The following is a 144179-nucleotide window of genomic DNA, read 5'->3' as shown; positions in this document are numbered from 1 at the left end:
ATATATATATATATATATATATATTTATTTATTTATTTATATATATATATATTTATTTATATATATATATATATATATATATATATATATATATATATATATATATATATATATATACATATATATATATATATATATATATATATATATACATATATATATATATATATATACATATATATATATATATACATATATATATATATATATATATATATATATATATATATATATATATATATATATATATATATATATATATATATATATATATATATATATATATATATATATATATATATTTACATATATGACTGTTTTTCATTTCTTAAAATGGCTTAACTTGAAGTGCTGTAAAAAAAAATGCTGTAAAAAAAAAACGCCCAACAATGGATCCAACTTAGACATTTCAGATTTAAATCTTTCCTTATAATTAATAATTTTGTTGTTTGAAATATTCATTATAAGATATAAGATATAAGATTTAATTGGTGTTGCAGTATTATAACCTTTAACACAGAACTTATAACTGACACCTTATACATACTTTCCAACAACTGATATTCCAACAGCTTTCATTTATTCCATAACCTTTTTGCTAAATATTATTGAAAACAAACATAATGTTGTATTATCATGTATACAACATACAGTGAATATAAATATTTTCTCCAGTAAATATTATAACATATAAAAAAACAAGTCTAGGATATCCAGAATAATTTAGCTACTAGCTAACAATGTTTATATATTATACTATATACTATACTACGCCAGTCTATCTGCCTCTAAGCTAACTTACTTGAACTGTTTCCATCACTGCTCTTATCAAACGTCCAATCTGCATCATTCTCATGGTCACTAAAACCCATCTCATCCTCACTTTCATCTGCAGGAAGAGCCAGTTCTGTCCTTTTCTTCTTTCACTTACCATAGAACATGGTGGTGCTCGCTAATACACTGTTCCCTGTATTCATATCTATAGTATTGCCATTGAAACTAGATTTTATCCATAATGCAAATGCCATTAACATGCAACTAATCAACATGATGTTGTTATTGTTACAACTTAAAAGATCACAGCTGACCTTGCTAGCTAGCTAACCCATTGCAATATTGCACGTTCCACTATTGCACACTGTTGCCATTTGGCAACACATACATTTGATCCATTTACAAAAAAACTAATAACTTAACTATAACTATAACTTACTGGAGGTGATGTTTCAGATTTTTTTGTGGATCTGACATAATTTGATCCTTTGTTTTTATTGGCGTTTACATTTGCATTAAGCAACTACTCACATTAAACGCCAGTATTTCAGAAATTACGCTACAGAAAAACACTGCATGTCATGTGACTTAACCAAAGCACATCATTGGCTACACTAAGGTCTTAAAGAAACAGTGGCAGGGAATATCTTGTTGCCCTATGGGTTAATTAAAACATAGCAATTAAGTAGAAATATGTTAAGTGTGTATTTATAGTCATTAATGATCAATTATTAATTCAGTATTGGTGTTGCAGCCCTCCAATATTAATATCAGTGGTTATATTTTACAGTTTCTAATGCATTTATTGTCATCTTTAGCTATAATTCTTCCATTAAAAAGAATTTTTTATTACTTACCTTATATATTTGCAATATTAAAAATGTAATTAATTAATTAATTAAGGGATGAATACAATCCAATTGGTCACACTTTATTTTGATGGTCCGGTTGTTGAATTTAAGTTACATTGCAACTACATGCCAACCAATTCTCAATAGATTATAAACTGTCAGGGTTGGGGTTAGGATTAGGGTTAGTGTAAGTTGACATGTACTTGCAAAGTTTCTTATAGTCAGTTAAATGTCTGTTGAAGGAGCAGTATCAACAGACATTAAGCAGACAATCTACTAATACTCAAACGGACCATCAAAATAAAGTGTTCAATTTAATTCAAAGCTTCACAGGGTCAGTATAACACTGTTACTATTGATAATTCAACAACCATTGATATGCTAAAGAGCACATTTTAAATATAATTCAATTTCTTCAAATATGATATTAGATCAAAGATGAATAACCAGTATATTGATCCTGAAAGTAGCACATTTCTATTAAAGTAGTCCACCCAAAGTGGTACAGTATCGGAGTGCTAATTTGAAATAACCTTAATATACATTTCCTTTCAGACGAAACGCAATTCTGATAGTGAACGCCTTATCTGTGGTGGGTGCCTCTCTGATGTTCATGAGTGAAGCCACAGCATCATTTGAAGTGCTTATCGTGGGTCGGCTGATCTTTGGTTTGTTCTGTGGCCTGGTGATGAGCCTGAACCCGCTGTACATCCAGGGAGTTTCACCAACAAACCTCCGTGGTGCTTTTGCAACTCTGAACCAGGTCTTCTTTGCCTCTGGCATCCTGCTGGGCATGGTGAGAAATAACTGCTTCCATTACATTTTCCGATTCATTATTAAAGGTGCCATAGAGTGCATTGATTCAATATGTTAAATTGTTCTCTGATATCTAAATATTGTAATAGCTATGTGGCTTAGGCCAGAAATTGTTGTATATGCTCATTTACAACCACATGAATTACCAATGGAATGAAAAGTTTGTTTTCGGCTATATTTGTAATGGTCATGAATATTACTGAGCCCTGCTCTCATGTTCCACGGCCTGATGCACACACTAATACACAAACACCCATACTTATATATGGTTATACATGGTTTACGAGGACTCTCAATAGGCATAATATATGTTATACCTTAAAATAAACAATTATAAGGCCATATAATATAACCCATACCCCTAAACCCAACTCCCACAGGAAACCTATGGCAAAATTTGAATATTAAAAGACCTCATTAAGTATGATTTCATAGCATTTTGAATTACCAGGACAGGGTATGTCCTTGTCCTCATCCGTATACAAAATTTTGTGTCCTCATAAACCACCTAAACCTATACACACAGCATGATGGACTCCAAAATATGCCTGTGTAATATAAAAAAAAATTGTTTTACAAACTTCCTCATTAAACATATATGGCAAATTTCAGAATATACACATTAAAGACTCCCTATTATAAAGGGTTATTAAAATATTAAAAAGGGTCATATTTTGGTTTTGGGGATCTCCAACAACAGGCTGATATGCATGCAAGGTCAAAAAACATCTTATAATATGCATTAATTTTTACATAATTATCCCAGCGACTCCCATACGATTCGTTCAGCGATTCATTTGTTCCCAAACCCCTTCTTAGCGCGAATCTGCGTTGATGGGACCGATACAGAGTGAAATGCCCACCACGGGTTATCAACAATAATGAAGTAGTCAGTGTGCATAGTGTATGTGTGAGCGTACCTGCCAACACTCCTGTTTTTCCCGGGAGTCTCCCGTATTTCAGACCCATCACCCATCTTGTTATTTATCCCCCAAAACACCTGTAATTTCAACCGTTATCGAGACGATTCATTTCAAGCACTATAAGTCGACTCTTTTATAGATGAATCAATAGTTTTAAACACTGTGCACTTTCAGATTTAAGCCTGAGCTGGATATTTCACTTCACTTAGAGCTGTGTTACACACTACATGGAAGGTCATTTTCACAAACCCATAATAGGGGCTCTTTAAACTAACAAAAGATACATTTAAACAGACCTTATGTCTATTCGGGAGTGCTGAATAAATGTATACATTTTATATCCCAAATGTTGCACTCTGAAGATGAGCTGTGATGAGATGAGGTACTCCATGCATTATCTGAGAGCTCTGTGAAGAACTCTGAGTCCTACATACATACTAAATATATTACAAGCTTAGATAAAGGAGAAAACATACCCATGTTGTAATCTCACTAAGAAATGTTGAGGCTCACATTATGCCATTTCCTTGTATTGAACTCTTATTCAGCTATGTATATTCAGAGTTACATCATGATTTTGCCAAGTACGATGCGATCCTGGATTAACATCTATGTTGATTCTGGAACATCATGTAATCCATACCTATTCCCTACCCCTAAACCCAAACCCATAACTGTAATCAGAGGGAATTATATCCGGGAGTAAAAATCAGAGGATAACAATCATGTAGAAGTGCAGAAACCTAAACATAAGCCTAAGATTAATACAAATGGTAAATGTATCCTTTCATTCTGATTGGCTGATTGGAAGATGTAGATGGAACATAGATGTTAATCCAGAAACATGTCTTACTTGGTAAAATCAGGTTGGCGTATCCAGATTTTCATTCTATGGCACCTTTAATAGTTAATCAAAAATACCTGAGCGAAACTATCAACACAAGCCTGAAGAGTTGTTTTGTGTATTCCTCAGGTTGTGGGTTTGGAAACGGTATTAGGTACAGAGAAATATTGGTCCCTGATGTTGTCTCTGTCCCTTATTCCTGCAACGCTCCAGTATTTGACTCTTCCTTTTTGCCCTGAGAGCCCACGCTACCTCTTCATCAACAGAGGCAAAGAAAAAGATGCAGAGGCAGGTGAGTTGATAACAGAATGTTCAATGTTTGGAAGAAATGCACCAATGTATCTGGCAGTAATCAGTATTTGCAGACAAAAGCAATAATCTGAATAGACTAAGTTTGATGGCGTGGTTTCCAGTGTTGCAAAGTGTACTGAATAATCAAACTCAAGTAAAAGTACCATTACTTGCCCAAAAATGTAGAGCAGGTAATTACATTTACATCCAAAGATGCTTCTCCATTCACTTTTGGTGAATGTAGCCTTGGCCAGGAAGAGTTGATGTCATCAGGCGGTATCCAACGATCATTGGGTGTTATAACCCTAAACCGCAACACCCTTAACATTGGTGGGTCAGCAGTGGTGGCCAAATCACTGCCCATCAACTCCCCCTGGCTTCCAGCTAAGCTCCTCTCTCCTGCTCCATAACCAGCAGAAGCTCTCTCTGCTGCCTCCTCCATCCTGCAAACAGTTAGCTTTCTCTCCCTTCCCATCACCCCAATGGCTATAAGCATCCTCCATACTGACTGGGTGGGGAATCCCCTACAGCCGACTTCGACTGGGAAGAGCCATGCCTGCCAACCTTTCTCCCTGCAGTTTTGCAAGAGGTCCTGGTATTTGTTGCTCTTCCTCTCAAAGGCTTGCTCACAACCCTCTTCCCATGGGACTGTAAGTTTGATGAGAATGATCTTCTTTGCCTCTTCAGAAGTACTCTCCACAGTACTGCATCTAGCCTTAGGGTTTTCTGGACAACCGGGGGGAATTGCAGTCTTTCCTTCAGGTCTTCCTTGATTTCCTATCATTGGACCTTTTGCAGCAGATTGGTTCTTGTTGTTACTGTGGTTGGTGGCTTTTGATCCGCTCTTACAAACTTGATTGATGGTATTGCTCTCCCGTGTGGTTGATGTTTCTTGCGTCTCTCTTGCTCCAGGGTGTTAGCGAGTGTCATGAGCATCTTGTCATGGCGCCACCTGTATCTACCTTGGGCAAGTGATATTTTACACCCTGACAGGATGTCTGCCATGGTACAAATTTGTCAGAGTTGGGAGTGTGTCATACATCGATCTTAACATGAATGAGATTCGGAAAGCTTCCAATCTCCACAGATCTCCCCATGTGATCTTCCTCTTGGGTAGGTCCCACTTGGTCCATGCTCCCTGGGATGCTAGCTCCACTGCCCTTGCCCTTCGTCCTTCCTCCTCCAGGTTCCGTACCTCCTCCTGGATCACAGCCCTTCAATCCTTGGATCCAACCTTCCCCCATTGCTGAAAATGGCATTTAGCTGCATTTGCATCTGAACTCTTCATATATTTTTCAGTAAATGCTAACAAGAACTTTGATCATTCAGTAATGTAAAATGTTAAGAACATGCATTTGAGCAATGCATTTTCTGTCTATGATTAGTTACTGTAAAACAACTATTTGCTTTTTTTTTGCATTCTTTCAAAAATGTGCAATTAATTTGAATTATTTACCACCAACTGTTGATATGTATGTTGATTTTGTCTGAAAAATGTTACGCCATTATCAGTCTGACTGACTTAGACAATAGTATCTGACTGCAGACTTGTATTTGCAAGCTAAGACATGCAGTAGTCTCAGACATGCAATCTCAGACATAATGTATTTAATAAAGCTAGTGACGTCACTTTGAAGGGCGGGGTTAGGTGTGTGTATTAAAAGCATTGCATGAAGCTTAGCTTGCATCTGCACCCGGTCTGCAACTTAGGCAAGAAGTAAGCTAGTACAAAGAGAATTTGAATCCAGCATCATCCTTTCTTTCTGTTGCCAGCCCTGAGGAGACTTCGAGGAAATCCAGAAATGGTGATGAAGGAAATGGAGGAGATGAGAGAGGAAGCAGCGCACAGTGAAACAGGAGTGACCGTGAGGGAATTCCTCAGAAAGCGACGCTACAGGCAGCCAATAATACTAGTGCTTATCATAAACCTGGGCAGTCAGTTATCTGGATTCAATGCGGTTAGTGTTCCCGTCCTCGTGTTTTCATTCTCATAATGACAACTTAAAGAAATTAGTTTGAAATCTTTGCAAATGTATTCAAAACAAAAATAAAAACATATAATATAATATAATATAATATAATATAATATAATATAATATAATATATTTTCAGCCTTTAACCTTCAAATTGAGCTCAAGTGCATCTGGTTTTCACTGCTCATTCTTGAGATGTTTCTACATCTTGATTGGACAGGATTTGGAAAGGCACACACATCTACATACGGCTAATTTCGGCAGCATTGAAGATCTCAAAGAGCACAGTGAACTCTATCATCTGGAAATAGAAGAAGTTTCAGACCACCAGGACTCTTAGATTGAGAACGCCCTGGCTAAACTGGCCAAAAGGGTCACACTGTGCAATGAGTAGTAGTATCCGTGACATCATCCATAGGTTTCTGAAGAACCCAAAAGAAGCTACAAGTAGGCATGGCCAACCATTGCCATTTTTTTTTGCGTGTCATTGATCCAACTGGGGGATACCAATCAAGGGCAAAGAAGCGGAGCTACAGACACCTGCTAGCATTTTGCTTAGACAGGCTTTCCTATGGGAGAAACGCTTAATAATTCATTACCTGCGACTCGTTTTTGTTCTGACCACATGTGCTAGGATGTATACTATATCAATAAAGCATTTAGACTTTTAAAAACACCGTTGTAATACATTGAGCCACCAAATATTGTTCTTATGACGTTTTTCTACAGAAGGAAAACGCAAATTACTTCCAAATACTTGAGATATAGCCTGTGTTAGTAAATGCAAGGCTATTAATGAAATCCAGGCATAACACTGTATGACAACTCTTCAGATGACGGTTCTAGAGCCTACAGCTAATCAATCTGTCGATTTCTAGAGTGCATTACAGGTCTAAAGAAAAATATTAATGATAAATGATCTTAAATAAAACAAATACTTTTATAGAGATGGTATAGAAGTATATAATTTCACTCAGGTGGGAAATGGAGGCCACATGAATGGTTTGTGAGCACAATTAAGTGTACACAGCATGCCATATCATCTGATAATTGTAAGAAATTATTCCAAAAGGCAACTGACTGTGTAAAGCCACATAAAATAACACAAAAATACGATGTATATGCCGAGATCAGCAGCTAATCAGCCGGAATCAGCTGAGGTGAAGTGACGGTGACCAGCGAGACCTAGCTGTCACTCAAGTGGTCACGCCCTTAATTATGCAAACTTAATATAACCTAATATAAAGGAAATGGATGAGTTCTAAAATAAAATTCATCCCCCTCACAGTTGTCAAGAAGGGTAATATTAGCTGTATGAACCAAAATCGTTCTTTGTACCAGGCTGTAAACACCTTTTTTTCTGCTGTAAAGTTGGCCATTTTAACAGTGGGCTCAATAGAATTTTGCTCCATATGGAGCCAGGACTAGTGGAATTTCGATGAATTGCAGTTTCAGTTACTTCCATATTTGCTTCATGAGGGAGAGCTTGGGGCTTGCTTATTACGCATTTTGCACAAAGACTCATTTATTCATCACAAAACCTGTGAATGTTTAGGTTTTCCTCCATAAGTAGGGTTTATTTCATCAATTTTTAATCAGTGGCCTTGCTTTTTACTATAACAAAGGTTTATATCAACTAATGCTAAAAGTATGGTGTAAAATTTGAGAATCAAACTTCAAGTTCAAGTTAAGCTTTACTGTCATTCTGCTACATGTGTGGACATACAGTGGAATAAAATATTGTGTCTCGCAGAACCACAGTGATACATAAATAAACACAATCATAGATATGAACACAACAGTGGACTTAAGAGCGATTTTAAACCTATACATAACAAAAGTTGGAGTGTATAATGCTGAGTTCAGACCACACAGTAACCTATCACTCCTGATATGGTAAACTTGATGTAGAGTGTATTATGAATGGTTTATGACTTGCAATGGATGTGGGCAGTCAGAAATTAATCGTTTTATCAAACGTAATATATTAATATGAACTATTTTAGGCCATTATGATAACAAGACAGTGGCAAACTCATCCGATTCAGTTTGTATCAGATTATAAGAATAAAATCTACAGTTGAAGTCAGAATTATTAGGCCCCCTGAATTATTAGCCCCCCAGTTTATTTCTTCAACACAATTCTAAACACGACAGTTTTAATAACTCATTTCTAATAACACTTCTATACAGCTTAAAGTGACATTTAAAGGCTTAACCAGGTTAATTAGGTTAACTAGGTAGGTTAGGGTAATTAGGCAAGTTATTGTATAACGATGGTTTGTTCTGTAGATCGAAAAAATATATAGCCTAAAGGGGCTAATAGTTTTGACCTTAAAATGGTCTGTAATTAAAAAAACTGATTTTATTCTAGCCGAAATAAAACAACTAAGACTTTCTCCAGAAGAAAAAATATTATCTGACATACTGTGAAAATTTCCTTGCTCTGTTAAACATCATTTGGAAAGTATTTAAAAAAGAAAAAAATAAATTCTGACTTCAACTGTACCGTACCATATTGACAGTCAAACAGTCAACTTATTGTGGAGTCTGAGCCTTACATTAGGATTGTACCATGCAGAATTTGACTTAATAATGTTATTTACTTCTCTTCCAGATTATAAATTATTCCACAAAAATGTTTGCCCAGTCCAATTTTGATGAAGCCACGTATCTAACACTAGGGGTGGGGGCCGTTAATGTGGCATTCACTATAGTAGCCGTGAGTATTCCTTTGTGTGATGTGTAACATCTATGCTAATTAATGGTATTGCTGAATGTTGTTTTTTTTTTTTTTGTTTGTTTTTGTCAGAGATTTCACATTCATTTCCCATTAATAGTTTTAAAATTAATTAATTAAAATTAGATAATATGGTTATTGGAATGAATGAATGAATGAATGAATGAATGAATGATATAAAATAACTGGAGGGTTGACAGGAAGCCACAGAAATATTCATATTTATAAGCACAGAATTTCACATGACAAACATTAAAATAATGAATTTAAAATAATTACTTATGATATAAAAAGGAAAACATTTGAATCTTTTTTTTCCCCTCTTCTTCAAAGTTCTTCCTGGTGGAGAGAGCAGGACGCAGGAAGTTGCTGCTTGCTGGATTTCTATCACTAGCAATTTGCAACCTCCTCATGACCATCACGTATTCCATATTGGTGAGATTAAAAATCTTTGATGTTTTCAAAATTAAAATAAAAAATCTATCAATTTGAGTTCTCTATCACATCTCTCTTCTCTTTCATCAGACCATAGTTCCATTCATCCGTAATATTCAGGTGCTAGTGGTTTTCTTCCTGATCTCAGCTTATGAAGTGGGACCTGGGCCAATCTCTTGGTTCATAGCTGCAGAGCTTTTTGACCAATCGGCTCGTCCGATCGCTATGGCCTTCACAAGTATGCTTAACTGGGGAGGGAAGTTTGTACTGGCACTCCTCTTTCCACCTCTGCTGGTACGTGAAGCTTTAATTTTGCATAAACAAGTACAATAAATGTACAATAATTTACATTTAGTCATTTAGCAAATGCTTTTGTCCAAAGCGACTTACATTAGAGGAGGCATTCAGTAAGTCAACAAGAAGAGGCAATACACACTATAAGTGCTAATTGTACAAATGAACCGTTTGAGCTCAGAGAATTAAGAGTTACAAGGGGGAATTTTTAACTTATTCATTTTCTTTTCGGCTTAGTCTCTTCATTAATCACCACAGCGGAATGAACCACCAACTTATCCAGCATATGTTTTACGCAGCGAATGCTCTTCCAGCCACAACCCAACACTGGGAAACACCCACACACTCTTGCATTCACACACATGCACTACGGGCAATTTAGCTTACTCAATTCACCTGCACCGCATGTCTTTGGACTGTGGGGGAAACCCACGCAAACACGGGGAGAACATGCAAACTCCACACAGAAATGCCAATTGATCCAGCTGGGCCTCGAACCAGCTTCTTGCTGTGAGGCGATTGTGCTAGCCACTGTGCCACCGTGATGTCTCTGTTTTCATTTCCTTTTTATTTTTCACCAGGGGAGGCTGGGTAGGGGTATAAAGAAACAGAAAGTTCTATTGTGACAATGTATGTGTTGAAGAATTTCAGTTTCTTTATAAAAAAAATTATAAAAAAGCAATAAAAAACAGCATGTTGGACACTTATGTACCTAAACAGCTACTTTGTTTGCAGAAAATATGTGGGGCCTACGTCTACCTCCTCTTCATGTGCATGGCCCTGCTCGCCTTCACCTACACCATGTTTCGTCTTCCTGAGACCAAGGGACGCACTTTTGATGACATTGCGGCTGAGTTTCGTGGAGCTGAGGGCATACCACTACATAACAAGACCACATTTAACACATTCACCTGACCGAGGCTAGTAAATAGAGACCATCTATGACGCCTCTGCTAGTGTTTATGCAATATATTGATAGTGAGAGTCAGAAACTTTAAAGAGCCACAATTTTCTAGCCAGCAAATGTTAACTTTCACATGTATTTTTGAAACAGGACATCCTTATAGACAATAACGGAGAAAACACTTGCAAGACTGTAATGTGAAACTGATTTGTGTACTCTTACCAGAAAAAAAAAAGTATTCAACACGTCATTTTTTATTTGATTATTTTTTTCTGGAAAAAAATATTTCTAAAGGAGCTGTTGACATGCAATTGAACCAGATTTTGGTCAAAATCTAATCAATAAGATGTAACAAAACAAACAAACAAAAATCTTAAGAATTAATTATGTGTTATAACAATTAAATAACACAAGGAGAAAGTACTGAACTGCTGAAATCTATTTAATACTTTATATAAAGGTTTTTTTTCATGATTTCAGCTTAAAGATGCCTCTCATGATTTTTTTTACAGACTTCAACAGCCTAAAATGGGTTTTGACTATCAAATCTGATCTTTATTTGGTATTTTCTATTGGATTCAAGTTAGGTGATTGGCTGGGCCATTCTACAGCTTGATTTTCTTTCTCTGAAAGCAGTTGAGAGTTTCTTTGGCTGTGTTTTGGATCATTGTGTTGCTGAAATGTCTACCCTGGTTTCATCTTCATCCTCCTGCTAATGTACATGTTGGACTGAAGCAGCTGATATTAATTTACAATAAGGAATGGCAGAGGGTTTCTGAAAAACTTCTGAGAGGTTTCAGCTGCTGTCTGGGCTTTCACTGCCATTCTACATCTCCCTTTCTTCATGTGTTCAATACTTTTTCTCTACATCATTTCATTTTGTTAGCATAACTTATTTTGTAAACTAATTAGATTTGTTTTCTCTATATATGTTTGTCTTTGGTTGTTACCAACATCTGGTGAACATTTCAAGTCAACAGCACCTTTAGAAATATGTTTTCTGAGTTAAATGGGGTCATGTTGAATACTTATATGCCCCACTGTATATGCAAATAGCTGACTTTACTAGAAAACTGCATGGAAACCCAATGAATTAACAAGTACTACACTGAAACTTGAGTTCTATGTTAAAAATATTATTGTAAAATTTACAGTAACTTACTGGTGATTATGGTTTTAATTAGGTGCAGTTGATTGTAATTATAAATATAGCTGTGCTTGTAAATTTAAATTGTTACTGGGAACCAAAATTGCCAGTAAGTTACTGTAAATTGTACAGATTTAGTTTGTTTGTTTGTTTGTTTTTACAGTGTAGGGCTGTTTAGTTTCAGCTTGTGTTAAAACATACATGGTTAAGGCAACAGGTTTACACACAATTTCCTAGTAAAGTCAGCTATTTGGGTTAAGAGTGCAGTTTTAACATTGACAGAAATAATCAAACTACTTGATAATAATTGTAAGAAAAAAACTTTATAGAAATCCCAAAATCTTTCATGTATTTAAATGTTGAAAACATTTGAATAAGATTGTTAACGTTAAATAAAATTTAAGCTAAACAATGCTCTGATTTCCCTCTCTTTGTTTTGTCTTTCTTTTTTCTTTCTTCCTCAATGAAATTGGAAACATTCAGATCCACACAGAGGTGAAATTCACAACAGCCTGTGTATACGAGAATTTTTAGGACATGACATTGTGAACATCTTGTGAACTCCAAAGAAAACCTCGGAATTGTAACAATCTAATAACAAGATTACAAGAACAGAGGGGATTTATCGTTAGTAGAACTCATTAAAAACAAATATCAGAACAAACACAGCCTTCAACTGAGAAAAAAAATGAAATGCAATCAAAAAAAGCCACAGAGTTTTACAGCTCAATTAAGCAGAGCTGTAAAATACAGCAGCATTTCTAACAGTCCAATAATGAGAAACCTTTGATTCTGTAAGTTGATCCTGTCACTTAGTCATTCATTTTCCATTCAGATTAGTCCCTTATTTATCAGGGGTCCCAGCCGCGGAATGAACCGCTAACTGTTCCAGCATTTCATTTTAAAGTGTTGGTTGTAATTAACGAAACATGTTTTATTCTTTAAGGAACCCTCATACTGTCCTGATTTGATGTGTAGACTAACACACAACTGCACCATAATTTTTGTGAGGACAAAATTCCAATAAAATGTATAAACTGTCCATGTAAAATGTATGTTTAATTAGGAAAAAAATGCTTAATGGCCATCTAAACTAAACGCAAGTTGTTTTGAAAACGGATCAAGTAGTTCTATGCATAATTCTGCCATCTGCTGGTTAGAAAAAAACATTTTAAATATCAGTAAGGGGACTTCAGAGATCCGTTTTTTATCCATGGACCACATATATTTTGTGAACGTATATTTAAATATTATAAATATTACACAACAAGCAGTTTTGTCCAATAACTTATCCGATTAACGTAATTTTCCCCTAATTAAACCTTTGAATTGCACTTTAAACTGAATACTAACTTCCAAAATAACTAATAAAATAGTATGTACTGCAACCATGTCAAAAACAACAAGATTGGTTATTAGGAATTATATACATTGTGTCTGAATAATGATTATTTTTTATTTTGACTTCAGCAGACCGAAGTAAAATTAAATAAATAAATGCTTTATATTTTTTTCATCCATTCATTTTTTTCGGTATGGTGCCTTCATTAATCTGGGGTCGCCACGGCGGAATGAACGGGCAGTTTGTCCAGCATGTTTTACGCAGCGGATGCCCTTCCAGCTGCAACCCATCACTGTGAAACATCCCATACACACTTTTGTCACACACATACACTACTGACAATTTAGCTTACCCAAATCACCTACACGTTTTTTTACTTGTGTGGGGAAATCGGAGCACCCAGAGCAAACCCAAGCGAACAAGTGGAGAACATGCAAACTCCACACAGAAACGCCAACTGACCCAGCCGAGGATTTTTCATGCACTGATAATTTTCAACAGCATTTAAACATAATTTTAATCTATGTCATGTATACACAACATGAAAAAATGGTAAACAGTGTGTGCTACAGTAGCTATTGTGTCTTTCCCCATTACAAGCCAAGCCATATTTTTAATAAACCGAGATTAAGAATTTTAATCAAGCCAATAGGGGGAGCTCATGATCTATCAGGTGCTCTCGTTGAATTGAACATTAAAGTACTATTCAGCAGCAGCATTTATTTCCTAATGTTGTAAACTACTTTATCAAGTGAAATATAAGTTGATAACTTGTGTTAGATTGTATTAACACATACTATTTTTGTACTCTCATTGAGTTGGCTAAAAAAACACTACATTTAAGGATAAAACTAGATTGAAGTTAAATTGAATGGGTCTTTAATCAGTAAAAACCGTTCAACAGTGACAATACTAACTAGCTTACTATTGCCATACCCAGTTCACAATTCTACTGTACACATTTTGATAATCTAAATTATAGATTTCTAGATTAAATTAAACTAAATTCAAACGAATCATCATTCATATATCATAATGTAAATAAAGGAACACAGTGATGTCACATCCTGCCCCTTCCAACCAAAGGCCTTGTGAATTTCTTTGAGGTTCATGGCATTTCTTACATACTGAGGCCAGAAAACTAACATGATTGTACTAATAATACTCAAACTGACAATTCTGACACACATTTCAGGTAGATATATCTTTAAGTGACTATAATTTACCTGAAAATCACAAAAAAAAAATAAATAAATAAGAATGTAAGCTAAAACTTTTAAATAATTTTTAATGATTATTTCTGCAGAAGCCAAAGATGTTACACAGACTCCAGTATTGTGGGCTCCAAAGGGTGAAACTGCAACAATGAACTGTAGCCACAGTTATGATTCAAATTATTTCTACATGTATTGGTTTCGACAACGGCAGGGAGAGACAATGAAACTCATCGCGTTCACAATGATAAACAATAAACCAGACTTTGGTGAATTTTCTGAGGATAAATACTCAGCCTCAAAGACTGTAGCTGAACGTGGATCTTTCACAGTGAAAAACCTGCAGGCTGATGACAGCGGTGTGTATTTGTGTGCAGTGAGTGAGCACAGTGACACAGACTTACTGTACCGCTGTACAAAAACCTAATCTGTTCATGCTTTTAGACCACAGATGAAATATAAACCAGTCTCAAAAAAGTTTTCTTTGTAATATTAGTCATGATTTGTATTGCTTACATACAGCATTAGCATTTGCTCACCCACTTTATTATTACTGTGTACATAATATACTATGCTATGTGTGCCATGATGTCAACTCCTGCTGAAGGCTATGAATGCTCTGAGAAGCCGCTGTAAAGAGTTTCCTGTTGAATATGTCACATAAAATATCAGTTCGGAGGTGCTGATAGAACAATAAAAAACATCTAAAAGTGCATAAATTATTAATAATATAATAATAATAGTAATAAGAAGAAGAAGTGTAAAAAAGTTTACTGTACTTTAATCAGATTTTAAATTATTTATCTGAATCTAATACAAATATTTGTTTTATTTATTATTTTATGGTTATTATATTCATTTATTCCTTAATCTTTTTATCTTTTAAACTAATGTGTGCTTGTTTATATTAAAATAAGTTATTTTATTTGTATTATTTTTACAAATATAATTATATTAATACATTTATTTGGATATGTTTTATTAAAAATTGCATTTGTTTTATTTTGTTCATGCTTTTTCAAAAACCTCCTAACACACCTAAATGTTAAATATTGCATATACACACACGCACACACACACACACATCCACACATCCATTTTTTTATGTTTAAACAATACAGTCATTATAATAACCATGACATCATGTACACTAGTAAAACAGGAAAACAATGAAAATTAAATAAAAAGAAAATAAATAATAATAATATTATTAAAATACATAAGTATAATAATAATGATAACGGGGTGACACAGTGGCGCACTAGGTAGTGCTGTCGCCTCGCAGCAAGAAGGTTGCTGGTTCGAGCCTCGGCTGGGTCAGTTGGAGTTTCTGTGTAGAGTTTGCATGTTCCCCCTGCATTCGTGTGGGTTTCCTCCAGGTGCTCTGGTTTCCCCCACAGTCCAAAAACATGCAGTACAGGCGAATTGGGTAGGCTAAATTGTCCGTAGTGTATGAATGTGAATGAGTGTGTGTGGATGTTTCCCAGAGATGGGTTGCGGCTGGAAGGGCATCCGCTGCGTAAAACATGTGCTGGATAAGTTGGCGGTTCATTCCACTGTGGCGACCCCTGATTAATAAAGGGACTGAGCCGGAAAGAAAATGAATGAATGAACGAATAATAATAATCACCATCATCATCATAAGATAAATAAAATAATAATAATAATAACTTACACAGGCAACATTAACAAATAATGTAATATTTACAAAGTCCTTATACAGTTTCACAGTTTTCACACTTTTTTATTATAAACATTATTTAATGTAGTAAATAAATAACTTGTTATAAAGAGAATTATGCAAATTGCGTAAAGATGAAGAACATTTACATTTGAGAATTTAATATATATTCATTCAAATAAACAGATTCTGTCTTGTATTTTACTTTGTCTTCTGTACAGCACTTTGGTCAGTCTTGTGTTTTTAAATGTGCTTTATAAATACTTGAACTTATTGATCCTATATAGTCATAAGTTGTTTGTCATGAGAAAAGTAACAAATTATATCACACAAAGAAAAATCAATGGTAAACTTACAATTTGATGTAAAAAACAAAACAAAAGTAGGTCAATTACACCAAAACACTTTAACATGAGGGCATTTGACGGACAAATGATCAATCGATTCAATACTTAAGTTACAGTTTGAAGCAGGATAACCAAATTTAGATGTGATCTCATTTGTGCGGTAGATATTGTCAAACTTTGAAGTGTAACTGTTTAACTTTGGGGCCTTTTTTGTATCTATTAGAGAATTCCAAAGACATTTTCCCCTCCTAGTGATTGTTTTCTTTGACTGAAACATTTCTTATATTTTTATTACCACGTTTTAGGTCGTGAATGCATTTGCGTTCAACTCAGTTATAACAATCGCTTCAAATTAAACCTATAATGTTTTGTCCCAGACAGAGTGATGTCATAGTGATGTCACATCCTGTGCTTTCTCATTAAAGCATTCATTGCATGTGCATTTATGGCATGTCTAGTCTAGCCAGAACTACCATGGTTATACTGCTAATAATCAAACTTACAATTCTGCAACACATTTCAGGTAAATATAAATATATATCACTGATATTTTAACTCTACATTATTGTTTTTGACTTAACTGAAATATATTTCTAATCTAAAATAAAATATATATTTTATTATGATTATTTCTGCAGAAGCCAAAGATGTTACACAGACTCCAGTATTGTGGGCTCCAAAGGGTGAAACTGCAACAATGAACTGTAGTCACAGTTATGATTCAACTTATCGCTACATGTACTGGTTTCGACAACGGCAGGGAGAGACAATGAAACTCATTGCATTCACAATGCCAAGCAATAAACCAGACTTAGGTGAATTTTCTGAAGATAAATACTCAGCCACAAAGACTGTAGCTGAACGTGGATCTTTCACAGTGAAAAACCTGCAGGCTGATGATAGCGGTGTGTATTTGTGTGCAGTGAGTAAGCACAGTGACACAGACTTACTGTACCGCTGTACAAAAACCAGCTGAAAAAGTTGACAACCAGGGAATCTAAAATCACTAAAATCCAATTATAGTTTCCAATTATAAAATACAAATCATGCAAATATTTAATATTTACATTTTATTTCGCATAAAATTTCAATGGTTTGTCTTCTCCCCTGCAGTAAAAATGTCACATGCGTTTATAATACTCACTATCCTTCAGCTTAATCGTTCATTCATTCATTAGTGCCTGATTTATCAGCAGTCGTCACAGCGGAATAAACAACCATCCTTCGGCTTAGTCCCTGATTTATCAGGGGTCACCACAGTGGAATGAACCACCAATTACTCTGGCATATGTTTTATGCAGCGGATGCCTTTTTAAGCCACAACTCAGCACTGGGAACCACCAATGTACTCTCTTATTCACACACAGCAAGCCAAATATGTTTCTAAGATAATTCCTATTCCACTTCAAAAAACACTGCGTTTTCTTTGCAAATGTTTGTGAATTTTGAAACAATTGTTGAGTGAAACTTTTTAACAGCAAACTGGAAGTCTTTCAATGGAATTGAGCAGACAAAATAAGACGCAAAGGTGTTACTGTGCAATTCATTTGAGACGCAATAAGACATGAATCCAGCAGATGGCACTAACATATAAGTTTACTAATGTTATAGGGATGGAAGCAGCTAACACCTATATGATCTCATTTATCATAAGAGGAAACATGGTGTCACATGACTTTTTATTTTTATTTTTTGTAAACTCATGCTTTAGATGCTTTAGATCCAGTTCTATCTAATCTAAAACACATTTAGGGTACTGTTAAAACTATGACCTTTTAAACTATTATTATTGCTTTTATGCACCAATGACAAAATCATGTGTTTGTTATTGAGCTGCTCTGACATTTAAGTAAAAGGATGTCACCCATCATAGAGCTTCTGCTGAGAACAGTAGGTGTCAAGTAGATATTTCCGTCAGATGTTTATCATGCGAAGTTGGAAAAGATAGTTGCAGATAATTGTAGTGCAGCGTTCACCTCAAAATGAAAATTCTGTCATCATTTACTGACAGTTTCTTTCTCCTGTTGAACACAAAAGAAGATATTTTGAAGAAAACTGAAAACCTGTAATCATTGACTTCTGCATTATTTGTTTGTCCTACTATGGAAGTCAATGGTTTTTCTGTTTTCTTTAAATATCGTCTTTAGTGTTTTTCAGAGGAAAGAAACTTAAATAGGTTTTGAACAAGTGAAGGGTGAGTAAATGATGACAGAATTTTCATTTTGTGCTGAAATGTCCTTTATAAAAACACATACATTGTAAAAAAATCTGTAATTTTACGGTTTATTTCCGGCAGTTGGAGTGCTGGAAAAATAACGTAAAATAACGGATTTTTTTTTACAGTGTATGTGGTTTTTAAAAGGATAGTTCAGCACAAAATGAAAATTCTGTCATCATTTACTCAGGAAAAAGTGCTGAAAAAAATAACGGTTGTTAATTTACAGAAGTTTAGCATAAAATAACGAACATTAAATTACAGACATTTTCTTAAATGATATTTCTGATAAATTTCTGTAAATCAACCTCTGTTATTTTACAGTAAATGTCTGTAATTTAACGGCCGTTATTTCATGTTTTTATTTTTTCCAGCACCCCAGCTGCCGGAAATAAACTATAAAATTACAGATCTTTTTTACAGTGTAAATAAGGTTAGCAAAATACAGAGTTACAACATTTTTTATATAATTTTTATGAGACAAAATGCCAAATTAATAACATAGTTGACGCTGGTATACATGAATGCACTGCAATTCTTGCAGTTATTGCTCAGATTACATAAAATGGCTTTCCTTTAATGATGCCTTATTCTTCTAAACTTAAATCTACAAATACTCTGCTTATACTTTAATGAGAGTGTACTTACAGTTGGCAAAGAGTCTAAAAAAGTATAAAAAATTAAATGTGAAAATCTGTGATGGATGAAAAGGGGTATTTTTAGTGATATAGGGCCCTATCATACACCCGACGCAATAAGGCGCAAGATGTGTTTCCACAACGTGTTGCTATTTCCAGACCAACGCAACCTTAATTTTCCCATCCTCTGCTACATTGTTTAAATAGCAAATCCATTTGCGCCACTTTGTGGACTCATGGGTGTTTCGATCTAGAAAAGAGGTGTGTTAAGGCGCATTGTTGGCGAGTTGCTATTTTGAGGAACTAAAATAGACTGAGAGCAGGTCTAAAATCCAGCGCAGAGCGCGTTAGCTGTGCACCTCGCTTAAACATTGCTTAAAATAGACAGGATGTACAGCAATACGCAAATATCTTTACAAATAAAGGGGATTAAAGGATTAAAATATTACAAAAATTATCATTTTATACATAAATATTAAAACCACTACCTCCATGCCTTTTTCACCTCAGGGGGCTTTTTTCAGTTTGTTCACGACAATTTGCTTTTGTATAATGTTATTATTATTATTAGTATTATTTATTATATGCGTATTTATATTTGTTTATTAAAAGCAAGCTTAGATTTGTCCACCTGTCAGGTTTTGGACCATATAGGGCATAGCATGTGTATCTGGATATAACTCAGTTTTTTTAACCACACTTCCTTATTATTGTTCATTTATTTGTTTGCTAGAAATTAGAAATGAATTTAGAAATAGTTGTGAAACAAATCTTTGCTCTTAACAAACTAAATTAATTATGTAGGCTTATGGATGTCTTCAGGGAGTGCATCCAACACGTTTCCTTATCCACGAAAGAGAGAAAGTGAAAGTGAGGGCCGATTGGAGGAGGCTCGTTCTTTATCCTTGCGCTGCAGATGCTCTGTTTAACTGTTTTCTCATTTGTGAAGTGTTCAGTTTTTACAGTTTTAAGTCTGCCATGTAATTAGCAAATGCGCTATGGCACGATACAATTGACTCTCAAAGGGAATGGGAGATGAGACTCTGATTGCTTTAATAGACATTATGCTCAAAACACACCCATAACTCATTAAGAGAATAAGCCCTGTTAGACCACGCGCGGTGGCGCAGAGTGTATTTTTCAATCCTTAATGCTTTTGCGCCCTGCGTTTTAGACTTTGCGCCTAGATCGTTAAAATAGAGCCCAGAATGTCAGCACTTGTCTCAAAATGCTCTAATGAGGTCTGAATTATCCAGAACTAGATAAGCTAAAATACAGGGTGCCATTTTTTGCTGTCCTTTCATGTGTGATGAGGGCCTAAACACACACATATGTCAGAAGAGTTAGAAAATAACCTTCTATTTCATTTCATTGCAGTAAGCAAAATGTCTTTTTTGTAAGTACATTGAATTAGTTTATACTGTAGATATAGTAACTTGAACATGCCTAAATCAAATTTATACGTGGGGTAGGATTAAGTCATCCAAACATATGGATATGCAACATAAAATAAGCACTAATAAGCAACAAATATGCTTGTAATATGCATGCTAACAAGGGACTAGGTTACAGTGAGTATTGTATTTGTCCCCAAACTAAAGTGTTAATCATTTTACTCTAGAAACCTGTGTTGAAATATCTTTCAAAAGAGCTTATTGCTGGTAGTTGATGGATTTCCTCATTTACCATGCTAGATGCTTATCCACCAAACTACACCCCCAGCTCCACCTCTAGAGGCACAAAAGTTCATTTAAGCCTCAAAGACATTGCTAACTTCAACTCTTTATGATGCATTTACATTTTGTTATTGTTTTGGTGTATTTACAATGGCCTGTCATTATGTGTAAGCTGTAGAATTCCTCAGAACCAACTTTATTTATTTATTTATTTATTTATTTATTTATGTCTGTATTTTAAAAGACTTTAATTATCAATTCTTTTTTTTTTTTTACTCAGGTCAGGTATTTCAGGTCAGTCAAAAGCCACTGGAGGTTGTTCTACCTCCTCATTCGCCGCTGCTGGTCACCTGCTTTATCAAAGGCAGTGCTAACCCAAACCTGTATTGGTACCGCTGGACTCCAGGCGATGGATTCAAACTGATGTTCATCTCTTTAGGTGTGGGAATCATGGATCCAAAAAGCGAGGGAGATTTTTCATTTAACAGACCAGTGGATCTTCAGATAGAGCTTGAGTCCAAAAATGTAACCCACACTGGTTCTGCTGTTTGGTATTGTGCAGCCAGTCCACACAGTATCACAGACTATGATGAAAGCTGTACAAAAACTATCAGGGTACTCTAATGGCCTCCTTCTGTTGACTAAACAGTAACTTTGAAATGTTTCATGCCATTAACATGTTAGTAGATTGTCTCCTAACAGACTGTTGGGTAATACTTTTTATTTTATTTAATTAAATAAAAAAAATTGCACACTGGTAATATGTCAGTAAAAGTTGTAACATTTTACTTAACATTTTACATACATTTTCTAACTAGAAACCAGCGAAAATATGAGTATGCGAGCAAAAGGAGTTTGTTGAACAGTCTACTAACTTATTATAATCCAGACCATACCTGTCAACCCTCCCGTTTTTTCCAGGATTCTTCTGTATTTACAGTTCTATCCTGCTATCATCCCGTAAAGGTATTTTCCCGTATTTCTCCCGTATTTTCAGTCTTACTCTGAAGGGTGGCAACAAACAATAAAGAGCCGGTCCTCCATATATACAACCCATACTGCCGAACCACCAGGGGTCGCCCCTTGCTCTTAAATGTGAATCTGTTCTGTGCTTTTGCTTTGTTTAGACATGAAAACACTTTGAAAAATATATAAAAATGACGGGATTCCCTTTCCTTTTCATTACGGGTGCCGTTGCCCCTCCTATGCAACCCTCAAAACAGTCATAGCGGTGCGTGACTGTCAGCTGATGCACTCCATAGTGGTAAATAGATGTTTTCCAAATGGATTCTGTACACGCGATGTGAAGCAGAGTGAAAGTCTGGGTTTTGAGTGCGTGTATTATACACATCCCAGATAGCATACAATTGTGGGCCACTTTAGGCAGTTATGTGGCAGTGGTTGTCTTTCTTTGGCCCAGACAAAATTAATGTGAGCCTGAATTGGCCCACTTGTACAATGGCAAAAGGGGGCCAAACATGTGTTCCAATTTATATATGGGCCATTAAGGGCAAAGATTTGGCACTTATGGCAAAATGTAATCTGAATGTGAGCCTAATGTGAGCCATGTGGAAAATTATACATTTGGCCCAAATGATGGAGGACTAATGTGGGCAAAAATGTGGCATAGTCATTTAAAGGTAATCTGGGTCTGTACCTAAAGTGGCTCACATGTGTAAAACATATGTGGGCCACTTTTGGCGAATATTTGGCACAGTAAGCTTTGGCTAATGTGGCTGTGAGCCAATAGTGGCCCAGAGAAGATATGGCAAATGTGGTCCAGTTATCTTAAAACATTTGTGGGCCACTTTTGGCGAATATTCAGCATAGTAAACTCTGGCTAATGTGGATTTAAGCCTATAGTGGCCCAGAGAAGATATGGCAAATGTGGCCCAGTTATCTTAAAACATATGTGAGCCACTTTTGGCAAATATTCAGCACAGTAAACTCTAGCTAATGCGGCCGTTCGCCTATAGTGGCCCAGAGAAGATATGGAAAATGTGGCCCAGTTATCTTAAAACATATGTGGACCACTTTTGGCAAATATTCGGCACAGTAAACTGTAGCTAATGCGGCCGTTAGCCTATAGAGGCCCGGAGAAGATATGGAAAATGTGGCCCAGTTATCTTAAAACATATGTGGGCCACTTTTGGTGAATATTCGGCACAGTAAGCTTTGGCTAATGTGGCTGTGAGCCAATAGTGGCCCAGAGAAGATATGGCAAATGTGGTCCAGTTATCTTAAAACATATGTGGGCCACTTTTGGCGAATATTCAGCATAGTAAACTCTGGCTAATGTGGATTTGAGCCTATAGTGGCCCAGAGAAGATATGGCAAATGTGGCCCAGTTATGCTAAAACAAATGTGAGCCACTTTTGGTAAATATTATGAACAGTAAGGGGTCATAAAAGGGGTAATAATTATAGGGGTCACACCATAGCTTTTTTGACAATGCAAATATGGGTAGTAATATACACTGTAAAACCTTTCATTGTAAATGTACAGAATAACACAGGCAGCAGGTTTGCCTGCCACATCCTGTGTTTTTACAATCCACTCCTATAGTTTACATTTACAGTATATTACTGTTAAATACATTTTTACACTGTGTTTTTACAGCTCAAACCTTTAATATAAATTAATTTTGGGCTGCTGTAGCTTTTAAGAATTTTGTTTGAAAAGTTTATTCATTACAGCAAACAAGCCAAGTATATGATATAATTCACTGATGGTAACAATTGTTTTATTCATTATTAAAAGTAACGTAATAACTATACATAATTATAAGCAAAAAAAATTCTATGGCTCGACTTGATCAGCATATGAACCTCAAAAATGGTGACAATTAACAAAATGAACAAAACTCACAATCACAAACAGGATACTAAAAGTGACAAAATCAACAACGTCAACATAAACAGCAGAATCAAAAGCAAATAGTGAAAAACTTCTGCAGTGCAAGGATAAAGAATGAGCATCCTCCATTTGGCCCTAACTTACACTTTCACTTTCTCTCTTTCGTGGATAAGGAAACGTGGTTGGACGCACTCCCTGAAGACATCCATAAGCCTACATAATTAATTTCACTTGTTAAGTGCAAAGATTAGTTTCAAAACTATTTCTAAATTCAGTTCAATGAATTTACAGCAAATGAATAAATGAACAATAATAGCAAAGTGTGTTATATTTGAGTTATATTCAAAGACACGTCCTATGCCCCATATGGTCCAAAACCTGACAGGTGGACAAATCTAAGCTTGTTTTTAATAAAACAAATATAAATATGCATATAATAAATAATACTACTAATAATAATAACATTATACCAAAGCAAGTTGTTGTAAATAAACTAAAAAAAGCCCCCCGAGATAAAGAAGTCCTTTAATTCTCTTTCATTTGTAAAGATATTTGTGTATTGCTGTCCATCCTGCATGTTTTAAGCAATGTGTAAGTGAGGCGCACATCTGATGCGCTCTGTGCTGGACTTTAGACCTGCTTTCAGCTTTTCAGTCTATTTCAGTTCCTCAAAATAGCAATAGGCCAACAATGCGCCTTAACACACCTCTTTTCAGAACACCCATGAGTCCACAAAGTGGCGCAAATGGATTTGCTATTTAAAAAACAAGATGGAAGATGGGAAATTTAAGGTTGCGTTGGTCTGAAAATAGCAACACAAATGGAAACACGTCTTGCGCCGGGTGTATGATAGAGCCCATAGTGTTATGAATGTAAAAATGTCTTAATTTTTGTCTCATTTGCTTTCTATGCACTATACTATGTAAATCATTTACAAAACTTTAATCAGAACACTTTAGAAATTGCAGTGCTTTCCAGACTTTTTATTACTCAAACTGAACAACTGATACATGATAAATGAGTCAAAACTGTACCCTTCCTCAATTAGTCAGCAAAAGCTTAGAGTAAACATATTTACTCTCTGCTTTTGCTCTTATTTCAGTGAAAACTCAAAACCTAATAACTGAAAACTTGTACATGCATTCTGTGTACATATTACTGTGCTGAAAGCAATGTCATCAAACTTTAGAGATTAATATATTTATGATTAACTGGAAAAGGCACAAATATCAGGACGTCGCACTTCTCCATGGCCCCAAAATCCCCTCAGACAGCAAAGAGTTAAAGATGTTTCATAAAAACATGCCAGATGGGTGTGTGTGTGGTGCGATTAACCTGTAAACACTCCACATATGAATCAGCTCTGCACCAGTTTCCAACAGCTCTTTTCAGATGCCTTGTGTTGTAGTCTGTAGACGTTCAAAGGTTTTGAGGCTTGTGTGCAGCAGCAGGTGTGTGAAAGATGCATAGACTGAGCTTGAACATGTTGAAAAGGCTCTGACCACATCCTCCCCGACACCTCTACACTGCGCACATTCAACACACACCACATCCTGCTTTCAGATACAGCAACCTGCAGCAATGCACCATTTACACTAGAAAAGCTCTTCTCTAATTTACAGACAGGAGACAAGAAAATATATATATAAATATACAGCTATGGAGAAAATAAAGAGACTATTCAGTTTCTCTGGATTTATTTGATGTGGGTTTGATTAGCTGTTAAATATTAGACCACAAATGTAGTTCATCGATGTGATGTCTACTTTGTTAGGCTATAATAATAGATGACTGAGATGCAGTTATCTGTTATTAGACCTTTTTCTTTTTAATTAGAAAATGAAAATGGTGGAGAATAACAAATATTTTCATGTATTTTGACTGAATTCAGGGTTATTTAACCAAATATTGATTTATTAACCCTTCTGAAATATTGGTATTAAGTTTAATAACATTTTAATAAAATATTAACATAGATTTGGAGGAATTCTTATTGCAGAAAATGACAGAAGCTACATTTTACTCAATCTACGAATGTTAAATACAGAGAAATTGATCATTTTCAAGTGGTCTCTCTCTTTTTGGGAACAATTTACAAGTTTGTTAGTTAAATGTCAGTTAAAGAATTACTTCACATATTTGAAAACCTTTTTGAAGCTCGTTTTACAACCGCCTTATGTTAAACAGGTGCTTTTGAGGATCTTTGAATCCATTCAGTCGATCTCTGGGTCAGGCAGAAGCGCTTTCAGCTTAGCTTAGCATAGATCATTGAACTGGATTAGATGAGTAGCATTTTGCTCAAAAATGACCAAAGAGTTAATTTTTTTTTTTTTAAGCTTGACACTTCTGTAATTATACATTGCGTACTTTGAACGACCGAAAATGAAAAGCTGTTATTTTCTAGGCCAAAAGGACTAGGAACTAAACTTTCATTATGGTCACCAAACCAAAAAAAAAAAAATATATATATATATAGTTTTGAAGTCTATTTTTTTCTCCTATTTCTGTTTAATGGAGAGAAGATTTTTTCAACACATTTTTTAACATAATAGTTTTAACTCATTTCTAATAACTGATTTATTTTATCTTTGCCATGATGACAGTAAATAATATTTGACTAGATATTTTAAAAGATACTAGTATTGTAACATGGGGAGCGACAGAGACAACTGAAGTTCGGATCCAAGTGCAGGTTTAATCAAAGTCAGGGAGGCAATTGTCAACACAGGTGTAAGCAGATGTATAAAGGCAGTCCAGAATCATGGTCAAAGGTATCAGGCGAGAGGTCAGAAGGCAGGCGGCAGACAAGGAGAAAAGTAAACAAGGCAAGATCAAAACACGGAGAAACTAGACTAGGAGAAACGCGTTGTAATGTCACTTTACAGTTAAACAAGACTCGGCAAAGGCAGGGAGTGTGTGTGTTGTTTAAATAGTGTGTGTAATCAGTCTCTGGCAATCCTCAGCTGGTGCAAGTGTAATCAGTGAAAAATGAGGAAGCATGTGTGTTTGTGGAACGGAGTGCATGTATGAAAATGTAGTCCATGAATGGCGGATTTGTAGTCCAAGTGAATGTGTGTGAGATCCAGCGATCTAGGATGTTACGATCGCTGGTGATCGTGACAAGTATTCAGGTTAAAGTGACATTTAAAGGCTTAACTAGGATAATTAGGTTAATTAGGCAAGTTTAATAAGTCTAAGTAATTAGGCAAATTATTGTATAATGATGGTTTGTTCTGTAGAATATCGAGAAAATATATCGCTTAATAACTAATCATTTTGAACTTAAAATGTTTTTTTTTTTTTTTATTAAAAACTGCTTTCATTCTAGTCGAAATAAAACAAATAAGACTTTCTGTAGAAGAAAAAAATATTATCAGACATACCAGCCTGATCTCACAAGAAAACGCAAGTATTTTACGTTTTGTCCGTTAGTGGCTAGTTCAGTCATATGAAATTTTACGATGTTTAAAAGGAGGCGTGGCACCCAACCCCACCCCTAAACCCAACCGTCATTGCAGGATGAGCAAATCGTACTAAATTGTACGAATTAGATCGTATGAATTCATACGAATTAGCCACTAATTGTTGGACATACTGTGAAATTTTTTTTGCGCTGTTAAACATAATTTGCGAAATATTTAAAAAAGAAAAAATAAATAAAGGTGGGCTAATAATTCTGACTTCAACTGTATATATATATATATATATATATATATATATATATATATATATATATATATATATATATATATACATTTACATTTAGACATTTAGCAGACGCTTATATATATATATATATATATATATATATATATATATATATATATATATATATATATATATATATATATATATATATATATATATATATATATGTATATATATATATATATATATATATATATATATATATATATATATATATATATATATATATATTCTACCAGTCAAAAGTTTGGGATCATTTTTTTTTTTATGTTTTTTTTTTTAAGAAAATTATTATGTTCATCAAGGTGGCATTTATGAAATGTAAAAAAAATATATATTTTAAATTGTTAAATATTTACTTATTAAATATTTATCTGTTACTTATTGTATGTATTTTTAAATTAAATTATTCCAGTCCATACTATTAATAATAAAAAAAAAAAATAATAATAATAATAATAATAATAATAATAATAATAACAATAATAATTCATATTAGAGTGATTTCTGAAGATTTTTGACTCTGAAGACTGGAGTAACGAAGCTGAAAATTCATCATTAAAACCACTAGAATAAATGAATAAATTTAATGATAAACTACTTTTGAACAGATATTTTATAGTGCAATAACATTTCACAGTTTTACTATCTGTACTGTAATTTTGATGAATGATAAATGCAGCTTTAGTGAGCAGGAGAAGCTTGTTTTAAAACATTTCAAAATTCTACTGATCCCAAACTTTTGACTGGTTGCATATATATATATATATATATATATATATATATATATATATATATATATATATATATATATATATATATATATATATATATATATATATATATATATATATATAATGTTATATGTATATAACTAATATTACTAATATTATATATATATATATAACTAATGTTACTACATGGTTGTCAGCAATACTTAACTCTGACTGGTCAATTACAACATTAAAAACTATGTAATTTTTAGAAATCAAATGCTGAAACATAATACAAGCTCATCCAAGTACTTCAAAACATCTTGCCGATTAGTAAGAGTATTCAAATCCATATTTAGATGCTTGTCTTTCATTTAGATGATTGTCTGCTTTACTTAAATAAAAGAGTTAATAAATGATTACAGCTCAAATCAGTCTATTCTATCTGATTGTTTACTTTTGTGGCTATAACGGTGTAGTAAGCTGGATAATGTATGCTGGTGGTTGTTTTTGCAAAATAAAGCTTCAGTCTGTCAAGCTTTTTTAAGCTGTAGATCAGATTCAGAATCAGAATCTTTATTGTGATTGTACAAAATACAACAACATTTACGTTTGCCCTTCCCTTCAATGCAGTCCTATTTATCTAAAACAATAACAACAAAAATAAGAGATAAAAAAGATAAAATGGAAACAATAATTAATTATAAAAGGAGTAACAATACAATACTAGAGGAGCGTATGATGTACGTATAAAGTGGCAATATATATATATATATATATATATACATACTGCATTTTATAGCAGCTTTCAAGTTTAAAAGTGAATAAAACGTTGGCCAGAAGGGCATACAATTCAATGTCCATGCATATGTATTGATGTATTGGATTTTAATTTACTTGTATTTTCATAACGCATTAGTACATTTTGAACTATGATTAATAAATGCTGTACAAGTATTGCTTCATTTGTATTAGTAAATACATTAACTGACATTAACTAATGGAACCCTATTGGAAAATGTCATGTATTTACAAAATCAACACGCTGTCTTACTAATTCAGTCACATAAGTCACATAACTCAATATGTTCACTTTCCTTGTTCCAGGAATTTTGAGAAAAGCTCACATTATGAGTGATATACAGTTTAAAGTCTTACAAAGTATTTTCCCCTTATTGCAGTGGAAGATTTTTAAATAACTATAACAACCCACACTTTCCAAAAGTGCAGATTTTCCACTGCACAACACACACTGTATGCAGATGCCTTCTGTTTCTCATCAAACAAAGGTCTCAGAAGAAAAGGCTAAATATTTTAGTCATAGCAGTAGTTCTGCTGGATTCTACCTAAATTATTTCTTATAATTAGCTGTTCATTTCTGACTGTAGTTTCAGGCTATGCCTTACACTGTTGTGTTATTGTGTAACAGATAAACAATAAAAAAAAATGTGTTCTGATTTATGATATTGTAGGAATGGGTTTTAAACCACAGCGGTTCGAACTGTAGTTCTGCCGAATGGGCAGTATTAATAGCTATAAATGTGGGAGAGCGCTGATATTATGTGATTGTATTGTATTGCTATATGGAACAGTTAAGTGTTGATGTTAAATCAAAAGTAATTCACAAATACTTGATAATGAGATGATTTAATGACAATAATTCTCTGGTTACAACTGAATTAGTTACAAAATAACTGTATAAAATGATCAAATATGAAATAATAAAACATATCATATAAATTGTACCCAGCTTAAATGTAAAATTAAAGTTACCAGATGTAGAAGGAGAGACACAGGGGGAAGGAGAGAGGGACAAAGAGAGCAGGCCCAGAAGTTAGCCTGATTGCAGTAGAGTCAGAGAAGATTCAGAGGAGGAGAGGAGCAGAGGAGGAAAGCAAACCAGGAAAAGACAGGTCAGGAAAAGAAAAGAGCCAAAGCAGCGTTACCACCTATTTTGTATCTTTCTTGACCATGTGACTAAAGCCCAAAATGCTGAGACATTCAAACTGACCAATCAACATGTGACCACATCGTAAAACCCCCAAAGTCCACACACCAGGCCCTGATCTTATCAGTATCTGCCTTTGGAGTCAGTATGGACCTTCTTGAGTCAAAAAGACATGTTTTGTCATGTAAACAAACGCATATAATAATTTACCCTCTTACAATATTTATTTGTTTATTATTCAAAGCAGAGAAAGAAATATATGTATAAATGTATCATTTTAAGTCATACAAAATAGAACTAAAAGCAATCTAGTAGAGTGCATGGAGTACGCACAAATATTAAAAATATTATTAAACATACAATTTTAAACAATAAAAAAACGACAACAAAAAAACACACATTTATATATATATATATATATATATATATATATATATATATATATATATATATATATACTTAAGGCCTCTAGATTTTTGGACAGGTTCGATGTATCTCACTCTTCTGGAATTTCTTTTGTCTTCATTGAAAACTGCAGGGAAGGATGGAATCATAAATACTGTATCTGATCATCCAGCTATTTATTCTATATTCATATTTTACGGGTAAGATGATGTACATAATGTTATCAGGGATTACCTTGAGTTTCCAGATCATAGCAAACACAACCAGTGCATACAGGAAGCTCTTGCTGAGAAACACGATGTAGCCAAAGCCAACCAGCTTCAATCCCTTCGGCCTCACTAAAAACACAAACATGTACAAAAATACCTGATAGATTGCTTTGGTTTTTCATATATTCATATGTGTCAGATAATGTGTTATATTGGTTATAATATAATGTGTTGCGCTATTATTACTTTATTACAACAAGGTTTTTATTATCGAGGGAAAACAAAATCCCAAAACTACATAGCGTGTAGGATATGCAGAAGTATTAGCCCCCCTTTGATTGCTTTTTACTTTTTTAAATATTTCCCAAATGATGTTTAACAGAGCAAGGAAATGTTCACAGTATGTCTGATAATATGTTTTCTTCTGGATTCTAATTACCCTAACCTGCCTAGTTAACCTTATTAACCTTAAACATTTAAATGTCACTTTAAGCTGTATTGAAGTGTCTTGAAAAATATCTAGTCAAAAATTATTTACTGTCATCATGGCAAAGATAAAATAAATCAGCTTTTAAAAATGAGTAATTTAAACTATTATGTTTAGAAAATATGTGTGTTGGAAAAATCTTCTCTCCGTTAAACAGAAATTAGGGAAAAAATAAACAGGGGGGCTAATAATTCTGACTTCAGCTGTATATCTGTGTGCAAAATGTGCAGACAAAATGCATACTTGGGAGTGGCCAAGTCAAACCCCTGACCTGAATCCAAATAAAATGCTGTGGCATGACAAAAACCCCATCAAAATGGGGCTGAATTACAACAATTCTGCAAAGATGAGTTGGCCAAAATTCCTCCACAGCACTGTAACAGACTCATTGCAAGCTATCGAATATGCTTTAATGTAGTTGTTGGTGCTATGTGTGGTCATTAGGTTTACTTTTTCACACAGAGCTATGTAGTTTTGAATTTAGGTTTTCTCTTAATAATAAAAACCTAATTTTAAAACTGTTTTTACCTGTTGTTTAACTTATATTTGATGTTGTTTGGTAATCTGAAACATTAAAGTTGTCTCTACACTGTAAAAAAAAATATATTATTATTTTACAGTTTATTTACTGTAAAATAATTAATATTAAATTACAGAAATTTACCAGAATGTAGAAAGTGCGAATGTAGAAAGTATTGCATTGTATATTGATATAAGGTGCTGTGTACAAGTGCGTATGAGAAAGTATTGCACATATTTATTGCACAGTAGGGGAATATTTAACTGTTCATAAGGTAGACAGCCTGAGGAAAGAAACTTTTCCTGTGTCTGGCTGTTTTTGTGCTTGGTGCTCTAAAGCGCCGACCAGACGGTAACAGTTCGAACAGGTAGTGTGCTGGGTGTGAGGAGTCCAGAGTGATTTTGCGAGCCCTTTTTCTCACTCTGGAAGAGTACAGTTCTTGAAGTGTAGTGTAATGTAATATTCGTTATTTTACAGTATATTACTGTAATTTAACAGCCGTTGTTTTTTACGGTAAATAAACTGTAAAATTAAGATCTATTATAAAAATAAGCATTATTTCTTTAGGTGCAATGTACTCATCTATATGCATGCTTATATTATGTTCATTTTACTGCAAAACACATGTGCTGCATTTAGTTTGCTGGTGAGTTTAACAGTTTTCATTATCTAATTAATTTTCAGACACTTCCCATAACCCTGTATACATGCAGTGCAAAATAATATTAAAGAACATGTAGTAATTATGTATGTGTGTAATGTTCTGAAATGTTATTGTGCAGTGTATATTAATTTTCCTAGCTTTTAAATTATAAAATGATGCAATGGCAAAGCAGCATTTCCATGCTTTTGCATATTTATTCAAACATTAAATCATAATAACCTGCTAATTAGATCTGTACAAACCTTTTTGACCTTTGATGGTGTTGCTGACATTGATATAATGATCTCCGTTGTAGAATTGGACAGTGCAGGTGAATTTATTGATGGGATCCATCCATTCTGAGACATAAACTTTCATTCTGCTGCTGATGTTGTACATTAATGTCGTCTTGTCCTGTATGGCTATGTGGTCCGTCGATATATTGTCCTTTCTCTCTTGGTCGTTCACTTTCCAGCTCATGATCACATGATCGGGATAAAAGCCGGTCGCCACACACACTAAAGTTGAGAGTTTTTTATCTTTCTTATTCTGAGAACAGAGTTCTTTTGGAGAAGGTGGCAGGATCTTGACTTTAGGTTCAGTCACATTTGTGGCTTAAGAGAAAAAAATTTACCATTATGATAATTATTATATAGTAATTACTATTGTATACAATAAAACTGATTTTATTATACAACAAATACTATGTGGTTACTCACTGCAAGCTTTATAACTATTGCATATACGGATAAAGTCAGAATTATTAGCCCCCCTTTCATTTTCTTTTTTAAATATTTCCCAAATGATGTTTAACAGAGCAAGGAAACTTTCAAAGTATGTCTGATAATATTTTTTCTTCTGGAGAAAGTCTTACTTTTTTTATTTCGGCTAGAATAAAAGCAGTTATTAATTTTTTAAAATCCATTTTAAGGTCAAAATTATTAGTCCCTTTAAGCTATATTTTTTTCGATAGTCTACAGAACAATCCATCGTTATACAAAAACTTGCCTAATTACCTTAACCTGCCTAGTTAACCTAATTAACCTAGTTAAGCCTTTAAATGTCACTTTAAGCTGTATAGAAGTGTCTTGAAAAATATCTAGTCAAATATTATTTACTGTCATCATGACAAAGATAAAAAAAAATCAGTTATTAGAAATGAGTTATTAAAACTTTTATGTTTAGAAATTTGTTGACAGAATATCTCCTTTAAACAAAAATTGAAAAAAATAAATAAATAAATAAACAGGGTGGCTAATAATTCTGACTTCAACTGTATGCATTAAAATGCTGGACAATAATTCAGGCTGTTATAATTCTTTTTTCATGAATTTTTCAATGCTTTGTTTTTCATGCTGCTTTCATGTTCATAAATGATGCAGCTTATTTAAAAACATCTATTTTTACACTGAAGTAGATACTTCTACATTAAAAAAAAATCAGCTAATTAAGATTTCGTATTTGGGTGTTTTTCATTTATTTACAATTTTTAATTGCATTATAGAACCTTGATCCCTGTTTTGCCTTCATTTGATGTCAAATTTCACCTTTGCAATTTAACAAAGTGACTTTTATTGACATGTTAGTAGTTTGAAACAATGTAGTGTAAAGTAATGTTTTGTACTAGCAGTTTTTTTACCAGGTTTTTATGTCATAATTTGCACTACCAACCCAGAAAATCATTTAAAACTATTTAAACTATTAAAAATGTCATTAAAATTCACGGTAACACTTTATTTTGATGGTTCATTTGAGTATTAGTAGACTGTCTGCTTAACATCTGTTGATGTGGCTGCTAAACAGCCATTTAACTGACTATAAGAAACTTTGCAAGTAGATGTCAATTTACACTAACCCTAACCCCAACACTAACCCCAACCTAACAGTCTACTTATAATCTAATGAGAATTAGTTGCAATGTAACTTAAATTCAACAAACGGACCATCAAAATAAAGTGTGACCTAAGTCACTTTTGCAAACTTTTTCAGCATCAAAAGTTGATGAAAAAAGGGCCAGCATCCCATAATGCAATTTAAATCATGAAAAAACAAATCTATGTTGTTCTATAATTCACTTACTAAATAGACAGCATATAATCTATAATCTATGAAAACAGTAGGAATTTAGCATGAAAACCTCGTAACATAAATAATTTAGGAATGTAACCATATTTTAGAGGTCTGTGGATGTACTTTTAGCTTTCTGTAACCAATTTTGATTCATTTGCATGCCATATTTATACACCAGACAATCCGACATTTAAACAATGTCTATTTAAATATTAATAAATTCAGACTTACCTAAAACTGTCAGTTTGGTTCCTTTTCCAAATTCTAGTTTTGCGTAGCTAGTACACGATGATATATATCATTACCTTAACCTCAACAACTAACAGCTAATAATGGGCAATGGTACACTGTTTTTTGGGGCCCCTTTTCAGTTTGAGACCGTGCAAAAGCCATAGTGGCCTCCCAGCTGTTACTCAGAGAGGCCTCTTTCAGCAGCAAGTATAGCACACTGAAATGTTTTTAATGTTGTTGTGGAATATTTTTAAGAGTGTTTTGTTAAATATGCAAATAGAGTGGACCCAAGACCAATCAAAGGGGAACGTTCTTGGGCCGATAAGTGGATGAATGTCACTGAATTTGATAAGATAGCATATTAAGTACTATTTACTAATATCATTTCTGCTTTTAGTTAAAAAAGTAATCAATAAGTCTCCATTTTTTGTGGATGTATGATCTCAGTTGCACTCAGCTTCTTGCACCGATCAATGTTCTCATGATTGAAATGTATTATTGCCTATTGACATGTTAATGTTCAGATACATTGTTGTTTCCTTTTAGTTCATAATAATGTAATATTTATGATAGCAATGAATAGTACAACATTTCTACTATCTCTATATTCTAAATGTGCTGTCTTTAACTATTATGTACTTGTATCAAATAAAGTTGCTGTGCTAATTTTGCCGGCGGCTAGCTCTCTGCAACTCTCACATGGTCACCCACTGAAGCTAAGCAGGGCTGCGCCCGGTTAGCACCTGGATGGGAGACCACATGGGAATGCTGGATTGCTGCCGGAAGTGGTGTTAGTGAGGCCAGCAGGGGGCGCCCAACCTGTGGTCTGTGTGGGTCCTAATGCCCGAGTATAGAGAAGGGGACTCTATACTGCTCAGTGAGCGCCGTCTTTCGGATGAGACGTTAAACCGAGGTCCTGACTCTCTGTGGTCATTAAAAATCCCAGGATGTCCTTCGTAAGAGTAGGGATTTAACCCCGGCATCCTGGCCAAATCTGCCCACTGGCCTCTGTCCATCATGGCCTCCTAATCATCCTCATATCATAATTGGCTTCATTACTCTGTCTCCTCTCCACCAATCAGCTGGTGTGCGGTCTGGCGCAAAATGGCTGCCATCGCGTCATCCAGGTGGATGCTGAACACTGGTGGTGGATGAGGAGATTCCCCCCAATGTGTAAAGCACTTTCAGTGCCCTGAAAAGTGCTATATAAATGTAAGGAATAATTATTATTATTAATTTGGTGTAGAAAGTTAAATATGGTTAAAAGAACACTCCACTTTTTTTTTGAAAAAGGCTCTTATTAAACTTATTTTATCAAAAGCAACACTTGATGTTTCATATCAAATTAAGGCTATTTTTCATTGACTCATGCGTGATTTCAGAGTTGTGTTCACATTTAATGTCAATACCATCATACATTTCTTAGATCTACAATGCATCTACAGAAAAACAAAATGGCTACTACAGTAAATAAACTCCATAAGTTTTGTGAAACAAATGCCTAAAATGTCAACACTGTCATCCAATTTCTAAGAAAATTTCAAGAATTGTTCATTTGTATTAGCTAGATTGTATTAGCATCTATCATCTACAGAAAAAAAAACAAAATGGCTACCACAGTACATAAACATCATAACATTTGCTAAAGGAATGCTTAAAATATTAACACTGTCATCCAATTTCTGAGGAAATTTTGTTTATTTTGTATTAGCATCTAGCATCTACAGAATAAAAATGGCTCATACAGTTCATAAACTTCATAAATTTTGTGAAAGGAATACCTAAAATGTCAACGCATCAGATTTAAAAACAAATCTGAATCTGAATAAAAAGAAAAGACTTAAATGTCTTCAAAAACAACAAGCTCACTGTTTGTTGTGATTGTTTTAATTGATAGATTAAATGTATTTTATAGTAAAGTCTACACATTCATGATTTCTTTAACACCATAAGATGTGTCACCTTCATCAAATGAATATTTTGATAATTCAATTAGCTAGTTTAGATTTGTTGAAAAAAATGTGCGAAAACACAATTTGTCTGCTAACATGAGAACGTGTTTTGGAATGTTAAAACATCTTGATTGCTATTTTAATGTCTATTTTAAGTGATGGCAAGGGAAAAAAGTTAGGACGTTGTGTTAAATTGTATCTCAGTAGCTGTTATATACAATTATCTATTTCATTGGTCTCTGCACATTTTATACCCTGTAAAAAATGCATGGTTTCACACAATCAATTTGTGTCAGGACAACATGAAGGAAATAAGTTAACGTATTATTTTATGAATTTAAGTAAATTAAACATTATTCCCAAAAACTCAAGGTTAGTGTTGTTTCAGCTCATTTTAAATAAGGAGTTTGAACAAACAGCAAACTTAATTTTTGAGTCTATTTTTTTTTCAGTTTTGCACTGTTTTGTCTTACTTTTCAAGAATCAAAGAGGTTTGTTCGGTCAACAGAAAGATTACAATTGTAATGATTTGTATTTCTAATTGAAGCATAATAAATAAATGCAGATATGTGAAAACATAGATCTTCACTATAATGTAAAGTGCATTGTAGGGTTGCACGGTTTACCGGTGCTATGGTAGTATCGCGACACTATGGCTCCAAAATACTGCCAATGCCACTGTAGTTTTTTTAACCAACCCAGGCTCGTTCTGAAAACGTAGTCCAGTGGACGTTTCTGAAGACTGCAAATTATGTAGCTGGAGGTACGTATGGCTGTATTTCATTTTTTAAGCGAACGCTACGGGGCAATATGATGCCGTTCCTTTTAGCGCTTACCGGCTGACCTCTTACCTTCGTGTGGAGGGCAAGTTCATAACAAGTTCATAACAGGGTGAGAATGTGGTAAAGTCTGAAAACGTGGTAAAAATCAGATAAGGGCTTTTCTTTTTCTGGACAGTTTTGTAAATTGTTGGTTGGGTTTAGGGAAGTAAGCGGGCAGGCGGGTCAATCGGTAAAATTGGTTGGAATAAGAAAAGGAGGAGGGTGGGTCGTCCGGCCGATTGGCCGGGCGCCCAGTCAATCATTCAGCCAGTCAGACGGACAGACGGTCGTTCAACAGTGGCCTCTGGTGGGTTTACGCGAGAACAGCGCAGGCACGATCAGCACTCTCGAGAGACATTTGAGAAGCGAAAAATCTCACACAGCGGCCTCTTGTGGATTCGCGAAAACAAAAACTGCAAAAATACGTACCTCCCGGGACGTATTTCGCTGTCTCCAGAAACGTCCACGGGACTACTTTTTCAGAATGAGCCTGGGTTGTTTTTAGCGGTAGTATCGTCATTAACGGTCTATATATAATACATAATTTTGCATGTGGAAAAGTCCCTAAAATGCTCATACGTTTGTGCAACAATAGACCATTTTATTTTAATAGTCCGTGGAGCCCTTTAAATTTGCAAGCTTTCTGATGTTTTCTGATGTTTCGAACGCACATCTGAATCAGTTATTTCTGTTCCTCTCAATATGATTTAGTAGCTACAAGAACCGCGACAATCTCTTAAAAAGAACGACTCACAAAGTTAAATTTTGAGTTACTTTGGATTGTTGGATAGTTAAGGCAAAAAAAAAGCAATAGATGAAAAACTCAAAATAGCAACAGGACACAATTTTTGACCACCTCATATAGTCTAATTTTGTTGGAAAAACGCTTCTTTTTGTAACAAATTTCATTCAATATAATTTGTATCTTTATTTTAATGTATTTTTTGTTGGTCAGTTATCTACAAAATAAAAAGAATGAATAAATTGTAGGTGAAGTGATGTGCAAATAATATTTTTTTTCAATAATAAGGGAATTTGAATTAAATTTAAGACCTATTATAACATGTAAAATATAGTATATCTGACAGTTTTCAATTACAGTATCGCACTACTACTTGGTATCATGATACTTAAGCAGGTATAGTATCGTAAGATGAATTAATGGTATCATGACAACCCTAGAGCATTGTATCAAATAACTATACAAATAGCAATGTCTTCAATATACAGTGTGTCCAAATGAAAAAAAAAGACAAGTTTAGATCATTTTTCCCCAATTATATTAATTGGTGGAGCCTAAACTGGCAATAAATTAACACAGCTGTGTTTTTGCAGAATTCAGTTTTATTAAGAAGATAGAAAAAATGCATCAATTTATTATTTCAAAGTTGGATTTTTTCTATCCTCATAATATCACACCCAAATATATGGATTTATAATGAGAATGTTTTAGTGTTTTCACTAGGGCCACTCAGACCACATTGGATAGCTAGAGAATATAACCAACAAATTACATCATCATTACTATGATGCTTTCATTCAAATCATTTCAATTCAAGAGTTCACACTTAGCTGATGATTAATTATAAGCTTGTTTGGCATGCTGTCCCGGAAGAGAGCCCTGAGCTCATAAGATCCTCGAGCCCAGGGCTCTCCCTCCCGTTGCAAGGCGAGAGGCGAGTTTGAGCTCAGGTAGATCTCGAGAACTCCCCCGCTGTAATAACCAATGAAACGGCCAGGGATTGCTCTTAAGAGATAACCATTTACTAGGAGCATGTCTATAGTGCCGGTTTGGATTAGTCAATTAACTTATGTTGCATGTTTTTTGGATGGTGGGAGGAAACTGGGGAACCCGGGGGAAACCCACGTGAGCCTAGAACCAGAGACATTCTTGCTGTGAGGCAACAGTGCTAAGCACTGGGTCACCGTGTCACCCATCTAGGAAGAAGGAGGAGTAGGGGTGGATGGGGGGATTCTTCAAAACGAAGATAGCGGTGGTACGTAACCCAGGGTATTTGTAGTAGCTTAGGAGTTATCTAATTGGTGCATTGAGAATTGAATAATGCGGATCCAGCCGCTAGCAATCATAAGCACGTGATCCTCTCGAAATGAGTTTATAACTAAACTTCACATATCAAATCAAATGTATTTGGGTTCTCTGGGACTCAAACCTATCACCTTCCTTGGTAATCAAACTTTCATTGGGAAGCAAACGGATGATTTTCCAAAGCTTTGACACTGTTGTTGAAATAATACACTGTAATTCAATTTTTGAGTTAACTACACTCATTTTATTTGATAAAGTTGACTGTTAGGTTTTACAGTGTAATAAAAAAAGCAACTGTATCACATGCATTATAAAATGAATGATAATTTGCCATGTGGATAGTTTCCATATATTATGAATTTTATTGTGTATGAAGCGAGTTAAATTAAAAGAATAAAGTACAGTAACGTTCAGTGAGTAAAATGTTTCAATATATTCATATCAGTCTTGCCTAAGTTAGTCTATTTTACTAGTATAGTACGCTATCACATTATTAGAAAATAGCAAGGAAACAAGCAAAAGAAAATAAAAACAAACGTTATTTTATGATTATTATGATCTGTATTGTTAGCATATTTTCATTGTGATAGATATTTAGGAAAGAACAGTTGAAATAAAATGGTAACATTTCACAATAAGGTTTAATTAGTTCACACGCTAACTACATTGCATTCATAAAGCAAACAATGCCTCTACCGCTATTCTTAACCTTAGTCAATTTTAATACATAGCCAATAAGTTACATTTCTTAACATTCAATGCACTGTGAACTAATGAACAAGCACACTGTAACAAAATATCTGTAAATTTACCGTTTTACATAATTTGTGATTCAGATTTATGCTTTTGAATTGCATTATGGGATCTTAATATTTCCTTTATATAATGTTTTAGTGTTGAGCAGTTTGAAAATGTTGTTGACATGGACATGGGCAATATGAGCGATCGTCCAGGGCGGCATCTTGTTGGGGGCGGCATGGGAAGACTTGAGTAAAAGATTTGAAATCAGATTTACTTTATGCAAGTGTATTGAATGGTTATCCCAGAATAAAGACATTGGGGGCCATTAATATTTGCCGTCTTTTGCACACGCAAGTTTGTTATTCTTTATGTGCAACCGAAGCAACGCTGGTGAAAACAAATTGACGCATGTGCGCAGAAAGCCATTCACACGCGCTGATCCTGATCCCGGTTGTTTACATGCACGCAAGTCGACAAAACGGAAGTTTATATAATATGATGATGTTACTAAGCATGGCTATAAGGCAGAAAGGAGGGATAATGAGTCAGGGAGGTAACTAAGACTTCATAACATTAATTCTCGGCCATGAGTCGGGTCTAAGACAACAGATAATTATATAAAACATGTATTTTGTGTATTCTATAGAACTTTCATAATCATTATTCATGCAAAAGTCTTGATTTCTGTTATTTATTTTGAATAATAATTGCCTATTATTATTATTATTATTAATAACAATAATAATAAACATAATAATAATAATAATAATAATAACAATATAATAATATAATAATATAATAATAATAATAATAATAGTATTATTATTATTATTATCTTATAACAACAACAACAACAATAATAATAATAATAATAATAATAATAATAAAAAACAAATTGTTATTCATTCATTTTCTTTTCGGCTTAGACCCAGGGTGCCATTTAAACTAGAATCGCCACTCGACATAGTTTGAAGTGATATACCGCCTGGGATGGTAATGTAAATTACGACATTAAAACTGGTCATATTTTTTGTTTTTCTGTTATTTTAAAGATACTTAATTCTATATATATTATTTCTTAAACATTATAATGTTTTAAACTATATAAAAGTAACTTTAGGATTTTTTAGAGATTAATTTTTAACATCAAAAGTTGAAATAGCATCCCATAATGCAAATTATATCCATAAATTAACTGTTAATCACGAAATATGAAGCCTGTTAATTAATGGATATGCTTTACAGTGCAAAGAACAATTGTACCAACACCAACCAAGGTAAATGAGTGCTGTACTTTAATACTAATTTATGCTGTTTAATGTAATATTATTAACAAAAACGGTAAGACCTTATTGTAAAGTGTTACCAATGAAATAAAAAGTCTCAGTTATATATACAGCATTGTCTATACTGGATGGAGTAAACTGATGGTGCTTTCTGATTACTCCATCAATCCACAATCCATCGGCGATCACGATCAGATGATTCAGTCATCACTTCCCATTTGAACCCTGTAAAACACGACACAAACATTCATTCAAAATACCTATTTCAAGTAGAATCTATCATTCTATCTATCTATCTATCTATCTATCTATCTATCTATCTATCTATCTATCTATCTATCTATCTATCTATCTATCTATCTATCTGTCTGTCTGTCTGTCTGTCTGTCTGTCTGTCTGTCTGCCTATCTATCTATCTATCTATCTATCTATCTATCTATCTATCTATCTATCTATCTGTCTGTCTGTCTGTCTGTCTGTCTGTCTGTCTGTCTGTCTGTCTGTCTGTCTGTCTGTCTGTCTGTCTGCCTATCTATCTATCTATCTATCTATCTATCTATCTATCTATCTATCTATCTATCTATCTATCTATCTATCTATCTATCTGTCTGTCTGTCTGTCTGTCTGTCTGTCTGTCTGCCTGTCTGTCTATCTATCTATCTGTCTGTCTGTCTGTCTGTCTATCTATCTGTCTGTCTGTCTATCTATCGTTCTATCTATCTATCTATCTATCTATCTATCTATCTATCTATCTATCTATCTATCTATCTATCTATCTATCTATCTATCTATCTATCTATCTATCTGTCTGTCTGTCTATCTATCTATCTGTCTGTCTGTCTGTCTGTCTGTCTATCTATCATTCTATCTATATATCTATCGGTCTGTCTGTCTGCCTATCTAGCTGTCTGTCGGTCTGTCTGCCTGCCTGCCAGTCTGTCTGTCTATCTGTCTGTCTATCTATGTATCTGTCTGTCTATCATTCTGTCTGTCTGTCATTCTATCTATATATCGTTCTATTGGTTTTTCTATCTATCTATCTATCTATCTATCTATCTATCTATCTATCTATCTATCTATCTATCTATCTATCTATCTATCTATCTATCTGTCTGTCTGTCTGTCTGTCTGTCTGTCTGTCTGTCTGTCTGTCTGTCTGCCTATCTATCTATCTATCTATCTATCTATCTATCTATCTATCTATCTATCTATCTATCTATCTATCTATCTATCTATCTATCTATCTATCTATCTATCTATCTCTCTGTCTGTCTGTCTGTCTGTCTGTCTGTCTGTCTGTCTGCCTATCTATCTATCTATCTATCTATCTATCTATCTATCTATCTATCTATCTATCTATCTATCTATCTATCTATCTATCTATATATCTATCCATCCATGAATCCATCCATACATCCATCCATCCACTGTGTTGATATTTCTACTCCAAACACATCATATGAAAATATACACAGATATTGATCAAATTAAGCAATCGTTTTAAAATGCTCAGTTTTTCTGGATGGTGTAGGTTTTAGTGAAATGTCAATATTTGTTTTATTCTGTAAAGTTCTTTACCTTTCTCCATACAAACACAAAGATGATGAGGCCATACAGTCCACTCTTAGCAATGGTCACGCCATATGCCAGCTTCATCCACTGTGATGACTTCACATAACTGTCTGGAGATTAAACATTACATGCAATTATTACCTTAAATCGGCATTAGCAATACATGCTGGAAAGCTATACAATAAACATTCATAATATCAAATCCTTACCTCTGTCATATCCACCTGTAATAAAAAAAAAAAAATTACAATATTAATTAAAACCCGGAAATCATTGGATGTATACCTTTATACAAACATCATACACATAGACAGCACTGTATAACTCTTACCTGCAACTCCATATACAGAAGCTGAGTGTTCAGTTGTTTCAGATCCATTGTAATAGGACACAGTACAGGTGAATTTGTTTGTTGGTTTTTTCCACATCTTTTGAGAGACTTTTAGTCTGCTGGATATGGTGTATCCTTCGGAGGAATTAAGGGTGGCATGGGGGTCTGTTGCTACATCTTCCGTTATTTCTTGTTTTCCAACAAACCATGCTACTTTCACATGGTCTGGGTAGAAATCTTTAGCCAAACACACAAGTGTGATTTTTTTCTTACAGGACTCCTTTCTAGTTGCGTTTAAAATCTTTACGCTTGGGACACTCTTGGGAATGTCAGGATCTGTAAAACAATGAGGCAAATGTCAATACCACATTACAAAATTCAGTTACTCCAAAATAAAAGTAAAACATTGCACATGTTTTTTTATTTATTTGTTTACATTTATTTATACATTTTTAAAAAATACAACTTAGTTTGTCTTTCAGAAATTTTTGCAAGCAGGTTTTTAAGTCAAAAATAGAGATAATTAAATGTACTTGTTAATTATATGAAAGTAACATAGTCTGTTAAGTTGTTGTATTCAGCCATTTTGTCGTCAAGTTCACTCTTTAAGCCCATTCTACACTTAGACTACATATTATTATTAATTTTTGTTTATTAAAAAACAATAAACAACACAATAGATTTCCTGTTGCAAACTATATGAACAACATAGTAATAATCTTAAACACTTGTGTACACAAAACACTATGTGTACGTAAAGAAATAAATGACTACACATCTTTTAAGCAGCAAGTTACGACACCTAACAACAAAAACAATGATAAAACAGTATACAAAGTCGGCATCAGTGGTGTAGTGGTTATTCCCGTCTCGTGGTCCTATACTGATCCTTCCCCTCTCTCTCTGCTCCCCATGGTTTCCTGTCAATAATCTACACTTTCCTATCCATTAAAGGTGAACCCCCGAAAAAAAAAAATTATATATATCTAGTCATCCGTTTGCTTCCCAATGAAAGGTAGATAGATAGATAGATAGATAGATAGATAGATAGATAGATAGATAGATAGATAGATAGATAGATAGATAGATAGATAGATAGATAGATAGATAGATAGATAGATAGATAGATAGATAGATAGATAGATAGATAGATAGATAGGTAGGTAGGTAGGTAGGTAGGTAGGTAGGTAGGTAGGTACTGTAGGTAGGTAGGTAGATAGATAGATAGATAGATAGATAGATAGATAGATAGATAGATAGATAGATAGATAGATAGATAGATAGATAGATAGATAGATAGATAGATAGATAGATAGATAGATAGATAGATAGATAGATAGATAGATAGATAGATAGAATTACAGTGTATTATTTCAACAACAGTGTCAAAGCTTTGGAAAATCATCCGTTTGCTTCCCAATGAAAGGTAGATAGATAGATAGATAGATAGATAGATAGATAGATAGATAGATAGATAGATAGATAGATAGATAGATAGATAGATAGATAGATAGATAGATAGATAGATAGATAGATAGATAGATAGATAGATAGATAGATAGATAGATAGATAGATAGATAGATAGAATTACAGTGTATTATTTCAACAACAGTGTCAAAGCTTTGGAAAATCATCCGTTTGCTTCCCAATGAAAGGTAGATAGGTAGATAGATAGATAGATAGATAGATAGATAGATAGATAGATAGATAGATAGATAGATAGATAGATAGATAGATAGATAGATAGATAGATAGATAGATAGATAGATAGATAGATAGATAGATAGATAGAATTACAGTGTATTATTTCAACAACAGTGTCAAAGCTTTGGAAAATCATCTGTTTGCTTCCCAATGATAGATAGATAGATAGATAGATAGATAGATAGATAGATAGATAGATAGATAGATAGATAGATAGATAGATAGATAGATAGATAGATACTGTAGATAGATAGATAGATAGATAGATAGATAGATAGATAGATAGATAGATAGATAGATAGATAGATAGATAGATAGATAGATAGATAGATAGATAGATAGATAGATAGATAGATAGATAGATAGATAGATAGATGTTTTTATTTATATAGTTTTTTCTTAGCTACAGAACAAACCACCATTGTCCAAAAAACTTCCCTATTTAAACTTACTAACTTTCCTAGTCAACCAAATCAATTTCAAGTCTTTAAATTACACTTTAAGCTGAATGCTGGTATCTTGAGAAAACAATATACATCCAAAAACATAAATGAGTACACGCCTTTCGAATATCAATATTTTCATTAGTTTATCAGTGAAAATAGCCAATATATGTTGGTGCATTTAAATAAACATTAAACAGTTATATCCATCAAAATAAGAGTTTGGTCACCTTTAGAAATTGATTTTTGACAAATTTATTATTGCAAAGCATCATATAGAAAATTAGAAAATATGAATTTAAAAGATCTGTGAGGGATATACTCATTTATACTGAGCACTGTATGATGTACTGTCATCATGGAAACGACAACAAATAATAATCATTTCAAAGAAGGGTGAATGATTTTGACATATATAGTTAAAGTCAGAATTATTAGCCCCCCTGTTTATTTTTTTCCCCATTTATGTTTAATGGAGAGAAGATTTTTTTTTCAACACATTTCTAATCATAATAGTTTTAATAACTCATTTAATAACTGATTTATTTTATCTTTGCCATGACGACAGTAAATAATATTTGACTAGATAGTTTTCAAGACACTTCTAAACAGCTTAAAGTGACATTTAACTGCTTAATTAAGGTTAATTAGGATAACTAGACAGATTAGAGTAATTAGGCCATTGTATAATGATGGTTTGTTCTGTAGACTATCGTAAAAAAATAGCTTAAAGGGGCTAATAATTTTGACCTTTGTTATGAAGCGGACAGGAGACAGAGGTAAGGAAACGTTAGGGTGTTTATTAAATGACAACAAGGAGCACATGAAGGATAGCCAGGAGGATCAGGAATGATGTTGGGGTCTTTTCCTCCGTGGCTGGGTAACAGGAATACACGAGGATGGACAGCACACACCAGACACAGCTGACAGAGGATGACACAGACTTGGAAGGACTGGAAGACAGGACGATTCGGGTGGACCAGGAAGACTAGGAGGAATACAAAGAGAACAGGTAAGTAAAGCGTTTGTTTTAGCTGAGGATGACTACGCTGAGTGGTCGCTCAGTTGTCCGCTTTCGTCGAGACGAGCCCGGACAATGAGCGACTGGAGTGCTGTGCTTTTATCTGGTGCTCGTGAATGTGATGCAGCTGTGTGCTCATTAGAAGTCAGGTGATGGTGATCTTCGTGAGTGGGGATCGTGAGAGCCTGACCAATCCGTGACAGTACCCCCCTCCCCAGGGCCCGCTCCTGAGGGCCGACACCTCCGACGCCGTGGTGGTCTCCCTCTGCCTCTAGGCGCTGGGAACTCAGGGTGGCTCTCATGAAACTCCACCATGAGACTAGGATCGAGAATATCAGCTCTGGGAACCCATGTCCTTTCTTCGGGGCCGTACCCTTCCCAGTCCACCAGGTACTCCAACTGGCCACCACGACGTCGGGAACGCAAGATCTCCTTCACTGCGTAGACGGCTCCTTCTTCTAGGAGCAGTGGAGGAGGGGGTTCCTCTTCGTGGTCAGGCTCTGTGGAGGGAAGAACAGGATCGTGATAGGGTTTCAGGAGTGATACGTGGAATGTAGGGTGAATACGGTAGTGAGAGGGTAATTGTAGTTTGTAGGTGACGGGGTTAACCTGTTCCACGATGGTGAAGGGACCAACAAATCGGGGACTTAACTTGCGAGAGGGCAGTCGCATGCGTATGTCCCGGGTGGATAGCCACACCTTTTGTCCGGGTGTGTATCTGGGTTCTTCAGACCTTCTTCTATCGGCGGTTACCTTGCTTCGACGGACTGCCCTCTGCAGATGTTGATGAGCCTCGTCCCAGACTCTCTCGCTCTCCCGGAACCAGTGATCCACTGCGGGGACATCAGATGGTTCGCCATCCCAGGGAAAGAGCGGTGGTTGGAAGCCCAGGACGCACTGGAATGGCGTGAGTCCGGTGGAGGGTTGCCGCAGTGAATTTTGGGCATATTCTGCCCAGCCCAAATACTGGCTCCAGGAGCTCTGGTGACCACTGCAGAAGGTCCTCAGGAACCGTCCCACCTCCTGAATCTTCCTCTCTGTCTGCCCGTTGGTTTGGGGATGATATCCAGAAGAGAGGCTGACGGCCACACCTAGGAGCTTGAAGAAGGCTTTCCATAGACGTGAGATGAACTGTGGACCTCTGTCCGACACAATATCTTCTGGAATACCAAATGACCTGAAGACTTGATTAAAGATATTGTCGGCTGTTTCAAAGGCTGTGGGAAGACCTTTCAGAGGGATTAGTTTGACAAACTTTGAGAATCTATCTACGATGACTAGAATACAGGTATTACCTTCTGACGAGGGGAGGTCAGTGATAAAGTCCACTCCTAGGTGTGACCAGGGACGGTTCGGAATCGGCAAGGGATGGAGCTTTCCAGCGGGTAGATGACGTGGGCTCTTGGATTGGGCACAGTCCTTACAGCCCTGAACATATTGCCTCACATCCCTTGCCATGTTTGGCCACCAGAATCGTTGGGATACTAGCGAGAGAGTATTGTTGATCCCTGGATGTCCAGTGCCTAGCGAGGTATGTAAGGAGTGGATCAGATCTACCCGGTGTTCAGGTGGTATGAACTGCCGATGAGGAGGGCATCCCGGCGGAGCAGGGGCTTCCGGAGTGGCAACGACTGGAGGAGCGTTCCAGGTGATCGGACAAATGGAGATGTGTTCGGGAAGAATCTTCGTTGGGAGTTCTTCATGATCGTGATGCTCGTGTAAACGAGAGAGAGCGTCTGCTCTTAGATTCTTGGGTCCTGGACGATAGGAAATGGAGAAATCAAAACGTGAGAAGAAAAGTGACCATCTGGCTTGACGTGGACATAGTCTCTTGGCCTCTTTGATATATTGGAGGTTTTTGTGATCTGTGATCACCTGGAACGGATGTTTGGCTCCCTCCAACCAATGACGCCACTCCTCCAAGGCTAGCTTGATTGCTAGAAGCTCCCTGTCTCCTATGCTGTAATTCTGCTCCGCCGGGCTCAACTTCCGAGAGAAATAGGCACAGGGATGCAGTCGGGGCGGTGTATCATGATGTTGGGATAATACTGCCCCGACGCCGGTGGTGGATGCGTCCACTTCCACCACGAAAGGAAGATTTGGGTCAGGATGAGTCAGGAGTGGGGCCCTTGTGAACTCCTTCTTAAGAAGGCGGAAGGCTGCGGCTGCTTCTTTGGTCCACTCCAGTCCTTTGGGTTTACCCTTGAGGAGATTAGTGAGAGGTGATGTAATCCTGCTGTAGTCCTTGATAAACCGTCTATAAAAGTTAGCAAACCCAAGAAACCTCTGGAGCTCCTTAATGGAAGTGGGTTCTGACCAGGATAGAACAGCCTCAATTTTCTTCCCATCCATACGTATACCGGTTTGGTCAATGATGTATCCCAAGAAATGAATCGACTTCTGGTGGAATGAGCATTTCTCCGCTTTGAGGTAGAGGTGATGTTCTCTCAATGTGTGTAGGACCTCCGCAACGTGTTGGCGATGTTCGGCCTCACTCCGGGAGTAAATGAGGATGTCATCTATGTACACTATTACAAAGTGGTGAAGAAACTCCCGGAGGACTTCATGAATGAAGTTTTGGAATACGGAGGGGGCGTTGACCAGACCGTAAGGCATGACCTCATATTCATAGTGGCCAGTAGGGGTCACGAATGCTGTCTTCCATTGGTCCCCCTCACGTATTCTTATCAGATTATACGCGCTGCGGAGGTCCAATTTAGTGAAGACTTTAGCTTCTCGGAGCTGTTCCAAAGCGGCTGGTACCAGAGGAAGGGGATATCGGTATTTTACTGTACCGTTATTTAGGACCCTGTAGTCGATGCATGGACGCAGCCCTCCGTCCTTCTTGGCCACAAAGAAGAAGCTTGAGGCGGCTGGTGATTTTGAGTGACGTATGTACCCCTGACTCAGAGCCTCCCTTATGTAATCTTCCATTGCCTGATTCTCTGGAAGCGAGAGCGGGTAGATCCTACCTCTTGGCAACTGGGCATCTGGAACTAGGTCGATCGCGCAGTCCCATGGCCGATGCGGCGGTAGCTGGGAAGCTCTCTTGGGGCAGAAGACATCATGAAAGGAGCTGTACTCCTTAGGAATGTGGATAGACTGCTTCTCAGGAGGACTCTCGACCGATGTTGTAAACAAAGAAATGGGGTTCCGACCTTGAAGAGGGAGATTTGGAAAACAGGTAGGTGTACATCCAGATCCCCATTTCTTTATCTCTCCTGTGCCCCAAGAGATGATGGGATCGTGCTTCACCAGCCACGGGCGCCCTAGAATGATGTCCATATTTGCACCCTCCAGAACCAGAAATTGAATCCTCTCTTGATGTAACAACCCCACTTGAAGAAGGATGTCTTCGCATTGTCGATGGATACGGGTCGAAGATCGAGTGCACTGGGTTATCGGTTGTATCTGGTATATATGCGAGGACGCCTCAGTACGTAGGTGGAGTTGACGACAGAGGGATTGGGAGATGAAGTTCCCTGCTGACCCGGAGTCGATGAGGGCTGTGACAAGGAGAGAAATAGAGGCAGTAGTTATTTGTACGGTGGTAGTAAGTGGTTTACATTGTTCAATATTCGTACTGAATACACTCACTGAAGTCCGAATGGGACGAAGGGGACACTCCATACGGGTGTGTCCACTGACACCGCAGTATAGACACAGACCCCGGGTCAGCCTCCTCTGTCGTTCCGCTGATGTCAGTCTTCCAGACTCTATTATCATGGGTTCTGGTTCTGGAGAGGCTGTTGACTCAGGCGATTGGAGGAGTGCAGACGAGGGGGTGATGGTGTCCTGTTGATAGGAACGGAGACGATCGGAACATCGGAGAGAATGTTGGATGAATCTCTCCAGACCCATAGTATCATCTAATGTGGCCAGCTGGATTCGGAGAGTGGGTTCCAAGCCGAGCCGGTACGTGGTCAACAACGATCTCTCATTCCATCCACTTGCAGCTGCTAGAGTGCGAAACCGGAGAGCATATTCCTGTGTAGATAGAGTACCTTGCTTTAGATGATACAGCTGCTCTCCAGCGGCTACTTCCCCATCAGAACGTCCAAACACCTCTTTGAAATACTCCGTGAAGGTAGTGATGGAATTCATGACCGGCCCGGCTTGGTTCCAGATCGTCTCAGCCCATTTAAGTGCAGGCCCAGAGAGTAGTGATACGATGTAGGCGATCTTTGACTTATCTGTGGGATATAGAGAAGGTTGCATTTCGAATATGAGGGAACATTGTAACAGAAAACCATTGCACTCCCCCGCTCCGCCTGAGTAGGGCGCTGGTCGGGCCATGGGACTGGAAGGAAGGGCCGAAGAAGAAACTGTGGAGGCGGAAGTGCTCGGTGCTGGTGGTGCGTTGGAAAGTGGAGCTGGTGGCTGTAGAATCCGCTTCAACTGGTCCACCAGCTCTTGAAAGTGATCGGGGGTGCTCATGTTGTCGTCGTTATTGGTCCGGGCTTCTGTTATGAAGCGGACAGGAGACAGAGGTAAGGAAACGTTAGGGTGTTTATTAAATGACAACAAGGAGCACATGAAGGATAGCCAGGAGGATCAGGAATGATGTTGGGGTCTTTTCCTCCGTGGCTGGGTAACAGGAATACACGAGGATGGACAGCACACACCAGACACAGCTGACAGAGGATGACACAGACTTGGAAGGACTGGAAGACAGGACGATTCGGGTGGACCAGGAAGACTAGGAGGAATACAAAGAGAACAGGTAAGTAAAGCGTTTGTTTTAGCTGAGGATGACTACGCTGAGTGGTCGCTCAGTTGTCCGCTTTCGTCGAGACGAGCCCGGACAATGAGCGACTGGAGTGCTGTGCTTTTATCTGGTGCTCGTGAATGTGATGCAGCTGTGTGCTCATTAGAAGTCAGGTGATGGTGATCTTCGTGAGTGGGGATCGTGAGAGCCTGACCAATCCGTGACAACCTTAAAATGGGTTTTAAAAAATTAAAAAACTGCTTTTATTCTAGCCGAAATAAAACTAATCAGACTTTCTCCAGAAGAAAAAATATTACCAGACATACTGTGAAAATTTCCTTGCTCTGTTAAACATAATTTAGGAAATATTTACAAAAGAAAAACAATTCACAGGGGGCTAATAATTCTGACTTCAACTGTATATATAGTCATCTTACTGCACAGATGGAATCTGGTAATGATAAGGTTGAATTTCTACAGTTTATTTGCTTCTACAACAGGAAAACCACAGACAACCTTGCAAGAAACTAATTTATCTGTATGTGCCAGTTTGCAGTTATATGCACCTCATGGTAATCTTACTTTACGAAGAACAAAATACCAAATTTAATGTGTGCATTAAATCAATAATGCATGCAATAAAGTCAATGATTTATACAGTAAATCTTGCATAACAACATGAGTTGCCATTTTAGATGAGCTATAAGCTAGTGTTTTATTTCATACATTACTTAGTACTGTATTTTCAGTCATTAACACTGTCTGAACACCGAAAACGGACTAACACTAATATTATCTTAAATTAACGCAGCTCAACTCAAATATTACAAAAAAACTAAAAGAATGTATTACTTTCTTACCCAAAACAGTAAGTTTGGTCCCCTCACCAAAGTATGCAGGTCTGTTGTTCACATTGTTGAACAGTTACAGTAAAACTCTTCCTCTCACTTTAATCTCCTTATATTAAGATTATGACACTTAGAACAGACCATTAACGTGAACACTGAGTTTCAGTGATACATGTAAATACTATTCTCAAGTAAAATAATTAGCTTCAAAAACACTGTAATATTATCAACAATTTAGGTTAACACAAAATTCTACTCGTATGCCGGTATTTCTGCCTAATTCACCTGAACACGCATTATTCAAGGCACTTTATATAGTTGGGATTTAGTTTAACTTGCTATTTAGTACATTTCTCCCTCACAAATTAACCAAAGCTAACACCAAAACACAAGCAAACAAAACAAATATCCTTACCTAAAACTGTAAGTTTGGTGCCACTGCCAAAGTATGCAGGATCGCCATAGTTCACATTGATTGCAAGCTACAGTTAAAACCTCAACCATCAGATCATGGGAATTTTCCCACTTATTCTACTACAACTACATATATTACTAAAGACAAGTTAACCACTCAAATTAACATAATTTTAAACAAATAATAAAATCAAGTTCTTACTGATGACAATGCTTATTTTACTCACCTAAAACTGTAAGCTTAGTGCCATTGCCAAAGATTGCTGGATTGGCATTGTTCACACTGATTTTAGGCTACAGTTAAAACCCTCAGCGATATCATATGAACAATGAGACTTTTATACAGTATATCTCAACTATATTGTCATTCAGCAATATTGAGTCCACTTATTTAAACTCACCATTATTTTTGATATCTAATAATTAAAAAAAACTTTAAAATAAATATCAGAATAGCTAAATTACTCACCCAGAACTGTTAGTTTAGTGCCATTTCCAAAGTATGCAGGGTCACGATTAGTCACATTGATTCTGAGCTACATATAAAACCTCAACTATACTTGACATACCTTTAACATTTATCCCACTATTTATCACTTGAATATTACACCTACTGCAGTCATTCTAATTCATAAGACCAAAACTTTAGGTTACAAACACCAAGTATAAAACTGAAACTACTCACCCAATACTGTTAGTTTAGTGCCACTGCCAAAGTATGCAGGTTGAGATTGTGTCACATTGATTCTGAGCTACAGTTAAAACCTCAACAATATTGGAGATCGCTTTTAACATTGACTGTTGTCTAACTTGAAGAGTACACCTAGTGCATTCATTCAGATTTATATGGTCAAACTTCTAGAAATCTCACATTACTCACCTAGAACTGTTAGTTTAGTACCATTGCCAAAGAATGCTGGGTTGCCAGTGTTCACAATGATTTTAAGCTACAGTTAAAACCCTCAGCTGTACTGTAGATCATATGAGAACTACATTGTCATTCTTAAATATGAGTTAACTTATCCAGTTATTCTAATTCACCACAGTTTGGATATCTACTATAAATATATATATAGATTAAAATACTTTAATAACTCACCTAGAACTGTTAGTTTAGTGCCATTTCCAAAGTGTGCAGGACTGAGATTGTTCACATTGATTCTGAGCTACAGTTAAAACCTCGACTATACTGGAGATAAAGTAAACACTGACAGTTTTACCACGATATCTAACTTGAGGATTACACTTATTACAGTCGTTCTGATGCATTGAACCTATGTTGTATATATCTTTTTAAATAATAGGTTAGAATAAATATCATGCCACTCACCTAGAACTGTTAGTTTAGTGCCGCTGCCAAAGTATGCAGGATTGAAATTGTTCACACTGATTCCAAGCTACAGTTAAAACCTCAGCTATACTGAACTACATTTCAGCACATCTTTTAAAACAAGATTACTCTACAATGCTAAATGACTTCTAAAAATGAAACATAATGCTCAGATTACTCACCTAGAACTGTTAGTTTAGTGCCGCTGCCAAAGTATGCAGGATAACCAGAGGTCACACTGATTCTATGCTACAATTAAAACCCAAGAGCTGGTTTGATTGATAGAAATAGTACCACTTATCCAACTAGATCCCATCTTATTTTTTAAAGATGAGATTCAATTCTAAAAACACTTGCAGTTCAGCCAAATCCACCAATTCATTCATTTTAAATAACATATAGCGATTTTACATTTGCCAGAGAGCTTAATCAATGTAATATAATCACATAAATGAGTCTGACATACATACTCTACATTATCAATACCTGTCAATGAAATAGAAGCACAGAAGATTTTCTTACCCAGCACAGTTAACTTTGTTCCTTTTCCGAAATAAGCCTGACCATAACCAGTGGCACAGCACACATGTGCGCTAACAAATTCACTCACACTTAAATATTTTAAAATATATATCATCTATAGGTCAATTACTTAGATACATTTTTTAATTTACTATATAAATATCAATACTGGAAGCTTTCAAAAAGTAACAGCATATTGACAGGATATGTTCCTAAACATATTAGAAAGCTCATAAAATTATTCAAATTACTCACCTAGGACTGTAAGTTTTGTACCATCTCCAAAGTGTGCTTCACTTCCCATGTTCACACTGATTATACGCTGCAGTTAATACCCTAATTTTGAATTAAGCTACTTATGCTGACGTATTTAACTTCATTTTTTAAGAATGACAAACTTTGTGGTTACATATTACAGTTAAATCAATTAGAATTGATCAAAGTCAAATGTCATACAATGTCTTGAATAGATAATAGAAATAGCATGATTATTTTTAAAGAATCTTACCCAAAACAGTTAGCTTTGTTCCACTGCCGAAGTAAGCTGGATAACTACCAGAGCACAGCATACATGCGCACTTACAAATTCACCTATGACACCAAATCCTAGTCATTTTAGCCTTAAATCCTCAGTAATTGCAATATTGACCATATTTATCTCATTTACTTATGTCTAGTTTCCTCACTTTAAAAATATAACACATAAACTGTAAATTTTAGAACATATTAATCACATTTCTGCGATATCCTGATAGGTTTTAACATATCAAACAGAATACTTAAATTACTCACCTAGAACAGTGAGTTTAGTCCCGTTGCCGAAATATGCAACACTGCCAGTGTTCACACTGATTCTAAGCTACAGTTAAAACCTCAATATAGGCATGATCATGTAGCCACTATCTGATATAATTTAAAGAAGACTTTTCTTACCTAGCACAGTCAACTTAGTTCCACTGCCAAAGAAAGCTTGAGAAGCACCAGTGTCACAGTGCACATGTGCGCTTACAAATTCACTCAAGACACCAAATGCTAGTCTGATATTCATAAACATGAAATATAATTGACGGTTCTATAAAGTAAGATACTCATTTTACTCACCTAGAACTGTTAGTTTAGTGCCATCACCAAAGTATGCTGGGTTGTACTGATCACACTGATTCTATGCTACAGATGAAACCTCTTCAAGATCTTTCTACATTTGTTTTTATTTCCAGAAACTAAGCAACACTAACAATTCTGGACATTTTTTCCAAAATATATAACAAAAGACTTTTCAATTCAATTCTTAAAACTTTCTATCACCAATGAGTCTTATAAGACTTAGTAGAATATAACGGATAATTTTAGGCTTACCAAGGACTGTTAACTTTGTTCCATTGCCAAAGAAAGCTTGAGAACCGGCACCAGAGTCACAGCATTCATGTGCACTAATAAAATTACTCCCACTTCGTGGACTATGGTTTGTCTGAATTTTCAGCCATCTGAACTACTTCTTGGAAAAATACGCTTACCTATTACTGTTTTATCATTTACAAATGATAAGCACAATGCTTATTGAAGCTTAGTGTCAATCTTTCAATGAATCAAACACTTTGTTCTTGGTTTTCATGCATTTGTACAGCATGCTTTCTAAAATAAAGTCAAAATATTTCTTACCTAGGACTGTGAGTTTGGTGCCACTACCAAAGTATGCTGGATCGTAGTTGTTCACACTGATTCTATGCTATAGATAAAACCTCATCTACTGTAGAGCTCATCAATAAATCCACAAGAATTAAACACTTTTTATCATTACAAAACACGAATAGTCCCAAAGAACACACCTTAATCAGAACACATTAAATTTGTTAGGTATAGTCAATTTTACCAATGTCTTCATTAAAAATATATAAATAAATAACAACTCCACATATTGTATATGATACAGCATTGTCAATTTAATAAAATAAAGTGTGTTACTTACCAAGTACGGTTAATTTCGTTCCTTGACCAAAATAAGCTGGAGAAGTACTTGACACAGCATACATATGCACTAATAAAATGTCTACGATATGTGCCAGGTTTATGGCATCGATCGATGGCTGGTTATAGACTCATCTAAATAAATTATCAGCATACTTTTGTACTTAATAATATTCATCCAATAAAAGTGTTTAAACAAAAAAGTCTCACCTGTCACTCTAAGTTTAGTCCCATTTCCAAAGTATGCAGAACTGAACTGATTACACTGATGCCAATTGACTGTACAAAACTCCACTAAAGACTTTCTATGATCTGTATTCAAGTTACACTCACTATAAGCAAGCTAATTTAAACAAACACATTGGCAACACACTAGATGTTGTAGAAGCCAAAACTCTGCAGAACCCAATCATAAGACACAATAAATATATTACTTAGCTATTTGATATGTTGATGCTTTCAGGTAAATAATTGATACAATATTTCTAAATTAAATCATTATTTTTCTTACCTAAAACAGTCAGTTTGGTGCCGCTACCGAAGTATGCTTGCGAGTTTGAGCACAGAGTTTCAAGACAGTATCACTAACTATCTTGTAACGTACACAGCTAACTCTCACTGGTAATTTTATAAGGCAGAATTATTGTATTTTAACATTTCTACAAAAGTTCTTACCAAGAACAGTCAGTCTTGTCCCATCACCAAAGAAAGCCTGGCTGCTTCCAAAGCACAGCATGCAGATCTCTGATAAAATTACTCTGACTACTACACTAACAAATGAGGGCTTGTTGAAACCCAATGTCGGGTCAAATGTGTAATTAGAATTTTATTGGATGTATTTATTTAAATGATAACCAAATGTTGGATCTTGGTTCCCCACAATCAACGTAATTAAGTTAACTTAGTTTTTTGTTTGTTTGTTTGTTTGTTGAATATAAAACAATTAAGTTGTCTTTAAAAAAACTCAAGAATTGTGTTGTTTCAGCTCATTTTAAATACTGTAAGTCGTTTAAACAAACAGGAAACATCATTTTTCAGTATATAATTGAGCTAACGTTGGGTTATGACAAACCCCTGGAATTTGTGCGCATATCTCCTACATTATTATAATAACATGCGCTTTTGTTTCTCATTGTTTTAATATCTTTGCACTTCGCATGAACTCCATATTCATTATTTGTAACCATGAATCTTTGAATTATGAACTTATAAAGCCTTTATCTAGTATATTTGAAAACGCCAAGCTGAAGCAGTCTAACAAAAGTGAGTTGTTTCAACTCAAACTTGGACAAATTATTGACAACCAACCGTTGGGTTACAGGTAGGTTAAAATGTAATTTAAAAATTCAACCTAGTGGTTGGGTTTTTAAATATTTACCCCTAAATGGGGTCCAAACAGCCCAGAATTTTTAGTGAGTATTACTTACCTAGAACTGTTAGTTTGGTCCCGGCACCAAAGTAGGCTTGATAATTGGCACAGCATACGACTGTGACTCAAATTGATTGTTCGGTTTGCACTGTATTTGCTAAGCATTTTCAACACAGTCTAACCATATTGGACAATCCTAATTTACAATTATTTTTGGCTATTGTATATATTAACGTAGGTAAAGTTGTTTCTTACCTATAACTGTCAGTTTTGTTCCAGCTCCAAAGTATGCTTGATAAGCATTGCCACACAGTGAGTGATATTCACTAATTTAAGGCACGGGTTATGTTACAAATAGTTAATCTGTTGCTTCCCTACTGCTGTTTAATGAAAGGTATGCACCAGACTACTTTTGAACACCGGTCAGTAGCAACATTAAAGTAATAAAATCAAGCCAACTTACCTAAAACTGTCAGTTTTGTTCCATTTCCAAAGTAAGCTTGTAAGCCAGAGGCACAATGTTAAGGACTGCTCCGAAATTCGCATTGGAATTCCTATTTATCCTTCATCAAACAAGAGTCCATAATTCCAGCAGTTGTGATCCATGCAGAAGTGTAACGTAAAAGCATGCAAATCCAATATACACATTGATTTGCTACAAGAAAATGGTGAAATTATCCAATCAAGTTCAACTTTGAGTACACAAACTTGTATTTACTTTCAATAAAATTAATCAAAAATGTGTGAATCATTCAAATATTATTGATCTGTATGTCCTTAATATTTATATTGTTAAAATCCATGCCAAATCTTTGCATTATTTGTCGGAATCCAATTGACTGTAAACGGAGAGAGGTTTTTGTACGGCGGCTCTATGGGATTGTATCACCGTGGCCCCCTGTCCCCACGGTGCTAAAACATTATACAAAAACAAAAAATTTTCTTTCTCTCTTCCCCCCCGCTCTCCCCCCAACCCTCATTTTATCAGTAATTTTCATCATTCTCTTGCACATGTTCTTTTTTTATGTCTTTCTGAATAAGTCTATGTTGCTATTTCTGTGATTACTGAGAATTTGGGCAGGTGCAGAAGCCTCCACCTAAAAATGTCTCTTTGATAGTTTACAGCTCCTCCCACATCCTTATGTAACATTCAGCAGAGTACAGTAGGATTACAAGCACCGTGTATGTTCTGTGTTAGTAAGGCCTGACATAAGATAAAATAATTATTATTAATAACATTAGGATAATAAGGGAAATAAAAAAATGATTAAACATAATACAAAAATCAGATTCACTTTCAAAGTGAATTAATGCACAGATTCAGTATTTAATATTCGTCAAGAATATGTGCAGAGGATGTACTTTATTAGAACAAATAAACAGCCCATATCTTAATAATAGGCAGGCAAGAAAAAACACTGGTTAATAGTGAGAGCTAAATCCTAAAGTGTTACCATATTTTTTATACTGTAGTGTTTATATATATATATATATATATATATATATATATATATATATATATATATATATATATATAAAATCCATCTCTGGGAAACCTCCATACACACTCATTCACACACATACACTAAGGACAATTTAGCATAACCAATTCACCTGTACCGCATGTCTTTTGACTTGTGGGGGAAACGGGAGCACCCGGAGGAAACCCACGCTAATGCAGGGAGAACATGCAAACTCCACACAGAAGAGCCAGCTGACCCAGCTGGGGCTCGAATCAGCAAGCTTCTTGCTGTGAGGCGATTGTGCTACCACTGGGCCACCACTGCTGCCCTGTTTGGATTTTTACCAAATATAACTTTTTATTCAGTGGTTGGTCTCATTTTATATATATATATATATATATATATATATATATATATATATATATATATATATATATATATATATATATATATTTATATATATATATTTAAAGATTGGAGTGGAGATTAACAGACAGGAAAGTATAGGGAGCAGAGAGAGAGGGGAAGGATCGGCAAAGGACTTCGAGCCGGGAAACGTACTCAGGTCACCGCGAACACCTGGGTGCTATATGTCGACGCACTAACCACTAGGCCATTGGCGCCGACCCTGTAGTGTTTTTGAACTATACAATAGCACAGTACTGGAATTAATCTACTGTGGTAATCCTATAGTTGCTATGTTTGTACACAACTAGAAATAGAAATAAATTATCCAACAGCATACTAAGCTTTTTACGACTACATAAGTTATACTACAATACATCACAGTTTACTGTAGTAAACACTAAAGTATCACAATAGATAGTACTACATTATGCTGTAGCATTCATTAACAAGGTGTTGTAAATATTATAATATACTGTATAATACACTTCACTATAGTATGGTTCAAAAACATGATAGTATTTAAAATAAAGTACTATAGTATTTTGCTTTTATTTCCCATCTAGTATTTTAAAAGAATTTACAGATAAACCCAAGGACCAGCATTATGAAAAAAGACCAGAAGTCAGACATACAATTAATTAAAGAAAGCATTATTGATAAATATAGGTTTTAGTTTCATCAGCAGAAGCCAGGTTTATCACTCAAAAAAGAGTTTCACAGCAATTATTCTCTAACAGAAGGTCACAGACGAATTCACACATCAAGGTAGAAAGAGTCTGCCTTGCTTAATTAAATTAGTGTGTCATGGGGGCCAGTTCATAAAAAGCATCCCAAATGAGGGGCCGGAGAGATATGACATGCAATATAAGTGCGGACACAACAGCATATAAGCGCCCCCATGGTGTATTTTTGCTCCTTAAGACACTCACGTTGGCTTTTTCTACATTAAATTGTTAATATGTTGTATTTTGAAACTACATAACATCACTGCGTTGTACAATGTGGCTTTTTTTTACAAACATATTCAATTGTTGTATGTAGAAGCACAACAAAAGCAGTGCACTGCTCAAGTAGGCTTCTTCTACATTCAGACACATTCATATGTTATGTTTTAAACTGCGTAACAATTAGGGATGCAACGATTATAGATTCTGGTTGTACGATTATAGTCTGAAGAATAATCATGGTTTCACGATTATTACTATTATTGTGCATTTATTAAACTCAAAACACTACTAGTTTAGAAAATAACAAGAAAACTGCTTATATTTGAAAGTGTTGTTTCACGAGTTCACACTTGCAATAGTTTCAGAATAAAGCGTATTTGGCGTGCTGTCCGGGGAGAGGGCTCTGAGCTCGGGGAAGACACCCAAACTCGAGTTTTTCCTCTTATCAGGAAACAGAGAGGAATAGGGATTCGAGCGAAGTATCTAGCCCGGCCCCAGAACGCTCCCCCCGGGATTGTAATGCTTAAGAGGTGAGGTGACGGGGTGGTGGAGGGATGCTAAAGTCGTAAGATGCTGCAGGTAAGACAGCTTTGGTATATATAGGGGTTTGGTCAAGAACTGATTGGATAGTAGAATAATTGTCAATGACGTATTTGATACTGAAACTTCTACGCGTGCTCCTCCCGAAATTTGTTTATAAAACATCACTTGTTGCTGCTCAGTAACCAAATACAGCACAAAATATTAATAAAAAAAAACAAACAGTAGTCCATTTCTCTCTTTGGACTTAAAAATAAATGAAAAGGGTTTTGATTTAAACATGAGTGATGATTTTACAATGAAAATAAACAACAGAACAATAAACAAATAAAAATAAGAATAAATAAAAATAAATAAACAAAATAAAAAAATAATAAATAAAAAAATAGTGGTAACACTTTAGAATAACTATCCGTTATAACTAGTTAATAGATCATTGATAAACTGTTAATTAATAAGTTATAATGACTTAATAGTTACTTAATTATTTCTAACTGTGCCTTATAGATAGCCAATAGATAACTTACAAGCTGTTAGTTAACAAGTTATAAATTACTTGTTAACTGTAATTTAATGATTTATAACTATAGCTAATAAATTAGTACTGTAGGTCATAAAAAAGCTGTTGGTAAATTACTTAAGACTTGTTAAGTATCAGTTATTAGTTTATATATGTTATTGGGACGTTATTCTAGTTGCAACTATTCTTCATTTAATAACGGTTAGTAAATGAGGAATAGTTACAACTTTAGAATAACGTCCCAATAACATACTTAAGCTAATAACTAACACTTAACTAATATATAAAAGTGCCCAAACCTCATGGTTTTGTATTCTGTTGTATACTGCTGTTCTGCCATGTGATGGCTCAGTATGTGTGTTTCTATACATTAAACACAATGTTCAACATTTCATCTGTGGAGTTTCTTTGGTAAAATACAGAAAAGCCTATGAGTGGAACAAGGTTAAGGTACAAAATAATTGTATTTTAAATATCACATCAAATTTTTGTAGCTTGAACTTGTTCCATCCATTTGCTGTTCTACAAAGTTTCACTGGTATTAGTAGATGGTTAAACTATGAACAACTGATCTGTAAAGTGTGAGTTAATATATTAGTTAAGTGTTAGTTATTAGTTTATATAGGATACTGGGACGTTATTCTAAAGTTGTAACTATTCCTCATTTACTAACAGTTAATAAATAAAGAATAGTTGCAACTAGAATAACGTCCCAATAACATATATAAACTAATAACTGATACTTAACAAGTCTTTAGTAAGTAATTTACCAACAGCTTTTTCATGATCTACTAATATATTAGCTATAGTTATAAATCATTAAAATAAAGTTAACAAGTAATTTACAACTTGTTAACTAACAGCTTGTAAGTTATCTATTGGCTATCTATAAGGCACAGTTATAAATAATTAAGAAACTATTAACTATTATTTAACAAGTCATTTATAACTTATTATCTAACAGTTTATTAATGATCTATTAACTAGTTATAACGGATAGTTATTCTAAAGTCTTACCAAAATGGTGTTGGTCTAATGTTAATTTAAGCTTTATGTTAGCCGAGTATTTAAATGAACTTGTTATTATCTGCGTTCATACATACATAATCATTTTAATACTTTGTAATAATTTGTCTAACGTAACTTTTGTTTGCACTGAAAGCCACGCACAACTCTCACTGCTACAGCATGAGATAATTTCTACAGTGTGCGCCTGGAGGGAAAGCCGTGCATGCACCGCTTCCAATATGCGCACGTCTCCATTGGAACTTGCATGCGGAAAAGACACAATATGTGAACGGGCCTGCTCTAGAGTAGTGGTGGGCAAAGCGAGGCTTCGTGAAACACTGAAACAGTTGAAGCAAATGTGTCGAAGCTTCGAAACGTTTCGAAACCTTACTCTATGGTGACACCTAGTGGTCATGTATTGCACTGGAACAGCTTCAGCAAAGAAAAATTGAGCAGATTGAGGTATTAAACCCGCTTTGAGAGAATGAATCCTCAAGTGATATAGTGGAGTGGTACTGGTTCCTGACTACCATGCGGGGATTGTTAGTTCGAATCCAGGCTGATATAGCTGGTTTGAAATGCTTTAATATCAGTTTGAGATTCTTTGTCCGTGCATCATTCTGTTTCAACATTGGTCTGACATCCGAATAAACACTTTGTGAATAAATATGGCTTGTTTTGGTCATAAAACAGGGCTGTTGATAGATCATATACAGTTGTGGACAAAAGTTAACAAGAATTATTTATATTATTCATTAAATTTCTCATTTGATGTATTTTATGAACGTTTACCCCAACCCTAAACCCAACCACATGGACGGTCCACTAGGCCATACGAGACTGAATTTTTCAACTGACCCTGTCAGTCAAATGCAGATTCTCCAGGTCTCGAAACGCTTCTGAACTGATCAATGCTTTGAATCGCTTTAGTCACGTGACCAGGTGTTTCGAAACACTTTAGTCACGTGACTTGGGTGTTTCAGATCATGCTTCGGTACAGTGTTTCGAAACACTTGCGCTTCGGGATCTCGACACTGTGTCGAAACGTCAGTTTCACGTCAGCCATCCCTACTCTAGAGTTAATCCAGTATGTGTGCTTATTAGCCTCGATATAAGCTCCGAACTTTAAACTAGCACACAGTTGGCAGAGCTTTGTTTAGTTGCAGCAGTTTCATCCCGTGCAACAGAAACGCGGCGTTGAGAAGCCTTTTAGATTAATTAAACGTAATGAATTAAAACGCGGTTAAGAGTGAAATCAGCTAGTCATTGCATCCCTATTAACAACATCAAAAGGCCTTTTCTACAAACATATCCAAATGTTTTCGGCTGCCCGTGCCACTCGCTTGATGTCACTTGACTCACTCTCTGCACAGCCTTTAACTGCAGCTCGTGCTGTATTGAACAGATGCACGTCACTTCATAACTACAGAGGCCGTTTTTTGACAGAACTAAATTTATTTTTGATGTCTGGGTCACACTATTTGGAGGGCCGAAACAAATTGCCTCGTGGGCCGGGTTTGGCCAGAGGGCCGCCAGTTGAATAGCCCTGCTCTATAGTTTACTATGAGCAGGGATACATTCAGCCGGCGCAGTCGTGCCTCCATAGTCAAAAGTGACATTTTGTGTCTGATGGTTTGTTTACTTGGAGTTCCATTGGCATTTTCCCGCATGTGAATTATGACCAATCGATAAGCAGTTTAGGAAATACGTTTAACAACATCTGGCCAATGAGTGATGTGGGTTTTGTCAGATGACTGCATTTTGGTTCTTTTCAACTGGTTTGGCCCAAAGCAATCAGTGTGTTGTGAAAAGGACCCAGAGACGGCAGAAAATGCTACAATGTATCATTTTTTGCCCTTGGTCTAAACCAAATGAACCGAACTACAAATGTGAAAGCACCCATTGACAGGTTCAATAAATTGCACCTCAGCGTGTCCACGTCCTGCTGTTGGATAAGGTAAAATATTACCCCAAAGTTGTACCCCTAACAGTAAACCCCAAAGTTGTTTTGCGCTGTATTTGGACTTTTTTCTTTAGTTCAAAAATGAGCCTCTGGATTTCCTTGGTTGTCTTGTTTTAAACAGAACGCACGACTGATGGAGATGAGAAGAAAATTCCCTGCCACCAGACTGTTACAACAACATTCTATTAAGTCATCCCGCAAGGGACTATCAGCAGCAAAATGTTGTGATTTATTTTAATGTTTCTTTGAGGATGATGACTGTAACAAATTCTGCCATCATGAATGTATTAAAAAAGATGCTTGTTTGTACTAAACTCCTTATTATTATTTTACATTTGTGTATCTCCTTGCTCACCAGGGCAGCCATGTTGCTGCTGTAGCTGGTATATTCAGTGACATTTCTCATACCCCTTCATTTGTAGTGTGGTGCAGAAAAAATCTTTGTTTGATGGCTATATGGCAGTTCCCTTAACCTCTACACATACAACCAAAAGAGAATTCTACCCCTGGATTAGCATCCTGGATTAACATCTATGTTGATCCTTAAACATCGTTTTTGTTCGAAAATGTAATCTCTGCCCCTAAACCCAACCATAACTGTAAATTATTCTCAAAATCAGAGGGAAATAACAGTTGGATAACAATCATGTAGAGATGCATAAACCGTAAGTGTAAGCCTAAACTTAACATAAACGGTAAATGTACCTCTTAATTCTGATTGGCTGATTAGAATGTTGGGCGAGGCAGTAGCGCAGTAGGTAGTGCTGTCGCCTCACAACAAGAAGGTCGCTGGTTCGAGCCTTGGCTGGGTCAGTTGGCGTTTCTGTGTGGAGTTTGCATGTTCTCCCTGCGTTCGCGTGGGTTTCCTCCGGGTGCTCCGGTTTCCCCCACAGTCCAAAGACATGCGGTACAGGTGAATTGGGTAGGCTAAATTGTCCGTAGTGTATGTGTGTGTGAATAAGTGAGTATGTGTTTCCAAGTGATGGTTTGCATCTGGAAGGGCATTCGCTGCATAAAACAAATGCTGGATGAGTTGGCGGTTCATTCCGCTGTGGCGACCCCAGATTAATAAAGTGACTAAGCCGAAAAGAAAATGAATGAATGAATGAATGATTGGAATGTTGTTCCAGGACTAACATAAATGTTGATCCAGGAACATGTACTACTGGGTAAAATAAGGTTGGCGAGTGGGCAGCTGTTGCTTCCAGCTGATGCCTTAGTGAAAGGAACCTCAGTTGGGAATAAATGAAGTTTATTTATAAACTAATTTCGAGAGGATCACATGCTTATGATTGAACACAGCTGGTCATGCATTAGCCAATACATGATTCACCAATCAGACGATTCCTAAGTCACTATACATACCCTAAGTTCCATATCACAGCCATCTTGATTTTGAAGAACCTCCCCTTCCACCCCTCCTCCTCCTTTCCTAGATGGGTGGCACAGTGGCCCAGTGGTTAGCACTGTTGCATCACAGCAAGAACGTCACTGGTTCTAGTCCTTACCAAGCCAGCTGACGTTTCTGAGATTACATGTTCTCCCTGTGCTCACATGGGTTTCCCCTGGGTTCCCCAGTTTCCTCCCACCATCCAAAAACATGCAACTTAAGTTAATTGACTAATCCAAATCGGCACCATAGACATGCTCCTAGTAAGTAGTTATCTCTTAAGAGCAATCACTATCTGTTCATTAGCTACTACAGCAGGGGAGTTCTCGAGATCTACTTGAGCTCAAACTCCCCTCTTATCTTGCAAACGGGAGGGAGCCCCGGGCTCGAGGATTTTATGAGCTCAGGACTCTCTCCCGGGACAGCATGCCAGACAAGCTTTATAATCAGCTAAATGTGAACTCTTGAAAAGATGGAAATAGTTTGGTTTCATTCACTCGCCCATTTTCAATTCTTGCCAGCAAGGGAAATTGAGCCTGCAACCATTTAATTATAAGTCTAACTGCCTAACCATTAGGCCACAACTGCCCATGTATGACCTCTTACTCACACTCTCAAAGCAACATCTCATAAAGTACAAACTACAACATAATTTCTACCATGCAGTGATTTTATTGTTGCATCTATGTTGGTCAACCATCAGCAGTCCACAAGGTGGACCCAATGACTTTTTGATCTGGTCTGAAAACCCTGAGAAAACAAAGAACTTGACATACAGAAAGAGCAACAACATATATATTTACAATTTTATTTTAAAGAGGGATGACATTAAGGGGGCGACGTGTTGGCGCAATGGGGAGCACATTCGCCTCACAGCAAGAAGGTCGCTGGTTTGAGCCTCAGCTGGATCAGTTGACATTTCTGTGTGGAGTTTGCATGTTCTCCCCGTGTTCGCGTGAGTTTCCTCTGGGTGCTCCTGTTTCCCCCACAAGCCCAAAGACATGTGGTACAGGTGAATTGGCTATGCTAAAATTGACCGTAGTGTATGAGTGTGTGTGAATGAGTGTTTCCCAGTGATGGGTTGCAGCTGGAAGAGCATCCGCTGCGTAAAACAAATGCTGGATAAGTTGCCGGTTCATTCCGCTGTGGTGGCCCCAGATTAATAAAGAGACTAAGCCGAAAAGAAAATGAATGAATGAATGACATTAAGGACATCAAATAATCTAGGCAGTTAATAACTACTGTAAAAAGTACTTTAAAAAAGTGAGTAAGCCCGTTGCCTTAAAATTACTAAGTAAATTAACTATGTAAGTAATTATACAAAATAATTAAGTAATTAAGTTTAACTATGATTCCAAGTTACAATGAATTTACTCACTGTTTTAAATTGCCAATTTCTTGCTTTTTAGTCAAAGGGTTTACACACTTTAAGTAAAGTAACTACACTTTTTACAGTGAAACTTTATTACCAATCAAATTACAGGAAAGACAAATTACAGCAAATACATATTGGAGCAGCCACTGATCCAGTCACTACTCCTTCAGTATGATAACAAAAGTATTATTTTATTCACGTCTGGCAGCAAGAGAAATGCTGTCAACAAAGACACAAAAAACAATTAAGCAATTATTGTTTATGAGTGATGAATATTGTGTAATATAGAGAACTGTCCTATATGTATTTGACTGCATCGTCATGTCATCTGCCGCTGTAGAATAGTGAATAAAACAGTATAAAAGTTACTCATATCATCCTGCAGAGGTCAGCATATGATCTTTAATCCAGAGGATGATCAAATTATATTAAACTGAGCTGCTCTGATAGAGGTGCAACAGCAGATGAAGAAAACACAGTAACAATAAATACAATTAATAGTTAATGATTGCTACTTATCCGTTTTACATAAACACATCTAGAAATAATAATTGAATGAGAATGATTTATCTAATGTTTCCTAATTAAGTTGTGTACAGAGAGTCTGGGTAATCATTTTGGTTTTATTTTAATCAAATACTGTATGAATGTTGTCCAATATTTTTAGGGCAGCTTTGAAGAAAGCTTTGATCCACTTTAAATGTTGACTACTGTACATTTGGAAAACATAATGGTAGGCAAGCCAAGGCGAGTTCATTTATATGGCATAAAGAGCATGCACAAGGATACACTCTAATTCTTTACTTTTATTATTACTTCTTTTTTTTATTAGTTTTATTATTATCTACATGTTTCTGAAGTATAACATTATACGTGTTGTTGCTGTATTATGTAGATTATATAATTCCTCAGTCCTAATATCTGCAATATTAATATTAAAGGGCACATAGTTGACCTCTTTTTTATGATTTAATATTAATATTATGGTTCTTCTGAGTGTGCCAGTTTAGGTTCAGTTCAAAACACAATTCAGATTTTTTTATTATAATGTGTTAAAAAGTGTCATGTTGGGGGCGTGACCACAGTTCGCTGATTTAGGGGTGTGTTGCTTCACATGTAAATTAGTTTCAGCTTCCCGCCAACGTTACAAGGGGGCGGGGCCATGAGCTCACCCACTCTGCGTTTGCAACAGAGTCTGACAGGAAAACTGCGAGAATGAGCTTGAGTGAGAGGTACAGCATTCAGTCGTACATGTACGACTCGGACACAGACCAAGCAGAGAGTACAAAATCATTTGTGTCTTTGTACAGTTTTACAGCCAACTGTGTGCTAGTTTCAAGTGCCGAGCTTGTACACAGAAACTAATAACCACGCACACTGAATTAACTTTGACTGAGGCACCGGATGCGCCGCTCAAAGCCGCGACACGGCACACCAGACACTCTCTGTAGCGTGGCAGAAGCATGAAGTGTCCCGAATCGTCGCGCCACGCATTTTTGAATTCTAAACATAGGTTTCTGCAGGGGTCCGCGGCGCCCAGCCGTCGACTTGAGTGTACCCTGATAGAAACCTATGTTTAGAATTCTAAAACGCATGCTAGTTAAGATCACAGGGAGCTTCTGGGATCGCGAGAAATGCAAACGGCTGAAGTATAAGGTAGACTCAATGAGAAGTACACATGTTTGCAAACCTACCTAAAGATACAACCAATAATTCCGATTAGAGCGATAATGTGGAGATTATTGATCTTGTGTTGAGCCCAATGAGCCTTGCATCTAAAAATAGAGCTAGGGTGTTCCTTTAGAGATATCGCTTCGACTCACGCTGAAAATGGTGGACGTGAATCAACAAACTGAGGATATGATAATGCGTCTGTCAATCAATATTGGTGGGCGGTGGGCTCCAATTGGTCCACCGTTTTTTATGTTGTTAAATTAAAAAAAAAGCACTGGGTGTGCTTATATCACCCAAATATGACAGTCTATACACCATACATGCACATATGGCTGTCCAAATAGCTTAAAAAAAGTAGATTTTTTACCATAGGTGCCCTTTAAGTCCAAAATATGTTCAAAATGTATACTATTTTCATTCAAGACTTATTTATATTTTCTAATTATTTTATTTTGGCTTTGATTAACTTTCCTAAGATTATACATACACATTTAATATTGAAATTATTTGCCCTCTCTGCTTAGTGGCTTAGACTGAGGTTATTGTTCAGGTGGTTGGTTTAGTTAAAGGGCTGTGCAATGCTTGAAGCACAGAAATAAATGCCTGAGTCCTCCTGTACAAGACTGTAGATTTCCAGTGAAGATTCCTTAATATCAGGACGTTTCATTTTGTATTTTGTCTTTTCAAATGGGGCAACTATTTCTTCTGTATCTTTTCCAGGAGAAAAAGCAACAAGCGACATTTCACCTTGACTTCTCTGTCTGTACCAGAACATATAAAAATAGCTGCCATCATTATGGTTACATTTTAGAGTAACATTTTTGTCCGGTGCAAAAAATAGTTCAGATCTATCAAGACGTCCATTCTGAGTGATGATTATTTCTCCTAAAGATTCTGTTGGGTAGAAAACAATTGATTATATAAAATCTTGTATGTCAACAAATATATTTCTAAATAAATAGCATATTTTACTAAGTCTAGATAAACTTACTAATGACTAGCAGCAATACAAATAGCAAATCCAACAGTCCCATGATATTAAAGAGGAGAACCAACGCATTGCTGTCTCTTACCACCTCTGAATGTATTTTCACTGGCGTGTTTATGATCAAAAGCAACAGGAAATGACATACTGAGACTCGTGCTGCTTCTCAATTTTACCTATTCCCCAAAAGTCTCTTTTCATGAGGGAAAAAAAAAGCACTTTCGAGTGTTTCACATAAAATTATTCAGCCTGATCTCACGAGAAAACGTAAGTATTTTACGTTTTGTCAGTTTAGTGGCTAATTCGTATGGATTCGTACAAGTTCAGTCGTACGAAATTGTACGATTTTAAAAAGGGGGCGTGGCACCTAACCACACCCCTAAACCCAACCGTCATTGGGGGATGAGCAAATTGTACAAAATTGTATGAATTAAATCATACGAATTCGTACGAATTAGCCACTAAATCAAAAAGTTACGAATTGCCGTGAGATTGTGTTGAATTATTAGAGCTTTGGGAGTTATTACTTCATCATAGTTGCACTTTAAAGGACATCATTTGACCTTCCTTATCAATCATCATGTCAGAGTTTACATCCTCCACCTTTTGTTTCATTTTCAAACCATATTGGGGAGAACTAAAGTAGCACATTGACAATATGTGGATGCTAAACATATTTAGGATTTAGGAACCCAAACTTAACCTAAAATTAGGTTCTATAAGTTCAAATAATTAACCCAGTGGTAAGTGTCAATAACTGTGCATGTACTGTGAGCAGGCTGGACATCTAAAGGCTACATGCCCTGTGTGGCTAATCCACCATTCCAATTGACTCATACTAAAACCCTGTAACTCTTCTTTCACAGTGGGGGTGATAGATGGTAGCCCACTCCAAGGAGGCAACAAAACTCAAATCACCAAAGAAATACTCCTACAGAGCACTTCTCAAAAGAAAAGATTTATATCAAGTTGACCGCCCATGCCCTATGGAAGATGATGGACACACTAGTGGTCCAGGAAAGCCACCTATGGCTAACCCTGGCAGATATGCGCAACGTTGACAAAGCTTGCAAAGACATGCCCATACTCCAGGCACACCTGTTTGGTGGCACTGTCTGGCACTTTACCCCCAGGAGTTCTTGACAGTGAAAGAGCAGTCAAAAACAATGGGACAGGTCATCTTCTGGGTCCATCTATTTGGCTGCTTCTCACTTAGGGCATCCACCTACAGCTCCAAGACCTGGTCCTCCGCTGCAGCCCATTTCACCGGCTAAGCAGCCATGATGAGCTCCCCGCATGAAGTTGACGCCACCCACCCCAGGATACCACTAAGTCTGGCAAGTAGACCATGAAACAACCCTGAGACGGGTCGCCAAAAGAGGAGGAAAGCTGATCTTTTCCCAGTGAAGGACCAGGGATCCTACCTTCAATTACATCTGCTGCACAACATCTCACCGCTGGCCCGCAATCACAGCAAATGGGAGCAATCACTCCAATGGAGCCACTAGTTCGGGCTCTGCCAGCCTGGTTATCACTGCCCAGCTTATTGCAGTGGCTCATTCGGACAATCAGACTTGGCTATGCAGTTACATAGAATGAGTTGCTCTTTGTCTGTTATGGTGGTCGGCAGAATGGAAGTTCTATATCAAAGCATGGCTTGGTTTGCTGGATTGTAGATGCCATCACCCTTGAATATCATATCAAGGGGAGCCATGTCCCCTGGGGTGGGAGCACACTCAACAAGGAGTATTGCCTACTCTTGGGTGTTAGCACGCAGTGCCTCTCTAATGCTGTGTTCACACCCGATGCGGAATGTGCGGATAAATTGCGCTATTCGCGCGTAAATAGACACAAACATTTTGAGTTTACTCGCTTCATTTGCGCATCAAATCCACTGAGCAATAGATGCAGATTTGTGTGATGGGCAGGGCTTCTGTCTGCTAGGTGACTCTAGCTTAAATGGCTAACATGGATTTGATTGAGAGAATAGCTGTGTTTATGTGCTTTATGAAGGCTAAAAAACATCGTTGATTCGTTTGGAGCCGTGTCTGAGTCCACTAGATTCTTTCTGAGGTGCACCCAGCTCTATGAGAGCTTCTGTTTGCACGGTGACTCTAGCTTCGTTGCTAAATGGCTAACGTGGATTCTATTGAGAGAATAGCTGTGTTTATGTGCTTTATGAAGGCTGAAAAACAGCGTTGATTCGTTTGGAGCCGTGTCTGAGTCCACTAGATTCTTTCTGAGGTGCACCCAGCTATATGAGAGCTTCTGTCTGTCTGTCTGCACGGTCTGCTTCGTTGCTAAATGGCTAATGTGGATTTTATTGAGAGAATAGCTGTGTCATTTGGAGCCGTGTCTGAGTCCACTAGATTTTTTCTGAGGTGCATCTAGCTCTGTGAGCTCATAAACTCCACCAGAAACTTAACCTGGATGATGGAAGCTTTCAGCTGTGCTTCTGACTGAGCCGAGCCAAGTTTAATGAACTGTTGCCGGTGTCAGCAGGAGCATTTTCCCCCGGGACAACAACAACAGGCGCTACGTCATAATCACGCCTCATAAGAGCAAGCTCCTGATTGTTTAACATGGTACGAATGTCTGCTGACGTTCAGATTTTCAAACTCGAGTGATTTGCGCGGAACATCCAATACGCACATTAAGCGCATCAATTGCACAAAACGGCACTTCAGTAGCGTGAATTGCCTCATTTGCACGTATCCCACCTCAGGATGTCTATTCGCGCCTTTGCATTGACTTAACATGTAAATCACTCGCGCTTGACACTTCTACCGCATCTGGTGTGAACGCAGCATAACAGACAGTAAAGGTGCGAGCTGGGCGACACAATACAAATCGTTAGATTCCACAATCTTAAAGTAGATCTGGTTTCCTCTTTGGTGCTATGTAACACCATGCAACCTGGAGGAAACTAAGCTTGAAAAATGTTGTGCTGGGCCATTATCCCTAACCCAGAGAGATTTTGCGTCTATTTCAAGCTGCTAGTAAGTACCCCATCTGGCAAACCCTAGAGAGTCAGCCACTGTGAGTTTACCTTCCTCAGATGGACTCATGCCTTATTTACCAGCTAATCATCTCATGGCTAGCCCATATGCGAATATTGTTACTGAGCCTCTTCATTTGGGGAGCGAGTGGCCTACGAGTGGCATTCACTTTCATGATGTACTGTATATCTTCAAAAATCCCAGCTTAGCTTCTGTAGCTAAAATATTCATACATTTTACATTTTAGAGGGTTGTGCCTTTGGTGATGCTTGTGCGCTCACGCTATTTGCATGGCAAACATCTCACCAAACACGTAGCAGATTCAGCTACTGTGGCACATTACATACACTCCCCCATAATGTCCTTCCAACCATCTCAGTTACTGTCGTAAGCCTTGTTCCTTGTTTAAAAAGAAAAAAAAAACATGACCTCTCTGGACCCAAATTTTTAAATATGGACCGACCGCTCACTTTTTTGTTAAATCCTCTTGTTTAATCCTGCCCCTTTTCACCATACGCCATACAATTTTGCATGTTCAAACTCTAGTTTAACCACAGCATTACTAAGTGATTGGTCATCTAGCAATTCCCCTATAATGTCGTTCCAATATTATGTTTCCTCTTTGATGAATGAGGATTATGACAGTCAGTGAGACCATACTGCTACACCAACAGACATTCTCTCGATTACAAGAAACAATGAGAATCGGTTGGCATATAGTTGCAATATAATTTACAGTATAAGCAACAAAATGCAATAAAGGAACAATCAATGTTCCTTGAGTGAATTTCAATACCTTTTAGGACCTTTTTAAGACTCTTACCATACATTTTAAGACCTTATAACCACTTTTCAACTGGAAACACTGGCGAAATTTTTACTTGCAGTATATTTACTAAATATTCATGTAAGAAACTAATCCAAAACTAAAACATCACTCATATACTGAATAAAAATCTACTAAATCTAGCTAATTCGGCAGTTTGGCGCCTATAGAAGTGCAGAAATAATGGTGTTGCCTTATTTTTCTGCAGTAAACAAAGCAGCATGTTGTCAAATCTAGTAGGATTTCATTGATTTCATAAACTACCCAGCATCCTGATATTCACAGATTTAATTCAGGCAAACTTTAGCATACAACCATACATTTCATAATGTAATACTTATAATACTTTTTAAGACCCCGCGGACACCCTGATTTATATATCTGATCACATTTACTGTTAATATTTAGATAGATATTATTACATTCCGTAATTATTTCCTTTTTTTATGCAACCACTACAACCACATTTAATCCTATTATTATTTCACCTCTCTGCTTAGTGGCTTAGACTGAGGTTATTGTTCAGGTGGTTGGTTTAGTAAAGTGCTGTGCAATACTTGAAGCGCAGAAATAAATGCCTGAGTCCTCCTGTAAAACACTGTAGACCTCCAGCGAAGATTCCTTAATATCAGGACGTTTCATTTTGTATTTTGTCTTTTCAAATGGGGCAACTATTTCTTCTGCATCTTTTCCAAGAGAAAAAGCAACAAGCGACATTTCACCTTGACTTCTCTGTCTGTACCAGTACATATTATAGTAGCTGGCGTCATTATGGTTGCATTTTAAAGAAATGTTTTTGTTCGGTTGAATAAGCAGTTCAGTTCTATCAAGACGTCCATTCTGAGTGATGATTATTTCTCCTAAAGATTCTGTTGGGTAGAAAACAATTGATTATATAAAATTTTAAATGTCAACAAATATATTTTTACTTAAATAGTTTACTCAGGCTGGATAAACTTACTAATAACTAGCAGAAATACAAACAACAACCACAGCAGTCCCATGATATTAAAGAGGAGAACCAACCCCTTTCTGTCTCTCACTCTTTCTGAATGTGTTTTTACTGTCCTTTTAGATGATTCTATGATCAAAAGGAAAAGGAAATGACATACTGAGACTCTCTCTCGGTTAGAGATCAAAGCCTTTATCACAACAGAACTGTTACTTAATAAATATTTGTTCAAGGTTGTTTTCATTTAGTTTTAGATACAAATATAAACAACAGCATTTTTTTTTTCAGAAAACATTTCTAAAGGTGCTGTTGATAAAGTTTTCACCAGATGTCAGTAACAACCAATGTAATCTAATCATACGAAGAAAACAAAGCTAATTAGTTTAGAAATTAAGTTATGTGTTATAAAATACATGACAGCGGGAAAAAGTACTAAACAAACGAAAAAAGGGAGGTGTAAAAAGGCATGGAAAGCCCAGACAGCAACTGAATTATATTAATTCAATTCAATTCATCATTTCAATAGTGCGTTAACAATGTAGATTGTGTGCAAAGCAGCTTCACATAGAATATTATAGTGAATTGAAACAGTGTCAGTCAGGTTTTTATTGTTGAAGTTCAGTTCAGTGTGGTTTAATATTCACTGCTGAGAGTTCAAACACTGAAGAGCAAATCCATCGATGCGAAGCTCCACAGGTCCCGAACTATGCAAGCAAGTGGCGACAGTTTCGAGGAAAAAAAACTTCACCAATTGGCAAAAGTGAAGAATTAAAAAACCTCGAGAGGAACCAGGCTCAGTTGGGCACGACCATTTTTCCTATGGCCAAACGTCTTGTGCAGAGCTGCAGTCTAGGCGCCGGAGGCTGGAGAGCGCTGGACGTCCATCGTGGAGAAGCTGCAGGTGGGAGAAGTCAACGGCTGGTGTACAGGATGGCCCTTCAGGATCAATGCGAGGACTTATAAGGGACTTAAGGGACTTACAAGAATCAGTCTCATGCTCTCCGCTCCTCCATAACCACCACAGCAGCTGCTCAGGATACGGCCTGATCAAGGATTATGGAAACCTCGGGAATAATAAAAGAAAGACATAAGCGCAGATTCTGTTCAAATTATAATGTCTTAAGGGAAGTGTTCCCGGCTTCGCTTGCCCTAAATAATGCAGACTAACAGTCCTTTAAAGGATTTGCATTTCAACAGCATTTGTGTTTTATGTGTATGCTAATGCAAAGAGATGTGTCTTTAATCTAGTTTTAAACTGACAGAGTGTTTCTGCCTCCCGAACTGTGCTAGGAAGGCGAATTCCAGAGTTTATGTGCCAGATATGAGAAAGATCTACCACCTACAGTTGATTTTGATATTCTGGGAATAATCAATTATCCAGAATTAATTCAGCATAGTGGATATGAGGGGCTATAATACACCAGGAGCTCCCTTAAATAATGGGGAGCTAAGCCGTTCAGGGCTTTGGCGGTCGACAATCAAATGTTTAAATTTATACGAGATTTAATATGGAGCCAATGCAATGATGAAACAACTGGAGTAATATGATCATATTTCTTTGTTCTAGAAACACTCTAGTAGCTGCATTTTGAACTAGCTGACGTTTGTTAATTAGGCCAGCAGGGCAACCGCCTAATAACGCATTACAGTAATCTAATCGAGAGCTCATGAAAGCATGAATAAGCTTTTCCGCATCAGACATTGATAGCATTTGTCAACGAGTTCAGTCGGACAAAATGGTACGATTTTAAAAAGGAGGCGTGGCACCTAACCCCGCCCCTAAACCCAACCGTCATTGGAGGATGAGCAAATCGTACTAAATTGTACGAATTAGATCGTACGAATTCGTACGAATTAGCCACTAAAAAAAAGTTACGAATTGCCGTGAGATTGTGTTGGTTTTACAGATGCTTGAAATCTGGCCTTCAAATGACAGGTTGCTATCAAAAATCACACCCCAATTTTTGACTGAAGTTGAACTAACTAAAAATCAATTAAGGGTTAAACAGCGTTCTAGGTTTTTGCATGTGAGGTTTTTGGGTCCAATAAGCAAGACCTCAGTTATATTAGCAGTTAGAAAGCAACCCTGCCTCTCATCAGTGTCAGTTAATATGAACCGCTTCAGTCCCAACACCTACATTACCGTGATAGTGAAGATGAAACCAGAATAGACAGTTCAGCACAATCACAGCCATGGAAACTTTCAACTGGCTTCAGAAAAGATAATAAAGCTGGTAAAATGACACAGATAATCATCTGACCTGAATCCAATAGAAAATAATAACCGAAGTTCAGAATTGGTAGACGTGGCTCACAGATCCATCAATACTTTTTATCTGTTGAAGTCTGGGGAAAAAATCATACCTGCATGCGAATTGAATGAGAAATGAATCTCCGTACAAGAGAGATCTTGAATCTGCCATTACCAAACAACCTTTTATGCAAAGTGTTGAATAGATTTGAGTAGTTCATTGCTTTCTCCTTGTGTCCTTTCATTGTTATCACACATAATACATTTTTCAGATTTATTTTCAGTTTGTTTTGTTTGATTTGTGTGTTTGAAGTGTTTGGATTTTTATCAAAATCTGCATCCATTTCATGTCCACAGGCCATTTAGAAATATATTAAATTGGCTGTTTCCAGTTTGTGTGTAAAGACCCTTCCAAAAACTAGCAGTTGCCAATTGTGTCAGTTGTTCGCCTTTGTCTTTGCGCCCTGCTGTGTAAATGATTTGTTTCTTATTCTATTATTTTGATACTGTTTTGAATCCATTGTGAATAATATCGATTAAAACTGATCTATTGTATTTGTATCTATTCTGCAAAAAAAAGTGATTAGTTACTATTAGTTACATAAATAAGTGAGCAAACCTGTTGTTGCCAGGAATTTACCACCAGCCATGTGTGATAGGGTGCATAAGGTAAGTGACTGCGATGCCCAATCAGAGCAGAGTACTCCCCTATTTAGAGCTGAGTGGCTGTAGCCTGCCGTGAGGCACGTTCTGTATCCCCTTTCCTTGGGTTGATGTGTGTGCATGCCGGCAGTGGCTTCCAGGTAAGGTGCAGTTAGCATAGCAGTTTGCTAATTGTTTAGTGACTGAGGGTGAATGCTGGGGTCCGTTCTTCGTATGTGGATTACTCAATTAGCTGGATTTGTTTGTTGACGATTTGACACGAGGCGACGCAGTAGGTAGTGCTGTCGCCTCACAGCAAGAAGGTTGCTGGTTTGAGCCTCGGCTGGGTCAGTTGGCATTTCTGTGTGGAGTTTGCATGTTATCTCTGCGTTTGCGTGGGTTTCCTCCGGGTGCTCCGGTTTCCCCCCCCACAGTCCAAAGACATGCAGGTTGTCCCAAGACAATTGGGTAGGCTAATTTGTCTGTAGTGTATGTGTGTGATTGAGTGTGAATGGATGTTTCCCAGAGATGGGTTGCAGCTGGAAGGGCATCCGCTGTGTAAAATATGTGCTGGATAAATTGGCGGTTCATTCTGCTGTGGCAACCCCAGATTAATAAGGGGAATAAGCAGAAAAGAAAATGAATGAATGATTTGACACGATCCAAGATCATTTCGTTCTTAAAACTCATCCAAGAGTTGTTGTCATAGCAACAGTTCTGGTAGCTTAAACCTGCTTGGAGGCAGGCTCATTTCATATAAACAGGATTAGAACGAATCAGCTCAAGCAAAGATACTAAAAGTACCGAATTCTGTTTGTTTGTACCGAATTCTACTATGTTTTTTTACAATAGTAGTTATAGCATGATCAATTGACCAATAATCAATTGACTAATAGCAGTCATGAACATGTTTTAACAGTTAATATGATGGTGATTTGATGCTTCACAAAAGTTGCAGACACTTCTACCAATATCAAAATGCTTTTGTGATGCTAAATTTATTTAAACATCCAGTTATTCTTTACACTGATTAAGAAACAGGCTACTATAATACTACTATGACTACTATAATAAAGATAATCTGCTCTAACTGTAAAATTAAATAAATTGATAAATACTCGTGACACATGAAAGTGTAAAGCCTGCAGCTCACAACAAAGTTGAAAAGTTATTGCGTATCATATTTAACACACTGTTTATGTAATTTTGCTCACATTGATAATTGAATATTAATCAGATGATGTCATTATGCTGCTGTGCCATCAGCCAATCGTTGCATTGCTGATCATGATTTCGGGAACGATATGTCCTTCACAACACACGCAGCCAATCGTTCCATTCTTCGGGGATCAATATGTTCTTCACAACACATGCAGCGAAGTCAGATCAGTTCATCCAGACATTTTGATCTGATTCGAGAACTTGTTTGAAGAACCAAATTAGCCAGAGATCAGTTATCAAGATTAAAAGATCCAGGATCTGCTAAATCATCTTAGATTATTTAAGTGAGGTACAAAGAATGGACCCCTGATACTGTGTTGTTGCTATTCAGCCTGCCTGGGGTCCGTCTCTGTGTCGAGTTCGCTCTCCCTGCATTCGCGTGGGTTTCCTCCGGGTGCTCCGGTTTCCCCCACAGTCCAAAGACATGCGGTACAGGTGAATTAGGAAGGCAAAATTGTCCGTAGTGAATGAGTGTGAATGAGTTTGTATGGATGTTTCCCAGAGATGGGTTGCAGCTGGAACTGTGTCCGCGGCATAAAACATATGCTAAGTTGGCGACCCCAGAATAATAAAGGGACTAAACCGAAAAGAAAATGAATGAATGTGTGTGTGAGTGTGTATATATATATATATATATATATATATATATATATATATATATATATATATATATATATATATATATATATATATATATTGCAATATTTCAAAATTAATTAAGTAATTAATTAATTAATTAATTAATTTTTTTCACCAGAAACAAAAATATAACATTACACTGACTTCATAACTGTCACCCCAAGATTTGGTGCGGCCTCTTCTGGCCACCTCTTCGAAAATTTTCTGGGGGCGCCACTGTTTATATTCACCACACATTTAAAAATTATTTTACTCATCATTACGTCTATTCTAAGTTATATGGTATATTTTTATTTCAATTTAACTTTCCAATTTTATTAAATGTGATAGCTAAGCACAAACAGTCAAGTACTTTTGTTAAATTGAAAAGGACGACATGAAACCTTTACTTTAGCTAGTGTATCTGTACGTACTTTCCCTCAAGTACTTGATTTGTGTACTTTGTCCATTGTACATCATCTTAAAATTAGCCTGTGTAATGTTTTTCAGCTTATTTACAAGAGTTTGAAAGAAATTGTAATAACATTTAAATCTTTATTTTAACCAATCCAGAGGATTATCAGTATTTTCTTTCCTCATGCTGTAAGTGTGGTGTTAAAGTTGTGGTTGTTGTTTAGCAGTGCAGCTGTATTGCTAAACTGTGTGCTTGTGGCACAAAAATAGAGAGCCGAGTCTTCATTATTGACATTCTTAATCTGCAGTGTGGACCTTTTTATTTCAGTCCGGGTTGCCTCATACTTTGAATTATGAGTATTAAATGGTGGTTCATTTTCCACCATATTTTGTCCAGCAGAAAACACCAATAAAGTCAAAGTCGTGGCTCCATTTGTTTGCTTGTACCAGAGCAATCTGTAGTGGTCCTGATGATCATGTTCACATGTTAATGTCACATTGGATTCGCTGTTTGCAAATATTGTTGACTCTTGAACAATTTTTCCATTGGATTTATCTGGAAAATAAAATGGTTGGTTAAGAAAACAACACAGGTAAGATATTGTAGCCCTGTACTTTAATTTGAACACAATTATTATTTTGGTGTGTTGACTAAAGCACGTGTAAAATACATATTTTCAGTACAAAAGTCATTCATTAATTTCAATAATCCCTTTAGAAGGTAATATGTTTTAAATTCACTCACTTCATTATAAAGGTTTAATTGGAAAGACATTTAAATACACTGAACACATGTAATTTTGTAAAATAGAAATGGCATTAGATGTATTATAAGTTTAAAGTTTATCATAAAAGACTGCCATTATATTTGGCAGAAAGACTAATAAAACTTTAGCATGTCAAAACGTTTCCTAAATTGTGTATTTTGTATTATTTTAAACTATATACATTTAATTTTACATTTAAAATAGTTTATTTTTACTTTAAATTAACGGTTTAAATGAAAAATTGCATTTGTTCATGCATTCAATTATCACGTAATCAAAACATGTCTTAAATTGTGTATTTTATATCACTTTAAACTATATACACATTTAAATATTTTATTTTATCTTTATATTAAATGTTTACATGAAAAATTGCAGTTGTTCATGCATTCAATTATCACGTGATATAATTTCCATACGTACTTTTTTATCTAAAAGAATGCTAAAGTATTATTATTCTAAATAAAGAGCTGAAAAACATCTATAATCCAATAGTCTTACACAGAGGCAGCAGTAAAGTGAGTATGAACCAGTTGAGCTCCATTTCATCCTGTAAATGAATGATGTGCTTTCAGCCGTGATGTCTGATGTGTGGCAAATAATGTCAACTTCCTGTGAAAAAGACCAGTATGCAGGCAACAACAAATCTGACAAGCTACTCCCAAACCTACTAATAATTTATATGAAATACTGCTAACTTACAGCTATACATGTTTGGTTTTTTTCCCAGAGAAGTACACAGCAAGCTAATAAAAAAGTGATGAGTTTATCAAAGTGATTTTAACTTACATTTTAATAGTCTATGAAATCTATTTATTAAACCCCCTTTGAATTTATTTATTTTTTCTTATTTAAATATTTCCTAAATGGTGTTTAACAGAGGAAGGAAATTTTCACAGTATGTCTGATAATATTTTTCCTTCTGGAGAAAGTCTTATTTGTTTTATTTCGGCTAGAATAAAAGCAGTTTTTAATATTTTTAAAAACATTTCAAGGTCAAAATTATTAGCCCCTTTAAGCTATATTTTATTTCGATAGTCTACAGAACAAACCATCGTTATACATTAACTTGCCTAATTACCCTAACCTGCCTAGTTAACCTAGTTTAGTCTTTAAATGTCACTTTAAGCTGTATAGAAGTGTCTTGAAAAATATCTAGTCAAATATTATTTACCTTCATCATGAGAAAGATAAAATATATCAGTTATTAGAAATGAGTTATTAAAACTATTATGTTTGTGGACAAAAAAAATCTGCTCTCCGTTAAACAGAAATTGGGGGAAAAATAAACAGGGGGCTAATAATTCTGACTTCAACTGTATACACACACGCTCACTACTAAACTATTATATTAACATTCTTAGAAACTCTTAAATCAAGGTCTCACAATGGAATAAAGTGGAGGAACTATGACGTCAATTTGTATGCAAAAACCAAGAAGCGAGTTAGCATTTTAGCAGTTCCAGTTCCCTCGTCCCAAAGTCAATAGGTATTTTCAATGGGATTTCAGTTAAATCGCTTAAATAAGGTTTGTGGCTAACACAACCTCAAGATATTTTCACGTTTTATTCTACAACTTAAAACACATCAGTTACAGCACACTCTTGAGTTTTTTTCAAATCGGTTACGGTTGCTGCTATCAAGTTGCTAAATGGGACTACAGGCGGTATCGGAGACATTATACGTCATCGAGCTGAACTGGTCTGGAATGCAGCTTGCTTGCGTTAGGCATTTGAATTTGTCTGTGATTTAAGCATTTTCATGAATAGTATTTTATAGTTTGTAGTATTTTTGTAATTGGGAATTCATATTGTGTGTAGATAATGCCTTTACTTGTAGAGACTGTCAAGACAGATTAATTTGTTGATCATTTATTTTAATTCAACGATGTTATGGAGATACAGCTCACCAGTGCAGCCTGTCTCTTTCCTGCTCTCAGTAATGCAAATGTGTAAGAAAAACATACATGTTACAGTAACTGTCATTTTAATGTGATCAATTGATTTTTTTTATTGTTTTTTTCTTCATCTGAACATATTTAACTCTGTCACACCTGCAATATTTACACTTCTCTATAAAATGTTTAGCATATGAGACTGTATGGGCTACTTTTCGCTGTATGTGACATAAAAATAATATTGAATGTCTCATTTCTGTCAGCTGTTAAGGTAAGCAGGCTGTGTGCACGCGAGTGATACACTTATTTAAATATGTCTTATGCTATGTAGGCACATTTACACAGTTTTAAAACTTTTACAACAACCGTAAAGCACAACAAAATGTATTTCCCACATAAAATCTATCCAAAAGGCACACAGGTCTATGTGTTTTTGCGTATTTATTTGTTTAGAATATACAGCGTGGATTATAATATAATAAACAGAGAGATTAACTCTTTGTCATGGACCACATTTCTAAAGATAAGCTTGAAGTCTGTAGCACGGTGGTGCTGACGTCACAGGTGAGCGCCCCGAAGGCACTGTAGTCCGTTTATAGCCTAATGTTAGCTTTTTAGTTCTTGTGTTGTCATTTAAGATCCAAAAGTGCTAATAGTTGTATTTTCTTGTGAAGATTATCCGGCTGGACAAAACGTGTAAGTGTTATGAATATTGTTTGAACTCAGAGCCTATTATTCACAATCTTCGAAAAGCCTATGGGAAAATCCTATAGGGATTTTAATCAAGGGAACCAGTTTTATGCTAGCAGCCGATTAGCCTACAAGGTAACGTCATAGTTCCTTCACTCTATTTAAAACAATAATTAATGGGTAAACACACACAAATCATAGATTACTGTTAATAAACAGAATTTCTTACAGAGTATTAAGAGGCAAACATTTATGTGACAAATACAGGCAATAAATTGTGTTAGAGTGTAGATTTTATTTTCAACATTGGAAGCTGATGAAGCTGAAATTAAGGTCTCATAATGAAATATGAAAAAATACCTGCATTTAAAAGCAACATAAATATATTTAGTTATGTTACAAGCAACATATCCTAACATTTATGCACAAAACAAAGACACATGGAGCTCTATTTTGAGTAATTTACAGTACATTCAACAAATGAACATATCCATTTAAAATAGTTAGCTTTAGGCTTAATTTCTAAACTGAATTCAATAAAATCAGTTAAATTAAAATGAAATGAATGGATTTGGAGATAAATGTCGCTGGACAATTGTCTCTTCCTTTTGAACATGTGCTTAGAACACATTTGTTAGCATTTCTACTTTTATTCAACACTGCAGTTGATGAATTACAGAATTGTCCACGACTAATAACCTTAGGAGCCACAAAAGCTTTCAAACTGGATATCTTTACATCAAGTTTCTCTTCCACCAGGTGTCAATGATATCAAGCTTCTTGTTCGAGTCTGCAGACTTTAGCTTCACTGTGGCTTGCAGCACAGAAATATGTCCCGCTGTCCTGAGCAGTGAGGCTGGAAATGATTAGTCTGAACATGTTGTTGTTTAGACTGGCTTCATAGTTCTTTACTGCCTGATCGTACTCTTTTATAACAAATTCTATGGGCTGACCAGAGTGGACTTGTTTGTACCAGTACATAGTGTAGCTAGACATGCTACCTCCTGCTGCCATGCTGCAGTCTAAAGTCACATTATCTCCTGGTAACACTGCTATGAAACGTCTCGACTGAAGCACAGTGTCTGCTGATGTGTGACCTATGTGGGAAAAAAAAATGTTAGACAACTAAATAACACTGACCCATAAATCAGTCAGACAGGCATAAATGACTAACGTGTCTTGAACATATCTTGAAAATTAAAAAGCAGCATGAAATCTGAATATGGAAACCATCGTGCTGCAGATATGACACTCACTTTGACACATAAAAAAGAGACATTTCAGTAGAAGTATTGAGATACAGCTGTTCCTCATCTCTCAGTATTGATCCAAGACCAAGTGAAAATGTAAGAAGAAATAAGACTCTAGGAGGAGGGGCTGTGTCTTGCTGATGATGATAGCAGCAGCAGAAGAAAATGAAGAAAAAGAAAACACAACAGCTTAGAGAGCTGGAAATCACAAACACTACCCAGGTAGCAAAATATTCTGGCCCAGATTTGGCATAAATCTGGCACACCAGGCATTCTTCTGGCACTGGCATACAGCATGTGGGCCAAACATGGCTTGGGTTTGGCAGAGGTGGCACCATTTGGCAAGATTTGGGCCAGATTTGAAATGTAGTATTTGGCCCAGATGTTAAAAATTGATATGTGGGCCACGTAAGTTTGGCCTGTCTTGACCCACATTTAAATACATTAAAATTATTTTTGAGTAAAGAAGAAAAATTTACCAATCAGGCTACTTTGAGAAAAAGCATGGCCATAGTGTGCCTAAAGCGCAATGCTTAATCGGTTTGTCAATTTTATTACAATCGTGACAGACCAACCTATCTGGCCCAGTTTAGACCCAGTTATGAGTTATTAACTTGGCCGAGACTTGATCCAGATATGGTCCATGTTTGGAACTTGCCTGGAAGCCAGACTTGGTCCAGTCATATAGCGTAATTCACTGCAGCATGTGGGCCAAGCAAAATCTGATTGTGTGGGCCAGAGCTGGGCCAGAGAAATGTTTCTATGTGGGTAGTAATTTACAAATGAGAATAACTTACACTTTGAACATGACTTGGAAGTCGATTTTGGAGGAAGGCGGGTTCAGTAAACCGTTTGCGCCCTTTGAAATCACTATTTACAAGGAGAAAACCAGGACAGCGGTTCATGACTTGGCTTTTTGGTGATGCAAAATTTTGGTGACCTGAAACCAAGCCTGTCCAAACTTATGGAGAAAAAAAGTGCCTAGCAAGGCTGTGATTAGCTGGTGCAGATGTCTTGGGGTGCTTTCACATCTGTAGTTCGGTACATTTGGTCCGGACCAAGGGCAACAAATAATACATTGTAGCATTTTGGGTCTTTGGGTCCTTTTCACACCACACTGACCAAAATGCAGTCATCAAAACCCACGTCACTCATTGGCCAGATGTTGTTGAACATATTTCCTAAACTGCCTATCGGTTGGCCAGAATTCATGTGCGGGATAATGCCAATGGAATTCACGCAGGAAAACAAACCAGCAGACACAAAATGTCATCTTTTGACTATGGAGGTAGGCCTACGACTGTGATGACTGATTGTATCCCTACTCCTAGTATACTATATAGTTTGTATATATCACTTTAGACAAACTATACATTTCGAGAATGAAGTGGGCTGCGGCTGAAAAACATTGTTTTAAGGCACTGCAAACGGTGAAGGTGCATCGCACGTCACTTCAGGAAGAGGCGTGAATTAATTTTGTAAACTGCTACATGATCATCTTCCGGAAATATTACCAACGATCCATCATTTATGTGTTCCCTCTTTCTCTCACTCTGTTGGTAAAGCGCTGTCAACAAATATTTTCCTCCACATTCCATAATGCACAACGCATCGGCCTACGGCAGCTGGATTAGTCCAAAGAGGCGCAGTACTTTTTGTGGTTGGCTCTGTTTATGTCAAATCATATTCTCATCACAAACGAATCGCTCCAGGGTTCGTTTTAAAGCGTACCAAGACCACCTCTTCAAGGAGGTCTCGGTACGCTTTTTTGGTCCGCTTTTGGTGCGCACCTGAGTGCGATTTGCTACATTTACACCTGCCCAAACAAACCGAACCAAGAGGGAAAACAAACTCTAGTGTGATTCAACCGAACTAAATAAGGCAGGTGTGAAAGCACCCTTACTTAAGGTAGGACCTACAGTAAACTGTGCAGTACAGTGGTGCTCTAAAAGAAGGAACGAACACACCTGCTTTAGAATATTCAGGCACACATTTTCAAGATTGCTGGATGTAAGCCAGGGGTGTCAAACTCAGTTCATGCGTGGAGGGTTGCAGCCCTGTAGAGTTTAGTTCCAACACTGCTCTAACACACTTACTGAACCTGTAGATTTCAAACAAGACTGAAGGGCTGCCTCTGAAATCGCTCCTATGCATTATTTGAAGGAGCATATCTATTGGTGTCCACAACCCCTGCGGACATTCTGAAGTGCAGTCAGTCAATCCCACAATGCTCCACAATAATGAGTGTACAAACGATGTACGCTCAATGGGCTAGGTATAAATGGAGGTCAGAGTCAAATCCAAATGGGTGAGACATGAGCACCAAGTGTGCTGTACAAACCTCCTAAGACTTTGATTTATTCAAAGTCGGCATGAAATAAATAATAACAATGTTCATTCTTAAGGTGAATAATTCATCTGCGCAAGTTGGAAAAGTTAGTTTGCTGTGGTAATCTTCAATGAAAGTCCGATTTTTTTGCTTCTATGTTAGAAGTGGCGATCCTTCTGTTGACATCAACCTAATGTCTTCCATAGCAACTGTATATTAATACCCCTCTATTACCACTTAAGTTGATATGAGGAAATAATGCACAAAAGAAAACCCTGTCACCTACTCAAAATTCCATTTTAGTTGAAATTATATCAACACACTGAAGTAAAATGTCTCAGCAACTTCTGGTTCATTAATGTCTTGTACATAACACAGAGTCCAGCCTATTATGTTTGATTAATGTCTACACCTACCACAACCCTGAACCAACCCCGTACAGTAACTTATTAAAATTTTCTAAATGTCTACATCTACCCTAAAGCTAAATCTACCCCTTATGGTAATCTATTGAGTTTTATTAACGTCTACACCTACCCTGACCCTAAACCTACTCCTTATTGTAACCTATTGAGTTTTATTTACACCTACACCTACCCCAACCCTAAACTTAGTCCTTAAAGTATCCTATTGTGTTTTAATAATGTATACACCTACCCTAAACCTACCCCTTACGATAATAAAAGTATTTTACAATATTTACAAGTATTTAGTAATGACCGTATTTACTGCTGTACAGAGAAAAAAAATGAGTAGCCCCAACCTGCTTATGGCATAGGTTTCTCCCACTTGGAGGTCTCTGACCTGCAACAATATTTACTTGCACTCAATGTCTAGAGAATACACTGTTAGATTTTGTGCACGAAATGAGTTTCCAAATCTGACCACAAGATGGCCTCCACAGCAGAATCTTATCAGTTTCAAATTTCTAAATTAATATTTTTTAATATATTGAATTGTTAAATTAACATTTGTATACATTACAGAAATGAAAATACTTTGTTTGATTAGTAATAGTCAGCTCACCTTGTTAAATCACAGGGTCTGACCAAGAAAATATAATCTGATTTATCAACCAGCAAAGCAAAAGCAAAATAGTATCCTATCGAGTGCACACAGTGCTTAAATTCATTCACTCGTTGTTCTCACTTATTTAAGTGGACTATATTAGTGAACTAATGTTGGGAATAGTGAATAAGTATGGGGTGTGAGGCAATTTTAGATACAGCCAAGAACCTAATTGGGTTGATTGTTATGAAACGCACAGTTCACTAAAGAACTACAAATCCCCCAGTATATGGACTAAAAGTTCCAGTCATGCACCACTCACACGCACCTGTTCCTCATTCTGTTGATTTCACACTCTCATGGCTGGCAGCTGATCATGAACTGATTACATAGACTACATACACAGGACACATGCACACCTCTTTGCACCTCTTTGAGTCTTGTTATACTGTTACTGTGAACATTTCGATGCATTTTCCTTGCCTTGACTTCTGTTTGAACCTTGCTTTGTTTCGTTTGTTTATGTTGCTTGCTGCCTGCCTTTTGACCATCCTGTTTTATGACCACTACTCTGGATTGCCCGTATACATCGGTTTGCTCCTGTGTTGACTGTTGCTTGCCTGACCATTCTCTGCATAATAAACCCTGCATCAGCACTTCCATTATCAGCATCCCCACTTATGACATTGATCAGTTGTGTTTGATGAAGGTTGAGGTTAAATTGTGCAGGGTTTTGTCTTTCCAGGACAATGCTGATCTAAAATCTCCAGGATGCGGGCCTCCAAGCATAGATGGCATTTTGAAGGGGGGCCAGAGACGATTAATATTGCCAGAGACTCAAACGCAGGGGTACATGCAGTATGCACAGGTGTAAGGATAACAAGGCACAGGTGAAACTGATAAAACAATATGGAGACCAAAGGTGCAGTCACACTGCACTTTTCTCCCCATAGACTTCCACGAGAATGCGTTAGACTGGAAATGCAAGCTCATGTGACAAGTTTCACAGTTTGCTACATTGGAAAGTTCAAGCATGGTGAACTCTGACCTGCGAAAACTCATCACATGATTGCGTGAGACCAATCGAAGATCAAAACATGACCTCTCTGGACAGAATTTAAAACATGGACCAATCGCTCGCTTTTTTAAATGTCTAATCATCTTGTTTAATCCCAACCCCTTTCGCAGCACCATACTTCAGAATTTCGCATGCACAAACTCTAGTGTGACCGCAGCTTACTGCTGAGGTCACACTAAAGTTTGAGCCTGCGAAGTTCTGTTGTACAGCGTTGCAAAAAGGGGAGGGATGTACAAAGAAGTTGTACATTTTATCCTTTGAATTGACAGATAATTCCACTGTGATGACCTGTGAAAACCCCAGTAAGTGAGTGAGTTTATCCTTTGTTTACAATATATTCTTATTTTTCTCACCAATAATGAAGATTATTTAGTACTGGCAGTTATGTGGCTTGTTTAATACACCTGATAGTGGTTAACCACAATGTTAGTGATATGTAATCTTATTTTTTTACAGTAATATGAAAGTGTAAAAAAAATCCAATCTTACATATGAGGTTGTGAGAGGATGTTTTCATATTAGAAAAACTGAATTTTGTAGCACTGTGTACTGGCAGCACAGTAATAAACAGCCGAGTCTGTTGGAAGGAGGTCTGAGATGGTTAAAGATCCAGCCGTTATGCCTATCCTAGCTTGACTGAATTTCTTCTCCTCAAATCCAGGTTCATAATTTGGTGGAGATCCGGAATAACCATAGCCGATTAGATCTAGAGCCATGCCTGTTTTTTGTTGTCGATACCATAACATAACAACTAAGGTCCCGTCGTCATGTTTGCAGTCAATCTTTGCCTTGTCCATCTGGTTTCCAAACAGAACTAGAGGCTGTTGAAAATTTACACAATTTGCAGTCCCTGTGTAAAGAAAAATTAAATAAAAATTATATATATATATATATATATATATATATATATATATATATATATATATATATATATATATATATATATATGAGAAAACATTCTGAAAGGTATTTCAAAATTGATTCAATTAAGTTGCGGCAGTGTCATACTTAATATGTTGAAAGCATTCTGAAAAGTATGTCAAAATTGATTAATGTATCATACTTAAAAATATGATGAATAAAATGCTCAGCCCAAAAGTAACAAACATCTTTGATGCTCTGTGTGCGTGATTAAAATGTGACAACCCTTTAGAGAGATAGAGAGAGAGAGAGAGAGAGAGAGAGAGAGAGAGAGAGAGAGAATGGATCTGTTATTTATGAGTTACATCTCCCCCTGTTGGTCCTACTTCTCCGTTTATTGTAGTTTTTTGGTTTGTTTTGGGGGTAATTGTTAGGCAAGTCCCATACAAAAATTGTGGAGACAACCAAGACTACTTTAAGTTCATTTCCACTTCCCACTTTTTAGTATATATATATATATATATATATATGTCAGTACACGGGTTTGAACTTTGCTTTCTCTCTCTCTTTTCTGACAGCGTTTTCTGTCTTTTCTTACTGACAACTTTCTAATTTGTCTCCAAATTGCTGTGTAATGTCACATAGCTGATCGTTTTTGCCAATTAGTAGTCTCACTTGTTTACTGCCACCTGCCTTTCATTTCTGCTGATTGCTGGTTCTATATCTGAGGGTTTTTCGCTTCTTCTCTTGCCAGAGTGTTGAGTTTCTTACAGCCTTCTTGTTGGTCTGTAGTTTGTTAACTCTGTATTCTCTGTCCTGTTCTCTAGAGCAATTCTGAATTTGGTCTGCCCTGCTGGAAAATTGATCCTTGCCATTGCCCTTTCCCTGCATTACCAGGTCTGGGTCAAAGACTAGATTCATTTATGACTGAAATTTAGCCCACTGCTGATTTTCTTTATCATGTGGTGCTACAAATTTTTGTTGGAATTTATCCTGTATTGTTGCATGTTGCCTGTGGTCCAGTCTTCAGTTTATTTTTATTAAAGTCCAAGATCTGTTCTGGAATCTCAGCAAGTTGCTGAGTCATTTTCTTTTTGCTTAATTAAACTTCTTGAATTGAACTCCTTTGCTTTTGGGTCCTTTATACAGACATCCCTGTGTGTGTGTGTGTGTGTATATATGTGTGTGTATATATGTGTGTGTATATATGTGTGTGTATATATGTGTGTGTATATATGTGTGTGTATATGTGTGTGTATATGTGTGTGTATATGTGTGTGTATATGTGTATATATGTGTGTGTGTGTATATATATGTGTGTGTATATATGTGTGTGTGTGTGTATATATATATGTGTGTGTGTGTATATATATATGTGTGTGTGTGTATATATATATGTGTGTATGTGTATATATGTGTGTGTGTGTGTATATATATATATATATGTGTGTATATATATATATATATGTGTGTATATATATATGTGTGTATATATATATATATGTATATATATATGTGTGTATATATGTATATATATATATATACACACACTCTTTATAGCACAGGTTTCAAACTTAACACCTTGATTAGTTGCATCAGCTGTGTTTACACTAATGCGTTCAAACGCACAAGTTTTGCTACTGTTACGCCATCCATCCACACTGCAGAGTTTTCAAGAGCCGAAAACGCTGAAGATGCTGTTTTCATTTGAAAATGCTGCTGCTCTTTTAGTTTGGATGGGGGAAAACGGAGACATCTGCAGACATTCTCCTCTCTGATTGGGGCTTTTTCCTCAATATTAAGTAGCCTACACAATGTTCCGTCCTGCATCCTCTCTGTGTAAGTTCAGACTTTTCTAGTTTGAAATGGAAAACGAACTCCCTAGGACACATCAGGTAAATCTTCAAAGGGAACAGTGTACTTTGTGACCTCATTCACATCACCCTGGCTACGTTGTTTTATTTTCCTAGCAATAAAATGAAAACATGATTTAAGGAACTGCCTATTTTCATTTTGATATTAGCAACTTAACAGACACCAAAAATGTTGAGGCATCGTGTAGCTGCATATTTATTTGACCGTCATCATCACTGTATGCATAAGATGGAGTGTGGTCACATGATGTGCGTTTTCAGTGATGTAGTGTGGACGGAGAGTTGTTCAGAAACACTGGGTGAAACGCCAGTGTGGACGCAGATGGTTTTCATTCAAAAACGCAGTTTTAAAATTAAAACTTATTTGTGCAAACGGGGCCTAAGTTTGGAGCAAAACTGTGTAGAGTTGTGGCCCTCCAGAAATTGACTTTGACACCTGTGCTTTATAGTGTACTATAGGTATAACAGTGGCAAAGTTTAAGTGCACAAATAGGCCAAAAAATTTTTTTTGTTTGTATTGCAAGTGAACTTAGAAGTATACTTGTAGTAATTAATTAGTGGTAAGGTGTGGCGTGCCTGACGGAATTAATACAATGTGTTTGCTACTTTTGTACGTTTTGTCTTTTTAAAAAGAAAAATCACTGTCCATCGCCCCTTCCAATTCCAATTTTCCATCGCAGAAATGTAAGTAACTTAGATATTATTACTTAGGTTTTAAAAGTATTGAGTTACTTTACTTGTCACTTATGGCCCGTTTCCACTGAGTGGTACAGTACGGTACGGTACACTGTCAAAAGGTGTACCGAACCAAACCGTACCATACCACTTTTTCGGCACCCTTTGCAAAGGGTACCAAGGGTACCAAAAGGCGGAGCTAGACGCGCAGCAGAACGCCATTTGTTTACAGAGATACGTCATTCGCTCACGCAACAACCTAGAATGAAAACAAAGGAACCGCCATGTTTTAAATACACAGCCGAGAGATTACACCGTAATAATTTATGCATATAATAACGAGCCATGGTCGACCCGAGCTCAAACAAACCTTGTCGTCATCTTGATGAACAGCCACAAAGCCAAGAAGAACAAAATCTGCTGTGTCTTGTTGTTTGTTTACGAGCACGTCTAAATACTTTTACGCATTATTTCTAGCAGAATTACAGAAATTTACTGTAAAAAAACGGATATTAAATTAGAGAAATTTACCAGAAATTTAAATTTAAGGAAATTTCTGTAATTTAATATCCGATATTTTTCGGTTTATTTCTGTAATTTAACGGCCGTTATTTTACCTTTTTAAAATAAATCCGTAAAAATGACGGATATTTTTTGTGTAAACAAAAAATTCAGAAATAAAATTCAAGAAGTGCAGGTTGAAGCAAAATACCATAGTAAAAGTACTGATACAGCCCTAAAAATGTACTTAAGTGAAAGTAAAAGTACACATTTTTAAAACTACTTAGTAAATTCCTGACAAAATTACTCCGTTACAGTAATTTGAGTATTTATAATTTGTTGATTCACACCACTGAAAAAACCGTACACCTGAAAACCATACAACTGTGTTGGTTTCCTGTGTGCTTGAGTTTTAGTAAAGCTGTAATTTTAGTGTATGTCACTGTGTGTACTGACAGCACAGTAATAAACAGCAGAGTCTGACTGACTGAGTTTAGAGATTTTCAGAGATCCATTCAGTGTATCCGTTTTCTCCAGTTTAAACCGGTCTTCAAAATCAGTCTCATAGCTGGGGTCCCCTTTAGCATATTTGTAACCTATCAGAGCCATGGCTGCATCCTTCTGCTGATACCACAGCATATTTAGCATGCTATTGTCATCATGACTACACTTTATCTCAGTGCTGTCACTTTGGTCGGCAAATAAGAATGGCAGATTTTGTTGAACAAGGACACATTTCACCTTTCCTAGGAAAGAACAAAAAGGGTCAAGCTTGAATTACTTTTGATTACAAATGGATAAGAAAAAATTCATACTTACCAATGTAAAACAATATAAATATGCACAGTCCGTATGTTGCTCTGAACATCATTCTTAACTAGGGTTATCTTGAAGATAGCTACTGAAAGACAAAGATAGAGACCCTAGAGTACATGTAAACACAGGAAAAGCTACATTAAATAAGAAGTCAGATCTCCCCCTACTGACTTGATTGTACCTGGGGTGAACACATTTTTAGTGAAGGGGAGGAGCAAAATGTCAGTGAAGTCTAAATATATTATTTTAAGTAAGAGTTCTCGGGTTCTACCAAAAAGTCTGTAAGTATTCCTTTATTTGTGGTTGATACAGGTGCATTTGCAGGCTGCCTTCCAACATGTTTTTGTAATATGGTTTATTGTCATTTATTCACTGTGTAAACTAGCAGCACACAGATAAACAGCATCAGTCCCCTCTTTAACATCCACCTCCAGAGTCCATTCCTTTTTTCCTGTACCAGACAGTTTAAAGCCAGATTCAAACCCCTTCTCATTAGAGTCTGAGTTAACAACGTAGCTTCCAATAAGCACCGGTCCTTCTCCTTTTATGTGCCTGTACCAGTATTTGTATTCGTAGTCTGTATCATTCTGGTAACAGTGCATTTTAACTGAGAAACCTGAACGTCTGGATATGTACTTGGGCCATTGAGTGATCAGAACAGCATCACTGAAACCTGCTGGAAAATATAAAGACAAAACTGTGATTAATTAGGAATGTACATTTGGTCAAAATCACGAGAATGACTTTAAATAATTATTTTAATCAGAGTAATACCTTTAAAACAAAGCAATGAGAGTAAAACAAGAAAGGAGTCCATTTAGAGTTGCTCTTTGTGAAATATTCTCTGAGAGAATGACTCTTTTCTTTAAGACACACCCCTTTGTTGCTTATTCAATGGAGGGAAAAAAATGATGACGTTAATCTTCTGTTCTCGTAGTCTTCTGAACCAGCACAGTTGAAACAAATGCTCTACACCAGAGATGCCCAAACTAGGGCCCGTGGGCCAAAGTTGACCCATTGATTTGGCCCTCCATCCCATCTGAAAAGAGGAAGAATGATGGGGATGGTTTAGAGACTGTCACTTCAAATTTAATGTAACATTTTATTTACATCTGAAGTCAGAATTATTAGCCCCCCCCACCCCCCGAATTATTAGCCCCCTGTTAATTTTTTCCCCAATTTCTGTTTTATGGAGAAGATTTTTTTTCAACACATTTCCAAACATAATAGTTTTAATAACTCATCTCTAATAACTGATTTATTTTATCTTTACCATGATGACAGTAAATAATATTTGACTAGATATGAAAAAATCTGGGCACCCCTGCTCTTCATAGACAACAGTGCAGATTAAATGGGTGATTGCATGATCATTTCAAATGGGGAATACGATTCGTCACCTTGGAATTATAAGGTTCTATCTGTGTTCTGGATGCTTTTGGGATGTTGAGCTTTAAAGTTTACAGACAGAGTGTGTAACATTTGTTTTTTCAAATAAAAAGTCTTAAAATGTAAACAACTTATTATAAAATATCCCATAATGTAAATAAGTTGTCAATTAATAAGAATGTCAATAACTCAATTTTGACAAAAATGTCAGATAGAACGTTGTAATTCTAAGGTGACGAATTATTACAGAGGAACCCATTTTATGTTGTAAATGTGTATGTGCAACTGTAGACATCCAAATCATTCAAATTTGAATCTAATTGCAACTTTCTCAAGTTTAACTGGAATGTGAAATATTTTTTAAAGGTTAAATTACAAAAAATGACACATAATGTTAGTAAAAACCTTTGAAATGGGTGTGTAAATAATAACAGAACCTCTTTCTTTATTTTTAATAGGACAACTGACATACAGTTGCAATCAGAATTATTAAACTTCCTGAATTATTAGCCCCCCTGTTTATTTTTTCCCCAATTTTTGTTTAATGAAGAGAAGATTTTTTTCAACACATTTCTAATCATAATAGTTTTAATAACTCATTTCTAATAACTGATTTATTTTATCCTTGTCATGAGACACTTCTATACAGCTTAAAGTGACATTTAAGGGATTAACTGGGTTAATTAGGTTAACTAGGCAGGTTAGGGTAATTAGGCAAGTTATTGTATAATGATGGTTTGTTCTGTAGACTATCGATAAATATATAGCTGAAAGGGGCTAATAATTTTGACCCTAAAATGGTTTTGAAAAAATTAAAAACTGCTTTTATTCTAGTTAAAATTAATCAAATAAGACTTTCTCCAGAGGAAAAAATATTTTCAGACATGCTGTAAAAATGTCCTTGCTCTGGTAAACATAATTTGGGAAATATTTAAAAAATATATATCAAAGGGAGTTTAATAATTCTGATTGCAACGGTATATCTAACATTAAAAAATATGAAACTAAGGTTGTCAGTAGTACTGTCTTAAAAGGGTGACTGCTTTAAATAATATTGGATATACAGTATCAAACCAGAAATCATCCCATCCACCACTGTTTTGGTTTCCTGTGTGTGCTTGAGTTTTAGTAAAGCTGTAATTTTAGCGTGTGTCACTGTGCATACTGACAGCACAGTAATAAACAGCAGAGTCTGACTGACTGAGATCAGAGATTTTCAGTGCTCCGTTCCGTGTATCTGTTCGTTGGAAATCAAAACGCTCTTTAAATCCATCCTCATAGCTGGGTTGACTCATGTCATATCTGTAACTGATTAGAAGCATTTCTGTATTTTTCTGCTGGTACCACAGCATAACATACATGCTACTGTCATCATGACTGCAGTTCATCACTGTGTTGCCACTTTTGTTGGCAAATAAGGACGTCACCTTTTGTTCAAAAATCACACATGTCGCCTTCCCTGTGGGAGGAAAAAAATAATGTGGTTTAAAAAATAGTTCATTTCAAATGGATAAGTAATGATCAAGTTTAAATTTCAAATGGATCTTACCTATGTAAAAGAAGATACATATGCACAGTCCACATGCTGCTCTTAACATTCTTTCAAAACTAGGGTTAGAAATGCTCATAAACACAAGAAAGAGAGGGTATGAGAGCGAAAGACAAGACAAAACTCTGCATTAAAAGACAGATCTCCCTGACTGCATCACTTGAGAGTTTGAAAGAAGTCAGGAAAGTGGGTGTGTCCGGCTCTGTTTAGGTGGGAGTGTCGGGGGAGGGAAAGAGGGAAGGTTTTGCATAAAAATAGGAGTTTCAGTTTGGGCACACGCTGATTATCACAGAGGCAAAACAAACACAGACGCAGGGGAGAAAGACAGTGACTGTGTTTACATGGACATGGACAGTAATCTAATTACTAGCCAAATTATTAATTAGTTGACATTAACTGCAGTTTTGCACTTTTACTTTCATTCAGGAACATTTCATGCATGCCCCCTGTAACAAACAAGATATTGGATGCAAGGAATTGTTGGAAGAGTGTTGTTTTAAGGGAATGTTTGATAGTGCACGGCGAATGGGAGAAAAAAAAAACCTCAGTAACTTAGATGCACTCGGTAGGTAGCATCAGAAAGCCGTGTGTGTATATACTATCCTGTCACAAAATGCAGTGAAAATCCTACACGACAGTAATAGTTTGATTAAGGTGTTTGCATGTTTACATTCGGAGAGCAGCATTTACATTGAATGTTTCAGTCTATAATATTGTACTATAATAATGTGGTGATATTAACGTACTGTATACTTAGTAACTAAATCATTTTGACTAAGGTATGTCTTTAAAAACTGAAAGAGACGATACGAACTAACTTTGCCATCTGAATAAACAAACAAAGACCACTGATCGCTCACTTACCAAATCTGTAGAGACAATCAACACCAACTAGAGCTGCGTCTTTTTTAAAAGAAGACGAGCGGCAAATCCAGATTTCACCATTTCTAGATGCGAAAAGCTCTCGGGTATAAAATGTTGTTTTGTTAACAAACATATTTCTGTCGAGTCCAGACACACGAGTCCAGCTGCGCTCTCATAGCGGGAAATGAAAACAAAACCTTCGTTTGCAGCACATTTATAAACACAATACTGATGACCCATGTCTCCAAATTCTTGTTCTTCCACTTGTTTTGGCAACACAACGTGGCGTTTCTCTGCCGTCTGAAAATTGTAACAGGTAAAAACACATCAGATGAATATTTTTTTTCATTATATTTTGAATAAATCAAACTCAGTCATGATCAAAAGTACTAAAAGTTTTTGTTTTTTTTAAATTACGGGATTTTAACTCTTTAATTGCCAAATGTATAAATGATGTCACTGATTTGGTGGAAAACAGTCTTCGAAGTTATCATCCATATTAATGAAGTTGCACCTCATTCACAATAGAGCGCACTGATTGGTTCGAACCAAGTCTTTCTCATGAATTAATGCTGCACACTCAGAGACGTCATGATGTACTCGCCGATACAGACATCCGCTCTCCACTACACACAAGGATCTAATTGCCATGACACAGCTTCAAAAATTTGTTTTAAACCGGGAGAACGAATTTGCTCAAAATAACGCAAAAATAACCTCGTCCAACTGTCCTGATTTCCAACTGGGTTTTACACTCAGAGGATTTACATTTTAGACAATTTTTTTAGGCTCACAGTAAACCCTCGCACAAACACTGGGGTGGTACCTTTTCAAAAAGTACAAATCTTTACCTAAAAGGTCCACATTGATACCTCAAGGGTACATATTAGTATCTAAAAAGTACAAAAGTCTTCCAAAAGTATATATTAGTACCCTTTTTAGGGACTTAAATATACTTTGAGGTACCAATATGTACCCTTTAAGTACAAACATGTACCTTTTCAAAAGGTACCACCACAGTGACAGCTCGCGTACCTTTATTTCTGAGAGTGTATCATTTTCATGTACTGAACTCTTATTATTCAACTACACCTAGGTAGCCTATATTGATATTTTCATTCTATGGCACTTTTAATATTTAGGGAGAACCTCTTTTGGACTGCGGAGGAGATGTCAAAAGACTTTAAAGTCAACTGGTTTAAAGAATATTAGATATCAAAGCAGATATATGAAAACCATACACAACTGTTTTGGTTTCCTGTGTGTTTGAGTTTTGGTAAGGCTGTAATTTTAGTGTTTGTCACTGTGTGTACTGACAGCACAGTAATAAACAGCAGCGTCTGACTGACTGAGTTCAGAGATTTTCAGAGATCCATTCAGTGTATCCACTCTTTCCAGATTAAACCGCTCTTTAAAGCCATCTTCAGATGTAGGCTGATTGATACCATAGCTGTAACCAATTAGAACCATTTCTGTATTTTTCTGCTGGTACCACAGCATAACCTGCATGCTATTGTCACCATGACTGCAGTACATCACTATGTTGTCACTTTTGTTGGCAAATATGGACACCTTTTGTTTAACGATCACACATCTCACCACTCCTGTAAGAAAAGAATCAGGCTTTGAATATTTTTGATATCGAGTGGATTTAAAAATTAATGATCAAATGAACTCTTACCTATATAAAACAAAAAACAGATCCAGAGTCCACATTCTGCTCTTAACATCTTTCTAAACTAGGGTTATAAAAAAAAAAACTATGGTTGCTCTCAGCACAAATAATGCGACCAGACAGATAGTATGTGAGATGTAGTAAGAAAAAAACTCCCCCTACTGACTTCAGAGTGACCTTGATGTAAATGAGTATTTGGGAGCGGGAGGAGCAATGAGATCCATATATATGAGTTCTCAGGCTATGGGTCCGATTGCATCACAATGTATGTAATGGTATGAATTAATTTATTTGTGGTTGATGCAGCATCAATCCACTCCTATGCCCATCAGCCAAAAACAATTAAGCATTCAACAACTCTGGAGTATAAATGAAGAGTTCAGAGGCAAAACCCTCTAAATCCATCAGTGTTATGAAGCGGACAGGAGACAGAGGTAAGGAAACGTTAGGGTGTTTATTGAATGACAACAAGGAGCACAGGAAGGATAGCCAGGAGGATCAGGAATGATGTTGGGGTCTTTTCCTCCGTGGCTGGGTAACAGGAATACACGAGGATGGACAGCACACACCAGATACAGCTGACAGAGGATGACACAGACTTGGAAGGACTGGAAGACAGGACGATTCGGGAGGACCAGGAAGACTAGGAGGAATACAAAGAGAACAGGTAAGTAAATCGTTTGTTTAGCTGAGGATGACTACGCTGAGTGGTCGCTCAGTTGTCCGCTTTCGTCGAGACGAGCCCGGACAATGAGCGACTGGAGTGCTGTGCTTTTATCTGGTGCTCGTGAATGTGATGCAGCTGTGTGCTCATTAGAAGTCAGGTGATGGTGATCTTCGTGAGTGGGGGTCGTGAGAGCCTGACCAATCCATGACAGTACCCCCCTCCCCAGGGCCCGCTCCTGAGGGCCGACACCTCCGACGCCGTGGTGGTCTCCCTCTGCCTCTAGGCGCTGGGAACTCAGGGTGGCTCTCATGAAACTCCACCATGAGACTAGGATCGAGAATATCAGCTCTGGGAACCCATGTCCTTTCTTCGGGGCCGTACCCTTCCCAGTCCACCAGGTACTCCAACTGGCCACCACGACGTCGGGAACGCAAGATCTCCTTCACTGCGTAGACGGCTCCTTCTTCTAGGAGCAGTGGAGGAGGGGGTTCCTCTTCGTGGTCAGGCTCTGTGGAGGGAAGAACAGGATCGTGATAGGGTTTCAGGAGTGATACGTGGAATGTAGGGTGAATACGGTAGTGAGAGGGTAATTGTAGTTTGTAGGTGACGGGGTTAACCTGTTCCACGATGGTGAAGGGACCAACAAATCGGGGACTTAACTTGCGAGAGGGCAGTCGCATGCGTATGTCCCGGGTGGATAGCCACACCTTTTGTCCGGGTGTGTATCTGGGTTCTTCAGACCTTCTTCTATCGGCGGTTACCTTGCTTCGACGGACTGCCCTCTGCAGATGTTGATGAGCCTCGTCCCAGACTCTCTCGCTCTCCCGGAACCAGTGATCCACTGCGGGGACATCAGATGGTTCGCCATCCCAGGGAAAGAGCGGTGGTTGGAAGCCCAGGACGCACTGGAATGGCGTGAGTCCGGTGGAGGGTTGCCGCAGTGAATTTTGGGCATATTCTGCCCAGCCCAAATACTGGCTCCAGGAGCTCTGGTGACCACTGCAGAAGGTCCTCAGGAACCGTCCCACCTCCTGAATCTTCCTCTCTGTCTGCCCGTTGGTTTGGGGATGATATCCAGAAGAGAGGCTGACGGCCACACCTAGGAGCTTGAAGAAGGCTTTCCATAGACGTGAGATGAACTGTGGACCTCTGTCCGACACAATATCTTCTGGAATACCAAATGACCTGAAGACTTGATTAAAGATATTGTCGGCTGTTTCAAAGGCTGTGGGAAGACCTTTCAGAGGGATTAGTTTGACAAACTTTGAGAATCTATCTACTATGACTAGAATACAGGTATTACCTTCTGACGAAGGGAGATCAGTGATAAAGTCCACTCCTAGGTGTGACCAGGGACGGTTCGGAATCGGCAAGGGATGGAGCTTTCCAGCGGGTAGATGACGTGGGCTCTTGGATTGGGCACAGTCCTTACAGCCCTGAACATATTGCCTCACATCCCTTGCCATGTTTGGCCACCAGAATCGTTGGGATACTAGCGAGAGAGTATTGTTGATCCCTGGATGTCCAGTGCCTAGCGAGGTATGTAAGGAGTGGATCAGATCTACCCGGTGTTCAGGTGGTATGAACTGCCGATGAGGAGGGCATCCCGGCGGAGCAGGGGCTTCCGGAGTGGCAACGACTGGAGGAGCGTTCCAGGTGATCGGACAAATGGAGATGTGTTCGGGAAGAATCTTCGTTGGGAGTTCTTCATGATCGTGATGCTCGTGTAAACGAGAGAGAGCGTCTGCTCTTAGATTCTTGGGTCCTGGACGATAGGAAATGGAGAAATCAAAACGTGAGAAGAAAAGTGACCATCTGGCTTGACGTGGACATAGTCTCTTGGCCTCTTTGATATATTGGAGGTTTTTGTGATCTGTGATCACCTGGAACGGATGTTTGGCTCCCTCCAACCAGTGACGCCACTCCTCCAAGGCTAGCTTGATTGCTAGCAGCTCCCTGTCTCCTATGCTGTAATTCTGCTCCGCCGGGCTCAACTTCCGAGAGAAATAGGCACAGGGATGCAGTCGGGGCGGTGTATCATGATGTTGAGATAATACTGCCCCGACGCCGGTGGTGGATGCGTCCACTTCCACCACGAAAGGAAGATTTGGGTCAGGATGAGTCAGGAGTGGGGCCCTTGTGAACTCCTTCTTAAGAAGGCGGAAGGCTGCGGCTGCTTCTTTGGTCCACTCCAGTCCTTTGGGTTTACCCTTGAGGAGATTAGTGAGAGGTGATGTAATCCTGCTGTAGTCCTTGATAAACCGTCTATAAAAGTTAGTAAACCCAAGAAACCTCTGGAGCTCCTTAATGGAAGTGGGTTCTGACCAGGATAGAACAGCCTCAATTTTCTTCCCATCCATACGTATACCGGTTTGATCAATGATGTATCCCAAGAAATGAATCGACTTCTGGTGGAATGAGCATTTCTCCGCTTTGAGGTAGAGGTGATGTTCTCTCAATGTGTGTAGGACCTCCGCAACGTGTTGGCGATGTTCGGCCTCACTCCGGGAGTAAATGAGGATGTCATCTATGTACACTATTACAAAGTGGTGAAGAAACTCCCGGAGGACTTCATGAATGAAGTTTTGGAATACGGAGGGGGCGTTGACCAGACCGTAAGGCATGACCTCATATTCATAGTGGCCAGTAGGGGTCACGAATGCTGTCTTCCATTGGTCCCCCTCACGTATTCTTATCAGATTATACGCGCTGCGGAGGTCCAATTTAGTGAAGACTTTAGCTTCTCGGAGCTGTTCCAAAGCGGCTGGTACCAGAGGAAGGGGATATCGGTATTTTACTGTACCGTTATTTAGGACCCTGTAGTCGATGCATGGACGCAGCCCTCCGTCCTTCTTGGCCACAAAGAAGAAGCTTGAGGCGGCTGGTGATTTTGAGTGACGTATGTACCCCTGACTCAGAGCCTCCCTTATGTAATCTTCCATTGCCTGATTCTCTGGAAGCGAGAGCGGGTAGATCCTACCTCTTGGCAACTGGGCATCTGGAACTAGGTCGATCGCGCAGTCCCATGGCCGATGCGGCGGTAGCTGGGAAGCTCTCTTGGGGCAGAAGACATCATGAAAGGAGCTGTACTCCTTAGGAATGTGGATAGACTGCTTCTCAGGAGGGCTCTCGACCGATGTTGCAAACAAAGAAATGGGGTTCCGACCTTGAAGAGGGAGATTTGGAAAACAGGTAGGTGTACATCCAGATCCCCATTTCTTTATCTCTCCTGTGCCCCAAGAGATGATGGGATCGTGCTTCACCAGCCACGGGCGCCCTAGAATGATGTCCATATTTGCACCCTCCAGAACCAGAAATTGAATCCTCTCTTGATGTAACAGCCCCACTTGAAGAAGGATGTCTTCGCATTGTCGATGGATACGGGTCGAAGATCGAGTGCACTGGGTTATCGGTTGTATCTGGTATATATGCGAGGACGCCTCAGTACGGAGGTGGAGTTGACGACAGAGGGATTGGGAGATGAAGTTCCCTGCTGACCCGGAGTCGATGAGGGCTGTGACAAGGAGAGAAATAGAGGCAGTAGTTATTTGTACGGTGGTAGTAAGTGGTTTACATTGTTCAATATTCGTACTGAATACACTCACTGAAGTCCGAATGGGACGAAGGGGACACTCCATACGGGTGTGTCCACTGACACCGCAGTATAGACACAGACCCCGGGTCAGCCTCCTCTGTCGTTCCGCTGATGTCAGTCTTCCAGACTCTATTATCATGGGTTCTGGTTCTGGAGAGGCTGTTGACTCAGGCGATTGGAGGAGTGCAGACGAGGGGGTGATGGTGTCCTGTTGATAGGAACGGAGACGATCGGAACATCGGAGAGAATGTTGGATGAATCTCTCCAGACCCATTGTATCATCTAATGTGGCCAGCTGGATTCGGAGAGTGGGTTCCAAGCCGAGCCGGTACGTGGTCAACAACGATCTCTCATTCCATCCACTTGCAGCTGCTAGAGTGCGAAACCGGAGAGCATATTCCTGTGTAGATAGAGTACCTTGCTTTAGATGATACAGCTGCTCTCCAGCGGCTACTTCCCCATCAGAACGTCCAAACACCTCTTTGAAATACTCCGTGAAGGTAGTGATGGAATTCATGACCGGCCCGGCTTGGTTCCAGATCGTCTCAGCCCATTTAAGTGCAGGTCCAGAGAGTAGTGATACGATGTAGGCGATCTTTGACTTATCTGTGGGATATAGAGAAGGTTGCATTTCGAATATGAGGGAACATTGTAACAGAAAACCATTGCACTCCCCCGCTCCGCCTGAGTAGGGCGCTGGTCGGGCCATGGGACTGGAAGGAAGGGCCGAAGAAGAAACTGTGGAGGCGGAAGTGCTCGGTGCTGGTGGTGCGTTGGAAAGTGGAGCTGGTGGCTGTAGAATCCGCTTCAACTGGTCCACCAGCTCTTGAAAGTGATCGAGGGTGCTCATGTTGTCGTCGTTATAGGTCCGGGCTTCTGTTATGAAGCGGACAGGAGACAGAGGTAAGGAAACGTTAGGGTGTTTATTGAATGACAACAAGGAGCACAGGAAGGATAGCCAGGAGGATCAGGAATGATGTTGGGGTCTTTTCCTCCGTGGCTGGGTAACAGGAATACACGAGGATGGACAGCACACACCAGATACAGCTGACAGAGGATGACACAGACTTGGAAGGACTGGAAGACAGGACGATTCGGGAGGACCAGGAAGACTAGGAGGAATACAAAGAGAACAGGTAAGTAAATCGTTTGTTTAGCTGAGGATGACTACGCTGAGTGGTCGCTCAGTTGTCCGCTTTCGTCGAGACGAGCCCGGACAATGAGCGACTGGAGTGCTGTGCTTTTATCTGGTGCTCGTGAATGTGATGCAGCTGTGTGCTCATTAGAAGTCAGGTGATGGTGATCTTCGTGAGTGGGGGTCGTGAGAGCCTGACCAATCCATGACAATCAGACCTCTTTTCTTGTAAATAAGCATTTTCTATCAGGCTCCTCTGATTAGGTTCAGAAGTTTAATTTAATATGTAATGATAAAGTTATTAGCTTGTAAATAAAATGACTTTTTTTCAAAAATGTCACTTAAGACATTTCTTTGGGGTTTTTTGCGTCAAAACCAGCTAAATCCACTTGTGCTTTTTTTGCAAAAACCTCTAAATCCACCTACTGGAACAAGACAGTGTAACTAGTTGAAAATCACAAAATATGCAATTATAAATTATTTTACCGAACATCAAACACCAAAAATTAAAAATATACAAATCTGACAAGTAAGTGGTGGTTCATTCCACTGTGGTAACCCCTGATAAACCAGGGGAAAAGCTGAAGGAAAATGAATGAATGAAATCTGTCAATTAAGTGCATTAATCAATAACATTAAAACTGACATTAATTAAATCTTAACAATCAGTTGTCATTTCTGATATTTGGGATTTAGATTTAATAAGTAGAGCAATGTAAATATTGCAAACCAAGCTTGGTAGATTCAAATAATGTAGTGTAAAAGCATTGTGAAGCATCAATATCTGTGCATTGTCCATTTATTATAAAAAGCTTATCAGATGTAGAGGTAATATGAAGTAATACAAATAATGTATAGTTTTATACTTTTATCTTTAAAAAAAAAGCTTAGAGTCGGGGCCAGTAGTGTAGTGGTTAGTGTGTCGACACATGCACTGCGGTGCTCACGGCGACCCGAGTTCAATTCCGCCTCGCAGTCCTTGGCCGATCATTTCCCTCTCTCTGCTTCCTATGCTTTCCTGTCAATACTCTCTACTGTCCTGTCTAATAAAGGTGAAAACCCCGAAAAAATTATTATTTAAAAAAAAAATAGCTTAAAGATTTGTTCACATTAAATTATAATAATAAAAAACATTGGTTTACAAAGTATTTTGTGACACCCACATCCGTTAATTAAAATGTAGGTTTATGTTTTAAATAATAACTCCGAATCAAGGCGTTCATTTTAGGCCTATATAAATTATAAAACGTCAATGTAAATAATGCAATACTTTATGTAAAAACTAAATTATTATATACTACAGTAGCCTATAGCCTAAAAAAAGGTAAATATTGCCTTGTTGTTTCCCGTCTCGCTCAGCGCGTGAGCATTGAATCGCAAGTGACAGATACAGAGGAAATTAATTAAAATATCATTGGCTAGAATGAAAATAATATAGCCCACTTTGCAGCTTTCATTTAAATTATAGTAGCCCTATATAAAAAAAAAGCGATGGGCCGCTATTTTTCGCTGGTAATGTATTTAAATAAATAATTAGGCCTTTTTAATTATTCAGTTGTTATTTATGTACAGTAATTGAGACATAAAATGAGATAGTAAAATATAATCAACAACGAAAATGTAAATTAAAACTTTAAATGAAAACGTAAATAAAAAGCTTTTTTATTGACTGTCTTACTCCTATCACTTTAAACTAACAAACACCGTACATCTCTCTATATTTAGGCTAAAACACTGCTTCATTTATTTACGCCTACTTTATTGTATTTATGTTTGTACTTTCATTTTAGTTGTCTTTTTTAGTTCTACTTTCTAAAATGAAATTATTACAATGATAATAAAGCTTGTTAACAAGTTTTTAATGATTAATGAAGAAATAAAAATGCTTTGTTTTTTAGTTTATCTTTATTTACAAGTAGCAGAGTATTTACAGCTACTGTATGGGTTTTTTCAGTCTGTTCACGTCCCGTCCCGTTGTGCCCCCTGGTGGCATAGTCACAAACTGCAGTCATACCTAAAAAAACACGTTCTTATTCCTTTATGCTGCGTTTACACCAGACGCGGAGGAAGCTTCAAGCGCAAGTGATTTACATGTTAAGTCAATGCAAGGCGCGAATAGACATCCTGCGGTGCGATACGCGCAAACGAGATGGCACGAATGACGCAATTTGTGTGAATGAAGCGCTGGAGTTCTAAAATCTGAACTTCAGCAGGCATTCGCGCCACATTAACCAATCAGGAGCTTGCTCTTGTGGGGGCGTGATGATGACCTGTTGTTGGTGTCCTGGAGGAAACTCCTCCTGCTGACACCAACAACAGTTCATCAATCTGGGCTGGGCTCAGTCAGAAGCACCGCTGAAACCCTCCATCATCCAGGTACGGTTTCATGGAGGAGTTTATGAGCTCACAGAGCTAGGTGTACCTCTGAAAGAATCTAGTGGACTCAGACACGGCTCCAAACGGATCGACGCTGCTTTTCAGCCTTCATAAAGCACATAAACACAGTTATTCTCTCAATAAAAATCCATATTAGCCATTTAGTAATGAAGCTAGTGTCACCGGACAGACAGAAGCCCTGCCCATCACGTGAATCCGCGTCTATTGCTCAGTGAATTTGGCGCGCGAATGATGCGAGTAAAATCAAATTGTTCACGCGTCTATTTACATGCGAATAGCGCGATTTATCCACACGTTTCGCGTCTGGTGTGACCACAGCATTAGAGCGGCGGCGGTACAAGGCGCGGCGTTCATGGCCATTTTAAAGTGTCACCTACTGTATAGTAATACCAGTCAATTTTGACTTTGTAGAGACATTTTATTTTTTATCTACCTTAGGAAAACAAGTCATAAATACACATAATGAAGTATTTTAAAATGTAATAAGTTTTGTTTTGTTTTTTCTTGTGAAGATTAGGATTCGTTGTAGGAATGGGGTAGGGGATACTCATGTAGTCTGTAAAGCATACAAATCATTATATCTGTGGGATGCCCCCATAAAGTTCGCTGTACACGTGTGTGCTTGTGTGTGTTTCCTGTAAGTTTGGTGTTTGGTTTTTTAGTCAAGCTGGTAATAAAGATTACAGCACTGTGCATACTGACAGCACAGTAATAAACAGCGGAGTCTGATAGACTGAGATTGTAGATTTTCAGAGCTCCGTTCAGTGTTACTTTTCTTTCCAATTCAAACCGGCCTTTAAATCCATCCTCGTACATGGGATCACTGGTAGCACCATAGCTTAACACGATTAAGGCCATGGCTGAGTCCTTTTGCTGATACCATAACATATTTGGCTTGCCACTGTCAGAATATTTACAGCTTATTTCTGCGTTATCATTCTTATTGGCTAATTTATTTGGGTTCTGTTGAACATCAACACACCTTGCATACCCTGTAGGGGACAAAAATAAAACATATGAATACAGAATAGATAATAATTCTAAAATAGACAGTCACATATTGTTCTAGTCTAAAATTCACACTATTGGCAAACGATTGACTAAGATTTATAGCATAATAGACAACTAATTTGCTGCTTATTAATATTTAGTAAGGTAGTAGTTGGATTTATAGGCTGGTAATGAGCCAATAGTAAATAGTGTGAATTGTTACTTAAACTAAAGTGTTACTAAATAGAGTTCTAAATGTCAAAAAGACAAATAATTATTGGTCATAATGTTGTCCAAACAAAAAAAACTTACCTAAATACAATAATAAAAAAACACACACTCTGTATACAGCTCTTAACATCATTCTAAAATTGTGTTAGAACGCCTCTAGTTTCACACAGAATATACAGTAGTTTGACAAGACAGGAAGCTAAATGAGAGGAAATACTCTATATTAAATAAACAGTCACGTCTCCCCCTGCTGACTGTACCACATCAATGATTTGAAAGTGGTTTTGGTGAAGTAAGAGCACAACGTTATTTAAATAAACTGTATGTATGACATCCCAGGTTCTGCTGAATTGACTGTGGATTCTATTATTTGTGGTTGATACAGGTGCATTTGCAGGCTGCCTTCCTACATGTTTTTGTAATATGGTTTATTGTCATTTATTCACTGTGTAAACTAGCAGCACACAGATAAACAGCATCAGTCCCCTCTTTAACATCCATCTCCAGAATCCATTCCTTTTTTCCTGTACCAGACAGTTTAAAGCCAGATTCAAACCCCTTCTCATTAGAGTCTGAGTTAAAATTGTAGCTTCCAATAAGCACCGGTCCTTCTCCTTTTATGTGCCTGTACCAGTATTTGTATTCGTAGTCTGTATCATTCTGGTAACAGTGCATTTTAACTGAAGAGCCTGGACGATTGGATATGTACTTCGGCCATTGAGTGATAAGAACACCATCACTGAAACCTGCAGGAAAATATATATCAGCAATAATAGGTTAAGTTGTTTGTTAAAAATATAGCGTCACTGTTAATTGTTAATTCTTATTAAGTAAAGTTGAACCTGTTGGCTTTACTCTATGTACCTTTAAAACAAAGCAAGATGAATAAAGGATAAAAGGAGTCCATTTAGAGCAGCTATTTTTGTGAAATAGTTTCTGCTGTTCGGTTATTTTCACAAATAGCTAATGATTATGTGGCCCATTTTGTAAGACACACCCCTTGTGTAGACATTGGTGCTTCATTTGGCAGACGCCAGCTTGAAATTAGCATGGTGCAAAGCTTAAACTAGAACTAAAATGAAAAAAAAAGACATATTTAAATAATGACCCGTTTCAAATCTTTGAGTAAAAAGGATACTGATAATGATTTCATGTGTCATGATTATTTTAGGTCTACATTTTTAATGTTCCAAAGTTGTCCCCTTGTGTGTGTGTGTGTGTGTGTGTGTGTGTGTGTGTGTGTGTGTGTGTGTGTGTGTGTGTGTGTGTGTGTGTGTGTGTGCGTGCGTGCGTGCGTGTGTTGTTTTGGAAATATCCCATGAGTGTAGTAAAAAGTAATTATTTATTTTTTATTTACTTGCTTTATTTAATGACCCCAAAATAAGTCTTGAAGCTTCCCCCTCCTTCCACCCCTACTTCCCCCCTTTTTTCAGATAGGGCGACACGGTGGCCCAGTTTCTAGCACTGTTGCCTCACAGCAAGAACACCGCTGGTCCAACCTCCTATCGGGCTGGTTGGTGTTTCTGTGCGGAGTTTACATGTTCTCCCCGTGTTTGCGTGGGTTTCCCCCGGTTTCCTCCCACCATCCAAAAACATATACCATAGCTATAGATTAAACCAAATTATCACCGAAGACAACACTAGTTTACACTTCTCACGCGGCGACAAGCAGGGGAGTTCTCGAGACCTACCTGAGCTCGAACTCCCCTCTCGCCCTTTTAACAGGAGGGAGCCCCGGGTTCGAGGATATTACGAACTCAGGGCTCTCTGCCGGGACAGCGTGCCAAATACGCTTTATTGATTATCAGCTAAGTGTGAACTCTTGAAAAAAAATTAAAAATTATAATTTTCTATTTTCATGAAGGCTGTATAAATTCAGGGTACAGAGGTTGTACTTTGGCTCAATTTTGAACCACTGTCTTAAAAACTATTTTTATACTTCACAAACTACTGACACACACATTCACACTACAAAACCCTGCTGAAAAAAACAGCTTAAACCAGCCTAGGCTGGTTGGCTGGTTTTAGCTGCAAGACCAGCCTGGTTTTAGAGGGGTTTCCAGCCATTTCCAGCCTTGTCTTAGCTGGTCAGGCTGGAAAATTACCAGCTAAAACCAGCTTGATCAGCCTAGACAGGCTGGGAGCCCAGCCAAAACCAGCTATGTCCAGCTTAAACCAGCTGGCTGTATTTCCGGCTGTAACCAGTTTGTCCCATTAGCTTGCCATGTAGGCCGGTGGACTTGAGATGCAGAGAGGAGTTGACCACGACGACGGAGTTCGAGTCTGCTGAAAAACGGTTCCAGAAAGCAGGTAAGACAAAAACAAACAAGTAAATAACAGGGTGAGAGTGTGGTAAAATCTGAAAACGTGGTAAAAATCAGACGAGGGCTTTTCTTTTTCTGGATTGCTTTTAAAATTGTTGGTTGGGTTTTGGGTGGGGGGGTCAATCAATTCAATTGGTTTAATTTAGGGAAGGGGGAGGGTGGGTCAGTCAATCAAACAGTCAGTCAGTCAAACAGTCAGTCAACAGCGGCCTCTGGTGGGCTTGCGTGAGAACAGCAGGCACGAATGGCACTTGCGAGAGAAATTTGAGATTCTGAAAAACTGTACTCAGCGGCCTCTCGTGGATTCGTGAAAACAAATATGTACCCTCTGGGACGTATTTCGTGGTCTCCAGAAATGTATGTAGAGGTACTCAGTAAGAGGTAGAGGTTTTCAGAATGTGCCTGGGTTAGAGAATTCATGAATGGGAGTAAAGTGACGCAATTGGCCCAGGCAGGTCATGTGACAATGACAAACGACAGAAAAAGTACAACCAAATCCAATTCATACCACTCACATTCATAGTATATAGTGAATGTACTTTTTAATGGTCGTGTAATAAATTTTAATTCAATTTTAGTACCTACTCGAGTAGCAGGCAATTTTGAATGCAGCCTTGCTCTTTGATGAACCAACTGGAAGCTTTCCAAACATGGCTGCCATGTAAACAGAGATTCCTCTAAAGGAACTTTGACATGTTAACAAGATATTAATGAAAATGTTTTCTGACCAAGTGAAGAGTAACATTTTTAATGCCTTTAACTTTGCTTAATGTCAGATCTGTATGTGGAAGGTCTCAGTTTCAACTGCATAGTCATGGGTTCATTTATTTGTGGTTGATACAGGTGTTATTGCACGTTGCCATTCAAATACTTTTTGTCTTACAGTTTATTGTCATTCATCCACTGTGTAAACTAGCAGCACAAAGATAAACAGCATCAGTCCCCTCTTTAACGTCCACCTTCAAGGTCCATTTCTTTGTCTCTTTATCTGGCAACTGAAAGCCAGTTTCAAAACCCTTCTCAAATGATTCAGAAGTCCCTATGAGGGTTGCAATAAGCACCGGTCCTTCTCCTTTGATTTGCCTGTACCAGTATTTGTAGTCATAGTCTGTATCATTCTGATAACAGTGCATATCAACTGAAAAACCTGGAGGACTGGATATGTACTTCGGCCATTGAGTGATCAGAACACCGTCAGTAAAACCTGCTGAAAATAAAACAATAGATCAGACATATCATCAGATAAAAATGTATATTGGAGAATACCATAAACATTGGTCTTGATTTTAGTTTATTACGTTTGAGAAAAAGCAGTGGCATGCAGAGAATGACAAACATTGTCATTTTAAAATTTCCAAACTGTTCTTTTGATTCTCTGTTCATGACAGGCTACTTGTGCTGCTACTAGAGATTTTGAAGACACTCCTCTTTGTTACAGACACACCTCTTTGTTACATCTTTGTTACATCGTACTTGCGACAAAAGACTTCAGGCAAAGTGGAGGAGAGAAATAAATGCAGTAAAGTTAATTTGCAAAAAAGGTGATAAGTGTAACTTGATGATATTTAGATTTTTGTTTTATAATGAATATTACATACTAAAAACATCAGCTGTTAACATATGTTGCTAAGTACTACATGCATAGGCTACAAGAAAAAAAAAAAACACACAAGCATCATGTTTTTTTTCTCAACTTTTTGAGTGTCATTTCTCAAACCCATTCACCCAAGCTTGGTTTTCAAAATATTTTTTTTATTAGCCAAGTAAACTCTAACTGTGTTTTCACATTGAAGGCAGCAAGAGTGTCAAAGTTTGCTCTGGCCACCCTGGCGACAACGCTGTCAGCCTTCACAGCTCCGGTGGCAAGAGAGTCAAACTTTGCTACATTGATCTCATATTTAAACGGGCCAGTTCAGCATAACAGCAAATGACTTACATTAAAAGTGTTGCGTGTCTTTCATCAAATTCATTTACTATGGAAGATTAAGTTGTTGCATGTGGTGTGGCTTTGCTCCAATTATCCAATATGTCCATATGTTTGAAATATTCTGAAGCAGCAAAACTGTTTTGCACTGTCATTATAGTTAGCATGATTCCCACTTTTAAATATTGTAAATAACTGGAAACCCAGCGGGTGCAACAATCAAACTCTTGGGAACAACTGTGGTCGGAACCAAAGTTCACAGGACTGTGTTCTCTGGAATCCTTGGAGGACTTCTACATTCTGATTGCTTGCTGCTAACCGTGTCTGGTGGTGGAAAGATTACTGAAAAATCACACTCAAGTAAAAGTACCATTACTTGCCTAAAAATGTAGTGCGAGTAAAAGTATCCTCTGTAAATATTACTCAAAGTAGTATTACGTTGTGAAAATCTGATGCATTTACATGTAATTTGTGGATGTTTGTAAACGTAACATTCTGTTGTGCTTTAGTTATTGCCCAGCAGACACACAACGTCATAAGACATTAATATTAGGTCATGACGTCAGGTGAGCAAAATTCAATGTCTAGTCAGCGTCTGAGGACAAAGTTATTTCGATTTCCAATATCGACGTCAGATGAGGTTGATGTTTGCTTGGTTTTAGGTTGTGTTAAAAAATGACCAAAATACAATGTCGGGCCAACATCTTAAACCAATGTCAACCAATGTTGACGTTAAATACTGACATTTATTCATCAGGTATGGCAACCAAAATCCAACGTCTGATAGACATCATAGTAGTAACGTCCACACAACATCAAGCTGAAACATTATTAGACGTTGATATGATGTTGGTATTTGGTTGATTTTAGGTTGATTGTTGGACATTGACGTCGGCCTGACGTCGAGTTCTGATGTCAAACCAATTTTCATTTCCAAATAAAATGCAACGTCCCCACGATGTTGGGGTACAACATGAATCTGACGTCATGTTGACGTCTTGTGCCTGCTGGGTGTTTAAGGCCATTTTGGTCATCATACAGTAAACATCCGTCATCTTCTCATCAGTGACATGCATCTAAACAGTCTCTGCAGTTAATGCGTGTAAAGATTTTGGACATCTTATTGGACTCTTTTAGTGCTTCCAAACAGTTTTGTGCAATTATAAATCACCTGTGTCTTGAGGTAGTTCATTATGATGCGATTTACCTTCTATGTGTGATTTTATTGGCAGGAATCTCAGGTCTGATTTTTCTAATCCCCATAGACAATAAATTAAAGTAGTGACTTCAGGTTGAAGGACAGTAGTGGAGTAAAAATACAGATACAGCACTAAAAATGTATTTAAAGGAAAGTAAAAGTACACATTTTTTAAACTACTTAGTAAATTACAATTGCTGTGAAAAACTACTCAACTACAGTTTAATAATTTGAGTATTTGTAATTTGTTACTTTATACCACTGACCGCATCATTAGCTCATTACCATAAAGTTGAAGATTTCAACTCTCCTCAATGTCCACGCTGGCGAAGATGCGCCTCGCCACTTATTGCCACCAGTTCCCATTGAAAATGAATGACTTCTGGCTACTTTTGACGCTCTCACCGCCTTCAGTGTGAATGTACACCAACGTATCCAACTTTCTACCCACATGGACAAGTACTGTTGGGTATTAACAATATCACTGTAACAATTTGATGGAAGCAATTTTTTTCTCCCCGTGTTCGCGTGGGTTTCCTTCGGGTGATCTGGTTTCCCCCACAGTCCAAACAAATACACCATAAGTGAATTGGATTAACTAAATTGGCCGTAGAGTGTGTGTGTGTGAATGTGAGAGTGTATGGGGAAGGGCATCCTTTATGCATAAAACACATGCTGGAATAGTTGGCAGTTCATTCTGCTGTTGCGACCCCTAATAAATAGGGGACTAAGCTGAAGAAAAATGAATGAATGAATGATTTCATCACCCCATGTTTCAACCCTTGTCAGGCACGGCTACACAACAGACAGAAAACAGGTGTGAAACATAATGAGTAACAATAACAACAAACTGGTTAATCAAAAAAAAAAAAACTGAAACAGGAAAGTAAAAATCATTAAAGTGTAACAAAAATATGACAACTGAGTGGATTTAACAATGTAGACGTAATTAAAGAGATATTTCAGCAAAAACTACAAAACACTATGTATCAAAGCAAATCTGTAAACCAGTAACCATTGACTTCCATAGTTTTTTTTTATTTGTACTATAGAAAAATAATTGCTTCAATAGTTATAGGTTTTCAGCTTTCTCTAATTTTGGGTGAAATCCCAAGAAATACATTTGAAATTATAACTCCGAAGTTACAGAAATAAATAGTCCTTTGTAGTACAGTGTAGACTAAATGTTGGCACACAAGTATTGTCCTATCTATAGAAAATCCCAACACAATCTCACGGCAATTCGTAACTTTTTGACCTAGTGGCTAATTCAGACGATCTAATTCTTACAATTTAGTACGATTTGCTCATCCCCCAATGACGGTTGGGTTTAGGGGTGGGGTTAGGTGCCACGCCTCCTTTTTAAAATCGTACATTTTCATATGACTGAACTCGTACGAATTAGCCACTAAACTGACAAAACGTAATATACTAACGTTTTCTCGTGAGATCAGGCTGAAAATCCAGTCACACTTTATTTTAATGTATAATTCACATTATTAACAAACCATTAATTAAAACTTTTAGCAAAATAAACTACTTTTTCTTACTTCTTATTACAGTTATTACCAATTGCTTACATTTTCTGAAAGCATGTCTCATGTCAGAACTCTACACACAAATCACACACACACATTGGGCAAAACTCTTCAATTCTTCTGCAAAATGAAACTCTATGTTCAAAACAATGTGATTTCTTCTCAAAATGGTGTTTTGTTTTCAAATGACACACACAAGCCATCACATGACTAGACATTCATGAGACCAGTTGAACACTGATGTGCTTAATGTAAAACACTATGACCACTTCTTCTCCGTTTATCATAATGACTTACTGTACGTCTTTTTTGTTCAGTGTTACACTTACTACTGACAGTACATAAGCATACAGAAGTGCATTGTAAAATATTTCAGAATATTGTTTTTATTCAAAACACACAAATACACTGTACCAAATATATTTTACTGTATTTTCCCCACAAAAACAATGTACACAGTGTTCATCCCAACCAACACAAAGTGCACATAACGTGGTCTACATATGCCATCAACAGAAGTATTTACTGAATACTAGTATTTATTAGTAATTATTAGTATTTACTGAAAAAAAAACAGCTACTGCATCCTCTTTTCTGTTTTGGTCTGGCCAAGCAGTGGGGGAAATGTCACCTTGCATGGCCAATCCAGTTATGAAAAGCATCAACTGCTATAGGGAGAACGGGTATACGTGTGTGTGGATTTCGGTCATACACTTCCCAAAAAAATCCTCAATAGGTTTGAGGAATGGAGAACATGGAGGGAGATAAACAACTAAAAAACGTGGGTGGGCAGTAAACCAGATGAGCTCTGATTTCTAAATTGCAATTCTGTGTGACAGGTGTTTACTCATGATGAGTTAGTATGCTGAGTAGGACAACTGACTTTACAATTGTGAATGACAGTGTGTTCCTTGTGAAAACAAGAGATTTTCTGCATGAAAATTGTGCCAAATGCAGAGAATTGTGTGTTGTGTTTTGAAAAAAAGTGTGTTTCAAACCTGCAATTTGAGTGTAAGGCAGGAATTGTGCTTGTAGTTTAGCAGAATTGGTTAAGGGGGTTGGTGCATCAGTTACATGTTGTCGTCATAGGCGGAGCGTGTGTAAGGCTGGGGAAGGCTTAGCCCCACCCCCCTGGCCAGAGACCACGGTGATAGCAGCAAAGAAAAAAAATGCATTGAAAACATGTAAGGGTGTAAGGCGTAATATGAATGTAATTTAATGTTGATGATTAACACAACACTTTAGCTATTGTAAGTTTGTCAATCAAATTTCAAGTCCCCCCTCCGCACAAAAATGGAACTGTCCAACCCCGCACGTTGCACTGATGAGCGCTGTTATGGAGTTAGCAGCAGCTCTGAAAACCAAACCAAAAGTGCTGGCCAGCGGACTATTCTGATTTGCTGGTCAAGGACTATAAGTAATAAAACGACAAATGAGCATTATAATAATAATATATTATAACATATTATAATACTATATACACTAGTTTAACTTATTTTAAGCATTAAATGAAATTGGTAGTTTCATTGTAACGTAGTCTACCAGTGTTTCCCAACCCTGTTCCTGGAGGCACACCAACAGTACATATTTTGGATGTCTCCCTTTTCTGACCCATTAACTTCAGGTGTTGGAGTGTCTTCTGATGTTATGATAAGTTGATTCAGGTGTGTTTGATTAGTGAGAGGTTGAAAATCTGTACTGTTGGTGTGCCTTCAGGAACAGGGTTGGGAAACACTAGCTTATAGTGTAGTAATCTTGTTTAGGCAATCGTTTGGAGTTTTACATTTTAAAGGTCAAATGTTTATTGCTGAATTACAAGTTCGGTTTTCAATTGGCTTCGTGAAAAAGAGAATGATTTCGGATTCTCAGGGCCGGCGCATCCAGAGGTGACCTAGGGCGGTAGAATAGTGAGGGCTGCGTCCCCTCTAATATTAATTATTATTAATATTAAGCTGCGGTCACACTTGGCTTTTCCTCCCATAGACTTGCATTCATACGCACATGAATGCGTCAGACCGGAAACGTTGGTTCATGCGTTAAGTTTCGCTGTTCGCTGGGTGCAAAGTTTAAGCTTGGTGAACTCTCACCTGTGAAACCGCATCACTTGACTGCGTGAGACCAATCGAGGATCAAAACACGACCTCTCTGGACAGAAATTTAAAACATGGAGCAATCGCTCGCTATATTAATGTCTAATCATCTTGTTTAATCCCGCCCCTTTTCGCAGCGCAGTACGACAGAACTTCGCACACACAAAGCCCAGTGTGACCGTAGCTTCAATAGTAATAAAAGCAACAAGGAGTAATAATTTAATTTGAAACTGCATACAGTAATTAATAAATAAATATTTAATAAATAAGTATTTAACAATTTTTTTATATTTAATAAATGCCGTCTTGATGAACAGAATTTTAATTTGATTTTTAAAAGTAATAATAATAAAAGAATAAATAAACTGACCCCAAACTTTTGAAACTGTGTAGATCAGTGGGTTAGTTTAATAAAATAATTGAATGTGCGTGTTGAATATAATAGACGTTTGTTGATAGGCGGTGCTTTTGTTAAAAACTCTTCTTGGTCGGTCGCAAATCTTTTTAAATACATTAAAGGGCAGCGCAAATATTAGCCTTACCCTGGAGTTTGTTCACCCTCCGCCTATGGTTGTAGTCATTGTGTCTGAAGTATAAGTAATTGTGTGTAAACAATTAGGAAAAACTGTAATAGTAAGATACTAGTTGGGTTTGTGTCATGGGTAGAAGAAGGGGTGAACTTTAATGCAGAACATAAAGTCTTTGAGGAGTGAGACTCAGAGACAACACAGAATCAAAGGAAACCCAATCAAGTGAGTGCTGAGGAAGTGCCGTGGAAACAGTCCAAATAATGGGATACTCGCTCACTGGCAGCCCTGGATACAAATACAGGGTCAGTAACAAAATAATACGCGCGCATACACACACCATCAGCAACATACTGTCAAACACAAAGGTAAATGACTTGCTATAGATGGAAAAGGAATGAGAGACAGGTGGAGCGAATTAGCTCAAATGACCTGTGCCTCCGTGACTGCGAATAAAAGCAGGTAACTCAAGGTAATCTGTAACACAGAATAGGAGGAGAGAGTGAGAACACAAGGTAGGGTGACAGTTTGGGTACTAGGTAGGATTATGAAATAAGATTATACCTTTAGTTTTTAAGCCTGGTAAAAAGCCGGTATGAAATGCTATGAATTGTGACTTAAATTAAATTATTACTGTATCTATAAACTTTTCTAAACAGCTTTCATGTTGCTAAATTTTTTTGTAAGGTTAATTTTAATACCTCTTTTAGTTTAACATCCCTAATCTACTGTATACTATATGAAGCCTTCGTTAGATTAGAGTCATTGTAAACAGAGATACCACAGATACAGTATTTCCGGTTGTGATGTTTAGGTTTTTAGTCAGGCAAGTAACTGAAAATCTAACACTGTGTCTTCTGGCAGCACAGTAATAGACAGCAGAATCTGACAAACTCGGGCTAGAGACTGTCAAAGATCCAGTCTCTGTGTTGTTTCTGATCATGCTGAATCTGTTATCAAATCCGGGTTCATAGACTGGGTCAGCTTTGGCATAGTTGTAAGCGATGAGAGCCAGCGATCCGCTGCTATGCTGTTGCTGATACCATAACATGATATCTAAGTTGTTGTCATCATGACTACAGGAGATCACTGCCTTCTTTCCAGGCTCAGTTAATATGGACGAAGGCTGATCAATCTGAACACAGTCCGACAAACCTGTTGGAAGAAAACATTTAAATCACTTTAGAAATTAGCTCTTGTTTTTGTGGAGGGAAAAAATTAAGTTTAGCAAAAAAAAGAAATCAAGAACTTCATACATGTAAATAAGATGCTTAAAATGGCAAGTCCATAAGTAACAAGACACATCCTTTTATCAAGAAGGTGTAAGCATTGTAAGGCTTGGCACCTTAGCATCAACTGCACACTACAAACAACTCTACTGTAAGAGTTTATTTCCTAGAATTACACCTCCCCCTGTCGTCTGATAGACTCCAGAGCACCGATGTTTTGAAGAAACAGATGTACAATACCACAAATGCTTATCACTGATTGTGCAATTAGTCAAAATGGTACAGTACTGCATTATAGAAAATGAATTTAATTTGATACATTTTATTGAAAGTTTTGATGATTTTTGTCTTAAAGAGATTATTGAAATTAAGGTTTGCCATCATTTACTCAACATATATTTGGTTTTCCTACTGTAGGTGTCAATGGCTATAGGTTTCCATCATTTTTTAGAAAATATTTTCATTATTTTTCGACTAAAAATGAAAGAAAAACCTTAAACTGATTTAAATTATGGCAATAGATGTGGATCTGTTCCTTTAATATTTGTTTGCTTGTGTGCTTTACTCTCTTGGAAGGAACAGGAACCAGGGAAGTCACTACACTGTAAGGAAATTCCACTTTTTCACAACATGTTACTGTAATATTTCACAGTAAATGACATTAGTATCACTTAATATTCAAAGTAATGTGTTGTATTCAGAATTTTACTGTAAAATTAATCAAACTAGCATGATTACAGCAAATTACTGTAAAAATGGCTATATATTTTGCATGTTAGTTATAGGAAATCAAACTCTTATTATTTCATTCAACATAGACATTAATACAAACTAACCTTTATGCTAATAATGGCACTTTTCTTGATGTTTAGAAATAGCAGAATGTTATTGCAGCCCCCCAAAACAACTTGTTTACATCTTCAAAAATAACTTGAAAGAAAATCATCCTGTTTTGAAACGACATGAATTTCATTTTTAAGTGCACTGCACTTAATTTTATAAGGTTAATATGGAAAAATGAAATAATATTTAATGATCATAACTTAGTGCTTAGCCAAAAATGTAAATAACTGGAACAAAAGTAATTGATTCATAAAACCAAACACTGTTAAACACCCAACATGATTTCAAAGTCAGAGTAAATGTCAGAATGACAAGCCGAGGAAAACCTGCTTTAAAGTAAAATATAGTTAATTATACAAGATAATACTGTAAAATCACAGTAACGGACTTTACTATCTACTGTGAAGTCACACCATATCTGTAATTTCCAGGTAATTTACTGTAATAAAATCACAGTAAATTACTGTGAACTACCTCACAGTAATTTGTTGTGAATTTACATACAGTATTTTACTGTGAAAGTAATGCAATTGTTAGCCAGTAACTTACTGTGAATTTAAGGTGCTTTTACGGTGTATATACACAGTTTATTGAAATAAGGATGGCAGGTAAAACAGAGAAACAGAGATTGTGAAACAGTTCAGAATAGGAATATCCAGGAGATTACTTGAATTCCAGAATCTTTTAAAGAGCAGACTTGGAAATTGGAACACGGAGAACCACACACAGAGACCAACACTAGGAAAGAGACACTGGAGACAAGAAAGAGGTAAGTAACTAGGATAATGAATGCTGATCATTAGGATAGTGCAGTCCCTTTGTACATGCGATGAGGATGGACACTGAGTGGAGAATGAGCTGGGTTTTTATGTTGCGGAGGTGATGAACGGAGATGTGGGGCTGATCAATATTCAGGTGAGGGTGATTGCTGTGATTTTGAGAGGGGAAAACCTGGGCTTATGCTGTGGTCACACTAGTTTGTGCATGCGAAATTCTGTTGTACAGCGCTGCAAAAGGGCAGGATTAAACAAGATCATTAGACATCTAAAAAAAACAAGCGATTGGTTCATGTTTAAAATTTCTGTTCACAGAGGTCATGTTTTGATCTTCGATTAGTCTTGCGCAATCATGTTATGCCATTTTGCAGGTCGGAGTTCGAAAAGCTTACACTTTCCAATGCAGGGAACTGCGAAAACATGTCGCACAAGCTTGCGTTTTTGGTCTGATGCATTTTCATGCGAATGAATAGAAGTCTATGGGGAGAAAAGTGAAGTGTGACCACAGCTTAACACTTGCTGTATGAAATGTGAACTTTTAATATATTTCAAGTATGTTTTTTAAATAGATAACATAATATTAATAAAGTAAAGGCTACCTAAAGAGATTGACATTGGTTTTAATGTCAAATTAAAGTTTTGGCATGCTATAAAATATGATTAAATAATAAATGATATTAAATTATATTATTATTTTTAAAGTGACTTTTTTATAAAGCATGTGCAAATTACTTGATTATAACTTGAACCTGTGTGTTTTAAATTGTTTAGATTTATGCATCATATACAATTCTGATTAATACTGCATAAAAGTGTATTTTAGTTGACTAGATTATTGTCAATACATTCAGACATAATTATGAAATTGCTTCCCTCTCACATTCTGTGTATATTATTATATTTCAGTCAACTGTTTAATGAACATTCTTCAAAATATATTCTTGTATGTTCAACAGAACAAAGAAACTTATATAGAATTGAAATGACTTGGGATGACAAAAAAAAGTTTCCATATATTAATGCATCTATTAATGACTGGACAAAATACATATTGCATACGACATATGCAATAGGACACTTGAAAGGTTTGTGCAGTTGTTGGTTAAAAAGGTTAACAAGGGTTTCTTTGAATCGAGCGTTGACGCTACAAATCAAATGAGTTATTTGCAACTACTGTAAGCCTGAATGAGAGTTATTGTTGTACACAGCAGACACTTGTCAAACTGTGTCACTTGCTGCGCAGAAATACACCGCACTGTCATCTGAAATAACATTGGAGATCTGAAGTGTTCCATGGGTTTGTGCGTTTCCATTAATGCCAAAGCGATCGAAGTCCTTTTCAGGATTGAATGTTGTTGTGTACAGGTACCCAAGAAGTTTCAACGACTTGTCTTGTGCTGTTTGTTGGTACCAGTAAAGGTAATAATAGCTGCTGTAAGTGTGTTTGCAGCTGATGTTCACATTATCTCCAACAGACGTTATCATGTCAGCAGGCTGATCAATCGATGCACCAAGAGAAAGGTCTTCAGAGGAAAAGCAAATGGAAAATTGATCAATATATTTAGTATGCATACCCATTCTTCATGAAGAGTCTTAATGTTACCTGTGAGTGAAAAGAACACAGAGAGGAAAGTTAAGGTAAGCAGAAACATTCTTGCTCAAAAAAAAACGTACATTTCACTCTGAAAATATAATGATAAAGAGATTACAGCTGCGGAAACTAAAAATGCTTGGAAAAGTTGTGCCTTGTCCTCATCTGTGATTGGACAAGTATTGTTTAAGTCCCACCCAGAGACAAGACTGTCATATATAATTTAAAGAAAGAAAAGAAACCAATAGCTTAGAGTTTGGGTATCACGTTCGCCTCACAGCAAGAAGTTCGACCCTCGGCTGGGTCCGTTGGCGTTTCAGTGTGCAGTTTGAATGTTTTTCCCATGTTTGCGTGGTTTTCCTCCGGGTGCTCTGGTGACCCTCACAAGTTCAAAGACATGCGCTATAGGTGATTGGGAAGGCTAAATTGTCCGTAGTGTATAAGTGCGAATGAGTGTGTATGGATGTTTCCCAGTGATGCGTTGCAGCTGGAAAGGCGTCCGCTGCGTAAAACATATGCTGGATGAGTTGGTGGTTCATTCCGCTGTGGCATTCCGCTGTGTTCATTCGCTTCGGTCTTACAGTAACTGAATGATCTTATTCTCAGTTGTTTGTTTTTTAATGGTTTTAAGTTCCAAAAAAATCCTTCAGGTGTTTTTCAGCATCTTCTACATATTAGATAACCAGTGAATGATTTTGAGATCCATATTGAGGACAATATTCACCTATATATATATATATATATATATATATATATATATATATATATATATATATATATATATATATATATATATATGCTTAATATCTGTTGATACTGCTCCTTTAACGGACATTTAAACTTCGCAAGTACATGTCAATTTACCTTAACCCCAACCTAACAGTCTACTTATAATCTAATTAGAATTAGTTGCAATGTAACTTCAGTTCAACAAATGGAACATCAAAATAAAGTGTGACCAAAAATAAATAAGTAAATAATTCAAGAAGTAAACAATGAATTAGAAGCAAGGGGTGTACATTTTTAAAAGATTGCTCTTGACTTGAGTCAGTGGAGGACCACGGACACCCGTATCATGTAATGCGTAGGTTTTTTAGAACAAAGTATTTTGCTCAGACTGTATCATCTTCATGTGTTTGCCGTGGATCCAATCATCTTAAAGTGTACAGTTTTCTTATTTGGTTTAAAGACTTCTTAAATGCTGCCCTTAAAAAACGAATGTATTGCAGAACAGCATACTCATGATAAGTCAAATGGTGGTTACAGTTTATTTGTTCTTGTTACAGTCTAACTATTTATTTACCTACTGAGTGATATCCATTAAATACATGTACTTACTATATGGTTGGGGTTAGAATGTGTTAGGTATGGGGTTAGTTTAGCCTGATCTCACGAGAAAACGTAAGTATTTTACGTTTTGTCAATTTACTGGTTAATTTGTACGAATTCAGTCCATTCGTACGCAATTGTATGATTTTAAAAAGGAGACGTGGCACCTAACGCCACCCCTAAACCCGACCAACATTGGGGGATGAGCAAACCATACTAAATTGTTCTTATTAGATCGTACGAATTCATACAAATTAGCCACTGAATTAAAAAGTTACGAATTGCCGTGAGATTGTGTTGGGCTAGTTACATAATTCATTGTAATTACTAAGGTAAGTGCATGGAACATTTGTAACTGTCACCTTAAAGTGTCACCATCTAAAGTGTAACCTATTTTTGATTTCAAGAGATATTGTAGAAAACCAAAGATGTAGGAAAATAATCAGATATAAACCAAGTCAAAGTTTTTGGTGGTTATCATTTTCTTCTTCTTTGGAGAACCATTATGTTGCATTTTTTAGCCTATTATTATTTAAATCTGTCCTCTAACTTGAGTGATCTAACAAAATATCTTACAAATTATATATTTTAATTATAATAATCTGTAGTAATACACATCTTAGAGTTAAGCTTAAATAACTTGGGTTAAAACTACTACTTGGTGCCCTTTATAAGGCTTTATGTATGACTTCTAAGAGAGTCATACTGATTACTATTCTTGCATACAGAACGTATATTGGTACACTTGGTTTGCAAATTTTGAATCATTTTTCCATGAGATGCGCGACACCTGGTGGCTTATATTTTTTATTCAAACAGGTGCATGTTAACAGTATTTTTTGACAGCAGTTATAAGCAATTGCACTGCTGTGCAGACTAGCTGCACAGAAATACACTGCGCTGTCTTCAGCAGATATGCTGGATATAACTAAGGAATGCATCTTCTTTAGCATGTCCTGATATGATAAATCGAGTTTTGAACTTATCCTCAACAGTAGCTGATCCATAATTGAGCATTCCAATAAGCTCCACAGATCCACCGCTGCTTTTCTGTTGATACCAGTACAGGTATGGATAGTCATTGTCACCATGATAACAAGAAAGATTTGCCTGTTTCTCCTGCACAGACTGAAGAAGATGTTCAGGAGATTGCTGAATAACAGGAGAACAAACCACACAAACTACAAGAGGGTGAGAAGAGAAATACAGTGCATATAAAATGAAGAACTTGGAATGCTAAGTCAACATGTTTACCTGTTAACCAGAAAATACTGATTATGGTCAAAATAACTAATCTGACCATGTTTATATTGTTCAGTCAAAACAGGTTAAATTCACAGTACAATGCTTCTCAGTATTGTAACATGTTGTGACATGTCTTGAGGCTGAGAGGGGATTCAGTAGATGCTTATTGGTCAAAGTCAAAAGAGTCCACCCACAAGCATTACTCTTTCTTTCTTTCTTTCTATCTTTCTTTCTTTCTTTCTTTCTTTCTAGCTAGTTTTATGTTATGTATATAGAAAAGGTTTGACCAGATAAAGAAGTCTGTTTCCACCGCTGCACTGCAAAAATGGCTTTTCTTTCTTAGATTTTTTTGTTTTGTTTCTAGTCCAAATATCTAAAATTTCTTAATTCAAGAGGAATTTTCTAGATGAGCAAAACATGTTGTCTTGTTTAAAGAAATAATCTGCCAATATTGAGTGATTTTTTCCTTAAAACAAGCAAAATAATCTGCCAGTGGGGTAAGCAAAATAATCTTGTTTTTCCTTTTGACGTAAGATTATTTTCATAAGATTAAGATCATACAAAAAAGTAAAAGCATTTTTTTGCAGTGTGAGTTAATTGTGACCACAATTCTGACCTATTTTTCACAGTTGCGATTATACAGTATATCTTTTGATTCTGGCTCCTTTTTTCTAAGAATTGTGTGATATAGACAGAATATACTTGTAGCAAAAAAACTAAAACTTTTAAACTAAAACTTTAAACTCATGTAAATGTAACATAGGCCAGCTAGTGAAGTGCTATGCAGGTAAACCTCACTCCACTGACCTCTAAAGGTGCTCTAGCGACAGACGCTAGTGGCTATAGTCTTTAGCCTCCTTGTTAGCGCAACTGACTCCCATACAAGGAATCGCTGGTTTAATCCCTGCTCAGACTGGGTTTGGTGCAGTAGGACTTGTGGGTTACATAAAGTTCAGTTATTTATTTTTCTACACTTGTGAGTATAGTAATAATAATTAATTTTATTTATATAGTCAGAATTGGAAGATGTAAAACTGCAGTTCTGATTTTCTACTCACAATTCTGACTTCTTTCCTTAAAATTGTAAAATTTAACTCATGTAAATGTAACATAGGCCAGCTAGTGAAGTGCTGTACAGGTAAACCTCACTTCTCTGACCTCAAAAGGTGCTCTAGCGACAGACGCTAGGGGCCATAATCTTTAGCCTCCTTGTTAGAGCAGCTGACTCCCATACAAGGAATCGCTGGTTCAATCCCAACTCAGACCGAGTTGGGTGCAGTAGGACCGGTGGGTTACACCTGGTGGCTCGTCGGGGTTGGGAGTAAGGTTTAAGGGGGGTGAGTGTAATGGAGGCCAGCTATTGAAATGCTATGCAGGTAAACCTCACTCCACTGACCTCAAAAGGTGCTCTAGCGACAGACGCTAGAGGCCATAATCTTTAGTCTCCTTGTTAAAGCAACTGACTCCCATACAAGGAATCGCTAGTTCGATCCCAGCTCAGACCGAGTTGGGTGCAGTAGGAGCGGTTGGTTACAACTGGGGTCTCGTCCGGGATGGGAGTGAGGTTTAAGGGGGGTGAGTGTAACGGAGGCCAGAAAGCGAAGTGCTATGCAGGTAAACCTCACTCCACTGATCTCTAAAGGTGCTCTAGCGACAGACGCTAGAGGCTATAGTCTTTAGCCTCCTTGTTAGCGCAACTGACTCCCATACGAGGAATCGCTGGTTCAATCCCAGCTCAGACTGGGTTTGGTGCAGTAGGACTTGTGGGTTACATAAAGTTCAGTTATTTATTTTTCTACACTTGTGAGTATAGTAATAATATTTAATTTCATTTATATAGTCAGAATTGGAAGATGTAAAACTGCAGTTCAGATTTTATACTCACAATTCTGACTTCTTTCCTTAAAATTGTAAAATTTAACTCATGTAAATGTAACATAGGCCAGCTAGTGAAGTGCTGTACAGGTAAACCTCACTTCTCTGACCTCAAAAGGTGCTCTAGCGACAGACGCTAGGGGCCATAATCTTTAGCCTCCTTGTTAGAGCAGCTGACTCCCATACAAGGAATTGCTGGTTCGATCCCAGCTCAGACCGAGTTGGGTGCAGTAGGACCGGTGGGTTACAACTGGGGGCTCGTCAGGGATGGGAGTGAGGTTTAAGGGGGGTGAGTGTAACGGAGGCCAGCTAGTGAAGTGCTATGCAGGTAAACCTCACTCCACTGACCTCTAAAGGTGTTCTAGCGACAGATGCTAGGAGCCATAGTCTTTAGCCTCCTTGTTAGAGCAACTGACTCCCATACGAGGAATCGCTGGTTCGATCCCAGCTCAGACTGGGTTTGGTGCAGGGGTTGGGTTACATAAAGTTCAGTTATTTATTTTTCTACACTTGTGAGTATAGTAATAATAATTAATTTTATTTATATCGTCAGAATTGGAAGATGTAAAACTGCAGTTCTGATTTTATACTCACAATTCTGACTTCTTTCCTTAAAATTGTCAAATTTAAACTCATGTAAATGTAACAGGGGCCAGCTAGTGAAGTGCTATGAGCGACAGACGCTAGGGGCCATAGTCTTAAGCCTCCTTGTTAGAGCAACTGACTCCCATAGAAGGAATCGCTGGTTCGATCCCAGCTCAGACCGAGTTAGGTGCAGTAGGACCGGTGGGTTACATAAAGTTCAGTTATTTATTTTTCTACACTTGGGAGTATAATAATAATAATAAAATAATAATAATAATTTGTATTTATAAAGCGCCTTTCCAGAGTTCAAGGACACTTTACAAAGAATGTAACAAAAAGAGATAGTACAAGCAGACAATAAAAGAAACAGTAAACCAGTAGAGACGACGTTAGGTTCACAAGCATACAGGAAGTCAAATATAACAAACTGGAAATGCAAAACAAGACCTAAGAGACTAATATGCAGAGTACAGGGGATCAAACAAAGTGGTCAGTTTATCAAATCAGAAGTGAAGCATTCAGAAAACAAGTGAGTTTTGAGTAAAGATTTAAATTCTGAGATATTATTAACTGAACAGAGTGAGCGTGGTAGAGAGTTCCAAAGTTTGGGTGCAATAACACTAAATGATCTGCCCCCCATTGAAGAGAGGCGGTACAGAGGGACAGCAAGAAGGTCAGAGTCAGAGAAACATAATGAGTGAGTAGGGATGTAAGGACAAGCATGTTTCTAAGATAAGAGGGAGCTAGGCCATTTAAGAATGCGAGGAGGAGAATTTTGGATTTAATACAGTATGCAGCTGGGAGCCAATGGAGGTCGTACAAGATTGGGGTTATATTAGCAGATCGTTTGGTATGAGTGAGTATTCTAACCGCTGAGTTTGAATAGATTGTAATCTGGAGAAGAGTTTATACTGTATCTTAAAATTGTTTGTCAAACAAGTCAGGCAATGATAGAAAAAAGTCACAATTGTGAGAGAAATGTATATTTTCTTATTCAGTGGTAGAAACAATGGTTTGAATCAATAATAATATCTAATATAATGTCAAAGATTTGTTTCATGTTATCCATGTTAATTTTCAGCTGCAACAACATTGAGCAACAACTTTTATAAAGACATCTTTAGTTTGGATGATTGACAGAGCCCATAACTAAATTAATGGAGTAGTACATCCAAAGGCTTGCCTACTCTTCTTACACATTTAAAGATATGTAAAAAATGCTAATTTAGAAGACATTTTTTCATTTGAACTGTTTAGATATTACTGAAACAAACTCAATATAGTGTCCTCTACATACAGTTGTTTCAATTACTAGTTCTAGTATGCCAGAAATTGTGTGGCTTTTTAAAAATGGGTTTGTATTTCTAACAGGTGCAACAGGTGAACAGTTTTTGTCAGGGTCTAAAGCGAATCATACGGCTGTGCAGACTAGCTGCACAGAAATACACTGCGCTGTCTTCAGCAGATATGCTGGATATGACCAGGAATGCATCTTCTTTAGCATGTCCTGATATGTTAAATCGAGTTTTGAACTTATCCTCAACAGTAGCTGATCCATAATTGAGCATTCCAATAAGCTCCACAGATCCACCATTGCTCTTCTGTTGATACCAGTAGAGGTATTGATATTTGTTGCCCCCAAAACAAGAAAGAGTTGCCTGTTTCTCTTCCAAGGTCCGTAGAAGATGTTCAGGAGATTGCTGAATAACAGGAGAACAAACCACACAACCTAAAAGAGTGTCAGGACAATGGTACGTAACAGTAACAATGGATATGAAATTAAAATAAATAGGGATACTTACCTGTTAACCAGACAGTACTGATTATGGTTATAATTATTGCTCTGGTCATGCTGATAACATCTAATTAAGGTAACAGAATAATAATGTTAAATAAAAGTGCAGTTGTTGCCTCTCTAAACTGTAACAGCTTTCACTTATCTTGAAGCTGAGGCTGTTGTTCACCTAAAAGAAAAACATCTACAGCAGATGTTAGGTGGCTGCTTATTGGTCCAATTCAAAAGTGGCCACCCACAAGTGTGTGATATTCTAGTAACTGCAGAATTACTCCATGGTTTGTGTATTGAAATTATAGTATTGATCATGTTAAAAATGGTAATAGCTCACTCAAGTATCTCAAAAAAGCTGCACAATTTGACTTATTAGTCTATACCAGGCATGGGCAAACTCGATCCTCGAGGGCCGGTGTCCCTGCAGACTTTTGCTCCAACACTAATCAAACACACCTGAACACCCTAATTAGTGTCTTCAAGATCACTAGAAAGCTACAAGCAGGTGTGTTTGATTAGGGTTGGTGCAAAACTATGCAGAGACACCGGCCCTCCAGGATCGAGTTTGCCCATCCCTGGTCTATACACATGAGGATGAGGCAGGATAGGCACTGATTTTGAATCATTGAAATTGAGGATCTAGAATTTTTCAGTTCAAAAACAAGCCTGGTTTATTTCTCAATTATTATAATTTTGTAGAATATTTATTAGGAAATGAAAAAAAAAATCCTATTTTAAACATAATAATAATGATGATGAGGATTACTATTATTTTTAATAAGTAGGATATTATTATTTTTTTTTTATAGTCTACTTTTTCAATTTGACGCATTCAAACCACTGCAGAAATGTTCAACCAACAAGCCCATGTCATATACAGTAGGCTACATTTCTTAATAAATAACCAACTATAAATTAAAAGCATTAATGTATGCTATGTTTTTTGTTTTCACAAGCTTTAGAGCAATGACTGTAAATAATATACTAGCTTTGGGGACTTAACTTAATTTCCGCTTGGCTGTGTTCAAAATGACATTGATGTTTTCAAAGTGCACTGTGAAGGGAGCACAATCGTAAACATGAAGATCACTGTAAAAATACTGTAAAAGCAAATTACACCTAAGAGAGATGACTTTAATGCTTTTTACTTTTAATCATTCCATGATTAAATGTTAGAATGTTCTAAATGAGTAGGTCATGGGGGGATAACTGGGAATAGAACATAGACAGGAACTATGTTTCTAACTACAGCTCCAGAGGTGTAGTTGCAAGTGCACAAGTTTGCGATGCAGTTTGCGAATGTTTGTTGGAACGACGGATTTTGGAAATGCCAAATCAATGAACTATGTTTGTAACGACGGAACTTGCGACCTTAGTTGGCTAACGATGGTTTTCGGAAATGCACACCTGGCTGGTTGATAGAAAAAAAATGTATACGTTTATTGAACAAATTATATAATTTAAAAGCTAAAGTCGTATGTTGTCAGTTTATATATGTACATTTATATATATTTACAGTGATGCCATGTCTTGCTCTTAATGCTAGATTTGAAAGGAAAGTCTTTTTTTTTTTTTTGCATTGTTGGTGTATTTATTTATTTATTTACTGGTTGTCACATATTTTATTATAGTTTTTTTTATGGATTTAAATATTTGAACCTAGGGTTTACAGAATGTGAACGGACCGCTTAAATTGGCATGTTATTATTTATTTATTTTTTTTAAACCAATGGGAAAGTTTAAGATTTTTTTTCAGCAGTTATCATTTACTCCTGTGAATCCTGATAAGTAGATTCTGGTGTGTTTGAACAGGGTTTGGGCTAGAGTTTGGAGTAAGACAGATCCTGTGAACAATACTGGACAAAACCAGTTTTATTGCATTTTTGGTTATATATTATTTGGCACAAAGATGCCAGAAATTGTGTGGCTTTTAAAAAATAGTTTTGTATTTCTAACAGGTGCAACAGGTGAACAGTTTTTGTCAGGGTCTAAAGCGAATCATACGGCTGTGCAGACTAGCTGCACAGAAATACACTGCGCTGTCTTCAGCAGACAAGCTGGAAATTAACAGGAATGCATTCTTTGTAGCATGTCCTGATATGATAAATCGAGTTTTAAACTTATCCTCAACAGTAGCTGATCCATAACTGAGCATTCCAATAAGCTCCACAGATCCACCTCTGCTTTTCTGTTGATACCAGTACAGGTATGGATAGCTGCTGTCACCATGATAACAAGAAATATTTGCATCTTTCTCCTCCACAGACTGAAGAAGATGTTCAGGAGATTGCTGAATAACAGGAGAACAAACCACACAAACTACAAGAGGGTGAGGACAGAAAAATAACTGGTATAAAACATAAATATCTACATAAAGACTGCAGTGTGCTATAGATATACTCACCTGTTAACCAGAAAGTAGTGATTATGGCTAAAACGGTTGCTTTGATCATTCTGATAACGTTCAACCACTGCAACTGAAGAAATAGCATACATTTCAAAGTGCAATGGTTGCGTCTCTAATTAGTAACAGCTCTTACATTTCTTGAGGCCAAGGCTGTTGCATAGCATATGAGGTGGTACTGTAGGTGGTTGCTTATTGGTCCAATTCAAAAGTGGCCACCCACAAGTGTGTGATATTCTAGTAATTGCAGAATTACTCCATAGTTTGTGTATTGAAATTATAGTATTGATCATGTTAAAAATGGTAATAGCTCACTCAAGTATCTCAAAAAAGCTGCACAATTTGACTTATTAGTCTATACACTTGAGGATGAGGCAGGATAAGCACTGATATTGGAATCATTGAAATTGAGGATCTAGAATTTTTCAGTTCAAAAACAAGCCTGGTTCATTTCTCAATTATGTAAAATCTGTGGACCTTTTTTTTTACATTCATGCAGGCAAAATTTGGACACTAACCTGACTGATCAATTGAAAAAAAAAATATGTAACATGTTTTTGGAAGTAATTATAGCATTTAAGTCATATGTTGTCAGTTTAGATCAGGCATGTCCAAGCTCGGCCCTGGAGGGCCGGTGTCCTGCAAAGTTTAGTTCCAACCCCAATCAGACACACCTGGGCTAGCTAATCAAGCACTTACTAGGCTTTCTAGAAACATCCGTGCAGCTGTGTTGAGGCAAGTTGGAGCTAAAATCTGCAGGACACCGGCCCTCCAGGACCGAGTTTGGACACCCCTGGTTTAGATACATATTAATGTAGGGCGACGCAGTGGTGCAGTAGGTAGTGCTGTCGTCTCACAGCAAGAAGGTCGCTGGTTCGAGCCTCAGCTGGGTCAGTTGGCGTTTCTGTGTGTAGTTTGATTGTTCTCCCCGCATTCGCGTGGGTTTCCTCCGGGTGCTCCGGTTTCCCCCACAGTCCAATGACATGCGGTACAGGTGAATTGGGTAGGCTAAATTGACCATAGTGTTTGTGAATAAGTGTGTATGCGTTTCCCCAACACAATCTCATGGCAATTCGTAACTTTTTTTTAGTGGCTAATTCGTACGAATTCGTACGATCTAATTCGTACAATTTAGTACGATTTGCTCATCCTCCAATGACGGTTGGGTTTAGGGGCGGGGTTAGGTGCCACGGCTCCTTTTTAAAATCGTACCATTTCGTACGACTGAACTCGTACGAATTCGTATGAATTAGCCACTAAACCCTCAAAACGTAAAATACTTACGTTTTCTGATGAGATCAGGCTGGTTTCCCAGTGATGGGTTGCAGCTGGAAGGGCATCCGCTGCATAAAACAAATGCTGGATAAGTTGGCGGTTCATTCCGCCAATAAATGAATGAATAATAATGTAATTATTTAATGCTAAATTTAAAAAGAAAATTAATTTTGCATTAGCATTGTTGGTGGATTTATTTATTTGCTGTCTCACTGTCTGCCTGTGTGTCACATATTTTTAGTTTATTCTAGTTTCTTTATTGTTGTTTTGAATATTTATTTATTCTTTTTTTATTATGGATTTAAAAATCTGAAACTATGGTTTACAAAATGTCAACACAAAGATTGGAGTGGCATGTTTTTTTATTTTAAACCAAGTGGAAAGTTTATTTATTTATTTTTCAGCAGTTATCATTTGCTCCTCTGGATCTTGATAAGTAGAGTCATGTGTGTTTGATCTGGGTTCGGGCCAGAGTATGGAGTGAGACAAATCCCATGAACAATACTGGACAAAACCAGCTTTATTAGCCTTTTTGCTTTCATTTTATTAGATAATGCACAATAGTGAGCAACGTGAAAGAAAAAGAGACAGAATTAGACTAGAGCAGGTCCAAGTCACCACATGCAAAGCAGTATGCTTCTGTTCTACATTAAACCACACATTTAAACAAACGATACACATTTTTTTAATTATTTTTTTTTTTTATCCACACAGGTGCAAAGTGAACTGTTTTTGTCAGGGTTTTTAAAGAAATATATGACTGTGCAGACTAGCTGCACAGAAATACACTGCGCTATCCTCAGCAGACAAGCTGGAAATTAACAGGAATGCATTCTTTGTAGCATGTCCTGATATGATAAATCGAGTTTTAAACTTATCCTCAACAGTAGCTGATCCATAACTGAGCATTCCAATAAGCTCCACAGATCCACCTCTGCTTTTCTGTTGATACCAGTACAGCAATTGATAGCTGCTGTCACCATGAAAACAAGAAATATTTGCATCTTTCTCCTCCACAGACTGAAGAAGATGTTCAGGAGATTGCTGAATAACAGGAGAACAAACCACACAAACTACAAGAGGGTGAGAAGAGAAAAATAACTGGTATAAAACATAAATAACTATAATAAACAACTATATATGCAGTGACATACTCACCTGTTAACCAGAAAGTAGTGATTATGGCTAAAGCGATTGCTTTGATCATTCTGACACTTCAGCAACTGAAGAAATAGGTTAAAAGTCAAAGTGCAATGCTGCCTCATACTAACTAAATACTTACAGCTCTTACATTTTTTGAGGCCAAGGCTGTTGTTCAGCTCAGATATGAGGTGGTACTGTAGGTGGTTGCTTATTGGTCCAAGTCAAAAGTGGCCACCCATTTTAACTTTGGATTCTCTTTCAATGCTATAAATTACATTTTGATTTTGATTTGATTGATTCCTTCATTTATTCATTCAACCACCCATTCATCCTTACAATTCGTTACTTTTTTTTAAATTAATTTCATTATTTAAAAAAAGAAAGAAAAAAGCAGGTCAATTGTCAAAAAACTGAATAAAATAAAATAATTGTAATATCAGGAAAGGTCACTCATATTATGTACTAAAGAGAGAAAGTACAACATACAGTATATCAGAGTAAGTTTGTAAGAGGCTAAATTATTATATGCGTTTGTTTACATGACAAAACATGTATTTTTGACTCAAGAAGGTCCATACTGACTCCAAAGGCAGATACTGATAAGATCAGGGCCTGGTGTGTGGACTTTGGGGGTTTTACGATGTGTTCACATGTTGATTGGTCAGTTTGAATGTCTCAGCATTTGGGCTTTAGTCACATGGTCAAGAAAGATACAAAATAGGTAATAAAACGCTGCTCTGCCTCTTTTCTTTTCCTGGCCTGTCTTTCCTGGTCTGCTTTCCTCCTCTGCTCCTCTCCTCCTCTGAATCTTCCAACCCAGGCTCATTCTGAGAACGTAGTCCCGGGGACGTTTCTGGAGACCGCAAAATACGTAGCCGGGGGTATGTACGGCTGCATTTCATTTTTTTTAAGCGAACGCTGCGGGGCGGTGTGACGCCGTTCCCTTCGGCGCTTGCCGGCCGGCCGCTCGCCTCCGTGTGGAGGGCTTTCCCGCTGCAGCCAGTTTGTCCGGTTAGCTCTTCGTGTACTCTGGCGGACTCGAGGCGCAGAGAGGGGCTGACCACGACGACGACGACCGGGTTCGAGTCCGGGGAAGAGCGGTTCCAGAAATCAGGTAAGAATACAAAAACAAAATCCAAAAAATGAAGCGAACAAGTTCGTCACAGGGTGAGAATGTGGTCAAAATCCGAAAACGTGGTAAAAATCCGACGAGGGCTTTTCTTTTTCTGGACGGCTTTTGTGAATCGTCGTTGGTTGGGTTTAGGGACGGAGGAGGGTGGGTCAGCCGATTGGCCGGTCGCATGGTCAATCATTCCGTCATGAAGACAGGCAGACAGGCGGAAGGTCGTTCGACAGCGGCCTCTAGCGAGTTTACGCGAGAACGGCGCAGGAAAAAGCGCGCACAGCAGCCTCTCGCGGACTCGCGAAAACAAAAACTGCACAAATACGTACCTCCCGGGACGTATTTCGCGGTCTCCAGAAACGTCCCCGGGACTACGTTCTCAGAATGAGCCTGGGTTGGAATCTTCTTTGACTCTACTGTAATCAGGCTAACTTCTGGGCCTGCTCTCTTTGTCTCTCTCTCCCTCCCCCTGTGTCTCTCCTGCTACCTCTTGTAACTTTAATTTTACATTTAAGCTGGGTACAATTTATATCATATGTTTTATCATTTCATATTTGATCATTTTATACAGTTATTTTGTACTTAATTCAGTTGTAACCATAGAGAATTATTGTCATTAAATCATCTCATTTTCAAGTATTTGTGAATTACTTTTGATTTAACATCAACACTTAACTGTTCCATATTGTAATACAATACAATCACATAATATCAACGCTCTCCCACATTTATAGCTATTAATACTGATATAAGATTGCAGAAGAATGGTTTGACTAGAATGTACAGTTTTTTACCAACAATACTGATTAACTTTTTAGTCATTCGGCAGAACTACAGTTCGAACCGCTGTGGCTCAGCACCCATTCCTACAAGTTCTACCTTCTAAGAGTCAATCAGCAGCTGGTAAAGTCATTACATCTGAAAATAGCAACACATTGGGGCAAGTACGTCTTGCGCCTTATTGCGCGGGGTGTATGATAGGGCCCTAAGTCTTTATTTGATTTCATTTTCATTTGTGGCTTCTATTTGTGCCGTTCTTTTCTTCAGACAGGTGCATCATTTTTTTGTCAGGGTTCATAGAGAATTGTACGACTGTGCATACTCGCTGCACAGAAATAGACTGCACTGTCTTCAGCAGATACTTTGGAAATGAGCAGGGATGCCTCTTTTGTCGAGTCTCCGAATGTGCTGAATCGAGATTTGAATCTATCCTCTGGAGAAAAACTCCCATATGTCAGCAATCCAATAAGCTCCAAAGATCCTCCATTGCTTTTCTGTTGATACCATAACATGTATGGATAGCTGCTGTCACCATGATGACAAGAAAGGTTTGTGTCTTTCGCCTCCATGGTTAGAAGTTCTTTTGGGGATTGCTGAATGACAAGCGAACAAACTAGACGAATTGAAAGAGAGTGAGAAACGATGAATATAAGTGACTTAAACTGTATTGACTGCACATCATGATAAAGCGTACCTGTTAAAACGAATGTATGGATTACGGTTAAAATGATTGCTTGGGGCATTCTTACTGTATATTAAAGTAACAGAACATTAAATTTGCACTGACTGCCAATTGAACTATTAGTATCTTCTCCAGTCAGCAGAGGAAAGTTATCTTAAATCTTGAGGCCAAGGCTGTTGTTCACCTCGTTTGACTTGGCTTTAACCCTGCAGGTGCAGCTGTGTCATGTGACGGGGAGGGGTTTTAGTGCAGACTCGTATATACTTGTAACACCGTGCTGCACTCACTGCACAGAAATACACAGCGCTGTGCTCAGCCTTCACAGAGGACAACAACAGGCTCGCCTCTTTCTCTGCGTCTCCTGTTATTGTGAATTCTTTTTTGTCAACTAAGAGTTGCTTAAAGGATAGGAAGCCGATGAGCTCAAGGTTTTGCCTGTTAAACTGCTGGTACCAGAAGATTTTGTCGAGACTTCTGTCGTTGTGGCTGCAGGTGATATTCAGGGTCGATCCAGTGTCTAAAAAAAGGTCTGATGGAGTTTGTATGACATTTACTGCCAATGAAAGTCCTGAAAGACCAACAGAGAGAGAAAGAGAGTTAGGAAGATCTAACTGCAGTTGTGCTATTAATAATTGCATATGCACGTAATGCCACATATCTCACCAACGTAACAGTGGAGCAAGAAACATGTGACTGGAAATTGAGTCATGTTGAATTCTGGGTTAAATGAAACTGGTGGATGAGCTAGTCAGGTATCATGATAAACGGGTGGAGCCTGAGTTGTGCTTTACATGTGAGTTTTTACTACTCCTGCCCCCTGCTGGATTGGAAATTAAGTATTATAGTACAGCAGAACTCACTTTCAGTTGTATAATGACTATCTAGTACTGACTGTTTTGCCAAATGTTACAAGGTTAGTTCTCACATTAGACTATTTCTATAGAAGTTTTGAGTCAAAGCTCCTGGTTATACATTTAGATATTTGTTTGGCTATAATTAAAATAAAGGTATTAATCAATTTTTGTTGTCAGTGTGTGAATACGTTAAAGCCTTTATGATATTGTGGTTACTTTAAGATGTACTTACAGTGTAAGTACTCATTTATAATGTTAATAAACTACTCTGCTTGTATAGTACTTACTACATGGCTAAAGTCAGGCTTAGGATTAGGTCTGGGGTTAGTTGTGTGTAATTGTGCATAATTCACTGTAATTACTAAATGAGTTACTAGGACACCTTAAAATAACGTGTTATCAAATAAAATACAGTTTTTTTGATGATTTTGATGTCACTGCAAAACATCCCAATTATATGCCATCTTAGCAGGACATGTCAAAACCAGCCTGATCTCATGAGAAAACGACAGTATTTTACGTTTTGTTAGTTTAGTGGCTAATTCGTACGAATTCGTATGAGTTCAGTCCTACGAAATTGTACGACTTTAAATAGGAGGTGTGGCACCCAACCGCACCCCTAAACCCAACCGTCATTGGGTGATGAGCAAATCGTACTAAATTGTACAAATTAGATCACACGAATTGATACGAATTAGCCAACACAATCTCACGGCAATTCGTAATTCTTTACTTTAGTGGCTAATTCGTATGAATTCATACGATCTAATTCGTACAATTTGCTTATCCCCCGATGACGGTTGGGTTTAGGGGTGGGGTTAGGTGCCACGCCTCCTTTATAAAATCGTACAATTTCGTGTGACTCAACTCGTACGAATTTGTACGAATTAGCCACTAAACTGACAAAACGTAAAATACTTACGTTTTCTCGCCACTAAATCAAAAAGTTACGAATTGCCGTGAGATTGTGTTGGTCAAAACATGTCACCATTCATAGCTGAAACACTTTTTTGTTCACCTAATATTTAGTATGTGTTTACTATGAGGATTATAACATGTGCGGCATGTTGCACTGCTGACTCTGATAATAATATGTCATATTGCCTATATTACAGTTGTTCTCAGTCACTTTGGTCCATTTCTCAAATCATAATTGAAATACTCAAACTCCCTGTTCAATCTTCACATCATTGTGTCAGTTGTGCACATCAAATAGCAGTTTCTCATTCCTTTGAACAAGTTGCAAATGCTTTTATACAGCCATGCAAATTATTATAATCAATGCTCTGTTTCCTACATTATCAATTGCTTGTCATGTTGATCAAAATGTATTATTTTGCTCTCTGTTGAATAGTCTCACCCCCCACAACATTACATCGTTTGTTCATGGCGTAAGTCTTTACATGCAAAACGGCTTGTCATAATATTTTATCATAATGCATTTTTCTATACATTTCCATTAGACTTTTTACCTAAATCTGTCCTAAATTGGTAAATTTCTCCCAGTTGAAGCTTGACTTTTTCTAATGAAGATGTATCTCAGCGGAGATTCCCTTGTTCACATTTCTACTTTTGTTTTTCTTTGTGCTATACAGTGCTGTCCTTTCATTTCTGTATCACAATGACATGATCTGCCTACAATTTACAGTACAAAGAGCAAAAAAAAGTGTACCCCCCAGAGTACACTGTTATTTTGACTGTCTTATTCATACACAATGACACAAGAACTTTTAATTCTGATGGCACTGACACATTTATTGACACATTTAGTTTTGAGAGATGAACTAAGGATTTTGAGCAAGAGACTGGCTTTTGCAGGTAATCCACGGTGTTTTGCTATTTGTACGCGTTGTTTTGAGAAATGTACTTACTGTTTTGCAAAATTTCAATTCTGATCTGAGAAATGAACCAAAGCGACTAAGAAATACCGTAAATGCGCACCCTAATGACCTGATGAGGAAGAAAGATATAGGTGACCAAAGTTGTAATTACAGTTTATGTATAAACACTGTAAAAATATCTGTTCATTACTGTAACAGAGTACGTATTTTGTCATTCACAAGTGTTTTCTGTTTATTTTTGGTTGTGAATTGCTTTAGGGGGATGTAGATCTCTACAGTTTAACAAAGTGAACTTTAATAGTTTGACATAATATATATATATATATATATATATATATATATATATATATATATATATATATATATATATATATATATATATATATATTTAATATATATTTAATATACAAGGTGTTCGTACTGTAATATACAACACCAACACAGACAACATATCACTTTAAACCATTAAAAATGTTAATAAAAACTACTTTTTTAAACTTTTGAAGCTTAAAATTTGTTGGAAGAAAGATCAAAGTCCATAATGCAATTTAAAATTAATAAATAAATGGAGGAGAGACTGCAAATGTATCTGTATTTTTACAGTATATTAATTTACAGTGTAGTTAAAGTATAACTCGTAAAAAAAACTAAACCATTTATTAATGATTATTGCAAGAACAGTAATTCTAACATTCTATATGATTCATGATTTATGAATTTATTAACTGTTATTAGTGTAAACTGTATTCGTTGTAATGCATTAATGACACTCTAAAAAAGAGTTGAGTTATTTATTTAACCCAATGGTTAAGTTAAGAAATATTTGGTGCTTTGTTGGGTTATTTTTAACCTTTATTTGATTATTTATTAATAGCTCAACCAGTTGGGTTAAATATTTGGTGATTTGTTAAGTAATTTTTAACCTTTATTGGGTTATTTATTTAATAACTCAACCAGTTTTTAAATAAATATTGAATTTCATCAGTCAACTGATTTAACTGACAGCTGTATTAATATGTTTGTGTGATGTTGCTTTTGCGTTATGTTATATATTTAAGCTCTAACACAATAAGATTGTTGTTTTTTATCAAATTACCTCTCCATGTCGTGTTTTTTATATCCGTTTCATCGCATTCTTAATTACTGATGATACAAACTCGCGCTTCGTAGCCGATCTATATTAACTGGAAATGCTGCGTCTGGAACTTAAAATGTAGCGGAAATAAAGCATTTTCAATATTCTTAAAAACTGCATGTTATTTATTTACACAACCATAATTACAAAATTAATAGAAAGACTAGTAATAGTAGCAATAGTAATACCAGAATGGAAAAAAAAATTAGATTTATTGAAAAGAACCCAGTGCACTGGGTTAAATTTGATAACCCAATGCATTGGGTTAAAATAACCCATAGTTAGGAAGGTGCTATAATAACCTATAGTTGGGTTATGTGTTGGGGTATTTTTAACCCAACTATTTTAACTGAGTACTTAATAACATAATTTTAACTAATGATATAAGTCCATATATTAATTATCCAACACAATATTACAGCAATTCGTAACTTTTTGATTTAGTGGCTAATTCGTATGAATTCGTACGATCTAATTCTTACAATTTAGTACAATTTGCTCATCCCCCAATGACGGTTGGGTTTAGGGGTGGGGTTAGGTGCCACCAACACAATCTCACGGCAATTCGTAACTTTTTGATTTAGTGGTAAAAATTCGTACAATCTAATTCGTACAATTTAGTACGATTTGCTCATCACCCAATGATGGTTGGGTTTAGGGGTGGGCTTAGGTGCCACGCCTCTTTTTAAAATCGTACAATTTCGTATGACTGAACTTGTACGAATTCGTACGAATTAGCCACTAAACTAACAAAACGTAAAATACTTACATTTTCTCGTGAGATCAGGCTGGTGCCTCGCCTCCTTTTTTAAATCATACAATTTCATATGACTGAACACGAATTAGCAACTAAACTGATAAAATGGAAAATACTTACGTTTTTCTTGTGAGTTCAGGCTGAATTATCACAATAGTCAAAACTATGTACATCAATTTCCAGTTGTCTACTTTAATTAATAAGTAGCTAATGATTTGCAAATGTATCATTATAGTATGACTTTATTTGTTGAGGAATATTATTGTTAATAACCTGGTTATATGCTATAAGTACAGTAGTTAATCATGTTTGTGCCAATAAGTTACAGTATTTTTATTGATTGATTGATTGATTGATTGATTGATTGATTGATTGATTGATTGATTGATTGACTGATTGACTGATTGACTGGCAGCATAATGTTTAATAGTTTGCATGTACATTACGTGACCCACACTGTGTGGCTATTCTAAAAATGTTTCAAAAATTGCAGTGAGAAATACTGACTAAATATTGACCATATTCAATATGGAGGAAAAGTTATGACAGCTAGACCCGCTAACCCAGGGGTCACCAAACTTGTTCCTAGAGGGCCGGTGTCCTGCAGATTTTAGCTCCAACTCTAATCAAACACACCTGAACAAACTAATCAAGGTCTTACTAGGTATACTTGAAACACCCAGGCAGGTGTTTTGAGGCAAGTTGGAGCTAAACCCTGGAGGGACACTGGCCCTCCAGGACCGAGATTGGTGACCCCTGCTAACCCAATTGAACTGCTAAACACATATTCTGTTGTTCACAACGTTTAACCTTCTTGACATAAAGAAAGAGTGACACATAGATTTAATGTATAGGGGGTCTATGCTAAAGTTTTTGTACAGAAGTGCAGGAAACCCACAGCACCGTGTTCTCTCGCAGCACAATAATAGATCGCATTATCTTTTGAAGAGAGGTTTTTCAGTTTCAAACTGCTGCTGCTTGCTCCATTCCCCAACAACTCTATTTTGTCCGTAAAGAGGGTCTCTGTGTTGTTATTTGTTCTATAAAGATGCCCCATGAGCTGCATTTCTCCATTTAGAAGCTGCTTGTACCACAGGATCACATTGAAGACTGTACTCGAGTGAGAGCAGTTAAGACTGACCGATTCTGTATTTTTGGATAGTAGGTCAGATGGGGTCTGTATGATAGAAGAGTTCACTGAGGGAAAAAAAAAAGAGAGAGAAACATACAGTATCAATAATGTTAAGGAAAACTGGATGAGAAATAACAGTTCTTTTCACATATAAATAGTTCCAGATTGAATATTATTTACCTGTTAAAAATAGACAGCAGACAGCAGTGTAAACCAGACGTCTGATCATGTTGAAATGATTGCATAGATGCAACAAACACAACCTTTTCCATAGATGAATCTACTGTACTCCATAAGTTCAGCAAAACACCATTTGCACCCTCTGGTGTGCAACTGGCGGTATCAAAAATGTCTGATCTGTTTGTCTATGGAAGATCATTTCCTGCTCAATAAACAAGGCTGAGCAGTACAGAGTAATTAATAGTTGATTTATTTATTTCTCTGTGAATGAGGGCAATATATAGTGTTGCATTTTTACAAATCAGTTTTGTTAAATAGTTAAGTTCAATTCATCTTTATTTCTATAGCGCTTTTACCATGTAGATTGTGTCAAAGCAGCTTAACACAGAAGTTCTAGTAAATTGCTTCAGTCCAGTTTTCAGAGTTGAGTTTCAGTTTAGTTCAGTTCAGTGTAGTTCATCAATGTAAGAGAGAGAGTATGGACACAACATATTTAGAAAAATAAAAAATATAATTCAGGTAAGCTGTTGCTGAAATATAACAATTATATATGTTTTATGTTTTGTATGGCCCTACATTTTTTTTTACCTTGCATTTTAATTGCTGTGTAATAGTTTCTACTATAATATCTTATCTTGTTTACTAGAATAGTGTCGATTTTACATATGTTACTGATAAATCTATTTGCACAAATATCTGATATAATAGGAACCCATACAAAGTATTCATTTTAAAAGCAAGATGGATGTTTTTTTTTTGATAAATCCATCATGATGTACTCATTTATGCTGGACAATAGACATTTACGGTATATATAAGTTCTGAGAATTATGTTTATTTTACCTTTATATTGTTTATATAACTTTTATATATAAATATATATTATATATATATATATATATATATATATATATATATATATATATATATATATACAGTATATATACAGTATATATATATATATATATATTTATTTATTTATTTTTATTTATTTTTTTATATATAAAATATAATATATATTTAACTTTTAATAAATAACTTTTATTAATTTTCAAATTTTTCCTAAGTTGACCTAGTGTTGAACTGAGAGAAGTTTTTTTTTTTTTCAACATGGCAACCATGAGCACCTCAGTGCTATTGTATGTGTCAAAACACTAACCACTAGGTTATTGGCGCAGACAAAATTGTGATTTTTTTTATTCTGAAAAAGTTTTCATAATCTTTCCTGGTCATAGAATTATATTATATTATATTATATTATATAATATTATATTATATTATATTATATTATATTAAATTAAATTATATTATATTATATTATATTATAGTATATTATATTATATTATATTATATTATATTATATTATATTATATTATATTATTTTATATTATATTATATTATATTATATTATATTATATTATATTATATTATTTTATTTTATATTATATTATATTATTTTATATTATATTATATTATATTATTTTATATTATATTATATAATATATCAGGGGTTTTCAAACTTTTTAACCTCTGATATATGAAATATGATGATTCCTTGCAGGGGACCCCTTTGCCTAAAGTTTAAAGGAACTTAAGTATTTCAAGT

The 144179-nt window shown here is 36.8% G+C and overlaps 2 protein-coding genes and 1 gene segment (V, D, J or C); 1 reads left to right on the top strand and 2 right to left on the bottom strand.

Moving 5' to 3' along the window:
• LOC130245094 (solute carrier family 2, facilitated glucose transporter member 1) overlaps positions 1-12322 on the top strand; it is a 21549-nt gene extending 9227 nt beyond the window's left edge. Inside the window, exons 5-11 of the mRNA XM_056477742.1 lie at positions 2181-2421; positions 4338-4500; positions 6273-6457; positions 9090-9194; positions 9546-9647; positions 9738-9941; positions 10677-12322. Coding sequence (XP_056333717.1) covers positions 2181-2421; positions 4338-4500; positions 6273-6457; positions 9090-9194; positions 9546-9647; positions 9738-9941; positions 10677-10856 — 1180 coding nt within the window. The 3' untranslated portion in view covers positions 10857-12322. The remainder of the gene's footprint in view (positions 1-2180; positions 2422-4337; positions 4501-6272; positions 6458-9089; positions 9195-9545; positions 9648-9737; positions 9942-10676) is intronic.
• Positions 12323-30799: 18477 nt separating this feature from the next.
• On the bottom strand, positions 30800-34981 carry LOC130244204 (T cell receptor beta constant 2-like). The segment is given in 4 exon segments: positions 30800-30862; positions 30970-31073; positions 32858-33208; positions 34896-34981. Coding segments are annotated over 3 exon segments (357 nt in total).
• A 6330-nt stretch (positions 34982-41311) lies between these two features.
• LOC130244680 (M1-specific T cell receptor beta chain) lies at positions 41312-111942 on the bottom strand (the record flags this gene model as incomplete). The annotated part of the gene is made up of 8 exons (XM_056477199.1): positions 41312-41967; positions 43321-43424; positions 43524-43538; positions 43646-43981; positions 54892-54966; positions 55145-55188; positions 62926-62935; positions 111633-111942. Coding segments are annotated over 8 exons (912 nt in total), but the record flags the coding sequence as incomplete, so codon positions are not given.
• Between the last annotated feature and the right edge of the window lie 32237 nt (positions 111943-144179).

This window comes from Danio aesculapii, chromosome 17 (assembly GCF_903798145.1).
Source record: "Danio aesculapii chromosome 17, fDanAes4.1, whole genome shotgun sequence".
Lineage (NCBI taxonomy): Eukaryota > Metazoa > Chordata > Actinopteri > Cypriniformes > Danionidae > Danio > Danio aesculapii.
This window is presented reverse-complemented; position numbering and strand designations above follow the sequence as displayed.